Raw genomic sequence first — 144,179 nt, 5'->3', positions numbered from 1 at the left:
ATAGTTTCACCAATAGGAAGTTGTCTTGATTACCGGAGTGTTACTGTTAGAATTAATGTCAGGAATTTTAAGTTCTCCCACTATGTTCTTTGTTAAGGTAGTTTTGGCTCTTCTAGGTTCTTTACGTTACCATATAAATTTTAGATTCAGCTATGCATTTTTATAAAGAATGTCTCCTTAGATTATAATTATAATTGGATTGAGTCTAGAAATCATTTTGGGAGAGAATTGACATTTTTGACAACACTGAGTCTTTCAAATCATAAATACGGTATACCTTTCCATTTATGTAGCACTTGAAATTTTTTTTGAGTGTAGCTGACCTGTGTCACATTAGTTTCGGGTACAACATGGTGACTCCACAAGGTCAAACATTCTGCTGTACTCACCACGAGTGTGGCTGCCACCTGTCACTATACAACCTATTCCAATATAATTGACCATATTCCCCATGCTGTACCCTTCATCCCCCAGCCGTACGCATGGCGTCACTGGAAGCCTGTGCCTCCCACTGCCCTTCACCCACTTAGTCCATCCCCCACGCCTCCCCTCTGGCAACCATCAATTTGATCTCTGTGTTTGCAGGTCTGAGTCTGCTTTTTGTTTGTTTATTTATTCCTTTTTATTTTTTAGATTCCACATAGGGATGGAATCATATGGTATTTGTCTTTCTCAGACTGACTTATTTCACTTAGCGTCGTACCCTCCGGGTCCGTTTATGTTGACATGATCTCATCTTGCTTCAATGTCTGCATGATATTCCAGCGTGTATGTCTGGGGGGGGGGGTGTGTGTACATGTGTACACCACACTCGTCCGTATCCATTCATCTCAGGATGGACTCTTCGGTTGCTCCCATATTTAGCACTTTTAACCTGTAGCTGTCCTGTCAGCAATATTTCAGATTTTTACTGTAGAGTTTGTGTGAATCTTTCCTTAAATTTATTCCCATGTATTTAATGTTTTCGATACTTTTGTATACTTAATCGTTCTGTAAATTTATTTTCCAACTACCACATCTAGTATTTAGAAACAAAACTGGTTTCTGTGCATTCGTCCTGTATCCCACAATCTTCATAATCTCATGTTTTGGCTCTATCATGTGTTCATAGATTCCTTAGGCTTTTCTGTGCAAATAATCATGTTACCTGCAAATAATAATAATTTCCCTTCTTTTCCCCAGTTTTTGTACCTTTTCCTTCTCTCGCCTTGGATCACAGTGTATTTATACACCTGGCCCAATGAGCTGCAGATCTATGAGAGCTGAGTGGGTTCCTGTGTGTCTTCTTCTTTCGGGTCCTGTTGAAAGAGACACTGGGCGTAGACTGGAGATTTCGTGCTCTCCAGTTACCCTGTGTGGATCTCATCAGAGCCTGTGTCCGTGGCTGGAGCAACACGTGAGCCTAAGAGGATCGGAAAGGGCAGCACGGTGCACTCTGCTGCTGTTATAGACGCCCCAGATCTCAGCACCCCCAATGCTGAGGTTTATGTCTCATCTGCACCATAATTCAGTGCGGCTTGCCAAGGGGTGCTGGCCCTCCTGCAGCTGCCCGGGGACCCAGAGTCCTTCCTTATAGTACCTGTTATCCTCCAGAGCCTTGGGGTGCCCCACTTAAAATTTTATCTGTAGACAGGCAGGGACAGAGAGAGGGAGAGGAAATGAGAATGAGGCATCACCCAGGGTTTGAAGGGCCAGGTCTGGATTTATATGCATCACTGCTGCCCACACTGCATTGGCCAGGAATGAGTCACATGGTCATACCGAAGTGCAAGGGATGCTGGGAGATGTAGTTTAGTGGCATGCTCCTGATTCGGCCATGTCACTGCTAAACACACAAGTGTACACAGAAAGAATAGTGTTATTCTTCATCCGTGAGTTCTTTTTTTTTTTTTTAAGATTTTATTTATTTATTTGACAGAGACGGCCAGTGAGAGAGGGAACACAAGCAGGGGGAGTGGGATAGGAAGAAGCAGGCTCCCAGCGGAGAAGCCTGATGTGAGGCTCGATCCCAGAATGCCAGGATCATGCCCTGAGCCGAAGGCAGACGCTTAACGACTATGCCACCCCCAGGTGCCGCCACCCATGAGTTCTAAAAAATGGAGACAATTTAAGAGAACAAGTACAATTAAAGGGGTAACAAACACACATTCTTGGATGTCCTTGATGGGAATGTCAATCCATGCAGTATTTTCAGATGGTAATTTTGTAATGTGTGTAAGATTAATTGTGTATTGACCAATAATTCTGCTTCTTTACATGTAGCTTATAGATCTGTTTCTATACGTGGGCAAACATAAGCACGCCAGGATATCTACGGAAGCAGTGTTCGCACTAGCAAAACCTGGACAACTCCACAAATATCCATTAGTAAAGGACTTGGAAAATACATTAGGGCCCATTATGGGCCACTCCTTTTCCAGACTTTTCTGCTTCCCTTCACCATGTCCCTCTGACCACACATCCCTATATGGTCCATGATCAACTAGTCCAAAGTTAAAATGATTTCTTCTCAGAAAAACTTTGTCAGGGTCAGGGTCCAGGTATTAGGTGCCCCCCCCCCAAATCAACTAACATTTCATTGCAAAAAATACAGAAATAAGAGACAGAGTCCCTTCTCTGAATGAGGTCACAGTTTAGTGGTGCCAGGAGAAAGTAAATAAGGACTTATAATAAAGGTACTAAGAGCTTTATCAGTGTCAGGAGCGAAGCAGGAGTTAGACTTAAGGGAAAGAATTAACATTCACTGGCTGCCGTGTGTCCATGACTGTGCTGGATCTGTACATGTCTCTATTAATTTAATTTTTACATCATCTCTGAGACGTGTATGTGATCTTCATTAGACAGGTATCAGTAATAGCAATCAATAGCTACCACTCACGAGCTCCTAGTAGGTACTAGGCATCGTACTAGGTGCTTTACGAGCACTGATAAGCTTAATCTTCATGAGAACTCTTCCAGGGGACCATCATCGTCGCCGTTTTATAGATGGGGACATGGAGACTCAGGGAGGTCCAAGTCACACAGCCTTTGAATGATAGAGCAGGAATTCAAATTCAGATCCTCATGCTCCAGATTCCCAGGACATTTCTCCAAGTGGGGTTGGAGCCCAGGCGTTCAATCAAATTCCTGGATACCTGCTGGGGATCAAGCCGTGTTTATCTCGCACACTTCCCCCTCAGGAGGGAGGAACGGGTTCATTCCTGGTGTCTGGAAAGGAAACGTGGGTGAGAGCTTCTCTAAGGAGGTGAGCATGAGCTTGAGAGATGAGTGAGATTTCATTCGGAGGGGAAGGAAAAGGGCTGTCTGGACAGAAGGACCGACATGGGCACAGATGTGCAAAATGCATTGTGTTGTGTTTGTGTGTCTAGGATAAAGCTATGCAAGTACACGTACGATTGCGTTAAAGTATTTTAATCTTCGTTCCCTAAAAGAGGGGAGGAGCAGAGGACACACTGGAGAGAATGTGGGTCACACATTAGCTCAAAAATATTTTGTGTTGTTTATTCACTGCAGCATATTATAGACCAAGGTTTTACTGTTTCTGAAAGAATGCTATGTTGTAGTTATGGGCACATTACTTTTATTTTATTTTCTAATATTTTTTATTATATTATGTTAGTCACCATACAGTACATCCCTGGTTTTTGATGTAAAGTTCGATGATTCATTAGTTGCGTATAACACATTACTTTTAAATCTGTCTATGTCATTTGATCACACAAAAGGAGAACAGAAAAAGGAGAAAATGGAATTTGAGAGTTCTCCCTCCAAATTTGCATTGGGCATTCTGGGAATGGAGAGACCTATTTAGTGGGCAATCCGTAGCCTAGAGAGAAAAGTGTGTTTCGTGCATAGAATGCTTAATATTAAATGCCAACTCTGGCAGCTAAAATCTCCAGCAGTGAGGAAAGGGTATTTCAACTTTCTGTATGAGCTGTTAGAATGCTCTAGCTATCCGTTTTTTGTCTTGCTTCAGGCAGAGGTGATCTCCTAATACTTCTGAGACTGAGCTCCGACCTCCCCCCTGCTGTATCCCCAAACCTCCAGGTTCCCCGTCTCTGAACACCCTCAGGTTGCTCATCTCTCACTATCGTATGTGTAAATGTCTGCTCGGGGTCATTATCCCTCAGGCTCCTGGGAGCAACTCGAGAGCAGGAATTATGTCTCATTCAGCGTGGCAATGCCAGTGTCCCACACACATCCTCACATCTATTATGGGCTCTAAACTGTGGGAGAATGGACTTGGAAGCAACCTTGGCATCGAGCCACCTTCCCAAGCCCTGGTACAATTCATGAGAAGTTTTCACTTCCATCTTCCCTCTAAATCCACAGAGATTAGGACAGCCCCCTAAGGTCCATCTCTTGGATTTAAACTGGCCCTTCTGCTTGCGGCTGGCTGTAAGGACAGAGTTCTCTTGGCAGCTCAGAGAACACAGGGTGCCGAAATGGAGAGAGGCGGGTGAACCCACTGCTCAGGACAAAGACAGCTTCTTCCAAACCTCTCTGACGTCCTTGAATTGACTGGCCACCTCTTCAAGTCCCTGGCGTCTTCACTCATGACCAGGGGCAGAAGCTGACAAGTTTTGGTCCCCAGAGTCTCCTTTAGAAAAGAAAAGCAGGACCTGTGTCACGTTAGCCGAGAGGTAAGAAAACAAGTTCACTTGATTTGGGAAAGAAAAAAAGAGAAGACCAGAAAAGCTCTCCCTCCTGCAAGTCACCTGTGGGGTGCCAGCACTCCCGGGCCATGGAGACTACCTGAGATTTAATCCCCATGACAGCGTGACAGGGTCCCTGCTGCAGATGGAGACACGGGGGTCAGGAAGTCAGAGTCCTGGTCTAGGGCAGGGACGGAGCCCGGGCCGGAACCAGTCTCCGTCTGATCCCAAAGCCCTTCTCTTAACCTGAATGACAGTGTGTTTTAAACTGAGGCTCCTAAAGGAGATGTATCAGGTCAATACTAGCAGTAAAATCACGTGGCGTGGCCGGCCTGGCTGGCGGGTCAGTGGAGGGTACAACTCTTGGTTTCGGGTTTGTGGGTTCGAGCCCCGTGTTGGCTGCAGGGATTACTTAAAAAAAAAAATCTTAAAAAACAATCCCATGACACAGAACATTAGAGAAAGTATCAAAAGGAATCACATAGGATAAAGGTAAGTGTTCGTTGTTAGATTTCTGTTTTATTTGTGTATGTGCTGTGTGTGTGTGTGTGTGTGAGTGCGCGTGTGTCGTGTGCCATTGCGATGGGTAACAGCGTGCACCTGTTTCTTACTTGGGACAGTGGTCAAACCGCACGAGAGCAGCTGCTCTCTGTCTTCCCACATCTACATTGGTGCGCATAGAAATCAGGCCGTGAATGAAAACCATCTTTACACAGTATCTTCTTCATTCCTGATGGAAATGTTGTTACCATCTTAGTAATAGTTAACTCAGGTTTAGAGAGATTAAGTATCTAGCTCGTGGTTACACAGCGAGGAAGCCGCTGGTCATAAACTTTCTGGAGGGTCGAAAACCAAGTCAACCATAACTCAGGCCCTTGGTATTAGAGATCACAATTTATCAATTCTACTTTGGACACTTGGGATGTATGCAGTCTTTTTTTTCTTTTTTTGCTGGTAAAACGGTGCTGCTGTGAACAGTACTTACCCTGGATATATGCTTAGACATACAATTTCTGGAACACGCTCACACCTTAAAACTTACTGCATGATGCCAAATTGTTTTCTGAAAGTGAGCAAAGGATTCAGACTCCCAGCAACCGTGTATGAAAGTTCTCATTATTAAACTTAATATTTTCAGACATCTATATTTTGCCAATTCCATGGATGTGAAGTGTTATCTAATTTTGGTTTTAATTTCCATTTCCTTGGCTCCTAATGAGATTAGCATATTTCCATGTTTTGAGTGACGAAGTTCTTTGGGGAAGTATACTTGCAGTCCTTTTCCCCAATTTTCTTTCTTTTCTTTTTCTTTTTTCTTTTCTTTCTTTCTTTCTTTCTTTCTTTCTTTTTTTTTTTTTTTTGGAGAGAGCAGGAGTGGGTGGTGTGGAGTAGGGGCAGAGGGAGAGAGAGAATCTGAAGTCTCCCATGCTCCCAGGGAGATTGATGTGGGGCTCGAGCTCACGACCCTGAGATCATGACCTGAGCCAAAACCAAGAGTAGGACAGAGAAGAAAGGGAAGAAGGAAGGGGGGGTAAACAGAAAGGGGAATGAAGCATGAGAGACTATGGACTCTGGGAAACAAACTGAGGGCTTCAGAGGGGAGGAAGGTGGGGGATTGGGATAGGCTGGTGATGGGTAGTAAGGAGGGCACGAATTGCATGGTGCACTGGGTGTTACAGGCACACAATGAATCATGGAACTTTACATCAAAAACTAGGGATGTACTGTATGGTGACTAATATAACATAATAAAAAATTATTAAAAAAATAAATAAACACATGAGGACAAAAAAAGAGTGGGACGCCTAATGGACTGATCCACCCAGGTGCCCCTCCCTGCTTTTCTATGCAAGAGGCTATTTTGCATATTAATTGACCAATTTCTTTGTAGATCCTACATAGGGATCCCTTGTCACTCATCTGTATTGCAGCAATATTTTTCCAGTCTGTGACTTAAATTTTTTGTGGTAATCAGATTTTCTTTTGCTGATTAGATTTTTACATTTTAAAGCAGCCAAGTTTTGAATTCTTCTCCTGTACTCTTATAGTTTTCTACACCACCAAGGCCATGAAAATATACTTTTATTTTGTTTCCTGAAATTTCAGAGATTTGCTCTTGACCTTCATGTTTCTCGTTCATGGGCAATTGATTTACACCATGTGCTGTGATGTATGGCTTCAATTTCTTTTTATTTTTCTACACAAATAACTAATCACCCAAAAACTATTTGTTGGATGACTCGTCTTCTTCCTGCTAATCTTCAATACAAGTTATGTCATAAGCAAGTTTGTATACATGCGTGGGTGTGTTTCTGGGCTTTATCCCATCCTGTTACTCTGCGTCTGAGACTGAATTTTTTCACTGGGATGTTTCACTCAGACTAGAACACTGTGGACATTTAGAATACGGATGGAGCCCCAGGGAAGTGGATTTTGCTCAATGCTTGGTGGAAAGAAAATGAATTTCTTCCCCTCTCCCCTCTCCATTCTTCAGCCACACTGGCTCTTACTGTCCTTGAGGATGCTGAGCCCCTTCCTGACTTAAGGTTTCTACACTTGCTTTTCCCTGTTCTGCCCCAAATGCTTTTCCATCGGCTCAATATTCAGCTCAGTCCTCCACGCACTGCAAGGATCCTGTCTTGCTTTCTCCTTCGCATTTACCCATTAAGATTTATTTCCATATTCATCCTTTTGTTTGCTTCATCTATTCCTCAGTACCAAGAATATGAATTTTTAAAGTTCACAATCATTGGTTTTGTTCACTGTTTGATTTCAGGCACCTCGTGCGTAGTACATACTCAATAAATAGTTGCTATTTCATTTACATGATAAATGATAAGTCAGAAATAATTACAAATAGCATATTCTCTGCGTGCCAGTCACCTAAAAATCACCCCGAATGCCCAGAGTTAATGGCAGAGGCAAAGGACCCCTACTTCTATAACTCTGTCCTTTTGGACCAGTTACTCAGTACCTATGAGCCTCAGTACAGTTGTGTAGGAATGGGTAAAACCATGCTGTTTTTGTAGGGTCGTGAGCATTAATCATCTCCATGTGTTTAAAAAGTGCAGCACAATATAGGGGCATATAAGTGATGTTAACACATGTATTTTCTTTCCTTAAAAAAAGAACGTGCTCTTTCTGGAAGGGGTCATTTTTAGAACTACTCATGGAGTAAATTACTCATTGGTCTTTCTCAGAAAAACCATTATTGGTGGTACTTTTCTCTAATAAGCAAAGGCAAATTTCCTCCAGAAATTCCACGAGTTAAAAGAGATGTACATCTCAGAAGAAAGGACATGTGATTCTTCGTTTATTTAGAATAGTGCACACAACCATTTAGATCCTGGGAAACTTTTCAAGAAGGAAGGAAGGAAGGAACAGGAATGAAGGAAGAAGGGAAGAAAGAAGGAAGGGAAGAAAGGAGGGAAGGAGGGAAGGAAGAAATCCAACCTAGAGAAGACCACTTAAAGTCATCAAAAGAAAAGAAAGAACGATCATAGCTCTCACCTCCACTTTACAGACAAGAGAACTGAGGCTCATAAAGGTAGTCTTGCCGAAGATCACAGATTTGCCAAGTACAGGCGGAAGTTTTTCGATTCCAGTTTTGCGAGTTTCCAGCTCACCGGTCCCCCGCCAACAGTCAGCCTACAGCACGTCCAGCGGCTCTCGGGGCCCCTGATGCTCTTCCTCTTCTACCATTTCACTTCCGCCTGGATCATGGTCTCCACTAACCTATTTCTTTCTTCACTTAGATGGAGAGGTCTCTGGAGTCGGGCAACATGTCCAGAGTCCAGGAGTTTGTCTTGCTGGGCTTGTCCGCCAGGCTGGGCACGAGGGGCGTCCTGTTTGCCGTCTTCCTGACCCTCTACCTGCTGACGCTCCTGGAGAACACGCTCATCGTCTGTCTCATCTGCAGCCACAGCGAGCTCCGCAAGCCCATGTACTTCTTCCTGGGCAACCTGAGCTGCCTGGAGATGTGCTATGTGTCAGTGACCATGCCCAGCCTGCTCGTGGGGCTGAGGTCCAGCCCCTGCCATGTGTCTTTCACTGCCTGCATAATTCAGCTGTTTTTATTCATCGCTCTAATTAGTACCAAGTGCACCCTCCTGGCCTCCATGGCCTATGACCGCTACGTGGCCATCTGCCGCCCACTCCACTACCCACTGCTCATGAGGCCCAAGGTCTGCCTGGGCTTGGCCATGACTTCATGGCTTGGGGGGCTGCTGGTGTCGGTGGTCAAGACATCTTGCATCGCCAGCCTGTCCTACTGCGGCCCCAACGTCCTCAACCACTTCTTCTGTGATGTCTCCCCTCTGCTCAACCTGTCGTGCACTCACGTGGCCCTGACCGAGCTGGTGGACTTCATCTCCGCCGTCGTCATCTTCTGTGGGTCATTACTGGTTGCGCTGGCCTCCTACGTGGCCATTGGCAGGACTGTGCTCCGCATGCCATCAGCTGCCACCCGCCGCAAAGCCCTCTCCACCTGCGCCTCCCACCTGCTGGTGGTGGGCACCTTCTACGCGGTGGTCCTCTTCATGTACTCCCGCCCCAGCCGCATCAACTCCACGGACCTCAGCAAAGTGCTGTCAGTCGTCTACACGGTGGTCACGCCCATGTGCAGCCCTGTCATCTACTGCCTGCGGAACAGGGAGGTCCACACGGCGCTGCAAAAAACTCTCCACTCGCGCTGGGTCTCTGCAGTGACAACCGACCTTGCCCACTCCTGATTTTAAGAGAACAAATGATGGTCACAGAGGGGGGGGGGGCGGGTTAAGCAGGTGATGGGGAGGAAGGAGGGCACTTGTCGTGATGAGCACCCGGTGAGGCATGGAAGTGTTGAAACAGTCTATTGCACACCTGAAACTAATATTACACTGTATGTTAACTGTACCAGAATTTGAATAAATCTTAAAAAAATAAATTCTCACAGCCAAACACACACACACAAGCTCAAGGGCAAAGAGAAACCTGGAGGAAAATATTTGCAACATAATGTATAAAGATGTTCTTAAATGAGAAGAATAAGAATACTCCAAGAGAAAAACAAAAGAAAAATGGGCATGAACAGGAAAGTTATTGAAAGAAACAATGTGACTGATGGTCTACAAAAAAAAAAAGTGCAACCTTTCTAGCAACCCAAGATATGTAAGTTTAATGCGAAGATAGCAATTTACTCCATGCCTCCTGAAAAATATTATGAAAAATACTGTCATTCAAAACGTATGTACAAGAATATGTTTATTGCAAAATTGTGAGATTCGGAATAAACGTTATTTTACTGGAAATTATCGGAAATAATTCAAATGCCCACCAACGGGATGTTATTTAAGTATATTACGTTGTATCCCTACTATGAAATAACATGCATCCATTGAAGAGATTAAACTAGACCACTGATATCTACTAGATACTGTGGTGGGGAGGTGGTCTGTTGCTGAGTTCAAGATGAAAAAGTACTCAGCCATCAGAAAGAACGATTACCCAACATTTGCAGCAACATGGATGGAACTGGAGGGGATTATGCTAAGTGAAATAAGTCAAGCAGAGAAAGACTATTATCATATGGTTTCACTCATTTATGGAACATAAGGAATATCAGGGAGATCGGTAGGAGAAGGAAGGGAAGAATGAAGGGGGGGGTAAACAGAAGGGGGAATGAACCATGAGAGACTATGGACTCTGAGAAACAAACTGAGGGCTTCAGAGGGGAGGGGGGTGGGGGAATGGGATAGACCGGTGATGGGTAGTAAGGAGGGCACGTATTGCATGGTGCACTGGGTGTTATACGCAACTAATGAATCATCGAACTTTGCATCAGAAACCAGGGATGTGCTGTATGGTGACTAACATAACATAATAAAATTTTTTTAAAAAAAGAAAGAAAAAGCAGTATGTGAATATGTCAACATGTTGTGAAACAGTAATGATAAAGCCACTAATTGCAATAGTTATTCATGTTAGCACATACCTAGAAGGAATCCGAAAGGGTACATACCAAACAGTTTTTAGGCGTGTGACCCCAGGAAACCCATATTTTCCATTTTATATATTTGAATATTTAGCAATAACCTTTTATGGCCTTTATAATTGAATAAATAAACGTATTATAGGAGAAAATAGAAATTCAAAGAAGGACCTTCTATGGATGACTTACTCATCACACTGGTGCATCTTAAATTTATTTTAAATTTATTTTTACTTTTCCCCGCTTTATTGAGATCTAATTGGCATAGAGCATTGTGTAGATTTAAGGTGTACAATGTGTTGATTTTAACCATTTATATATCATGCATACTTTAAATTCTTAGTTTAAGTAATAAAAATTCATGTTGACAATATCTCAAGGGAAATGAGCATGTTCTGGTGTTCTTTGTGACCGTATAGACCTGGTGCGTTTAATTTTTTTTATTATTTTTTTCTTTTTAAAGATTTTATTTATTTATTTGACAGAGAGAGAGAGACAGCCAGCGAGAGAGGGAACATAAGCAGGGGGAGTGGGAGAGGAAGAAGCAGGCTCCCCCGCTGAGCAGGGAGCCCTATGTGGGGTTCGATCCCGGAACGCTGGGATCACGCCCCGAGCCAAAGGCAGATGCTTAACGACTGCACCACCAGGCGCCCCACACCCATTGCCATTTTATCTTTGTGCTGTAGCTACTGAGATAGTTGTTAATGTTCTTCGTCAGTGATTCCAGCCCTCTACCTGCGAGGGACATGTAGGATTGCACTTTCTGGGCTCTTGGTGGGTGGGTAGAGTCATGTGGGTGGGCAAAGTCATGTGAATGTTTCTGGCCACCAACCAGTTATGTCACTTTTAGGCCAAAGCACTGAATTCCTGGTGTGAGACCTCCCGATCTCTTTCTTCTGTCTTGCATGGTGACTGACAAGGTTCAAAAAGGGGGGTGCTTCTCCCACCTGAGTTCCTGACCATGGTTGGCGGAATCCTCCCCACCTGCCAACCTTCAGTGGACATGGAACAGGAGCAGTTCGTAAACATTTATTAAATTAAGTCACTAAGATTTCAGGGTTATTGTTGTCATAGAATTAACCAGTCTTTCCAGTAAAATACAAAACTATTCAGACATGTGGACAAAGGTAGCTAATTGATGTGTTTATTTTAACATTTCTTGCAATAACCATAAACTAAAAATTACCTATATTTATCCATAGGTAAATGGCTGAATCTGCTATGAGTACTATGCCTTCACAAACCTTTATTTCTTCTTCTTCTTTTTTAATAATAATTTTTATTATGTTAGTCACCATACAGTATATCCTTAGTTTTTGATGTAATGTTCCATGATTCATTGTTTGAATATAACACCCAGTGCACCATGCAATACGTGCCTTCCTTAATACCCATCACCAGCCTATCCCAATCCCCCACCTCGCTCCCCTCTGAAGCCCTCAGTTTGTTTCTCAGAGTCCACAGTGTCTCATGGTTCATTCCCCCTTCTGTTTACCCCCCTTCATTCTTCCCTTCCTTCTCCTACCGATCTTCCTGCTATTCCTTATGTTCCATAAATGAGCGAAACTGTATGATAATTGTCTTTCTCTGCTTGACTTATTTCACTTAGCATAATCTCCTCCAGTCCCGTCCATGTTGCTGCATATGTTGGGTAATCATTCTTTCTGATAGCTGAGTAATATTCTATGGTATATATGGACCACATCTTCTTAATCCAGTCATCTGTTGAAGGGCATCTTGGCTCCTTCCACGATTTAGCTATTGTGGATAATGCTGCTATGAACATTGGGGTGCATATGGCCCTTCTCCTCACTATGTCTGTATCTTTGGGGTAAATACCCAGTAGTGCAATTGCTGGGTCATAGGGTAGCTCTATTTTTAACTTTTTGAGGAACCTCCACACTGTTTTCCAAAGTGGCTTTACCAACTTGCATTCCCACTAACAGTGTAAGAGGGATCCTCTTTGTCCACATCCTCTCCAACATTTGTTGTTTCTTGCCTTGTCCATTTTTGCCATTCTAACTGGCGTAAGGTGGTATCTCAATGTGGTTTTGATTTGAATTTCCCTGATGGCTACTGATTTTGAACATTTTTTCATGTGTCTGTTAGCCATTCATATGGAAAAGTGTCTCTTCATATCTTCTGCTCACTTTTTGATCTGATTATTTGTTTCTCATGTGTTGATTTTGAGGAGTTCTTTGTAGATCTTGGATACCAGTCTTTTATCTGTAGTGTCATTTGCAAATATCTTCTCCCATTCCATGGGCTGCCTCTTAGTTTTTTTGACTGCTTGCTTGACTGTGCCAAAGCTTTTTATCTTGATGAATTCCCACAAGTTCATTTTTTCACCAGAAAAGGCCCCAAATCGCCAAGGAATTGTTGAAAAGGAAAAACAAAGCTGGGGGCATCACGTTGCCGGATTTCAAGCTATACTACAAAGCTGTGATCACCAAGACAGCATGGTACTGGCACAAAAACAGACACATAGACCAATGGAACAGAATAGAGAACCCAGAAATGGACCCTCGGCTCTTTGGGCAACTAATCTTTCACAAAGCAGGAAAAAACATCCAGTGGAAAAAAGACAGTCTTTCCTAATAAATGGTGCTGGGAAAATTGGACAGCTCCATGCAAAAGAATGAAACTTGACCACTCTCTCACACCATACACAAAGATAAACTCCAAATGGATGAAAGACCTCGATGTGAGACAGGAATCCATCAAAATCCTAGAGGAGAACATAGGCTGTAACCTCTTTGATATTGGCCACAGCAGCTTTTTTCATGACACATCTCCAAAGGCAAGAGAAACAAAAGAAAAAATGAACTTGTAGTTCATTTAAATTTCTTTATTTTTAAATAAATAAATAAATAAATAAATAAATAAATAAATATATGTATATATATAAATTTGTCGCATTTTCAGCCTTACAGCCACACTGTGAGGGAGATACGTGTGACAAAGAGTCTTATCATCTACCAACATCACTCCTTCTGCCTTTAGTAATAGATCTGCCAGTTTATTTTTTAAATTTCTTTATTATGTTCTGTCAGCCACTGTATAGTACATCATTAGTTTTTGATGTAGTGTTCAGTGATTCATCAGTTAAGTATAACACCCAGTGCTCATCACAGCACGTGCCCCCCTCAATACCCATCTCCCTGTTATGCTGTCCCCCCATCCCCCTAAAGCACTAACTGGGGGTGCCTGGGTGGCTCAGTTGGTTAAGCGGCTGACTCTTGGTTTTGGATCAGGTCACGATCTCAGGGTCCTGGGATCAAGCCCCATATGGGGCTCTGCACTCAGCGGGGGCTCTGCTTGTGGATTCTCTCTCTCCCTCTCCCTCTTCTCCTTCCCTGCTCATGCTCTCTCTCTAAAATAAATAAATCTTTAAAAAATATATTTAAAAAACAAGAAGCACTAACTGTTCCCGCTGCCTTCATGCTGTTTGGCTTGAGAAGAGCAAATCCTAGTTCTGGGTTAAGGAACAAGTGGAACAGACCTAAACCTGACCCGCAGCCTGAAGCAGAACACCGCCAGTAAACCAGAGATCCACAAACCAGGAAAAAATAATGTGTGCTATTGAAGTCACTGAAAAAAATATTTTTTTTTGTTTGCTTGTTACATAGCAGTATTGTAGCAGTAGCTGATTGATACAACATCATATTGGTTAGGTGATGGGTTCAGCCGAAAAATAGTTGCTTAAACAGGATAGAACTAATTTCTCATCAGTGTCACAGCATGGATTTGGGGGTGATAAGACAGTCCAAAATGTCAAAGAACCTGAGTCCCCCTATCTTGTTCCACCATTCTCAGCATGAAGTCAGGGTCCAGTTCCAGCCATCATGTCTGTATTCCAAGCAGAAGGGGAGAGAAAAGGAAGTACAGGAAAGTGTCTTTCCCCTAAAAAGCATAACCTAAAACTTTGTCCAGCACATATTCATATGACCGCACATAGGGACGAGAGAAGGGCTGGGAAACCTGGTTTTCTGGGTGGCTATGTTTCCAGCTGCGATCTGGCAGATCTATTACTAAAGGCAGAAGGAGTGATGTTGGTAGATGATAAGACTCTTTGTCACACGTATCTCCCTCACAGTGTGGCTGTAAGGCTGAAAATGCGACAAATTTATATATAGGGCTTTGCATAGGGTCAGGAATTCGGCAAATACCCTGTAGGCAGCAGGTATAATAAAAGTCATGAATCTTTGGAAGTATGGAGGTGGTGAAGACTTCACTTCTCTTCAGTGAATTGTTCACTTATTTATTCCACCAAATTCACTGAGCAGCTAGCATGTACCAGGCATTGTTCTGAACAACTGGCATCGCTGAACAGGAGTGATGGGGTCCATGCTTTTGCAGTGCTCCTGTTGTGGTCTGTGTATTCTCACTTGTGTGAAGTGAGAGCCACAGAAGAATGGAAAGAGGAGCGAGGCATTTGTGCCTCAGTATCAGGACGATTAGGGGACACTCCATAACAAAGGCGCCAGATGTGACAGACCTGAAATGTCTACGTGATTTTGAGTCTAGGGTGGCTGAAACCGGGACAGAATGGGACCTTGAAGTCCTAGTTAAGGAGGTTCAGCTCTGTCTTGTGGACACAAAAGACAGAGATTCAAGTGATTTTTTTAATTGAAAAATATGTTTTTATTACAAAAGCAATGCACGCTTGCCACAATAAAAAATTGACAAAGTACAACAAAATGAAAATGAAAGGAAAGCCCTCCCAAGATCTTCCACGTAACGGCAATCACCATAAACATTTTTATAGAATTGACTTTCAAAGTCTTTCCTATATCCATGTGTACACACACTGCATTGAAACATTAAACTGTAGTTATGTTGTGCATGTCATTTCGTAACCCGAGCTTCCCACATCACAGTGTATAACTGACATCTGTCATGGCAGTAAATGTACTTACAGGACTTGTTTTTCTTTTTCTTTTTCTTTTTTTTTTTTTTAAAGATTTTATTTATTTACTTGACAGAGATAGAGACAGCCAGCGAGAGAGGGAACACAAGCAGGGGGAGTGTGAGAGGAAGAAGCAGGCTCATAGCAGAGGAGCCTGACGTGGGGCTCGATCCCACAACGCCGGGATCACGCCCTGAGCCGAAGGCAGACGCTTAACCGCTGTGCCACCCAGGCGCCCCTTTTTTTTTTTTTTAAAGATTTTATTTATTTTGGGACTTGTTTTTCATGACACCTTAGGATCCCATTGTGTGGCCATGCTGCAAATTATTTTGACTACGCCTGCATTGCCAAATATAATTTCCTCCCAATAGTTATCAGTTAAAAGCACAAGGGGCACCTGGGTAGCTCAGTCAGTTGAACATCTGACTCTTGATTTCAGCTCAGGTCTTGAATTCAGGATTGTGAGTTCAAGCCCCGCATTGGGTGTAGACCGTACTTTAAAAAAAAAAAATATATATATATATATATATATACTTAAAAAATTTAAAGATTTACTTAAAACTTTACTCCAAAATTTTACCGTTTCATATATAAATATGTCAGCCCTCCATGTCAGTATAAAGAGAGAATTAATTCTTTTTTTAAAAAAATAGCTTCGTAAGATTTCACAATATGGAGTCACCATAACATTCAGCCGTTATCTTATTGATGAATATTCACATTCTTTCCAGTTTGGGTCACTTAAAACAAGGCTACAATAAACATCCTTATATACATATTTTTATAGACCTTTGATTTACCTATGAGGTATTCATAAAAGTGTAGATGTTGAGTCAAAGTGTAGGCACAATTAAAGTTTTAATTGATGATACCATGTTGTTCTTCAAGAAGGTTCTAACAATTTGTGTCACCAGCAGTAATATACGACAGAGGGTGCCCACTTCCCCAAGGAGCTCTAGGTGTGAACAATCATGTGAATTTTTCCTGATTGGATATAGTGATGGCATAGTTTATTGTATTAGCATTTTTGCTGAATACCAAGGATGTGTTTGGAGTCATTCATTTGCCTTACCTCATCTACAAATTGCCATTTACAACTGCCCTCCCTACCCTGACGGCCTTGTATTTTAAAAGTAAGGTATTGAATGCTTGGGAAAATAGCAGTGATGGTTCTTTTTTTAAAAAAATTTGTATAATAATTTTTTATTATGTTATGTTAGTCACCATACAGTACATCCCAAGTTTTTGATGTAAAGTTCCATGATTCATTAGTTGTGTATAACACCCAGTGCACCATGCAATACATGCCCTCCTTAATACCCAAGTGATGGTTCTTTAAAAAGTTAAACATAGAGTTACCATTTGACTCAGCAGATCCACTCCTAGGCATATAGCCAAGAAAAATAAAAACATATCCACACAAAAAGTTGTACACAAATGTTTACAGCAGCATTATTCTTAATAACCAAAAAGTGAAAACAACCTAGATATCCATCAATTGATGAATGGGTAAATAATAAATGGCGTATCCATACAATGGAATATTATTCGGCCATTAAAAGGAATGAAGTACCGATGTACCTACATCATGTATACGCCTCAAAAATATTACTCTAAGTGAAGAAAACCACACAAAAGGCCACATATTATATTGTTTCATTTATACAAAATGTCCCACACAGGCAAATCCATACAGAAAAAGATTTGCAGTTTCTTAAGGCTGGCGTGCTGGGTTTGGGGAGTGACTTCTAACGTGCATGGGGTTTTCTTGGTAGTGATGAAAACATTCTGGAATTAGATGGTGGTGATGGGTGCACAGCTTTGTGAATATACTAAAACCCACTGAATTGCACATTTTGAAGTGCGAAGTGTATGGCATGTGAAATATATGTCAATAAAAATGAAACGTATTGATAACCTGAGATCTCCCCATGCCCTGGTCAGCAGGTCAGCCTCGGGACCAGTATAGGGTTCTACGGAATGCTGCCTGGACCTCCCTGTTCCGCAGGCAGTAGATGACGGGGTTGCACATGGGTGTGACCACCGTGTAGATGACTGACAGCACCTTGTTGAGGTCCATGGCTTCTATGCGGCTGGGACGGGCATAGATGAAGAGAGTGGCCATGTAGAAGATGCCCACCACCACCAGGTGTGATGCACAGGTGGAAAAGGCCTTGTGACGGGCAGCGGCTGATGACATGCGGAACACAGCCCTCCCAATGGCCACATAGGAGGCTATGGCCACAAGGAGGGAACCCCAGAGGATGACAATGGCAGAGATGAAGTCCACCATCTCGGTCAGGGCCACGTGAGTGCAGGACAGGTTGAGCAGAGGGGAGACATCACAGAAGAAGTGGTTGAGGACGTTGGGGCCGCAGTAGGACAGGCTGGCGATGCAAGATGTCTTGACCACCGAGACCAGCAGCCCCCCAAGCCATGAAGTCATGGCCAAGCCCAGGCAGACCTGGGGCCTCATGAGCAGTGGGTAGTGGAGTGGGCAGCAGATGGCCACGTAGCGGTCATAGGCCATGGAGGCCAGGAGGGTGCACTCCGTGCAGATGAGGGAGATGAAGAAGAAGAGCTGGGTCATGCAGGCTGTGAAGGGCACGTGGAAGGGTCCAGTCCACAGCCCCACGAGCAGGCTGGGCATGGTCACTGACACGTAGCACATCTCCAGGCAGCTCAGGTTGCCCAGGAAGAAGTACATGGGCTTGCGGAGCTCGCTGTGGCTGCAGATGAGACAGACGATGAGCGTGTTCTCCAGGAGCGTCAGCAGGTAGAGGGTCAGGAAGACGGCAAACAGGACGCCCCTCGTGCCCAGCCTGGCGGACAAGCCCAGCAAGACAAACTCCTGGACTCTGGACATGTTGCCCGACTCCAGAGACCTCTCCATCTAAGTGAAGAAAGAAATAGGTTAGTGGAGACCATGATCCAGGCGGGAGTAAAATGGTAGAAGAGGAAGAGCATCAGGGGCCCCGAGAGCCGCTGGACGTGCTGTAGGCTGACTGTTGGCGGGGGACCGGTGAGCTGGAAACTCGCAAAACTGGAATCGAAAAACTTCCACCTGTACTTGGCAAATCTGTGATCTTCGGCAAGACTACCTTTATGAGCCTCAGTTCTCTTGTCTGTAAAATGGAGGTGAGAGCTATGATCGTTCTTTCTTTTCTTTTGATGACTTTAAATGGTCTTCTCTAGGTTGGATTTCTTTCTTTCAAACCCCACGTTGGGTATAGCGATCACTTTAATAAATAAATAAGCTTTAAAAATTTTTTTATATTTTATTACATTATGTTAGTCACCATACAGTACATCTCCAGTTTTTGATATAAAGTTCCATGATTCATTAGTTGCGTATAACACCCAGTGCACCATGCAATACGTGCCCTCCTTACTACCCATCACCAGCTTTAAAAAATTTTTAAAAATAAAATGTAAAAATCTAATCATCAAGAGAAAATCTGATCACCAGAAAAAAGTTAAAAGTCACAAACTGGAAAAATATTCCTGCAATACATATGAGTAACAAGGGATCCCTACATAGGATCTACAAAGAAATTGGTCAATTAATATGCAAAATAATTTTTTCCATAGAAAATTCGGGAAAAGGCCTGCAAGTGTACCTCCCCAAAGAGTTTCATCACTCAAAGCATGGAAATATGCTAATCTCATTAGGAGCCAAGGAAATGGAAATTAAAACCAAAATTAGATAACACTTCCCATCCATGGAATTGACACAAATATACATGTCTGAATATTAAGTTTAATAATGAGAACTTTCATACACGGCTGCTGGGAGTCCGAATCGTATGCTCATTTCAGAAAATAATTTGGCATCATGTAGTAAGTTTTAAGGTGTGAGCATGTCCCAGAAATTGTATGTCTAACATATATCCAGGGTAAGTACTGTTCACAGCAGCACTGTTTTACCAGCAAAAAAGATTAAAAAAAAAAAAACACCAAAACCCTGTAAACATCCCAAGAGCCCAGCAGCGTTGATAAATAAATAGTGATCTCATTATATAATGGAATACTATTCTGTAAATAAATGAATGAATCAGACCCACCTTTGATGCTATGAATAAATCAATCTCAGAAACGTTATATTGAACAAAAAAAAGTTACATAAGTGTGCAGATTTAATTCCATTTACATAAAGGTCGACTGTGCAAAAATTTTTAAGAAATAGATTGTTTGGGGATGCAAAGTCACATGGCCAAAGAAGATAAGAAAATAATGAGCCCCAAATTCAAGAAGGATACTTCTTACCAGTGAGGAGTGGTCTAGGAAGGGCACACAGGGGCTTCAAAGATAAACAGTCATGTTCTTAAAATAGCTAATGAGTACGAGGGAGTCATTGCATCTTTATTTTATTTTATTATTCTACCTTTTATGTAAATTCCGATATAGTCAATGTGCAGCATTATAGTAGCTTCAGGTGTACAATGTAGTGATTTATGGAAGCAGCCCAAGTGTCCATCGGCCGATGAATGGATAAGGAAGATGGGACCAAGAGTTGCCCCCTCCACTGACCGCGCCAGGCCGGCCACGCCACGTGATCTTACTGCTAGTACTGACCTGATGCATCTCCTTTAGGAGCCTCAGTTTAAAACACACTGTCATTCAGGTTAAGAGAAGGGCTTTGGGATCAGACGGAGACTGGTTCCGGCCCGGGCTCCGTCCCTGCCCTAGACCAGGACTCTGACTTCCTGACCCCCGTGTCTCCATCTGCAGCAGGGACCCTGTCACACTGTCATGGGGATTAAATCTCAGGTAGTCTCCATGGCCCGGGAGTGCTGGCACCCCACAGGTGACTTGCAGGAGGGGAGCTTTTCTGGTCTTCTCTTTTTTTCTTTCCCAAATCAAGTGAACTTGTTTTCTTACCTCTTGGCTAACGTGAACAGGTCCTGCTTTTCTTTTCTAAAGGAGACTCTGGGGGCCAAAACTTGTCCGCTTCCGCCCCTGGACATGAGTGAAGACGCCAGGAACTTGAAGAGGTGGCCAGTCAGTTCAAGGACGTCAGAGAGGTTTGGAAGAAGCTGTCTTTGTCCTGAGCAGTGGTTTCACCCGCCTCTCTCCATTTCTGCACCCTGTGTTCTCTGAGCTGCCAAGAGAACTCTGTCCTTACAGCCAGCCGCAAGCAGAAGGGCCAGTTTAAATCCAAGAGATGGACCTTAGGGGGCTGTCCTAATCTCTGTGGATTTAGAGGGAAGACGGAAGTGAAAACTTCTCATGAATTGTACTAGGGCTTGGGAAGGTGGCTCGATGCCAAGGTTGCTTCCAAGTCCATTCTCCCACAGTTTAGAGCCCATAATAGATGTGAGGATGTGTGTGGGACACTGGCATTGCCACGCTGAATGAGACATAATTCCTGCTCTCGAGTTGCTCCCAGGAGCCTGAGGGATAATGACCCTGAACAGACATTTACACATACGATAGTGAGAGATGAGCAAACTGAGGGTGTTCAGAGACAGGGAACCTGGAGGTTTGGGGATACACTGCAGGGGGGAGGTCGGAGCTCAGTCTCAGAAGTATTACGAGATCACCTCTGCCTGAAGCAAGACAAAAAACGGATAGCTAGAGCATTCTAACAGCTCATACAGAAAGTTGAAATACCCTTTCCTCACTGCTGGAGATTTTAGCTGCCAGAGTTGGCATTTAATATTAAGCATTCTATGCACGAAACACACTTTTCTCTCTAGGCTACGGATTGCCCACTAAATAGATCTCTCCATTCCCAGAACGCCCAATGCAAATCTGGAGGGAGAACTCTCAAATTCCATTTTCTCCTTTTTCTGTTCTTCTTTTGTGTGATCAAATGACATAAACAGATTTAAAAGTAATGTGTTATATGCAACTAATGAATCATCGAACTTTACATCAAAAACCAGGGATGTACTGTGTGGTGACTGACATAATATAATAAAAAATATTAAAAACTAAAATAAAATAAAAGTAATGTGCCCATAACTACAACATAGCATTCTTTCAGAAACAGTAAAACCTTGGTCTATAATATGCTGCAGTGAATAAACAACACAAAATATTTTTGAGCTAATGTGTGACCCACATTCTCTCCAGTGTGTCCTCTGCTCCATCCCTCTTTTAAGGGAACAAAGATTAAAATACTTTAACGCACTCGTACATGTACTTGCATAGCTTTATCCTAGACACACAAACACAACACAATGCGTTTTGCACATCTGTGCCCATGTCGGTCCTTCTGTCCAGACAGCCCTTTTCCTTCCCCTCCGAATGAAATCTCACTCATCTCTCAAGCTCATGCTCACCTCCTTAGAGAAGCTCTCACCCACGTTTCCTTTCCAGACACCAGGAATGAACCGTTTCCTCCCTCCTGAGGGGGAAGTGTGCGAGATAAACACGGCTTGATCCCCAGCAGGTATCCAGGAATTTGATTGAACGCCTGGGCTCCAACCCCACTTGGAGAAATGTCCTGGGAATCTGGAGCATGAGGATCTGAATTTGAATTCCTGCTCTATCATTCAAAGGCTGTGTGACTTGGACCTCCCTGAGTCTCCATGTCCCCATCTATAAAACGGTGACGATGATGGCCCCCTGGAAGAGTTCTCATGAAGATTAAGCTAATCAGTGCTCGTAAAGCACCTAGTATGATGCCTAGTACCTACTAGGAGCTCGTGAGTGGTAGCTATTGATTGCTATTACTGATACCTGTCTAATGAAGATCACATACACGTCTCAGAGATGATGTAAAAATTAAATTAATAGAGACATGTACAGATCCAGCACAGTCATGGACACACGGCAGCCAGTGAATGTTAATTCTTTCCCTTAAGTCTAACTCCTGCTTCGCTCCTGACACTAATAAAGCTCTTAGTACCTTTATTATAAGTCCTTATTTACTTTTTCCTGGCACCACTAAACTGTGACCTCATTCAGAGAAGGGACTCTGTCTCTTATTTCTGTATTCTTTGCAATGAAATGTTAGTTGATTTGCGGGGGGGGGGGGCTAATACCTGGACCCTGACCCTGACAACGTTTTTCTGAGAAGAAATCATTTTAACTTTGGAATAGTTGATCATGGACCATATAGGGATGTGTGGTCAGAGGGACATGGTGAAGGGAAGGAGAAAAGTCTGGAAAAGGAGTGGCCCATAATGGGCCCTGATGTATTTTCCAAGTCCTTTACTAATGGATATTTGTGGAGTTGTCCAGGTTTTGCTAGTGTGAACACTGCTTCCGTAGATATCCTGGCGTGCTTATGTTTGCCCACGTATAGAAATAGATCTATAAGCTACATGTAAAGAAGCAGAATTATTGGTCAATATACAATTAATCTTATACACATTACAAAATTACCATCTGAAAATACTGCATGGATTGACATTCCCATCAAGGACATCCACAAATATGTGTTTGTTACCCCTTTAATTGTACTTGTTCTCTTAAATTGTCTCCATTTTTTAGAACTCATGGGTGGGGGCACCTGGGGGTGGCGCAGTTGTTAAGCGTCTGCCTTCGGCTCAGGGCATGATCCTGGCGTTCTGGGATCGAGCCCCACATCAGGCTTCTCCACTGGGAGCCTGCTTCTTCCTATCCCATTCCCCCTGCTTGTGTTCCCTCTCTCGCTGGCTGTCTCTCTCTCTGTCAAATAAATAAATAAAATCTTAAAAAAAAAAAAGAACTCACGGATGAAGAATAACACTATTCTTTCTGTGTACATTTGTGTGTTTAGCAGTGACGTGGCCAAATCAGGAGCATGCCGCTAAACTACATCTCCCAGCATCCCTTGCACTTCGGTATGACCATGTGACTCATTCCTGGCCAATGCAGTGTGGGCAGCAGTGATGCATATAAATCCAGACCTGGCCCTTCAAACCCTGGGTGATGCCTCATTCTCATTTCCTCTCCCTCTCTCTGTCCCTGCCTGTCTACAGATAAAATTTTAAGTGGGGCACCCCAAGGCTCTGGAGGATAACAGGTACTATAAGGAAGGACTCTGGGTCCCCGGGCAGCTGCAGGAGGGCCAGCACCCCTTGGCAAGCCGCACTGAATTATGGTGCAGATGAGACATAAACCTCAGCATTGGGGGTGCTGAGATCTGGGGCGTCTATAACAGCAGCAGAGTGCACCGTGCTGCCCTTTCCGATCCTCTTAGGCTCACGTGTTGCTCCAGCCACAGACACAGGCTCTGATGAGCTCCACACAGGGTAACTGGAGAGCACGAAATCTCCAGTCTACGCCCAGTGTCTCTTTCAACAGGACCCGAAAGAAGAAGACCCACAGGAACACACTCAGCTCTCGTGGATCTGCAGCTCATAGGGCCAGGTGTATAAATACACGTGATCCAAGGCGAGAGAAGGAAAAGGTACAAAAACTGGGGAAAAGAAGGGAAATTATTATTATTTGCAGGTAACATGATTATTTGCACAGAAAAGCCTAAGGAATCTATGAACACATGATAGAGCCAAAACATGAGATTATGAAGATTGTGGGATACAGGACGAATGCACAGAAACCAGTTTTGTTTCTTTTTTTTTTTTTTTAAAGATTTATTTATTTATTTGACAGAGATAGAGACAGCCAGCGAGAGAGGGAACACAAGCAGGGGGAATGGGAGAGGAAGAAGCAGGCTCACAGCAGAGGAGCCTGATGTGGGGCTCGATCCCACAATGCCGGGATCACGCCCCGAGCCGAAGACAGACGTTCAACCGCTGTGCCACCCAGGCGCCCCACCAGTTTTGTTTCTAAATACTAGATGTGGTAGTTGGAAAATAAATTTACAGAACGATTAAGTATACAAAAGTATCGAAAACATTAAATACATGGGAATAAATTTAAGGAAAGATTCACACAAACTCTACAGTAAAAATCTGAAATATTGCTGACAGGACAGCTACAGGTTAAAAGTGCTAAATATGGGAGCAACCGAAGAGTCCATCCTGAGATGAATGGATACGGACGAGTGTGGTGTACACATGTACACACACACCCCCCCCCCAGACATACACGCTGGAATATCATGCAGACATTGAAGCAAGATGAGATCATGTCAACATAGGTGGACCCGGGGGGTGCGACGCTAAGTGAAATAAGTCAGTCTGAGAAAGACAAATACCATATGATTCCATCCCTGTGTGGAATCTAAAAAATAAAAAGGAATAAATAAACAAACAAAAAGCAGACTCAGACCTGCTAACACAGAGATCAAATTGATGGTTTCCAGAGGGGAGGCGTGGGGGATGGGCTAAATGGGTGAAGGGCAGTGGGAGGCACAGGCTTCCAGTGACTCCATGCGTACAGCTGGGGGATGAAGGGTACAGCACGGGGAATATGGTCAATGGTATTGGAATAGGTTGTATAGTGACAGGTGGCAGCCACACTCATGGTGAGCACAGCAGAATGTTTGACCTTGTGGAGTCACCATGTTGTACCTGAAACTAATGTGACACAGGTCAGCTACACTCAAAAAAATTTTTAAGTGCTACATAAATGGAAAGGTATACCGTATTTATGATTTGAAAGACTCAGTGTTGTCAAAAATGTCAATTCTCTCCCAAAATGATTTCTAGACTCAATCCAATTATAATTAAATCTAAGGAGACATTCTTTATAAAAATGCATAGCTGAATCTAAAATTTATATGGTAACGTAAAGAACCTAGAAGAGCCAAAACTACCTTAACAAAGAACATAGTGGGAGAACTTAAAATTCCTGACATTAATTCTTACAGTAACACTCCGGTAATCAAGACAACTTCCTATTGGTGAAACTATAAACAAATAGATTGATAGAGAATAAATAAGGAGCTTAGAGATAGAGCCACATTATCAGGAAAATATAAATCAAAACCACAGTGAGATACCACCTCACAGCAGTCAGAATGGCTCCAATTAACATGTCAGGAAATGACAGATGTTGGCGAGGATGTGGAGAAAGGGGAGCCCTCTTACACGGTTGGTGGGAATGCAAGCTGGTGCAGCCACTCTGGGAAACAGTATGGAGGTTCCTCAAAAAGTTGAAAATAGAGCTGCCCTACGACCCAGCAATTGCACTACTGGGTATTTACCCCAAAGATACTGATGTAGTGATCTGAAGGGGCACCTGCACCCCAATGTTCATAGCACCAATGTCCACAACAGCCAAACTGTGGAAATGCCCAGATGTCCATTGACAGATGAATGGATAAAGAAGATGTGGTGTCTATATACAATGGAATACTACTCAGCCATCAGAAAGAACGAAAGCTTGCCATTTGCAATGATGTGGATGGAACTAGAGGGTATAATGCTAAGCAAAATAAGTCAGGCAGACAAAGACAATTATCATATGAATTCACTCATATGTGGAATTTAAGAAGCAAAACAGATGAACATAGGAGAAGGGAAGGAAAATAAAATATGATCAAAATAGGGAGGCAAACCATAAGAGACTCTTAACTATACAGAACAAACTGAGGGTTGCTGGAGGGGAGGTGGGTGGGGGATGGCGTAAGTGGGGGATGGGCATTAAGGAGGGCAGGTGATGTAATAAGCACTGGGTGTTATAGGCAACTGATGAATCACTAAATTCGATTCCTGACACGAATACTGTATTACATGTTAACTAAATTGAATTTAAATAAAATATTTCAAAAAAAGAAAAAGAGCCACCTTTTTATGCTCCATCTGATTTTTAACAAAATTGCCAATGCAATTTAATGGGAGGGTCTTTCCAACAATCATTTTGGTAAAGCTGGATTATTATGGAAAAAATAAAGCTCAACTTCTACCACAGACAGACAGACAGACACACACACACACAGAGATGTTTTGAGTGGCATCATACACACCAATTAGAAAGCTAAAACTACGAACCTTCTAGGAGATGGTTTTATGTGATAGGGAAATGGCAAATTTTGTTAGAATGTAAAAAGTAATAACTGTAAATTTAAATATTGATAATCTAGACTTCACCAAAATTGAAAGCTTCTCTTTATTAAAACTATTTGGTCTCCTGGGTGTCTCAGTTGGTTTAGCATCTGCCTTCAACTCAGGTCGTGGTCCTGGGGTCCGGCATGGGGCTCAGTGTGGAGTCTGCTTCTCCCTCTCCCTCTGCCCCTCCCCACTGTTTGTGCTCTCTCTCTCTCTCAAATAAGTAAATGAAATCTTTTTTAAAAAGGCACTATTAAGAATGCATATAGGTTGGATGCCTGGGTGACTCAGTTGGGTAAGCATCCAACTCTTGACCGGCGCTTGAGTTATGGCCTCAGGTGGTGAGGTCGGGCTCCGCACTCAGCAGGGCGTCTGCTTGAGTCTCTGTCTCTCTCTCCCTCTGCCCCTCCCCCCGCTCACATGTGCATGCACTCTCTTGCAAATAAATAAATAAGTAAATAAATAACTAAATAGTAAAATCTTTTTAAAAGGAATACGGGTAGGTAGTAGCTAGTAGCAAAGGGATAGGGAAGGGATTGACGCGAAAGCCCTGTCTTAAATTTATTTAGCATATGTGTATCGGCCCTTATCACCATGTCAAAGATATAAATCTATTTCCTTTTATTTAGTAGCTCCAATGTTTATCTCAGAACAAATACAATTATTTAATCCATCCATTTTGGATGGGTATCAGGTTGTTTCTGATTTTTTTCATTACAAAGATGCTGTGAATATCTCTGTATCTTTTATCTATCTCTACTTGTGGGGACATACAGAAACACTTGGTAAGTGTTTGTCATTCTAGGAATCAAATGATGGGGTTGTTAAATTTGCATTTCTTGGTTTACTAATAAAGTGGACCATGCTGTCATGTGAGTTACCAGTCCCTTATCATTCATCTTTGATGACTTGCTTTCTCATAGACATTGGTCACTTTTCCCATGGGTAATTCAGATTTTGTTCTTGACTGAAACGAACTCATTGTTTATTAGATGGGAAACGTAGTCCTTCAGTTGTTCTTTTGCCTTTCGGTGTCATGGTTGGAATTTCGTAGCCATGGCAGATCTTCAATCAGGAGACAAGAGGTCCAATGATCCAAGACTGCAGTCAAGGCCAGTGGAGAGTTTTCCGAAGCGCCACATGGACCTCCCTGTTCCGCAGGCAGTAGATGACGGGGTTGCACATGGGTGTGACCACCGTGTAGACGACTGACAGCACCTTGTTGAGGTCCATGGATTTGATGCGGCTGGGACGGCAGTAGATGAAGAGGGCTGCTGAGTAGAAGATGCCCACCACAATCAGGTGGGAGGCGCAGGTGGAAAAGGCCTTGTGCCGGGCAGCGGCTGACGGCATGCGGAGCACGGCCACCCCGATGGCTGAGTAGGAGGCCAGCGCTACCAACAGTGTTCCACAGAAGATGACGATGGCAGAGATGAAGTCCACCAGCTCGGTCAGGGCCACATGGGTGCAGGACAGGTTGAGCAGAGGAGAGACATCACAGAAAAATTGGTTGAGGACGTTGGGGCCACAGTACGACAGGCTGGCGATGCAAGACGTCTTGACCACCGAGACCAGCAGTCCCCCAAGCCATGAGGACATGGCCAAGCCCAGGCAGACCTGGGGCCTCATGAGCAGTGGGTAGTGGAGTGGGCGGCAGATGGCCACGTAGCGGTCATAGGCCATGGAGGCCAGGAGGGTGCACTCCGTGCAGATGAGGGAGACGAAGAAGAAGAGCTGGGTCATGCAGGCTGTGAAGGGCACGTGGAAGGGTCCAGTCCACAGCCCCACGAGCAGGCTGGGCATGGTCACTGACACGTAGCACATCTCCAGGCAGCTCAGGTTGCCCAGGAAGAAGTACATGGGCTTGCGGAGCTCGCTGTGGCTGCAGATGAGACAGACGATGAGCGTGTTCTCCAGGAGCGTCAGCAGGTAGAGGGTCAGGAAGACGGCAAACAGGACACCCCTCATGCCCAGCCTGGCGGACAAGCCCAGCAAGACAAACTCCTGGACTCTGGTCATGTTGCCCGACTCCAGGGACCTCTCCATCTAAGAACAAATACATCTACAATATATTTTGCACACCCTTCTCTTTATATCTTGCCTTCCTGTAGATCCAGCCATTATATCACCTGAGTAAATGAAATAAACTCGTGTCTGCATTCTCTGCCTCCATTCTTGCTCCATTTCTGCACAGCTGCTGGTAGGGTCTTTCAAAATCATAGATCATATAAGGTTACTCCTCGGCTTAAAGCCCTTGACACATTCCCATTATCCTTAGAATAAACATCATGTGTCCTCTCATGGCTCTCAAGCCCGCAATTTTCTGATCCTTGCCAGTTACTTCAGCTTTAACTCATGTCATGGCTGCTTTTCTCACACCCACTGGGGCCCCATGGGGGCCCTTTTACCTCCTCAAATGCTCCGAGGTCCTTCCAGCCTTAAATAATCCCCATACAAAGTCCCTTCTTTCTGAAACAGCCTTCTCCCCATTCTTGCTTTTCCCATTTCTGGGAACCCTTGACATCCTTGGCAGGAGTTTCTTGTTGCCTTAGCCTTAGACAATCCCCGATCAAAATCCCCTATCCTGTGTCATTATTCTTAGCCCTGCAACCCATTCCTTCCTTCCACCGTGATTGTTACTCATTTTATTTATTTCAAACTACTTGCACAAACTGGTGGTTGTCAGAGGAGAGTGCGGGGTGGGGGGACGGGAGAAATAGGTGAAGGGAAGTAAGGAGAGCGCTTGTGGTGAGCACTGAGCAATGCATAGAAGTGTTGGACCAATTTATTGTATGCCTGACACAAATATAACCCTGGCTGTTAATACTACTGGGATTTGAATGAATGAATGAATGAATGAATGAATGAATGAATGAATGAATGAAATTACTTGCATGTTTGTTCAGTTATGCATTGTCTCTCCAACTGGATTGTGAGCCTCTTGAGAAAGAGACGGAGTCTGTCTCACTCAGAGCTCTCACCTCAGAACCTAGCAAAGGAGTGCACTGCCCAGTACACCACAGGTTCTCCACATGCTTATTCGAAGCACGGAGGACCAGACGTGGACTTTCAGGCATCACACTCCCCAGCAGGTGCTGAGAACCAGACGATGACCGGACCCCCAGCCCCAGGGACGATGAGTCCAGGGAGGCCTCGGAAGAAAACACTAGCCACAGGGGAATGGAACAGGCAGTGAGACCTTTTAAGTCCCCATCCTCAAATACACAAGAGGAAGTTAGCCATTTCTTTTTTCATCTTACTGCTTTTGCTTTTTGTATTGCTGTTGTCCACGTTACATATCACAACAAAGGGAAGGTTTTCCTTCTGGTTCAAAGCAGGAAATGGTCATTGTTCCCAAACAGTGGACTGTCACCATCTAGTCCAGAATGTGAATGAGCAGTGCCTTCTCTGAAGATCACTGAGGTTCTCAGAGGCTATGAGCACAAAGTGAGGACACTGGGATTTTTTTTTTTTTCCCAAACCAGTTCTGCCTGATTTTACCACCTACCAGTGCCCCGTATGAGGCTGCAGTGTTTGTGACACATGCCCTGGTCTGTTTGAGAGCTACCCGAGTCCATTCTGTCCCGGAACCTCCCCTGGCACGGCCGAGCAGCTATGCCTATCCCAACTATATGGCACAGATGACGTCTGCTTCAGTCCTACCCTGGCTTCTGCCTTTTACAGGGATCTCCTTCAGAATGAAACGACATACCTCTGAATCCTGGACATGCCCCTTCCTCCCTAAGAGGTCTCTGAGCTGGTCACTTACCTCTCTGAGCCCTAGTCAGCTCACAAATAAATCCTGGGGTTCTGACTGCAGGGAACACTGGCATTGATCAACATTTACCAAATGCCAAATGTTGTGTCAGGCGATCTTCGCTGTATTTTATCCCCCTCACGGCGCTGAGAAGGAATCATCAATGATCCCATCTTACAGATGTGAAAACTACGGATCCAAGAGTCCGTTTGTTTCCCCGAGGCCTCCCAGCAGTAAGTAGTAAAATACAGACTCAGCTTCGCAGGTCGGCTGACCCCATGACTCATGGCATTTGGGGTAATATTTTCATTTTACTTGTTTGGAAACACATTGGCAAAGAGAAAAAGAAAATTATCCTTCTACTCTAGGAAGGGAAAGTTAGGACTGGAAGGACCATTTGAAGGTACTAAGTTTGACAGCCTCGTTTTTTATGGGAAGGAACTGAACACCTAGACAGGTGAAGGGTTGTGGTTGATGTCATGATTTCCTAGTTAAAATGGATTTGAGGGGTGCCTGCATGGCTCCGTTGGTTAAGCATCTGCGTTTGGCTCAGGTCATGATCCCAGGGTCCTGGGATCGAGTCCCGCATCAGGCTCCCTACTCAGCGGGGAGTCTGCTTCTCTCTCTCCCTCTGCTGCTCCCCCCTCTCGCTCTCTCTCTGTCAAATAAGAAGATAAAAACCTTTTCAAAAATCGATTTGAGTTTCCCAAAATACCAGATGTCAAGTGGCTGCAGCTAGACCTGTCTTGGGATCCCGGACAAAGAGTCTGTAGGTAGGATCCAATTTCACCGTGCCATTCACCTGTGAAGAAAGCTGTTTCAGCCCCATTTTACTGATAAAGAATCAGAGGCGTAGAAAGTATGAGGCATTGCTCAACTGACGTCAGTTGGTGATGGAGGTGGTGCTCCCTGCAGTTTGACTCACAGATGACGGTCTGCACCTTGGAACCAGAGTTGCCTGGGTCCTTCACCACGTGGGGTCAAACTCCCCTGATGACACTTCTAACCTCAGAGAAGATCGAATGCAGCAACGAGGTGAATACACTCACTGCTCGGGTGAGGTTTGTTCGGTTCAGTCCGGTAGTGGTAGCAGCTGTGTCCAGTCCTGACACAGGCACCCCCCTTCTGCCCACGGCATCCCCGCACCCAGGAAGCTCGCTGTGGTCCTGGGTGGGACTCCAGTCAAGCCCATCCAGTGGAGGGGATGGTGGAGCTCCCACAGGTGCTGAACAAGAACTCCCCCACTGACCTCTCCTCCTCGTGTCCACCCCCGATAGATTCTTCTCTTCCCTGATCCACTTTCTCTGTGCTCCCGCTTCTGTTAATAATCCCTCTCTTTGTCCCTGTACCACACTTACCTGGGCTGTGAAGTATCCCAAGGGTCAGACGTCACAGCCAGGCACCTTAGATGCCAAGAGGTTTTGCTTTGTTTTGTTTTGTTTTTTTTTGCTTATCTTACATAAGAACCAATCAATTTAATTTCAAAGGTCACTTTGGAATTCTCCAGCCCGGAATCAGAGTGCACAGTGACTATTCAGTGTTTGTGTCTCATACCATAAGCATTTATCAAACACCAGCAATGTAGTGTGCACAGCGGGAATATGGAGGCAAACAAGATAAGACCCCCCCCGCCCCCGAGGAGTTTCCTACCCGATTCTTTTTGTTTTTAATGTTTTTTTATTCTATTATGTTAGTCACCATACAGTACATCCCTCGTTTCTGATGTAAAGTTCGATGATTCATTAGTTGCGTATAACACCCAGTGCACCATGCAATACGTGCCCTCCTTACTACCCATCACCAGCCTATCCCATTCCCCCACCCCCCTCCCCTCTGAAGCCCTCAGTTTGTTTCCCAGAGTCCATAGTCTCTCATGTTTCATTCCCCCTTCTGATTACCCCCCTTTCTTTATCCCTTTCTTCCCCTACCGATCTTCCTAGTTCTTATGTTCCATAGATGAGAGAAACCATATGATAATTGTCTTTCTCTGCTTGACTTATTTCACTTAGCATTATCTCCTCCAGTGCCTCCATGTTGCAGCAAATGTTGAGAAATCGTTCTTTCTGATGGCTGAGTAATATTCCATTGTATATATGGACCACAACTTCTTAATCCAATCATCTGTTGAAGGGCATCTCGGTTCCTTCCACGATTTAGCTATTGTGGACATTGCTGCTATGAACATTGGGGTGCATATGGTCCTTCTCTTTACTACGTCTGTATCTTTGGGGTAAATACCCAGTAGTGCAATGGCTGGATCATAGGGTAGCTCAATTTTTAACTTTTTAAGGGACCTCCACACTCTTCCAGAGTGGCTGCAGCAACCTGCATTCCCACCAACAATGTAGGAGGGATCCCCTTTCTCCACATCCTCTCCAGCAATTGCTGTTTCCTGCCTTGTTAATTTTTGCCATTCTAACTGGCGTAAGGTGGTATCTCAGTGTGGTTTTGATTTGAATTTCCCTGATGGCTAATGATTTTGAACATTTTTTCATGTGTCTGTTGGGCATTTGTATGTCCTCATTGGTAAAGTGTCTGTTCACATCTTCTGCCCATTTTATGATTTATTTGTTTCTCACATATTGAGTTTGAGAAGTTCTTTGTAGATCTTGGATACCAGTCTTTTATCTGTAGCATCATTTGCAAATATATTCTCTCATTCCGTGGGCTGCCTCTCCTTGGCTGTGCCAAAGCTTTTTATCTTGATGAAGTCCCACAAGTTCATTTTGTCTTTTGTTTCTCTTGCCTTTGGAGATGTGTCATGAAAAAGGCCGCTGTGGCCGATGTCGTAACGGTTGCTGCCTATGTTCTCCTCTAGGATTTTGATGGATTCCTGTCTCACATCGAGGTCTTTCATCCATTTGGAGTTTATCTTTGTTTTTTTTTTTTGTTTGTTTTTGTTTTTTTTTTTAAATGATTTTTTATTATATTATGTTAGTCACCATACAGTACATCCCCGGTTTCCGATGTAAGGCTCGATGATTCATTAGTTGTGTATAACACCCAGTGCACCATGCAATACGTGCCCTCCTTACTACCCATCACCGGTCTATCCCATTCCCCCACCCCCCTCCCCTCTGAAGCCCTCAGTTTGTTTCTCATAGTCCATAGTCTCTCATGTTTCATTCCCCCTTCTGATTACCCCCCCTTTCTTTATCCCTTTCTTCCCCTACCGATCATCCTAGTTCTTATGTTCCATAGATGAGAGAAATCATATGATAGTTGTCTTTCTCTGCTTGACTTATTTCACTTAGCATTATCTCCTCCAGTGCTGTCCATGTTGTAGCAAATGTTGAGAACTCGTTCTTTCTGATAGCTGAGTAATATTCCATTGTATATATGGACCACAACTTCTTAATCCAGTCATCTGTTGAAGGGCATCTCGGCTCCTTCCACGATTTAGCTATTGTGGACATTGCTGCTATGAACATTGGGGTGCATATGGCCCTTCTCTTCACTACGTCTGTATCTTTGGGGTAAATACCCAGTAGTGCAATGGCTGGATCATAGGGTAGCTCAATTTTTAACTTTTTAAGGGACCTCCACACTGTTTTCCAGAGTGGCTGTACCAACTTGCATTCCCACCAACAATGTAGGAGGGATCCCCTTTCTCCACATCCTCTCCAACAATTGTTGTTTCTTGCCTTGTCTATTTTTGCCATTCTAACTGGCGTAAGGTGGTATCTCAGTGTGGTTTTGATTTGAATTTCCTTGATGGCTAATGATTTTGAACATTTTTTCATGTGTCTGTTAGCCATTTGTATGTCTTCATTGGAAAAGTGTCTGTTCATATCTTCTGCCCATTTTTTGATTTGTTTATTTGTTTCTCGTGTATTGAGTTTGAGAAGTTCTTTGTAGATCTTGGATACCAGTCCTTTATCTGTAGTGTCATTTGCAAATATATTCTCCCATTCCGTGGGCTGCCTCTTAGTTTTTCTGACTGTTTCCTTGGATGTGCAGAAACTTTTAATCTTGATGAAGTCCCATAAATTCATTTTATCTTTTGTTTCTCTTGCCTTTGGGGATGTGTCATGAAAAAGGTTGCTTTGGCCGATGTCGTAGAGGTTGTTGCCTATGTTCTCCTCTAGAATTTTGATGGATTCCTGTCTCACATCGAGGTCTTTCATCCATTTGGAGTTTATTTTTGTGTATGGTGTGAGATACTGGTCAAGTTTCATTCTTTTGCATGTAGCTGTCCAATTTTCCCAGCACCATTTATTGAAGAGACTGTCTTTTTCCCACCGGATGTTTTTTCCTGCTTTATCAAATATTAGTTGCCCAAAGAGCCGAGGGTCCATTTCTGGGTTCTCTATTCTGTTCCATTGGTCTATGTGTCTGTTTTTGTGCCAGTACCATGCTGTCTTTGTGATCACAACTTTGTAGTACAGCTCGAAATCTGACAACGTGATGCCCTCAGCTTTGTTTTTCCTTTTCAACAATTCCTTGGTGATTTGGGGCCTTTTCTGGCTCCACACAAATTTAAGGGCTGTTTGTTCCAGCTCTTTGAAAATGTCCTCGGTATTTTGATCGGGATAGCATTGAAAGTGTAGATTGCTCTGGGTAGCATGGACATTTTAACTATGTGAATTCTTCCGATCCATGAGCATGGAATATTTTTCCATCTTTTTGTGTCTTCTTCAATGTCTTTCAAGAGTGATTTGTAGTTTCTAGAATATAGATCCTTTATGTCTCTGGTTAAGCCTAGGAGCACTGCAGTAAGTAACAGCATAAAGAAAATGTCTGCAAAAGATTAAGTTTATGGTCTTGACCAAGTCTGATATGAGGGAAATAATAATATCCCCATGTGTTATTGGTAATTTTGGAATAGCCTCTACAAGGACAACAGCAAATTTTTTTATTTTTGCTTTTATAGATAACTAGTAAATGCAAATTACTACGCCAATGAGACCATAGTCCATGTCACTGATACCAAAGAAAGCCAAATTAATATACCAACATGATACCATTATGAGAAATCTATTCAGGAAACATAAAAAATTGATAATCTGTATTTAGAATCCAGTGAACACAGGTGAAAGCAGACATTTGATGTCTCATACAAACTCAGTGCACCACAAAACTTACATGATCAAACCTGTATTAACAACCATTTCGGTGTGAGAAAATTATTACATTAAAACTACCATACCATTTAGAGAAATTCAGAAATATTGAAAAATGAAAAAACGTGATGTCCAATATTCGTTTCCAAATAGAGCTGGGGAGAAGCATGTGAGGTACAGAAAAACAAGTCCGCGAGTTTATAATTGTGAAGACTTGATGATGGATACATGGTACTCGTTATAGTGTTGCCTGATTTTCCATGTTTGAAGTTCTGTCATGTTTGCAATGATTTTTTTTTGATGCAAATATTTTTATTTCCCACAAGGGGGCCAACAAAACACTGCGAGGTTCACCTGATAATGTACAACAATCTACATTAATAATGATGAAACAAAACAAGCTGCCATTGATATTCAACCAGTATGAATCGCAGCATGTGAAAAGCACAACCAACAGACCGCCCCGATGATACATAGTAACTAATCGTCCTTCCAGAATATAGTGGGAGTGCCAGCCCGGAAGCAGCCATCCATGGGAGCTTTTTTTTTTTTTTTTTAAGATATTTGTTCATTTGATTTAAATCTCTTGCAAGATAGTCCATCATTAGGGAAATTTCCTAATGAAATAAACAAGTGGAAGAACTTGAGAAATATGGATTGCAACACAAGTGAATGTTGCATGTTGCTAGTGGAAATGTTAGCAATAGGGTAAATGTCTGTTAAGTCTTCTAGGGCCATTCAGTTCAGTGTTCAGAACAGCTCAAGTGTTAATAGTTTCATAAGATGTTACAAAACTGTGTTGCTGTATTTAAAATAACTGAAAGACACACAAATCCTGATCTTCCAGTCTGATCAAAACTGTGAGTAGAAAAGTAAAAAAAATGCCTAAAAACAGCGACAGTAGTGAACTTGGTAGTAACTTGGATTTCTTCAAATTCACACGATGGGAAAGGCAAGGCCTTCAGGGAACAGGCGGGTAAAATGAATGAGTGCGTGACAAACGTGAGCGAGAACTTGTCGCAGACCGGCTAGTGCGTGCCAACACCATAGCCTAGGGTCTGGCGAAGCTTTTCTGTATAAGACAGTAAATAGTTTAGGCTTTGTGGGCTGTGCAGTCTCGGTCTCTATAGTAACGGGTCAGCCCTGTTGTAGCGAGAATACAGTCTGATCTCCAGCACAGTCAACGCTGTTGTCGCGAGAAAACAGACCGTGTGTAAAGGAGCAGGTGTGGCTCTGTGTCTGTGAAACTGAGTGTCACGATTGGAATTTCATCTAACTTCCACGTGTCATGAAACATCATTCCTCTTTCGATTTTTTGTGACCACCTGAAAGCATAAACCACTCTCAGCTCCCAGCTGTAGAAACACAGGCACACAGCTGGGTTTGGTCCTCTGGCTGGGTTTTGCCAACCCTGCTCTAACGTGCCCTTCCCCACGTGTAACCGCAGACCCAGTGTGCTTCTTTCCAGCTTGAAGACAGAAGTAGAGGCTAGAAATCCAGATTAGAAATGTGAAAACTTTTGAATACTGGCAACAGAACTTAATAAAACTGTGGATACACAAATCATTATCTGTTTTCATGTTCATGTCGTCCCCGATTGGCCGGGGGAAGATCAGTACAGCTGCACGATTTCACAAGAGGCATCATTGCAGGCTCATCTCGTGCTGTTCCGGACGTAGCCCTGGTATCCACCACTGCACCAGAGAAATCCGATCCCTTCAGGGGAGGTCAGTTACTGGAAACCCAGACCTGCTTTCAGCTTCGTGCTTTGCTACCAGTGTGTCACTGCTTCTGGGACCGCTCAGCAAAAAGCTCAGACTGAGGGCTCATAGCTGTGCACGCACACGTGTGTGTCATGAACTCGGAGTTACTCACATCTGAGTTATTCACATCTGAATTCCTCCCATTCAGAACCAGCCCCAGGATTCATTCTAGCTTCTCTGTTCTCTGCTTATAAATTATTCCTCCAGCAGCAAGAAAGCTGTGTTACATTCTGTTTGCTGGACACTTCCATGCTCGGGGATCCCACGCTTAACCACACTGCTGGAGTCCTCCGCCTGCTTTCCCCCACCCCTCCCAACACCCCTGTGTGGCTACTACTGTTCCTTCCCACGGCTCCCCTACCTCCTCACACCTGCATCCCGGCACGTGTGGTGACGAAAACACACAACAATACAGCTGTTTTGCCACTTCTGCCCTCACTGCCCTGTGTTCTAGAGGGTTCTCTTGCCACCACCGGGGTGCCTCTGTAGTTCTGCCAGGTGCCCAGTGGCCTGAGGGGGGGGGGATGTGGCCAGAGAGGGAGGAACAGGGGAAAGAGAGAGAAGGAGAGAAGGAGGCGTCACCCTAATTTCTGAAGGTCTTTCGTTTGCCCAGGATCGCACAGCTGGAGTGGCAGGGCCAGCATCCGAAGACAGACGGGTCTGGTAGGAACCAGTAAACGTAGAAGGATTGATGGAATTAGAATATCATCGATTGGCAAACATCATAGAAAAAAATACTTGATAGTGTTTTTTAATGCTCGGACATTTTCATGCGGCCAGATCGAGGAGGACCCATTTTACTTCAGCCCCAAAGTTGTTTTTGGTGGGAGTTCACTTCAGTCCTCACATCTGGCCGCCCAGAGGCCGTGCTGCCCTGACTTCCCCCCGCTCCCGCGTCCCGCACTTTCCCATCCACAGAACGCGCGGCTTGGAACCACCCTCGGGCGGTCTTGGCTCGGCGTTTCCACGTGGCTGTGACGGGCAGGGTCTCTCTCGGTTCCACACACAGTTTTCCTGCAACCAGAGGCCTTCACTCCGGATCCTTCTAGTTTTGGCCCTTGAGAGAACCGACACGTTCAAATGCCCGTGAGCCCTCAGGGGACGTGGACACGGACGTCACCAAATCCGTGGCACAAGAAAATGACTTGGCTAATAAGCCTCCCCAGCCGACAGCAAACCCTGTCTCCACAAGTGATCAGCCCGTAGAAGGACAGTGCGACGAGCGCAGCTCTGTGGAAGCAGCGAAGGGAACCAAGGGAGATGGAGGGCCTGACCTCATCCGGCGCTACCACAGGCAAACCCTAAACCACTGCTGTCGCCCCGATAAGCACAGGCCCACGATTGTGAGGAAGTTGTTCTCGTGATGGTGACTGTAACAGATTACCCACTTTTCCTCCTTTCTATTAAAGCGAACAGATTTACCTCTGGGCTTTGAGAGCTGATGCTCCTCCCGGCAAAGCCCCCAGGCCGCTGGGTCATCAGCATCTTACGAACCAGAGCAGACGTCCAACCCCATCAACCACGGGGCCCTTTTAAACATTTCTGCTTCATCCGTGCTCTCCGACCATCATCTTCTTTGTGACGCCTGTAGTTAATGACGCTTAGTTTACCTGTGCGGTTGGAGCAGGTTTGGAGGGCCGACTGGGACGTCCCGAAAGGCAGCGTCGAAGTGGTGCTGGGACACTCCTGTCACGAGCTCCCCCGGCCGGCCGTTCCCCTTCGAACGCATGACCCGATGCAGGTTTCCAGCCCGTGGAGGCATCATCCTAGCTGCGGCTGCTACCAGGGCCGGCCAGCCGTTCCTGCCGGAGTCGGTAACGTTCTCCAGGGGAAGGAGGCGGGAGGGAGAGACACGTGCAGCTGGATCGGCTCAGTGTAAATGACGGTTTAAAGCAGACAAGGTGCTCCTGAGGGGGGCGTAGGGGGAGGTCGTGATACTATTGTCTGCAGTTTCGTGTGCTTGGAAACGGCCATTAGAATTGGTACTTTATCTTTTTAAGGTGTTTTAATTTTTAAGAAATATCTAAGTAATCTCTGCATGCAATGTTGGGCTCGAACTCACGACCCCAAGATCAAGAGTTGCACACTCTTCCGACTGAGCCAGCCAGGGGCCCCTAAAATTTATATTTTGTTTTATTTCATTTTTTAAAGATTTTATTTATTTATTTGAGAGAGAGAGAGCACAAGTGGGGTGGAGGCAGAGAGAGAGGGAGAAGCAGGCTCCCCGCTGAGCAGGGAGCCTGACGTGGGGCTGGATCCCAGGACCCTGAGATCATGACCTGAGCCAAAGGCAGATGTTTGACTGAGCCACCCAGGTGCCCCTAAAATTTGTATTTTAATGAGCAAATGTTAAACAGTGCTCTTTGAAATTATAATTGTTCAAACTGATACAAAATATTGTGGGTGAAATACAGCATTAAAGATGAAGCCCTGAAAGTAGAATAAGACATGAGGTCACACCCAATAGTAAATAAAAGACAGCAAAAAGAGCCATTTCTTGGTGCCGAGACTGTTGGAAACCCCTGGGGAGGGCGTGGTTGTCCCAGGGGTGGGGGCGCTGCGGGCTTTCAGACACCAGCGTGGGTGGCGGGCGCTGGAAGTCTGAGCTCCTTCGTTACCACGTTCTAGCTCCTCCGTGGCTTTGTCCTCAGCCCAACGTGCAGGCTCAGGAACGCGGCATCCCATGTGGACGACCCCGCATGAAGAGGGGAGTCCGGTGGCACAACGAGAGGCACAGGAGGCGGGCTGAATGCGGACGGGGAAGCGAAATTATCCTCTTGTTTGGAGTCATGTGGGGATTAGGGATACCTGTGTTTTGAGGGGGAAAGATGCTTTCAAAATGGGGTAATTTCCAGACTAAAATTTTCCTAGGGCCGTAGCAGCAAGAACCGTGGAATGTAAAGTCATGTTAAGACCAGAGTCCTGACCGGTGAGGGTGGTATTTTGGAAAGATGAAAAAGCACGGGGGACCACCCCGTTGGAAATACAGGGAAGGGAGCCGTCTAGGGAGCTTCGCTGGTGCACCTGGAAGCTGGCCCCACACACAGACGGCAGGAAGGGACCGAAGAGGGAGGCCGGCCACTCCAGGTTGGTAGGTGACAATTTTAATAGTGAAGGGAACTTACACAGCCCGGTCTTGGGCAGCACCAAGACACAGGGGTCCCTGATCCGCCCTCCAAACCTCCTGAGTTTATGAAGAGGTGCTTACGGGGCTCAGGCAGGTTTTTCCAGCATCGCCTCACTGCCTCAAGGCCGTGTCCTCGGAGCAGCCGCTGGGAGTGGGAAAGGCCCGCAAATCCACGTTCCAAGGTCAGGAGAAACGATGCAGAGCCTCTGAGCGCCCAGGTGCAGCTCAGGGGTAAGTCCGCGGTCACGGGTTGTTTTGTGTTTGAGAGCCGGAGAGCATGAGCGAGCGCAGGCGGGGAGGGGAAGAGGGAGAGGGAGGAGGGACTCTTAAACAGGCTCCCTGCTCAGCGCAAAGCCGACACAGGGGAGGGGGCTCCATCTCACGACTCTGAGATCAGGACCTGAGCCTAAACCCAGGCGCCCCGGCGGTCACATCTTTTTTATTTTATTTTGTTTTGTTTTATTTTATTTTATTTTTATTGTGAGAGAGAGAGAGAAAGCACAAGCAGGGGGAGGGGCAGAAGGAGCTGGAGAAGGAGGCTCCCGTCTGAGTAGGAAGCCTGGTGGGGGACTTGATCCCAGGACCCCAGAATCACAATCTGAGCCGAAGGCAGACGCTTAATCTACTGAGTCATCCAGGTGCGCCCTCCTCTCCTTTTAAAAACATTTTGTTTATTGATTTGAGAGACAGAGAGCAAGAGCTAGAGGGAGACCACGAGCAGGGGGAGTGGTCTCATCTTCTTGATCACGTTCCCCAACGAGTCCTTGATGTGCCTTTGGGTGTCCCTTTCACGCCGGATTACAGCTTGGATGCTGAACCGTGTTTTTTCCACAGGGAAGGTAGGAAACTTTTTTCTGCCAGCTGCTTGGCTACCCCCGATCTTCTTGTTAATTGCCAGCAATTGTCCTTAATCATCTAAAGAGAATGATGGTGATTTGCACGAGGGATGAAATTAGCTCCTCACGGGCAATGCCCAGGCTCTCCATGCAGGGGGTCACCAAGACTCCAGCGAACAGGGTAAGGGCACCTCTGTGGGGAGATTGAGTCCAGGAACCCCGTCCCCGTAACTATGGCTCGTCCCGACACTCCCCTGCACAGAGCTCTGGAGCAAAGACCGGCCAGGTGAGTGCTTCCTTCCGTTCGGGGCAAAGCCCAGGAGAGCGGGAACCTGGGGATGTGGCTGTCGCCAGCATGCATTGGCAGGACGCATGCCAGCCCTGCCTCACTCTGAGCATCGCCCCTGTGCCCCAGCTGGGTGGACGTGTGCGTGGGGAGCGCAGTGGGGTTTCCAGAGGGGTCACAGGAGCCCTTACCAGGCCCAAGATTCACGTCAGACCTTTTGCTGGTGAGGAAGGTTCTATGGGATTCGCTGGGGCTACAGTAAACCCAGCACCCTGGAGAGCGGGGGGGGGGGGGGGGGGAACTGCAGGTCATTATAATTCAAAGGAGAGACCAGCATAAACTTGCTGCATTTCCTGCTGCTGCTGTTGGAGGTGACGAGGGACAGCAGGACGTGCTGCTTCTCCCTGTGTCCAGGCACTAGGGCTCCAGTATCTCTCAGTGGATCAGGAGTCGACGCCTCACCCCGCTCAGTGTGGGGGGAAGGGCGAGGATACAGGAGTGAAGAAACAAACAGGGACATGCTGATGGAGAATGGCCATCAGGTGTCTGCGAGCAGGTGCCCTCGGGCGGGCTGGAGCCTGCGAAGGTGTGAGTCCTGGGAGGTGATGGGGGGAGGGGCTTCCAGGAGGAGGAGGAACGTGCATTGTGGGAAGTGAAAACAAGTGTCTGGTTCTTTCTAGGGAAGTGAATTCAGCTGACTGCAGGAAGGAAAGGGGCGAGGACGGGCGAGGAGTGGGAGACGCAGTTGGCTGCCTGAGCACGAAGGTTGTCCCCCCTCACGTTCCTGCCACTGGTGAGTAGCAAGACGAGAGTCTTTTCCAGAAGCCAGCTCTGGGTTGCAGCAACTGTTTCTATTGTTTTTCTGGTTTCTGTTTCATTATTTCTGCTCTGACATTTGTTATTTCCTTCCTTCTAAGTACTTTGGGCTGAGTTCTGTTTTTAGTTCCTTGAGGTACAAGCTGAGGTGGTTTATTGAGACCATTGTTTCTTCGTCTTCCTCTTCTCCCTCTCCTCCTTCTCCTCCTTTTTTTAATTATTATGTTAGTCACCATACAGTACCTCATTAGTTGTTGATGCAGTGTTCCATGATTCATTGTTTGCGTATAACACCCAGTGCTCCACGCAATACGTGCCCTCCTTACTACCCGTCACAGGACTAGCCTGTCCCCCCACCCCAACCCTCAGTTTCTTTCCTGGAGTCCATAGTCTGTCATGGTTCATCCCCCCCTCGGAGCCCCCCCTTCCTTTTTCTCTTCCTTCTAATGTCCTCCCTGCTACTCCTTATGTTCCTTTTTTTTTTTTTTTTAAAGATTTTAAGTAATCAATACACCCAACATGGGGCTTGAACTTACAACCCGGAGATCAAGCGTTATGCTCCACGGACTGAGCCAGCCAGGCGCCGAGATCTTTCTCTTTTCTTAAGGTAAGCGTTTATCGCCATCAACATTCCTCTTACTCTGGTTTTGCTGAATTCCGTACGTTTAGTGTGTTGTTTCCACTTATGCTTGTCTCGAAATATTTCTTGGTTTCCCTTTGATTTCTTCTTTGCCCCCACGGGTTGTGCAGGTGTGCGTTGTTGAATCCACGCATATTTGTGAATTTTCCTGTTTTCCTGCTATTACTGATTACCAGTTTCATGTCCTTGTGGTCAGAAAAGATACCTGATACGATGTCAGTCTTCGTAAATCTTCGTAAATCTGTTAAGACGTGTTTTGGGACCTAACGTATGATGTTTCCTGGTGCGTACTCTGTGGACGTGGGTCGACTCTGCCGCTGCTGGGTCGGGGGGGTCACGATGTCTGTAGGTCGAGGTGGTCTCCAGTGCGTTTGGGGGCAATGCTTCCTTACTGATGCTCTGTCTGATGCTCTGTCTTGTGTCGAAACTGGGGGTATTGCTCGTATTTTAAATAAGTAGAAAAGGGCCCCTCTATCTTTGTTTAACTTGATGCAGCAGGTGGAGAGAGAAAATTCTAGTAAGATGAACTCTGGTTCGCTTCCAAGTCCCACAAAACCGTGTGAGTGTTGGAACACAGCCAGTCTGCTGTTCCCGTTTTACGTGTCCTTGTTCTTCCCTTGAATCTCTGCAGCGGTAGGTGATCAAAACAAGGAAACAACACTTATCATAAAGATAATTCCTCCCACCGCTTCACGAGAGCTTTGCTCTAGCCATCGTGACCCATAACTGACGTGAAACCACCTGGCATATCCGCGTGAGGCTTCCGAGTGGAGTTCTGTGTTAACGCAAACTTGGCTTTTCATGAGGAAGCAGCTGCACAGAGAGGTGGCGCTCCCCAGGTGCGACTGCGCTCCTGAGTGGATGGTTGTGACACAGTCAGAGCTTTCAGGACGCAGAGGTTGGAATCTTCGTCCGCTCAAGGATTCAGCCTCTGACCCCAGGTTCCGCAGCCATTCCCACGTCACTGATGAGAGCACAGGTTCTCAGAGCTCGAGGGTCTGTCCTAAACCCCAGCACCACTAACTGTCATTGAGGAGAGGGGAAGAGGAGACCCGTACTGGGAGAGTCCAAAGCCGATGGTCACAAGCTACTCCCTATGCTGTTTCCTGTCTTGTCTACACAACAGTCCCCTAACATGGACCCAGTTTTCCCAAAGAGCAGGAAAGTTTAGTAACTCAGATGTTTTCCCTCAATATCATTTGTTTTCTGACAGTGGCGTCTGAATCCTACAGGAACGGTTAGGATCGTTGCCTTTGGAAGACTTCACACCTTTTACCGGAATGAGTCTGTCTTTCTCCTGTATGTCACAGAACCTTCTTTTTCACTCATACGGGCTCAGATGAGCCTCTATTTTAATGGGCCACCTGAATGCGCTATGGTTGCTTTCGAGCTCAGGCAACCACTTTAGTCGGTTCTGGATTTTATAAATGCGAATCAAGAGTCAGACAAGTGTGGGAACTCAAGAACTCAGATGTGAAGCCGTCGCATGGTTTAATGATAGAAGGGTTTTACTAGCTTTACTGAGGCGAATTGACTCATACAATTCTGTATAGTGAAGGTGTACAGCTTGATGATTTTTTAAAATTTTGGTTAACATACAGTGTGACACTGGTTTCGGGACTAGAATTCAGTGATCACTTACATTGAACACCCAGCGCTCCTCACAGGAAGTGCCCTCTTGATCGGCTGTTCTGAGTAGTGTTTACTTTTTCGTGTGGACTGAGGTGAGTGGGAGACCACTTTGAAAAGCTCTCCAGGAACTGACTTCTCAACCGGTTAGAATCGCTGGAAGTATTAACAACTAGAATTCTTCGGTCACTGGGGATATTTTCTATAATAAATAGAATATCTGAAGACATTTCAGGCACATGTTGTGTATTCAAATGACTACGGATTTTTTGAAAAGTATTTTGTGTACTGTCACTCTAATATATAATATCGAGTCCTCAGAAGCAGAGAGATTAGAGGCCAGGTAGTTAAGAGATATTGCAATAATCAAAGCAAATTGACTTAAAAATAGTAATCAAATAGAGATGTGAGAGATAATGGAAAAGGATGAGTCAAGGATAATTATCTGGCTTAAATGAGTAGATGGTGACACCATTTACAGGACAGATTGCAAATGGAGGATCGATTTGGGGACATAGTATAGGTCCAGTAGAAGGAAGATAAGTGAATTCAATTTAGGTATATCGAGTTTGAAACACCTGTGGGATGTAAGGAGGTAACGATGTATGCAGTTGAATATATAGGTCTAGAACTTAGAGCTATAGGTAGGTGTTTGGGAATGACCAGTCTTTGCTTGTGACATAACGACAGGATATCCACTTCCAGTGTATATGTGTGTGTGTGTGTGTGCGTGCTAAGAATAAATAGAAATGTTCATAATTCAAAAAAACAGGTGAATATTCTTTTTGAATTTTGCTTCTGAGTAGCTTTATTTATTTATAATTTTTTATTATGTTAGTCACCATACAGTACAGCCCTGGTTTTTGATGTAAAGTTCGATGACTCATTAGTTGCGTATAACACCCAGTGCACCATGCAATACGTGCCCTCCTTACTACCCATCACCAGCCTATCCCATTCCCCCACCCCCCTCCCCTCTAAAGCCCTTGGTTTGTTTCTCAGAGTCCATAGCCTCTCATGCTTCATTCCCCCTTCTGATTACCCCCCCTTTCTTTATCCCTTTCTTCTCCTACCGATCTTCCTAGTTCTTATGTTCCATAGATGAGTGAACCCATATGATAATTGTCTTTCTCTGCTTGACTTATTTTGCTTAGCATTATCTCCTCCAGTGCCGCCCATGTTGCAGCAAATGTTGAGAACTCGTTCTTTCTGATAGCTGAGTAATATTCCATTGTATATATGGACCTCAACTTCTTAATCCAGTCATCTGTTGAAGGGCATCTCGGCTCCTTCCATGATTTAGCTATTGTGGACAATGCTGCTATGAACATTGGGGTGCATATGGCCTTTCTCTTCACTACGTCTGTATCTTTGGGGTAAATACCCAGTAGTGCAATGGCTGGGTCATAGGGTAGCTCTATTCTTCACATCCTGAGGAACCGCCATACTGTTTTCCAGAGTGGCTGCACCAGCTTGCATTCCCACCAACCATGTAAGAGGGTTGCTCTTTCTCCACATCCTCGCCAATATTTATTTCCTGTTTTGTTAATTTTTGCCGTTCTAGCTGGTGTGAGGTAATATCTCAGTGTGGTTTTCATTTGTATTTCCCTGATGCTAGTGATGTGGAGCATTGTTTCATGTGCCTGTTAGCCATTCATACGTCTTCTTTGGAGAACTATCTGTTCATGTCGTCTGCCCCCTTTTTTGATTGAGTTATTTAGTTTTTGAGTGTTGAATTTGAGAAGTTCTTTATAGTTCTTGGATACTAGTCCTTTATCTGAAATGTCATTTGCACATGTCTTCTCCCATTCCGTGGGTTGCCACTAATTCGAGAAGATACGCGCAGCCCTATGTTTCCTGCAGCATTATTGACCATAGCCGAGCTATGGAAGTGAGGTCCACTGATGGACGAATAAAGGAGATGTTTTGTATGTACCCAGTGCACTATTCCTCAGCCATAAAAACAGAGTTTCTTGCCATTTGTGACAACAGGAATGGACCTGGGGGCATTGTGCTAAGGGAAAGAAATCAGATGGAGAAAGAGAAAGACCATATAATTTCACTTATATGGGAATCTAAAAAAGAAGAAAACAAAATGCGAACACACTTAAACAGAGAACGAACTGGTGTTTGCCCGAGGAAAGGGGGGTGGGGTGAGTGAAATAGGTGAAGGGGATTAAGGGTACAGTCATAAAAGAAATAAGTCCAATAACTAAAAATACAGCACCGGGAACGTAGCTAATACTGTAACAGCGCGTACGCTGCCCGATGGTGACCGCGCTTCCCGCGCTGAGTGCCGTGTGCTGCGTAGAGCTGAACTGTGGAATCCCGTGTCGTGCAGATGAAAGCGATACAATATTGTGTGTCAACTGGACGTCACCTAGGAAAAGGAAAAGACCTGAGGGAAACGTGCCAGACTGCAAATGGGGGAGATCTCCGCACGTTGGAAGTAAATGTACTTTTTACTTTCTGCTTTGTGCTTGTATATTTCTGGTTTTCTCCAAGAGGAATGTTTTTGTTTTCAGGAAGAAAAGTATTTTAGTTGGCTTACTTTAAAAAAAAGAAGCAACTTTCATACATTCAAAAAAGGAAATCGTGCGAAACTGAGAAAAAATATTTTTTCCCTCTTAATAATTGTGAATTGGCTTCTATCCATTTATTGAAAACGCTCTTCTTTCTTCACTTTTCCGCAGCGTCCTTTCCCCTGCAAGTTAAAGGTGTGTGCGTTGGTCAGTATCTCCGCTCCTTGCGAGTTCCTCGGGCAGATTTCCTCGGTGCTCATTTCCGTAGCTTTGAGATCAGCCTCACTTCCCGTTTGGATTGTTCCTTTATATTCCCACGTAAACTTCAGATTCGGTTCGTCCTGTTTCTCGCACGCGCATCGCACACGCACACTCACACTCGTGGGACGTAGACTGAGGCGGCACAAGATAGATGTGCGTTTCCAACTGAAACGGCTCGGCAGTCCAGCTACACGGTTGCCGTGTTGTATGTGTGGCGGGAGCGCCTGAAAGCTGTCTCTGCAGGTTTCCGGGATTCGATCCAGTGTTACTCAGTGTAGTCCGGCTGTTCAGTAGATCTCCAAACTTATTTACCCTGTAGGAGTGCAACCGTCTGACCGCCTCTCCCCATTGCCCACCCCTGCGGCCAGCGCTCTACTCTCTGCTTCTAAGTATTCCACTGTTTCACACCCACATGCAACTGAGATCGTGAAACCTTTTTTTTTTTTTTAAGATTATTTATGTATTTGTTAGAGAGAGTGTGCACAAGCAGGGGCAGCACCAGAGGGAGAGGGAGAAGCTGACTCCTGGCCAAGCAATGACCCGGATGCAGGACTCGATTCCAGGACCCTGGGATCATGACCTAAGCTGAAGGCAGACGCTTAACCAATGAGCCACCCAGGCGTCTGGAGATCATGCAATCTTTTTCAAGAAAGCTTTGCCTTTGTTTCTTTGGGGCCAACACACCCACCAAAAAACCCTGCTTTCTGTAGGAAGGGGTTTTGAACACCAGTTGACAGAGTCCAGTCCCCTCATTGTCTTTGGACAGACATAAGGCCAAAGGATAACAAGGTGCTTTCTCAAGTTCACATGTCTCAAGGTCACAAGCAGGCCTGAGCAGCCGCACTGACAGGCTTTTGGGACGCAGAGCTTCTGGTCCTAAAGCGGGACAACCTTGGGAGTGCTGGGATGGGCTGGACACCTTGCAGGTGGGAGAGGCCTTGGCTTTGGCCAATGCTCACTTTTGTCCGTGTCCCCGCACGATTACCGGCGGGTCCTGTTACTGCCTCACTGCTTGGCGGTCGCAGAACGGCCTTGTCTGAGGTACACAGGCTGTGAAATTGCAGGTGTCCCACAGGAGAGCACCCGGGTCCCGCTGCGGACGCCAAGCTGGTCCAGTCACTGGGGCTACTCCCTTCCCATCCGTGAGCCCTTTCTTGGGCCACGACAGCTGGGATTCCTCTCTCCACTTCACACCCGAGAAACGTGACTCTCAGGAAGGCCCCAGGCCAACCCGTGGTGTGGCTGAGACGGTCCCCACATACCCACACCCCGAGTCTCGGTCTGCAGTAAGCAGCTCAGTTTCTGGAGGGGGGAGCGATCCCCTCACACCAAACTTTTCCTCTGATGCCTCTGAGAGATCCGTGAAGGTTGTTTTCCCGCGTCCCAGGCCAACCTCTGCTAACAAGCATCCCCAGGTGGTGCCCAGGAGCCTCCAGAGACCGCGGGGGTGGTGTTGGGGGTAGAGCTGACGACTTAAGTCACTTACCTCTCTCTGCTCAGTTCTCCCCCTGCCTCGGCTCCACCCGTCCCCTCCGGGCTTCCCGGAAACTCTGTGGGAGACTCAAGAAAAAGATACAGACAGAGGGAGATGAGATGCTCTTATTCTCAGGGATGCTGCTTGGGAAGGTGCCGGGGACCAAGATGTTGCACACGGGCTCCTTGGAATGACCTTGTTCTCCCCAGAGTGTGAGAGCAGCCTGATTCCCGCTGGTGTGGCCTCTTCATGGAAGGAAGGGGTGAAGTTCCCCGGTTAGACTCCGCTGGAGCCAGGTGTGTGGCTGGTATGGGAGGAGCGTGGGAAGAGGATGCTTAACATGATACAGCTTCAGCGTGCATCCATCTTTCCATCTGTCCTTCCTTCCTTCTACCCTTCCGTCTACCCACCCACCTCCCCATCCATCCGTGTATCGTCCGTTGTCCGTCCGTCCATCCATCCGTCCATCCATGCATCCATCTGTCCTTCCTTCCATCCTTCCATCTACCCAACCGTCCATCCATCCATCCATCAGTCCATCCTTCTGTCCGTCCATGTCCGTCCATCTATCCAGCTTCCCAGCCATCCATCCCGTTCCTTCTGCCTGGCATGCTCTTCCCTCTACCTCCTCACCATGCTAATCAGGTCCCTTTTCCTTCCAATGCTCTCCCATCATTTCCTTAGGATTTTTTTAAAATTTTTATTATGTTAGTCACCATACAGTACATCTTTAGATTTTGATGTAGTGTTCCATGATTCATGTGTGCGTATAACACCCAGGGCTCCATGCAATACATGCCCCCTTTCATACCTGTCATCGGGCTACTCCTTCCCCCACCAACCTCCCCTCTGAAATCCTCAGTTTGTTTCCCAGAGTCCATTGTCTGTCGTGGTTCCTTCCCCCTTCTGTTTACCCCCCTTCATTCTTCCCTTCATTCTCCTACCTTAGGAAGCATTTTATCCCCTCATTAGGACAGGGTCCTTCCGCTCATGTCAGAAAGTCCTGCAGGTGCCAGGCGGGTACTATAGTGTTCCTAACCGTGCTCCTAACCGTGCTCCTTTGTCCTGGTTTCTGACACGTCCTCTCTCATCTTCAAATGACAGTTCACGTTGGGTGTCAGGTCAACAGAGGAGATAAAGGTATATAACGTATTTTCTTCTTCATTAAAAAAAAAGGTAGCTACCATTCTCTCTTTCGCTGACACATACCCGAGTGTTCCCGTGTAATTACTGCCTCCACCACACTCACTTCCACACTTCTAGTTGAGGAAATCTGTCTGTCTGTCTGTCTATCTATCAGTATATCAGTATACATCGTTTCCTTATTCTTCTCACTTCTGCACAGTGTTCTTGTCATGCATGGGCCACAATTGCTTTACCCTGTCCCATATTTCTCAATATTGAGATAGTTTCCATCTTCTGCAATACAACCTAGCATTTATGTTTTTAAACATGAATCTGAGGGGCGCCTGCCTGGCTCAGTTGGAAAAGCGTGAGACTCTTGATCTCGGGGTGGGTATAGAGATGACTTAAATAAATGAATGAATAAACTTTTTAAAAAATTTAAAAGTCTGTTTGAAACTAATCCTATGGACCTCAGTTTGCACATGTGATCTGTGGGCAGGATAAACTCCTAGAAGTGGCAGACCTTGGGAAAGGACACGTGCAGAAACAGTTTTTCAGGGAAGGGAGCACGGTGGGAACAGAGCAAAGTCTTAGCACTTACTACACTAGTGTGACTTTTCAAATTTGTCTTTAGTCTATCAAGTCCTTCAGCTCAGGCTTTTTTGTTGTTGTTGTTTTTTCGTTCCTCACTGTAATTTCATTGCCTGGGATCGAGTCTGGACGAGTTAGAAGCTGCTCAGAGGTGCTTGTTGGATGAATGAATAAATGCATTAAAGAAACAACAAGTGAATCCATCCATAAGTGGTTTCGTGGGTCAATGACTCGGTTATAAATGAATGAATGAATGAATGCACCCACTAACCAATATGTAATAGAATCAGTGAAGGAACGACCCAATCCCTTCCACGATCCACCAGTCCACAGATCAATGGCTATATCATTGGATGGGTCTGTGAGTGCCTGTGCCTGGTGGAATGTATTAAGCAGACATTCTTCAGCAGGGGCCAGAGCAATGCAGGGGTGAAGGGGTCACCGCAGTGCCCAGGAACACATGAATGGCTTGAAAGAGTCCAACCTTATTTATAGGAAGCCGCCAGGTTCCGAACCACCTCCCAAGATGATCCCCCATTTCCCACCAAGCCAGAGTTTTGGAAGGGGCGTGGACGGCCAGAACAGCACAGAGATCTTCTTCGTCCTGCTCGGGCTCTCCCAGTACCCACGGGCTCAGACCGCCTTCTTCTGTCTGCTCCTCCTGTCCTACACCATCACCCTTTTGGGGAACGGCCTCATCCTGCTCCTGATCTGCTACGATCGCCGGCTCCACACGCCCATGTACTTCTTCCTCAGCAACCTGTCCTTCCTGGACGTGTGCTACACCACAGCCAACGTGCCCCAGATGCTTGTCAACTGCTTGGTGAGCGTTCCTGTCATCTCGCTAGGACATTGCTTGGCCCAGATGGTCGTGGGACTCTATCTGGGTGTCGTGGAGTGTCTGCTGCTGGCCGCCATGGCCTACGATCGCTGTGTGGCCATCGTGGACCCCCTGCGCTACCCTGTGCACATGGGGCCCCAGCTGTGCAGCCTGCTGGCCGGGACCTCATGGACGGCACCATTCCTGCTGACCGTGGTCCCCCTGCTGACCATGCCCTTGGAGTTCTGCGGCCACCAGGTCATCAATCACTTCTCATGCGAGCTCCTGGCCCTGCTCAAGCTGGCCTGCTCTGACCTGCAGTTCTATGAGTCGCTCATGGTGTGCACCAGTGCCCTGACCCTGCTGGCTCCCTTTGCCTTCATCGTGGCCTCCTATGGAAGGATCCTGGTGGCCGTGCTGCGGATGCGGTCCACGGAGGGCCACGGCAAGGCCTTTTCCACGTGTGGGTCTCACCTCACGGTGGTGGTGCTGTTCTATGGCTCGGCCATCGCCATGTACATGATGCCTCAGGACAAGATCATCCGCGACCGAGACAAGATCATCTCCATATCGTACGGCGTCCTCACCCCCATGATGAACCCCCTCATCTACAGCCTGCGGAACAAGGACATGAAAGGCGCCCTCAGGAGGCTCCTGCGGAGAAAGGCTGACGTCTAAGGTGCGCGGCCGAGGAGGGAGGAAACAAGCTGATATTCTGGAGGGTGTGCTCTGGGCTGTAAACTGTGAGTTCTTTGCAACCATTCAACGGAGGATGTATTACACACATACGCACACACAGACACATGTACACACAGGCACACACACACACAGGAACTATTTTTTATAATACTTTTTTATTATGTTAGTCATCATACATTACTTCCCTGGTTTTTGATGTAAAGTTCCATGATTTATTAGTTGCGTATAACACCCAGTGCACCATGCAGTACGTGCCCTCTTTACTACCCATCACCAGCCTATCCCATTCCCCCACCCCCCCCCCTCTGACGCCCTCCATTTGTTTCTCAGAGTCCACAGTCTCTCATATGGTTTCTCTCATCTATGGAACTTGAGAAGTAGGAAGATCGGTGGGAGAAGAAGGAGAATGAAGCAAGAACTCCTATTTTAAAAAAGTATTTCCCCTGAGGAAGCTAAGCAAGAGCCAATTCTCAGTGCTTGTGTGTGAGCGTGAACGAGTGTCAGTGTGAATGAGTGTGTGAATGTGTTTGTGTTCATGTGAGTGTGAACGAGTGTGTGTGAGGGTGAACGAGTGTGTGTGTGAGATGTGGACACTAAGGATACTGTCCCAGATATTCTCGATGGCTGAAGGGGAGGAGGGACAGATGGACGTGGACGACCCTTGTCACTGGTTTGGGACGTGGTGGCAGCCCCCAGCCAGAGCTGTGTCTAGCGGCTTCCGCTGCCTCGGGAGCTCCTGCAGGAACCGCACCCCGTGGGCATGTCGCAGAGTCGCGGGGCTGCGCTCTCAGGGACCCCTAACCAGCTGGACATTCCCGCCTGGGCCGTGTCTTTCTGCCCAGCGCTGCGAAAGGTCTGGATCGTACCTACTTCGCACCTCGTGTATTGAATAGATGCTGAAGGAGACACGGGGCTTCTGGGTCAGGGACAGAGAACGTCAGCACTCTTGGCTAAAGTCGTAGGGCCGACGTTTCGTGTTTGCTTCTGCTCTGCACATGCTCCGAGTCCCGCAGGGACGAGTGGCGGGCAGCTGCCTGGACGCAGGCCGTGCTCAGGGACAGGGACGCTGGGTTTGGAGGGTGTGCTCTTGTTGCAAGGGTTCTCACAGAGGACACGGCCCGACAAGTGGCGGGTGACTGGAGTGGTGGGGTTGGTTCTCCTGGCGTGCCCAGTAGGGATCTGCGTGGACGCTTGAGACGCAGTGGTGACTGCTCCTTCCAGGGCCCCCTGCCCTCCCGTGCGCTCCAGTGTGGAACTGTGTCGCGAAAGGAGGACACGGAAGCACGGGCAGTGACAGTGACACGAGGCTGTACGGACTTGGGTAATTAACAGCTACTCCCGAGGCTCTGGCCTTCAGTCACGAGCCACAATAGAGCCCCGTTAAGACTGCAGATAAGGGGCACTGGGTGGCCCAGTCGTCCAAGTCTCTGACTGCTCAGCTCAGCTCAGATCTTGATCTCAGGCTCTTGAGTTCAAGCCCCGTATGGGGCTCCCCGCTGGGTGTGGCGCCTCCTTCAACAAACAAAAACCCAAAAAGCTCTCAGAAAAATAATCTTCCACATTCTCACCAGCCTTGCTTGGCGTTTTCAGTGGGAAGCCACCTCCTGTCCTTGCCCACGTTCATTTTCAGAAGCCGTGCTGACATTTAGCTTCTAGTACGGTGATGTGAAATACGGTATTTGTCTGAGAAAAGATCTCTCTTGAAGAGCTATTAGCTCTTACCAAACAGCCTTAATTTCACACACACACGCACAGGCAGAATACCTTTGGGGACACCATAGGGCGTCCTCCTGTGTTTCTCGTGCTCTCCTGCAATATCCATGGACTGACCTCGCTAACCGCCGCTGGTCCCAATAGCTGTGTTATATTCCTCTCTTCACTTCTTGCCTATTAAACTTCACAGAGATAGTCAGTGGTTCCCTATGAGGTATTACTTTCTTAGATTTTATTTATTTACTTGAGAGAGAGAGCACAAGCAGGGGGAGCAGCAGAGGGAGAAGGAAGCTCCCAGCCGAACATGGAGCCCAATCAGGGGTTTGATCCCGGGACCCTGGGATCATGACCCAAGCTGAAGGCAGATGGTTCACCGACTAAGCCACCCAGGTGCCCCTCCGTGAGATATTATTATTTTATTATTATTATTATTATTATTATTATTATTATTATTATTATTATGTGAGTCACCATACTGGACACACTTCGTTTTTGATGTAGTGTTCCATAATTCATTGTTTGCGTATAACAACCAGTGCTCCATCCAATACGTGCCCTCCTTAATACCCATCACCGGGCTATCCCAATCCTCCACCCCCTTCCCCTCTGAAGCCCTCTATTTGTTTCCCAGAGTCCACAGTCTCTCGTGGTTCATTCTCCTTCTGATTACCCCCCCTTCATTCTTCCCTTCCTTCTACTAATCATCTCCCTATTCCTTAATCCATAAATGAGTGAAACGACATGATAATTGTCTTTCTCTGCTTGACTTATTTCACTTAGCCTAATCTCCTCCAGTCCCATCCATGTTGCTGCAAATGTTGGGTAATCATTCCTTCTGATGGCTGAGGAATATCCACTGTATACACGGACCACATCTTTTTTATCCATTCATCTTTTGAAGGGCATCTGGGCTCCTTCCACACTTTGGCTATTGTGGACAATGCTGCTGTGAACACTGGGGTGCATATGGCCCTTCTCTTCACTACATCTGTATCTAGGGGTAAATACCCAGTAGTGCAATTGCTAGATCATAGGGTAGCTCTATTTTTAACTTTTTGAGGGACCTCCACACTGTTTTCCAAAGTGGCTGTACCAACTTGCATTCCCACCAGCCGTGTTAGAGGGACCGCTTTCTCCACATCTTCTCCAACATTTCTTGTTTCCTGCCTTGTCAATTTTTGCCATTCTTTTTCTTTTAATTTTTTTAAAGATTTTATTTATTTATTTATTTATTTATTTATTTATTTATTTATTTGACACAGAGAGACAGCCAGCGAGAGAGGGAACACAAGCTGGGGGAGTGGGAGAGGAAGAAGCAGGCTCCCAGCGGGGGAGCCTGATGTGGGGCTCGATCCCAGAATGTCGGGATCACGCCCTGAGCCGAAGGCAGACGCTTAACGACTGCGCTACCCAGGCGCCCCGCCATTCTAACTGGTGTAAGGTGGTATCTCAATGTGGTTTTGATTTGAATTTCCCTGATGGCTAATGGTTTTGAACATTTTTTCATGGGTCTGTTAGCCATTTGTATGTCTTCATTGGAAAAGTGTCTGTTCATATCTTCTGCTCACTTTTTGATCTGATTATTTGTTCCTCGTGTATTGAGTTTGAGGAGTTCTTTTTAGATCTTGGATACCAGTCTTTTATCTGTACTGTCATTTGCAAATATCTTCTCCCATTCCGTGGGCTGCCCCTTAGTTTTTTTGACTGTTTCCTTGGCTGTGCAGAAGCTTTTTATCTTGATGAAGCCCCACAAGCTCATTTTTTCTTTTCTTTCTCTTGCCGTTGGAGATGTGTCATGAAAGAAGCTGCTGTGGCCGATATCAAAGAGGTTACAGCCTATGTTCTCTAGGATTTTGATGGATTCCTGTCTCACATCGAGGTCTTTCATCCATTTGAAGTTTATCTTTGTGTATGGTGTGAGAGAGTGGTCAAGTTTCATTCTTTTGCGTGTAGCTGTCCAATTTTCCCAGCACCATTTATTGAAGAGGCTGTCTCTTTTCCACTGGATGTTTTTTCCTGCTTTGTCAACGATTAGTTGCCCATAGAGCCAAGGGTCTCTTTCGGGGTCTCTATTCTGTTCCATTGATCTGTGTGTCTGTTTTTGTGCCAGTACCATGCTGTTTTGGTGATCACAGCTTTGTAGTGTAGCTTGAGATCGGACAACGTGATGTCCCGAGCTTTGTTTTTCCTTTTCAACATTTCCTTGATGATTCGGGGCCTTTTCTGGTTCCACACAAATTTAAGGGCTGTTTTTGCAGCTCTTTGAAAAATGTCATTGGTATTTTGATCGGGATGGCACTGAAAGTGTAGATTGCTCTGGGTAGTCTACACTCCCCATTTTAACTGTTAGTTCTTCCGATGCATGAGCATGGAATGTTTTTCCATCTTTTTGTGTTGTCTTCAATGTCTTTCAAGGGTGATCTGTAGTTTCTAAAATATAGATCCTTAACGTCTTTGGTTAATTCCGAGATAATGTATGATTTTTGGTGCTATTGTAAATAAAATGGATTCCCTAATTGCTCTTCCTTCGGTCTCATTGTTCGTGTATAGAAATGCAACTGATTTCTGAGCATTGATTTTGTATCCCGCCATATTACTGAATTGCTCTATAAGTTCTAGTAGTTTGGGGGTGGATTCCTTTGGGTTTTCCATATAGAGTATCACGTCGTCTACGAAGAGAGTTTGCTTCTTTGCTGATTTGGATACCTTTTATCCCTTTTTGTTGTCTGATTGATGTTGCAAGGACTTCTAGTACTATGTTGAATAGTAATGGCGAGAGTGGGCATCCTTGTCGTGTTCCTGATCTTAAGGGAAAGGCTTTCAGCTTTTTCCCCATTGAGAATGATATTCACTGTAGGCTTTTCATAGATGGTTTTTATGAAATTGAGGAATGTACCCTCTATCCCTACACTCTGAAGGATTTTAATCAGGAAAGAATGCTGTATTTTGTCATATGCTTTTTCTGCATCAGTTGAGAGGATCATATGGTTCTTGACTCTTTTTTGTTGATACGATCTATCACTGATCGATTTGCGATGTTGAACCACACTTGCATCCCAGGGATGAAACTTGCTTGGTCATAATGGATAATCCTTTTAATGTACCATTGGATCCTATTAGCTAGGATCTTGTTGAGAATCTGGCGTCCATATTCATCAGGAATATCGGTCTGTGATTCTCCTTTTGATGGGGTCTTTGCCTGGTTTGGGGATCAAGGTAATACTGGCCTCATAGAATGAGTTTGGTAGTTTTCCTTCTGTTTCTATTTTTTGAAACAGCTTCAAGAGAATAGGTGTTATTTCTTCTTTGAATGTTTGGTAGAATTTCCTGGGGAATCCGCCAGGCCATGGACTTTTGTTTTTGGGGAGGTTTTATATCACTGCTTCAGTCTCTTCATAATTAATTGGTCTACTTAAATAATCAATTTCTTCCTGTTTCAATCTTGGTAGTTTATAGGTTTCCAGGAAGGCATCCATTTCTTCCAGGTTGTTTAATTTATTGGCATATAGTTTTTGATAATAGTTTCTAATGATCTTTCCTATTTCTTTGGTGTTGGTCATGATCTTGCCCTATTCATTCATAGTTTTATTAATTTGGGTCCTCTATTCTTTTGAATAAGTCTGCCCATTGCCTTATCGATATTATTTATTCTGTCAAAGAACCACCTTCTAGTGCTGTTGATCTGCTCTACTGTGCTCCTGGTTTCTAATTCATTGATCTCTGCTGTAATCTTGATCAACTGCTTTCTGATGCATGGGTTAGGCCTGTTCTTCTGTTTCAGCTCCAGCTTCCTGAGAATATAAAAATGCATTTTAGATTTTTCTATTCTTTTGAGTGAGGCTTGGATGGCTATGTATTTTCCACTTAGGACGGAACTTTGCAGTGTCCCATTGGTGTTGGACAGATGTGTTTCATTTTCTTTGGTCTCCAAAAATTGCATAGTCTCCTTTTATTTCCCAAGTTTATCCAATCATTCTTTTTTTTAATAATATTTTTTTATTATATTATGTTTGTCAACATACAGTACAACCTTAGTTTTTGATGTAAAGTTCCACGATTCATTAGTTGCGTATAACACCCAGTGCACCAGGCAATACATGCCCTCCTTAATACCCATCACTAGCGTATCCCATTCCCCCTCCCGAAGCCCTCAGTTTGTTTCCCAGAGTCCATAGTCTCTCGTGGTTCATTGCCTGTTCTGTGGTTCATTACTCCCCCTTCATTCTTCCCTTTCTTCTCCTACTGATCTTCCTACTTCTTATGTTCCATAAATGAGTGCAACCATATCATAATTGTCTTTCTTTGCTTGATTTATTTCACTTAGCGTTATCTCCTGCAGTGCCATCCATATTGCAGCAAATGTTGAGAAAACGTTCTTTTTGATGGCTAAGTAATATTCCATTGTATATATGGACCACATCATCTTTTTTTTTATAATAATATTTTTTATATTAGTCACCATACAGTACATCCCTGGTTTTTGATGTAAAGTTCCATGATTCATTAGTTGCGTATAACACCCAGTGCACCATGCTATACGTGCCCTCCTTACTACCCATCACCAGCCTATCGCATGCCCCAACCCCCTCCCCTCTGAAGCCCTCAGTTTGTTTCTCACAGTCCATAGTCTCTCATGCTTCATTCCCCCTTCTGATTACTCCCCCTTTCTTTATCCCATTCTTCTCCTACCGATCTTCCTACTTCTTATGTTCCGTTGATGAGAGAAAACATATAATTGTCTTTCTCTGCTTATTTCACTTAGCATTATCTCCTCCAGTGCCATCCATGTTGCAGAAAATGTTGAGAAATCGTTCTTTTTGATAGCTGAGTAATATTCCATTGTATATATGGAGTACATCTTCTTAATCCAGTCATCTGTTGAAGGGCATCTCATCTCCTTCCACAATTTAGCTATTGTGGACAATGCTGCTATGAACATTGGGGTGCATATGGCCCTTCTCTTCACTACGCCTGTATCTTTGGGGTAAGTACCCAGGAGTGCAATTGCTGGATCATAGGGTAGCTCAATTTTTAACATTTTAAGGGAACTCCACATTGTCTTCCAGAATGGCTGTACCAACTTGCATTCCCACCAACAATGTACGAAGGATCCCCTTTCTCCACATCCTCTCCAACATTTGTTGTTTCCTGCCTTGTCAATTTTTGCCATTCTAACTGGCGTAAGGTGGTATCTCAGTGTGGTTTTGATTTGAATTTCCCTGATGGCTAATGATTTTGAACATTTTTTTATGTGTCTGTTAGCCACTTGTATGTCTTCATTGGAAAAGAGTCTCTTCATATCTTCTGCCCATTTTGTGATTTATTTGTTTCTCGCGTATTGAGTTTCAGAAGTTCTTTGTAGATCTTGGATACCAGTCTTTTATCTGTAGCATCATTTGCAAATATATTCTCCCATTCCGTGGTCTTCCTCTTCGTTTTTTTGACTGTTTCCTTGGCTGTGCCAAAGCTTTTTATCTTGATGAAGTCCCACAAGTTCATTTTTTCTTTTGTTTCTCTTGACTTTGGAGATGTGGCATGAAAAAGGTTGCTGTAGCCGATGTCCTAGAGGTTGCTGCCTATGTTCTCCTCTAGGATTTTGTTGGATTCCTGTCTCACATTGAGGTCTTTCATCCATTTGTAGTTTATCTTTGTCTATGGTGTGAGAGAGTGGTCAAAATTCATTCTTTTGCGTGCAGCTGTCCAATTTTCCAAGCACCATTTATTGAAGAGACTGTCTTTTTTCCACTGGATGTTTTTTCCTGCTTTGTCAAAGATTAGTTGCCCAAAGATCCGAGGGTCCATTTCTGGGTTCTCTATTCTGTTCCATTGGTCTATGTGTCTGTTTTTGTGCCAGTACCATGCTGTTTGGGTGATCACAGCTTTGTAGTACAGCTTGAAATCCAGCAATGTGATGCCCCCAGGTTTGTTTTTCCTTTTCAACAATTCCTTGGTGATATGGGGCCTTTTCTGGTTCCACACAAATTAAAGGGCTGTTTCTTCCAGCTCTTTGAAAAATGTCATTGGTATTTTGATCGGGATGGCATTGAAGGTGTAGATTGCTCTGGGTAGCATAGACATTTTAACTATGTGAATTCTTCCGATCCATGAGCATGGAATATTTTTCCATCTTTTTGTGTCTTCTTCAATGTCTTTCAAGAGTGATTTGTAGTTTCTAGAATATAGATCTTTTACATCACTGGTTAAGATAATTCTGAGATAATGTATGATTTTTGGTGCTATTGTAAATGGAACGGATTCCCTAATTGCTCTTCTTCAGTCTCATTGTTCGTGTATAGAAATGCAACTGATTTCTGAGCATTGATTTTGTATCCCGCCACGTTACTGAATTGCTCTATAACTTCTAGTAGTTTAGGGGTGGATTCCTTTGGGTTTTTCCATATACAGTATCATGTCATCTGTGAAGAGAGACATTTTGACTTCTTCTTTGCCAATTTGGATACCTTTGATCCCTTTTTGTTGCCTGATTGCTGTTGCAAGGACTTCCAGTACTAAGTTGAATAATAATGGCGAGAGTGGGCATCCTTGTCGTGTTCCTGATCTTAACGGAAAGCCTTCCAGCTTTTCCCCATTGAGAATGATATTTGCTGTGGGCTTTTCATAGATGGTTTTTATGAAATTGAGGAATGTACCCTCTATTCGTACACTCTGAAGGGTTTTAATCAGGAAACGATGCTGTATTTTGTCAAATGCTTTTTCTGCATCTATTGAGAGGATCGTATGGTTCTTGACTCTTTTCTTGTTGATGTGATCTATCTCACTGATCGATTTGCGAATGTTGAACCACCCTTGCATCCCAGGGATGAATCCCACTTGGTCATGATGGATAATCCTTCTAATGTACTGTTGGATCCTATTAGCTAGGATCTTGTTGAGAATTTTGGCGTCCATATTCATCAGGGATATCGGTCTGTAATTCTCCTTTTTGATGAGGTCTTTGCCTGGTTTGGGGATCAAGGTAATACTGGCCTCATAGAATGAGTTTGGTAGTTTTCCTTCTGTTTCTATTTTTTGAAACAGCTTCAGGAGAATAGGTGTTATTTCTTCTTTGAATGTTTGGTAGAATTCCCCGGGGAATCCATCAGGCCCGGGAGTCTTGTTTTTCGTAAGGTTTTTAATCACTGCTTCAATCTCTTCATAATTAATCAGTCTGTTTAAAAAATCAATTTCTTCCTCTTTCAGTCTTGGTAGTTTATAGGTTTCCAGGAAGGCATCCATTACTTCCAGGTTGTTTAATTTATTGGCATAAAGGTGTTTATAAAAGTGTCTAATGATCCTTCCTATTTCATTGGTGTTGGTTGTGACCGCTCCCTTTTCATTCATAATTTTATTAATCTGGGTCCTTTCTCTATTCTTTTGGATAAGTCTTGCCAGTGGTTTGTCTATTATTTATTCTGTCAAAGAACCAGCCTCTAGTGCTGTTGATCTGCTCTACTGTGCTCCTGGTTTCTAATTCATTGATCTCTGCTCTAATCTTGATCAACTGCTTTCTCGTGCGTGGATTAGGCCTGTTCTTCTGTTGCTGTTCCAGCTTCTTGAGGTGAGAATATAAAAACTGTGTTTTCATTTTTCTGTACTTTTGAGTGAGGCTTGGATGGCTATGTATTTTCCCCTTAGGACTGCCTTTGCAGTGTCCCATAGGTTTTGGACCATTGTGTTTTCATTCTCGTTGGTCTCCATAAATTGTTTAAATTGATTTTCGATTTCCTGGTTTATCCAATCATTCTTGAGCAGGATAGTTCTTAGTTTCCAAGTGTTTGAGTTTCTTCCAAATTTTTCCTTGTGATTGAGTTCCAGTTTTAAAGCATTGTGGTCTGAGAATATGCAGTGCATAATTTCAGTCTTTTGGTATCGGTTGAGACCTGCTTTGTGACCCAGCACATGATCTATTCTGGAAAACATTCCATGTGCATTTGGAAAAAATGAGTATTCTGTTGTACTATGTAGTGTTCTATATATATCTATGAGGTCCACCTGTTCTAGTATGGCATTCAAAGCTCTTGTTTCTTTGTTGATTTTCTGCTTAGATGATCTGTCTATTGCTGATAGTGGAGTGTTGAGGTCCCCTACTATTAACGTATTTTTATCTATATGTCTCTTTATTGTGCTTAAGAGTTTGCTTGTGTATCTTGCTGCTCCCCTGTTGGGGGTGTAGATATTTATAATTGTCATATCCACTTGTTGGATACATCCTTTAAGAATATTATAGTGCCCTTCTGTATCTCTAATTACAGTCTTTAGTTTAAAATCCAATCTGTTTATGAGAATTGCTACCTCAGCTTTCTTTTGAGATCCATTGGCATGAAAAATGGTTTTCCATCCCTTCCCTTTCAGTCTGGATGTATCTTTAGGTTCAAAATGAGTCTCTTGTAGACAGCAAATGGATGGGTCATGTCTTTTTATCCAATCTGCAACCCTGTGGCGTTTTATGGGAGCATTTAGGCCATTCACATTGAGAGTGATTATTAAGAGATATGATTTTAATGATGTCATGTTTCCTGTGAAGTCTTTGTTTCTATAGATTGTAACTTTCTGTTCTGCATCACTCTTGGGGCCTTTGTACTTTTATAGAACCCTCCTTAATATCTCCTATAGGGCTGGTTTTTTGGTTATGAAATTGGTCAGTGTCTGGCGACTTTGGAAGGCCCTTATCTCTCCGTCAATTCTGAATGACAGTCTTGCTGCATAAGGATCATTGGCTGCATGTTTTTCTCTGAAAGAGCTTTAAAAATGCCTCCCCCCACCCTTTCTCTCATTCCAGGTCTGTGTAGACAGGTCTGACATAATCCTAATATTTTTGCCTTTGTATGTGAGAAATTTCTTTGCCCTGGCCGCTTTCAATACTGTATCCTTGGATCTAATATTTGCAAAATGCACTATGATATGACATGGCGTAGGTCTGTCGTGGTTGAATTTGGAAGGGGTCCTCTCTGCCTTTTGGACATGAATGCTTGTTTCCTTTGCTAGATTAGGGAAGTTTTCAGCTACAGTTTGTTCAAATATCTCTTCTAGACCTCTCTTTTTCTTCACCCTATCGGGGATGCCGATGATTCTGACATTGGAACGTTTCATTGAGCCAGTAATCTCCCATAACCTATGTTCTTCAGATTTGATTTTTTGAGCCATATTTCTGTTTTAGCTTTCTCTTCTACCATCCCATCCTCCAGTTCTTTGCCTCATTCACCCTGGCCGTCAGAGCACGTAGTTTTGACTGCATTTGATTCACAGCATTTTTAATTTCTGCCAGATTTGCTCTCATTTCCACCCTTAGAGATTCTATATTCTCATTAATATTTTCGTTAATTTTTTTTCAAGTCTACACATCATGTTGACCATTGTTACTCTGAATTCCATTTGTGATCATTTGGTTATATCCGTATCCATCAGTTCTGTGGCAGAGACCACAGACTCATTGTCTTTTCTTTGCTGGGGGGGGGATTTATCCTTCTCGTCATTCTGATGCGGAGAGGTTGCGGGGTTGCCCAGAGCCCAAATTATTGACCGGGACCCAGGCCGTGCACCCTTGTTTTATAGGGATCTTAGGGATGTGGGCTTCTTGATTTTTCAGCCTGCCTTCCGGGGGAGGGGCCTGCTGCACCGATACTGATACTCAGGCATCCCTGTTTGGGTAGAGTCTCCGTGTCCCCGGGGAGGGGGATGGGTACACTGTGAGCTGTACTTCCGGGCTTTTGTTCTCTGGCGGCTTTCCCTGGCGGTTTTCTGTGGCTCCTCTGAGTTCAGAGCAGCAGTGGCCAAATCCCAGCCTCTATCTCAGAACAGAGGGATTGCAGTCCGCTCTCCACTGAGCTCTCCTGGCCTCTTTAACTCTGTTTCTGTTGGTAAAATCCCTGCAGCGTCCCGGGATGTGCCTCACTTCCAGGGCTGGCACGTCTCTGTCCTTTGTGTTTCTAACACCGCCAGCCGCCCCTGCGCGCTCCTGAGCTCCCTGTTTCACTGTGGTTCGCGCGCACTCTGGAGCACTCATTGTCAGTCTGGTCGTGCACGCGCTCCCAAGCTCCCAGTATCCGTCCAGTTCCAGTGAGTGCTCCGGAGCTCCGGTTTTCTTTTTTTTTTTTCTTTTTTTCTTTTTTTAAAGATTTTATTTATTTATTCGACAGAGATAGAGATAGCCAGTGAGAGAGGGAACACAAGCAGGGGGAGTGGGAGAGAAAGAAGCAGGCTCATAGCAGAAGAGCCTGATGTGGGGCTCGATCCCATAACGCTGGGATCACGCCCTGAGCCGAAGGCAGACGCTTAACCGCTGTGCCACCCAGGTGCCCCCAGAGCTCCGGTTCTCAGGACGCGTGTGCGTTCCCCAGCTCACGGTCTCAGTCTGCTCTCCCGTGGGTACCCGTCTGCAAGTCCACCCGCTCCCCCGTGCAGGTGGCTACCGCTTCCCGGCGCCCGAACACGGCGGCTCCCTCCCCCTCCATTTATCCTCCGATATCTGTGCATGATTCACGGCTCCCCGCTTCGTACCTCAATACTCAGTGCTGGAGATGTTCATTTGTAGAGATCCAGATGTATCTTCCTATGTCTCAGGCTGATTCTGTGGGTGTTCAGGACGGTCTGGTAGATATCCAGCTTGACTCGGGACCGGCTGAAAAAGGGGACCCCTACTCCTCCGCCATCTTAACTCTACCCAATCATTCTTGAGCAGGATAGTTTTTAGTTCCCAAGTTTTGAGTTTCTTCCAAATTTTTCTTTGTGATTGAGTTCCGTTTTCAAAGCATGTCGTCTGAGAATATGCAGGGAATAATCTCAGTCTTTTGGTATCAGTTGAAACCTGTTTTGTGACCCAGTATATGGTCTATTCTGGAGAAAGTTCCATGTGCATTTGAGAAGAGGTCCATCTGGTCCAGTGTGTCATTCAAAGCTCTTGGTTCTTTGGTTGATTTTCTGCTTAGGTGATCTGTCTATTGATGAGAGTGGAGTGTTGAGGTCCCCTACTATTAACATATTATTTATATGTCTCTTTATTCTGGGTAAGAGTTGGCTTATGTATCTAGCTGCTCCCCTGTTGGGGGCATAGATATTTATAATTGTCATATCCACCCGTTGGATACATCCTTTAATAATAATATAGTGACCTTCTGTATCTCTAACTACTGTCTTAGTTTATTTTTTCTGTATATTATGTTTGTCACCATAGAGTACATCCCTAGGTTTTGATGCTAAGTTCCATGATTCATTAGTTGCGTATAACACCCAGTGCACCATGCGATATGTGCCCTCCTTACTACCCATCACCAGCCTATCCCATTGCCCGACCCTCCTCCCCTCTGAAGACCTCAGTTTGTTTCTCAGAGTCCATAGTGTGTCATGCCTCATTCCCCCTTCTGATTACCCCCCTTTCTTTATCCCTTTCTTCTTCTACCGATCTTCCTAGTTCTTATGTTCCATAGATGAGAGAAACCATATAATTGTCTTTCTCTGCTTGACTTATTTCACTTAATATTATCTCCTCCAGTGCCATCCATGTTGCAGCAAATGTTGAGAAACCGTTCTTTTTGATAGCTGAGTAATATTCCATTGTATACAGGGACCACATCTTCTTAATCCAGTCATCTGTTGAAGGGCATCTCGGCTCCTTCCACGATTTAGCTATTGTGGACAATGCCGCTATGAACATTGGGGTGCATATGACCCTTCTCTTCACTACGTCTGTATCTTTGGGGTAAATACCCAGTAGTGCAATGGCTGGATCATAGGGTAGCTCAATTTTTAACTTTTTAAGGGACCTCCCCACTGTTTTCCAGAGTGGCTGTACCAACTTGCATTCCCACCAACAATGTAGGAGGGATCCCCTTTCTCCACATCCTCTCCAACAATTGTTGTTTCTTGCCTTGTCAATTTTTGCCATTCTTTTTTTTTTGGGGGGGGGCTCAGTTGGTTGGGCATGCAACTCTTTTTTTTTTTTTAATGTTTTTTTATTAGATTATGCTAGTCACCATACAGTACATCCCTGGTTTCCGATGTAAAGCTCGATGCTTCATTAGTTGTGTATAACACCCAGTGCACCATGCAACACGTGCCCTCCTCACTACCCATCACCGGTCTATCCCATTCCCCCACCCCCCTCCCCTCTGAAGCCCTCAGTTTGTTTCTCAGAGTCCATAGTCTCTCATGCTTCATTCCCCCTTCTGATTACCCCTCTTTCTTTATCCCTTTCTTCCCCTACTGATCTTCCTAGTTCTTATGTTCCATAGATGAGAGAAATCATATGATAGTTGTCTTTCTCTGCTTGACTTATTTCACTTAGCATTATCTCCTCCAGTGCCATCCATGTTGCAGCAAATGTTGAGAACTCGTTCTTTCTGATAGCTGAGTAATATTCCATTGTATATGTGGACCACAACTTCTTAATTTTTGCCATTCTAACTGGCGTAAGGTGCTATCTCAGTGTGGTTTTGATTTGAATTTCCCTGATGGCTAATGATTTTGAACACTTTTTCATGTGTCTGTTAGCCATTTATATGTCTTCATTGGGAAAGTGTCTGCTCATATCTTCTGCCCATTTTATGATTTGTTTTTTGTTTCTCATGTATTGAGTTTGAGAAGTTCATTGTAGATCTTGGATACCAGTCTTTTATCTGTAGTGTCATTTGCAAATATATTCTCCCATTCCATGGGCTGCCTCTCAGTTTTTTTTTGAGTGTTTGCTTGACTGTGCCAAAGCTTTTTATCTTGATGAAGTCCCACAAGTTCATTTTATCTTTTGTTTCTCTTGTCTTTGGAGATGTGTCATGAAAAAGGTTGCTGTGGCCAATGTTGTAACGGTTGCTGCCCATGCTCTCCTCTAGGATTTTGATGGATTCCTGTCTCACATCGAGGTCTTTCATTTATTTGGAGTTTATCTTTGTGTATGGTGTGAGAGAGTGGTTAAGTTTCATTCTTTTGCATGGAGCTGTTCAATTTTCCCAGCGCCGTTTATTGAAGAGACTGTCTTTTTTCCACTGGATTTTTTTTCCTGCTTTATCAAAGATTAGTTGCCCAAAGAGCCAAGGGTCCACTTCTGGGTTCTCTATTCTGTTCCACTGGTCTATGTGTCTGTTTTTGTGCCAGTACCATGCTGTCTTTGTGATCACGGCTTTGTAGCATAGCTTGAAATCCAGCAATGTGATGCCCCCAGCTTTGTTTTTCCTTTTCAACACTTCCTTGGCGATTTGTGGCCTTTTCTGATTCCACACAAATTAAAGGGCTGTTCCAGTTCTTTAAAAAATGTCATTGGTATTTTGATCGGGATAGCATTGAAAGTGTAGATTGCTCTGGGTAGCATGGATATTTTAATTATGTTAATTCTTCCAATCCATGAGCATAGCATTTTTAATTTCCGCCAGTTTCGTTCTCATTTCAGCCCTTAGAGATTCTATATTTTCGTTAATATTTTTCTCAAGCCTATACATCATCTTGATAATTGTACTCTGAAATCCATTTCTGACATCTTGGTTATATCCATATCCATTAGTTCTGTGGCAGAGGCCACAGTCTCTGTTTCTTTCATTTGTCGGCGGTTCCTCCTCCTTGTCATTCTGATGAGGTGTGGTTGCGGGGATGTACAGAGTCCAATTATTGACCAGGACCCAAGCAAGATGCACCTGTTTTATAGGGACCTTAGGGATGTCGGCTTCTTGTTCTTCCAGCGTGCCTTCTGGGGCAGGGCTTGCTGTACTGATACTCAGGCAACCGAGTTGTCCTGCCCGCTTTGGGGAGGGGGTTTCGCTCAGTGAGAACTTTTTTTGGGGGGGGGGCGGCTTTCCCTGTCGGCTTTCTTTGTCTCTTCTGAGAGTCAGAACAGCAATGACCATATCCAAACCTCTATCTCAGAACAGAGATCACAGTCTGCTCTTCACTGAACTCTCCAGGCCACATTGACTCCGTTTCTGTTGGTGCTGCTAAAAACCCGGTAGCATCCTGGGTTGTGCACCCCACAGCCTCTCTCCCAGCCCTCGCACCCAGGGCAGGCACTTCTCTGCCCTTTGTGCTTCTTACGCCGCCAGCCACTCCCCCATCCCCGTTCACTTTTGCCCCCGAGCTCCAGTTTTCAGTCTGGGGGGCGGAGTCCTAATGACCTGTCCCTGCCCCGGTCTGTGAGTCCGCCTGCTCCCCAGCACGGGAGGCTTCACCTTGCCGGCACAAGTTCAGGAGGCTCCCTCCCCCGTCCATTTCTCTTCCAATATCTGCCCACAGAATCTCGGCTCCCCAGTGCCTACCTCAGACCCAGCGCCGGAGATGTCCTGTTTGTAGAGATCTAGACGTATCTTCTTACATCTCGGGCTGATTCCGTGGGTGGTCTGGTAGGTATCAGGGGACTGGCTGAAATAGGGTCCCCTACTCCTCTGCCACCTTTCCCCCAACCTCTGGATCTTACCTTTAAAAATCCATTCAGCCACTCTGTCCTTTGGGGAGTATAATCTATTTATGTTTAAAGTAATTATTGATAGGCAAGGATTCGTACTGTCACTGTGTTTTCTGTTTGTCCTGTGGTGCATTTGTGTCCTTTCCTCTCTTCCTGTCTTTCTTTGTGATTTTTTGATTACGGTAGTGATATGCTTTGATTCCCTCCACTTTTTCTTTTGTGTCTCTTCCACAGGTATTTTCTTCCTGGTTACCCTCAGGCTTACATACAACGTCCATAGTTACAGTAGTCTGTATTCCACTGATAAGGCTGACTGCGTACAGCACTCTGTCCTCTTACTTCCCTCGCACACTCCGCGATACTGATGTGACTGATTGTGTATCCATTAACAAAAGTTGGTAATTAGTTATTGTTAATACTTTGTTTTAGCTTTTACACTAAAACTACAAGTGATTACACAACGCCACAGTGGCTAAGTATTCTCTCTCTGTATATACCTTTGCCAGTGAGTTTTGCATTGTTTGATGTTGCTGTTTGGTGTCTTTTTGTTTCAACTTAAGGAACTCTCTTTTGCATTCTTTTTTTTACTATTATGTTCAGTCAGCCACTGTATAGTATATCATTAGTTTTCAATGATACATTAGTTCCATATAACCCCCAGTGCTCATCACAACACGTGCCCTCCTTACTACCCATCACCCGGCTACCCCATCCCCCAACACCCACCCTCTCTGAAACCCTCAGGTTGTTTCCTGGAGTCTATAGTCTCTCCTGGTTCCTCTCCCTCGCTGATTTCAACCCCCTTAAATTTTCCCTCCCTTCCCCTGTGGTCCTCCCTGCTATTGCTTATGTTCCACATACGAGTGAAACCATATGATAATTGTCTTTCTCTGCTTGACTTATTTCACTTAGCATAATCCCCTCCAGTTCCATCCATGTCGATGCAAATGTTGGGTATTCATCCCTTCTGATGGCTGAGTGATATTCCATTGTTTATATGAACCACATCTTCTTTATTTCTCTGTCGATGGACATCTGGGCTCTTCCCACAGTTTGGCTATTGTGGACATTGCTGCTATGAACATGGGGGTGCAGGTGCCCCTTCTTTTCACTACGTCTGTATCTTTGGGGTAAATACCCAGTAGTGCAATTACTAGGTCACAGGGTAGCTCTATTTTTAACATCTCGAGGAACCTCCATGCTGTTTTCCAGAGAGGCTGCACCAGCTTGCATTCCCACCAACGGTGCTCGTTTGCCTTCTTGTAAAGCAGGTCAAGTTGTGATAAATTCCCTCAACTTTCTTGGTTCAAGAAAGTTTTTTCACTCCTTCATATCTGAAGGACAGTTTGTCGGACAGTTTTGGGACAACTCTGGAAATCTCTCTCTCTCTCTAGCTATACATGTGATAGTCTGATTTATCTGATACACCAACCTTATAGCCAAACTACTCTGTCAGCTCTGTTTCTCACACTCCTGCAAAGATGTTGTTCGTCAGAACACCTGCTGATAAACTCCCTGCATGCAAATCTCTCTGTTTGGTTTTCCAAGCAACATAACCCAAGTCACCTATTTCAGAAGAAAGCATCAGAAAGTCTGAATAAAAAATGTATGCTTGTCATAAACATTATACTTCACAATCAACAACTTCATCCTCTGCCTATTTTTGAGATCTGAGTCAGGAAAAGATAGTTATGGGGCAGAAAACAAGTTTGAAGCTGAGAGAGCTATTAGAACCTTCATACGGCCATCTTTTAAGTGCCTACTCTTGCAAATCTTACCAACCACAGGACAATTCCAGTAAATCAATCCAAGCAACAGAGATCTTTCTCAACTATCTTTGAGGTTCTTTTTTTTTTTTTTTTAAGTTTTTATTTATTTGACAGAGACAGCCAGCAAAAGAAGGAACACCCTGGTGGTGGGAGAGGAAGAAGCAGGCTTCCCAGTGGAGCAGGGAGCCCAATGCGGGGCTGGAACCCAGGACCCCGGGCAGAAGGCAGATGCTTAACGACCGAGCCACCCAGGTGCCCCTTAAGACTTTAAGTAATCAACACACCCAACGTGGGGCTTGAACTCAGAACCCCTAGGTCAAGAATCACATGCTCTGCCAACTCCGTTAGCCAGGTGCCGCTTAAGTTCTTTTTTAATTGAAGTATGATTAAGATACAATGTTATATTAGTTTCCAGTGTACAATACTGACTTGATAGTTCTCTACATGACTCAGTGCTACCACCTTACGTGTAGTCCCCATCTGTCACCAGACAGCATTATTACAGAATTGTCTATATTTCCTAAGTGTGTTTTCTTTTTTATAATTTTTGTTAGTCACCATACAGTACATCCCTGGTTTTTGATGTAGAGTTAGATGATTCATTAGTTGCGTATAACACCCAGTGCTCCATGCAATATGTGCCCTCCTTACTACCCATCACCAGCCTATCCCATTCCCCCACCCCCCTCCCCTCTGAAGCCCTCAGTTTGTTTCCCAGGGTCCACAGCCTCTCATGGTTCATTCCCCCTTCTGTTTACCCCCCCTTCATTCTTCCCTTCCTTCTTCTACTGATCTTCCTATTTCTTATGTTCCATGAATGAGTGAAACCATATGATAATTGTCTTTCTCTGCTTGACTTATTTCACTTAGCGTAATCTCCTCCAGTGCCGTCCATGTTGCTGCAAATGTTGGGTAATTGTTCTTTCTGATGGCTGAGGAATATTCCATTGTATGTATGGACCACATCTTCTTAATCCAGTCATCTGTTGAAGGGCATCTCGGCTCCTTCCATGATTTAGCTATTGTGGACAATGCTGCTATGAACATTGGGGTGCATATGGCCCTTCTCTTCACTACGTCTGTATCTTTGGGGTAAATACCCAGTAGTGCGACCCTAAGCGTATTTTCATCACCATAATTTTTCCTGGAAGTTTGTACTTCTCAATGCCCTTTATTTTGCCCATCCCCCCTCTGATAGCCACCAGTTTACTCTCTGTATTAATGGGTCTGCTTTTTTTTTATTTGTTCATGTGGTGTGTTCTTAGATTCCACACATAAGTAAAAATCATATGGTATTTGTCTTTTTCATCCTGACTTATTTCACTAAGTGTGATACCTTCTAGGTCCATCCCTGTTGTTGTAAATGGCAAACCTCGTCCGTTGTCACGGCTAACATTCCATTGTATATATTACACCACATCTTCCATATCCATTTATGTCTCGGGGGCACTTGGGGTGCTTCCGTATCTGGGCTATTGTAAATAATGCTACAAGCACAGGGCTGCGTATATCTTTTCAAATTAGTATTTTCAGCTTCTTTATTCAGTAATGGAATTACTGGATCATATGATACTTTTAATTTTTTGAGGAACATCTGTACTGTCTTCCACGGTGGCTTCACGAGCTTATATTTCCAACAACAGTGTGTGAGGGTTCCTTTTTCTCCACATCCTCACCCCACACTTGCTATTTCTTGTCTTTTAGATTCTAGCCATTCCGACAGGTGCGAGGTAGTACCTCGTTGTGGTTTTTGCTTTGCATTTGCCTGACGATTGTTGATGTTGAGCTGCTTTTCCGCGGTCTGTTGGCGATCTGTATGTCTTCTTTGGAGAAATGTCTGTTCTGCCTATTCTTTTAATTGGATAGTTTGTGTTGTTGAGTTATTTAATGTTACATATATTTTGGACATTACTCTCTTGTGTTTGCAAATATCTGCTATTCAGTAGCTTGCCTTTTTGTTTTGTTGACGGTTTCCTTGCTGCGCAAAAGCTTTTTATTTTCATGTCGTCCCAATAGTTTATTTTTGCTTTTGTTTCCCTTGCCCGAGGAGACGTAGCCGTAACTATGTTGCTAAGGGTGATATTCAAGAGATGACCACCTGTGCTCTCTGCTAGTTTTATGGTTTCAGGTCTCACATTTAGGTCTTTCATCCACTTTATTTTTGTGTATAGTGTAAAAAAAAAAAGTTCGATTTCAATCCTTTGCATGTAGCTATCCAGTTTTTCCAGCACCATTTATTGAAGAGACAGTCTTTTCCTCCATTATATATTCTTCTTATGTAACTGACCATGCAGGGTGGGCTTATTTCTGGGCTCTCTGTTCTGTTGATCTATGTGTCTGTCTTTGTGCCAGTCCCATGTGGTTCGGTGACTACAGCTTTGTAGTGTATCTTAAGACCTGGGATTGTGATACCTGCATCTTTGTTGTTCTTTCTCAAGATTGCTTTGGCTATTTGACGTGTTTTGTGGTTCCATATGAACTTCAGTATTGCTTGTCCTAGTTTTGTGAAAATGCTGTTGGTGTTTTGATAGGGACTGCTTTGAATCTGTAGGTTGTTTTCAGTAATATGGACATTTTAATAGTAAGTTTTTGAAGCCATGAGCATGGCATATCTTTCCCTTTGTGGCATCTTCAACTTCTTTCATCAGCGTTTCATAGTCTGCAGAGTACAAGTCTTTCACCTCTTCAGTTTATTCCTAGGTGTTGTGTTCTTTTTGAGGCCATTGTAAATGGAGTGATTTTCTTAATTTGACTTTATGCTACTTTGTTATTAGTGTGTAGAAATGCTACTGATTTCTGGGTATTCACTTTGTATCCTGAAGTTTACCTAATTCATTTATTGCTTTTAGCCACTTATTAGGGGAGGAGTCTTTAGGATTTTCTATGTATAGTGTCCTGTCACCTGCAAATAGTGACAGTTTAACTTCTTTACCAATAAGGGTGCCTCTTCTTATTTTTTTCTGAGTGCTGTGTCGAGGACTTCAAGTACCATGTTAAATAAAAGTTAACCTGCTGATTTTTTAAAGCTCCCAGGCTTAAGCCCTGCTGAGTTTCAAAGTCAAACGTTATGGGAACTTATCTTCTCAGCGTGGGTCCCCAGTGCCTGGGGTGGGGTCTGATCCACTGCCCGTGCTTGTGAGGCCTCCTGCTTGTGGCTAGTTGTGTAGGGTTTTGGTTCCCACGGCATCTCCACCCCTCCCCCCTTTCAGCATGGTCTGTCCGTGAGGAGCTGTGGGACACCTGTCCTGCAGGCTCCAGGCCATCTTCACAGTTAGTTGCACACACAGTTATCTCGGTGTGTCCGTGGGACGGGGTGAGCACAGGATCCTCTCCCTCCACTATCTCCCCCAAAATCTCCGCAGATTTGACAATGTATCACGTAGTGCGTTAGCTGTAGGCACAATGCTGAACAGATCTCTACAACTGAACTGTCTTCTGGAACTAAAATCTTCCACCTGTTAAGCAGTAACTCCCAGTTGGCCTATCCCCACGGTCCCTGGTCAACTGCCAGTCTCTGTTCTGTTTTTCCAAGTGTGACTCTTCTATTTATTTCTGTTACGTTCAGTTAGCGACTGTATAGTACGGCATTAGTTACTGACGGAGCGGTCAGTGATTCGTTAGTTGCGTATAACACCCAGTGCTCCTCACAACACTTCCCCTCCTCAATACCCATCACCTGGCTACCCCGTCCCCCCACCCCCTCCCCTCGGAAACCCTCAGTTTGCTTCCTGGAGTCCAGAGTCTCCCATGGTTTGTCTCCGTCTCTGATTTCTCCCCCTTAAGTTTTCCCTCCCTTCCCCTACGGTCCTCCCTGCTATTCCTTATGTCCCACATATGAGTGAAACCATATGATAACTGTCTTTCTCTGCTTGACTTTCTTCACTTAGCATAACCCCCTCCACTTCCATCCATGTCGATGCAAATGGTGGGTAATTGTTCTTTGTGATAGCTGAGGAATATTCCATTGTATATATGGACCACATCTTCTTTATCCAGTCATCTGTTGAAGGGCATCTCAGCTCCTTCCACAGTTTGGACATTGTGGACATTGCTGCTATTAATATTGGGGTGCAGATGCCCCTTCTCTTTACTATGTCTGTATCTTTGGGGTAAATACCTGGTAGTGCAATTGCTGAGTCACAGGGTAGCTCTATTTTTAACGTCTTGAGGAACCTCCACACTGTTTTCCAGAGCGGCTGTACCAGCTTGCATTCCTACCAACAGTGTAAGAGGGATCCCCTTCTCCACATCCTCTCCAACATTTGTTGTTTCCTGTTTTGTTAATTTTTGCCATTCTAACTGGTGTAAGGTGGTATCTCAGTGTGGTTTTGATTTGAATTTCCCTGATGGCTAATGATGTTGAACATTTTTTCATGTGTCTGTCAGCCATTTCTATGTCTTCATTGGAAAAGTGTCTGTTTATATCTTCTGCCCATTTTTTATGTTAGTCCCCATACAGTACATCCCTAGTTTTGATGTAAAGTTCCATGATTCATTACTTGCTTATAACACCCAGTGCTCCTTCAATGTCTTTCAAGAGTGATCTGTAGTTTCTAGAAAATAGATTCTTTACCTCTCTGGTTAATTCCAAAATATCGTATGATTTTTGGTGCTATTGTAAATGGAATTGATTCCCTAATTTCTCTTTCTTCAGTCTCATTGTTCGTGTATAGAAATGCAACTGTTTCTCTTGCCTTTGGAGATGTGTCATGAAAGAAGTTGCTGTGGCCGATGTTGAAGAGGTTACAGCCTATATTCTCGTCTGTGATTTTGATGGATTCCTGTCTCACATCAAGGTCTTTCATCCATTATGAGTTTATCTTTGTGTATGGTGTAAGGGAATGGTCCAGTTTCATTCTACTGTATGTAGCTGTCCAATTTTCCCAACACCACTTATTGAAGAGACTTTTTTCCCACTGGATATTTTTTTTTCTGATTTGTGAAAAATTAGTTGACCATAGAGTTGAGGGTCCATTTCTGGAGTGTCTATTCTGTTTCATTGGTCTGTGTGTCTGTTTTTGTGCCAATACCATGCTGTTTGGTGATCACAGTTCTGTAATATAGCTTGCGATCAGGCAACGTGATGCCCCCAGTTTGTTTTTCTTTTCCAATATTTCCTTGGAGATTTGGGGTATTTTCTGGTTCCATACAAATTTCAGGATTGTTTATTCCAGCTCCTTGAAAAATGCCAATGGCACGTTTGACTTTTAGATACCTCATAAAGTGGAATTTACAGTATTTGTCTTCCTCTAACTGGCTTATTTCACCTAGCATAATGTCCTTCAGATTCGTCTACTTTGTCCTATATCCAGAATTTCCTTCCTTTTTAAGTATGTACCACTTTTTCTTTATCCATTCATCTGTCGAAAGATATTTAGGTTGTTTCCGTATCTTGGTTACTGTGACTATTACTGCAATGAACATGGGAACGCAGATACCATTTTGAGAACCTGATTTAATTATTTTGGATATAAACCCACAATTGGGATTGCTGGATCATACAGAATTTTTTTTTTAATTCAATTAGCTAACATTTAGTACATCATTAGTTTCAGATGTAATGGTCAATAATTTATAAGTTACATATAACACCCAGTGCTCATCACTTCACTTGCCCTCCTTAATGCCTGTCACCCAATTACCTCACCCCTCACCCACCTCCCCTAGCAGCCCTCAGTTTGTTTCCTGTAGTTAAGAGTTTCTCATGGTTTTTCTCCCTCTCTGATGACTTCCCAGTTTTCCCTCCTTTTCCCTATGATCCTCTGCGCTGTTTGCTATATTCCACATACAAGTGAAACCATCTGATTGTGTTTCTCTGATTGACTTGTTTCACTCAGCAATACTATCCAGTTCCCTCCATGTTGATGCAAATGTTAAGTATTCATCCTTTTTGATGAATTACCATTGATGGCTGAGTAATATTCCATTGTATATATGGACCACACCTTCTTGATTCATCCACCCATCAGTAGACATCTCAGCTCTTTCCCCAGTGTGGCTATTGTGCATATTGCTGCTATGAACATAGGGGTACAGGTGCCCCTTCTTTTCACTATATCTATCTTTGGGGTAAATACCCAATAGTGCAATTGCTGGGTCATAGGGTAGCTCTATTTTTAACATCTTGAGGAACCTCCATACTGTTTCCCAGAGTGGCTGCACCAGCTTGCATTTGCACCAACAGTGTAAAAGGGTTCCCCTTTCTCCACATCCTCACCAACATCTGTCGTTTCCTGACTTGTTAATTTTTGCCATTCTGACTGGTGTGAGGTGGTAACATTGCAGTTTTGATTTGTATTTCCCTGATACCAAGTAACGTTGAACATTTTTTCATGTGTCTGTTAGCCATTTGTATGTCTTCTTCAGAGAAGTGTCTGTTCATGTCTTCTGCCCATTTCTTGACTGGATTCTTTGTAGATCTTGGATACCAGCCCTTTATCTGAAATGTTATTTGCAAATATCTTCTCCCAGTCTGTGGATTGCCTTTTAGTTTTGTTGACTGTTTCCTCTGCTGTGCAGAAGCTTTTTATCTTGAGGTCCCAAAAGTTCATTTTTGCTTTTGTTTCCCTTGCCTTTGGAGACGTGTCTAGCCAGAAGTTGCTGTGGCCAAGGTGGAAGAGGTTGCTGCCTGTGTTCTCCTCTAGGATTTTGATGGATTTCTGTCTCACATTGAGGTCTTTCACCCATTTTGAGTTTATCTTTGTGTATGGTGTAAGAAAATGGTCCAGTTTCATTCATGTGGCTGTCCAATTTTCCCAACACCATTGTTGAAGAGAGTGTCTTTTCCCCATTGTATATTCTTGCCACCATTTTCTGCGGCCTCATACAAGGTCACAGAGACTTAAAGGCAGTGGCAAGGTGAGAACACAGCCTCATAGTTCCATACCCATTGGCCTTAAATACCTTAACTATTACTCTGTATGGTTTCTCAATAATGTAGGGGTTGGTGTAGAAAGCTTTCCAAAGGATAGCATCCTTAAGACACTGCCCCAGTGGATACTATCTGCAATATCCTGGACAAATCATTTCTGCTCTAAAACCTCCTTTGTGGTGGAGTTGACCATCAATAAAGGCAAGAGGCTATTCCAAAATTGGACAGGTTTTGTTAGAAAAACTTGCACCTGTGGGCATTATCTCTGTGCACATTCACTTCATAGTCTTCACTGTCTATCCAAGCACCTGTTTAGAATCTGCTACAGGTGTCCTTTCTTGAGTCAAAATAATACACCACCACTCACATTCTTTGGAGTTAATTTCCACTATTCCACAAGGTTTTCTTTTAATGAAATATAGTTGACACGCAATGTTACACTAGTGTCAGGTGTACAGAGTAGTGATTTGACAACTCTGTACATCATGCTGTGCTCACCACGACTGTAGCTGCCTTCTGTCACCACAAGTGCTCTCACTCCATGGACTCAAGTCCCGAGGCTGTAACTGTTATCCCTGTGACTTATTCCATAACTGGGAATCCACTCCCCTTCACCCATTTGGCCCATCTTCCATCCCTCTCTTCTAGCAACCACAGTTCTCTGGATTCATGCGTCTGTTTCTGCAGTTGTTTTTTAGAGTCAACATATAAGGAAAATCGTATGGTATTTGTCTTTGACTTATTTCACTTACCATTGCATAAGGTCATTTGAAAATACCCTGCATAATACCATTACAGGTCCATCCATGTCGCTGCAAATGGCAAGATCTCATTGTTGCTGAACAATATTCCACTGGGTGTGCACACACACCCACCCACAATCAATGGACACTTGGGTTACTTGCGTATCTTGGCTGCTGTAAATAATACTGTAATAAATATAGGGGTGCGTATATTTTTTTCAAAATAGTTTTCTCTTTGGGTAAATACCCAGTGGTGGAATTACTGCATCATATATTTACTATTTTGAGGAACCTCCATGCCGTTTTCCACAGTGACCACACTAATTTACATTCCCTCGAACCATATGTGAGGGTTTACTCTTATTCACATCCTTGCCAACACTTATTTTTAAGATGCCAGCTGTTTTGACAGGTGTGAGAGCTCCTCGTGGTTTGACTGGCATGTTGCTGGTGTGGCGAGTGATGCTGCGCTTCTTTTCACGGCTGTTGGCATCTGTAGGTCTTCCTTGCAAAAATGTCGATTCAGGTCCTCTGCCCTTTTTAAATCAGAGTGTTCGTTTTTTGGTATTGAATTGTACAAGTTATACATTTTAGATATTAACCCCTTACCAGATGTATTATTTCCAAGTATCTTCTCCCATGCAGTAGCTCACCTTTTTGTTTTGTTTCCTTTTCTGTGTGAAAGCTGTTCATTTTGGGGTCGCCCCAGTAGTTTATTTTTGCTTTTTTTTCCCTTGTCTGAGGAGCCACATCCGTTACTATTTTCCTCTAGGTCTTTAATCCGTGTTGAGTCTGTGTGTGGTGTAATATAATGGTCCGTTTCCCAGCACCATTTATTGAAGGCAGTCTTTTCCCCATTGGATATTTTTGCCTACTTTGTCACAGATTAATTGGCCTATAGGGTGAATTTGTCTCTTATGTTCAATGAGCCAACATACCGTGCTGCTCTAGCGTCTGAGGTAGTGTTCCGTGATTCGTCAGTTGTGTGTAACACCCAGTGCTCATCACAACACCTGCCCTCCTCAACACCCACCCCCACCCTTCTGTAACCCTCTGGGAAACAGAGTACGGAGTCTCTCATGGTTCGTCTCCCCCTCTGCTTTCTCCCCCTTCGTTTTCCCCTTTCTTCTCCTACCGATCTCCCTGATATTCCTTATGTTCCACAAATGAGTGAAATCATATGATAATTGTCTTTCTCTGCTTGACTTACTTCACTTAGCATAATCTCCTCCAGTTCCATCCATGTCAATGCAAATATTGGGTAATTGTTCTGATGGCTGAGTAGTATTCCATTGTAAATATGGACCACATCTTCTTTATCTGTTCGTCTGTTGAAGGGCATCTCAGCTCCTTCCACAGTTTGGCTATTGTGGACACGGCTGCTATGAACATTGGGGTGCATATGGTCCTTCTTTTCACTACATCTGTATCTTTGGGGTAAATACCAGTAGTGCAATTGCTGGGTCATGGGGTAGCTCAATTTTTAACTTTCTGAGGAACCTCCACACTGTTTTCCAATGGTTGTACCAGCTTGCATTCCCATAAACATTGTAAGAGGGATCCCCTTTCTCCACATCCTCTCCAACATTTGTTATTTCCTGCCTTGTCAATTTTTTGCCATTCTAACTGGTGTAAGGTGGTATCTCCATGTGGGTTTGATTTGAATTTCCCTGATGCCAAGTGATGTTGAACATTTTTTCATGTGTCAGCTCATTGGAACTGTGTCTGTTCATGTCTTCTGCCCATTACTTGATTGTTTTGGGGTGTTGAAGTTCTTTGTAGATCTTGGATACCAGTCCTTTATCTGTAGTGTCGTTTGCAAATATCTTCTCCCATTCCATGGGCTGCCTTTTAGTTTTGTTGACTGTTTCCTTGGCTGTGCAGAAGCTTTTTATCTTGATGAAGTCCCAAAAGTTCATTTTAGCTTTTGTTTCCCTTGCCTTTGGAGACGTGTCATGAAAGAAGTTGCTGTGGCCGATGTCGGTTACTGCCTGTTTTCCTCTAGGATTTTGATGGATTCCTGTCTCACATCGAGGTCTTCCATCCATTTAGAGTTTATCTTTGTGTGTGGTGGGAGAGAGTGGTCAAGTTTCATTCTTCTGTATATAACGGTCCAATTTTCTCAGCACTATTTATTGAAGAGACTATCTTTTTTCCATTGGATATTCTTTTCTGCTTTGTTGAAGATAGTTGACCATAGAGCCGAGGGTCCATTTCTGGAGTCTCTGTTCTGTTCTATTGGTCTGTGTGTCTGTTTTGTGCCAATACCATGCTTTCTTGGTGATCACAGCTTTGTAGTACAGCTTGAAGTCAAGCAATGTGATACCCCCAACACTGTTTTTCTTTTTCAACATTTTCTTGGCAATTCAGGGTCTTTTCTGGTTCCATACAAATTTCAGGATTGTTTGTTTCAGCACTTTGAAAAATGGCATTGGTATTTTGATCGGGATGACTTTGAAAGTACAGATTGCTCTGGGTAGCATAGACATTTTAACTATGTTTATTCTGCCAAACTGTGAGCATGGGATGTTTTTCCATTTCTTTCATAAGTGTTCTGGAGTTTCTGGAGTATAGATCCTTTACCTCTTTGGTTAGATTAATTCCAAGATATCTTACGGTTTTTGGTGCTATTGTAAATGGAATCGATTCCCTAATTTCTCTTTCTTCAGTGTCATTGTTCGTATATAGAAATGCAACTGATTTCTGTGCATTGATTTTGTATCCTGCAACATTACTGAATTGCTGTTTGAGTTCTAGTAATTTGGGGGTGGAGTGTTTTGGGTTTTTCACATACTGTATCATGTCATCTGTGAAGAGAGACAGTTTGACTTCTTTTTTGCCAATTTGGATGCCTTTTATTTCTTTTTGTTGTCTGATTGCTGTTGCAAGGACTTCTAGTACTATGTTGAATAATAGCGGCATCCTCGTCCTGTTCCTGATCTTAAGGGAAAGGCTTCCAGCTTTTCCCCATTGAGAATATTGGCTGTGGGCTTTTCATATGTTTTTTATGAAATTGAGGAATGTACGCTGTATTTTGTCAAATGCTTTTTCTGCATCAATTGAGAGGACCATCTGATTCTTGTGTCTTGTGTTCTGTCACATTGATTTGCGAATGTTGAACCACCCTTGCATCCCAGGGATGAATCCCACCTGGTCGTGATGGATAATCCTTTTAATGTACTGTTGGATGCTATTAGCTAGGATCTTGTTGAGAATTTTGGCACCCATATTCATCAGGGATATCGGTCTGTAATTCTCCTTTTTGATGGGGTCTTTGCGTGGTTTGGGGATCAAGGTAATGTTGGCCTCGTAGAATGAGTTTGGAAGTTTCAAAAAATTGAAAAAGAGGGGTGCCTGGGTGGCTCAGTCATTAAGCATCTGCCTTCGGCTCAGGGCATGATCCCAGCATTCTGGGATCGAGCCTCACATCAGGCTCCTCCGCTGGGAGCCTGCTTCTTCCTCTCCCACTCCCCCTGCTTGTGTTCCCTCTCTCGCTGGCTGTCAAATAAATTTGAAAAAGAAGGAAAACTTTTTGAGGAACTTCCATACTGTCTCCAGAGTGGCAGTAACAGCCTGCATTCCCACCAGTGTGTAAGAGGGCACCCCTCTCTCCACATCCTCGCCAACATTTGTTGTTCCTCATCTTGTTAATTTTAGCCATTGTAACTGGTTGAAACCCTATGGGATACTGCAAAGGTGGTGCTTAGAGGGAAGTACATAGCCATCCAAGCCTCTGTCAAAAAATTTAGAAAAACCCCAAATGCACAATCTCACAACCAGGTGAGATTTATTCCTGGGATGCAAGGGTGGTTCAACATTCGCAAATCAGCATGAAAGATCACATCAACAAGAACCATATGATCCTCTCAAATAGATGCGGAAAAAGCATTTGACAAAACACAGCATCATTTCCTGATGAAAACTCTTCAGAGTGTAGGGATAGAGGGTACATTCCTCAATTCCATAAAAACCATCTACGAAAAACCCACAGCACATATCATTCTCAATGGGGAGCTTTTCCCTTCAGGTCAGGAACGTGAGGAGCCCCACTCTCACCACTACTGTTCCGCATAGTACTAGAACTCCTAGCCTCAGCAATCAGAAAAGGCATTCAAATTGGCAAAGAATTCAAACTCTCTTCGCAGGTGACATGATACTTTATGTGGAAAATCTGGAAGATTCCACCCCAAAATCGCTAGAACTCATACAGCATCACGGCAGGATACAGTATCAGTGCACAGAAATCAGTTCCCTTTCTATATACTAACAATGTGATGGAAGAAAGAGAAATTAGGGAATCGATTCCATTTACAAGAGCACCAAAAACCATAAGATATCTTGGAATTAATCTAGCCAAAGAGGATCTAGACTCTAGAAATGGAAAAACATCCCGTGCTCATGGATTGGAAGAAAAAACACTGCTCACCTTCCATGCGATCCCTACCAAACTACCAGGGACATGTTTCACGGAGCTGCAACAGACACTCCTAAAATTTGTATGCAACCAGAAAGGGCCCCGAATAGCCAGGGGAATGTTGAAAAACAAAACCAAAGCTGCGGGCACCACAATGCCTGATTTGAAGCTATTATCACAAAGCTGTGATCACCAAGACAGCAGGATACTGGCACAAAAACAGACACATAGATCAATGGAACAGAATAGAAACTCCAGAAATGGCCCCTCAACTCTATGGTCAACTAATCTTCTACAAAGCAGGAAAGAACATCCAGTGGAAAAAAGGCAGTCTCTTCAATTAACGGTGCTGGGAAATTGGACACCTCTACCCAGAAGAATGAAACTGGACCCTTTCCTTACCCCATACACAAAAATAGACGCAAAATGGATGCAATACCTCGACGTGAGACAGGAATCCATCAAAATCCTAGAGGAGAACACAGGCAGTATCTTCTTCAACCTTGGATAAAGCAACTTTTTGCAAGACAGGTCTCTAACGGCAAGGGAAACAGAAGCGAAAATGAACTTTTGGGCGTTCATCAAGATAAAAACTTCCGCACAGCACAGGAAACAGTCAAGAAAACTAAAAGGCAACCCACAGAATGGGAGAAGATATTTGCAAATGACATTTCAGATAAAGGGCTGGAATCCAAGATCTATAAGGAATGGGCAGAAGACAGACAAATGGCTAACAGACACATGAAAAAATATTCAACATCACTAGCCCTCAGGGAAATTCAGATCAAAACCAGAATGAGATACCACCTTACACCAGTTAGAATGGCAAAAATTAACAAGGCAGGAAACAACAAATGTTGGAAAGGATGTGGAGAAAGGGGATCCCTCTTACACTGTTGGTGGGAATGCAAGTTGGTACAGCCACTCCGGACAACAGTATGGAGGTTCCTCAAGATGTTAAAAATAGAGCTACCCTGTGACCCAGCAATTGCACTATTGGGTATTTACCACAAAGATACAGATGTAGTGAAAAGAAGGGGCACCTGCACCCCAATGTTCATAGCAGCATTATCCACTGTGGAAGGAGCCAAGATGCCCTTCAACAGATGGATAAAGAAGATGTGGTCCATATATACAATGGAATATTAGCCCTCAGAAAGAACGATTACCCACCATTTGCATCAACATGGATGGAACTGGAGGGTCTGATGCGAAGTGAAATAAGCAGAGAAAGACAATTATATGGTTTCACTCATATGTGGAGTATAAGAGATAGTGCCCAGGACAATAGGAGAAGGGAGGGAAAACCAAATGGGAAGAAATCAGGGAGACAAACCATATGAGATTCTTGACTCCAGGAAACAAACTGAGGGTCGCAGGAAGGGAGGTGGGTGGGGGAATGGGATAACTGGGTGATGGGCATATGATTTGATGAGCACTGGGTGTTACAATGTTCAACGATTCACCAGTTCAGTGTATCAAAAACCAGTGATGGTTTGGCTAATTGAATTTAAATAAATTTTTAAGAAGCTCTGTAAATGGTAGGGAGTAGCTTGCATCATTTTTCAGTCTCCAGGTGTCTTCTCACTCTGGACGACATTGTACCGTCCCCCCTCCACCTCTCAAGGATACCGTTATTGACCGATCAGATTGACAGAAAACGAACAAGTAAAACCCCACATTCGGGTAGCAAGACAGATGGGGACATGAGCCCCTCACACATCGCTGGTGAGGAGGCCAAATGTGAGACAGCGTTACAGACGAACTTAATACTGATCAATAGGAAATAAAGTAAATTTAGTAAGAATAATGGATATAGAACCAACCACTAAGGACACATCATAGTCGTAACTGTTTCCGACAAGAAACTTCAACAGGTTCTAACAGTGACAATCGCTAACTCTCCATGAGACACATTGATATTAAAATAGAAAATCTTCATAGTGGAGAAACAGCACAGGTAACACCTTAGCCAAACGAACAGTTCACTTCACTTGTAAAGAGTAAAATAGAGATTATGTGACTCCTGATGAGACGAAGCACACACATCTTGCCAAAAGGGTGGATCTTGAATTTCAGTGAGGAACGATCAGAGACCCCAGACTGAGGGACATTCTACACCATAACTAGACGGTACCCTTTCAAAGCGTCAAGATGCTAGAAACAAGCCCTGTTTCAGCCTAAAGAATTCTAAAGAGACAGAATGGCTACATGCGAGGTGGGATGTGGGGCTGGACCCAGGAACAGCAGAAACAGAACATCAGTGTCAACTGGTGAAATGTGAGGCGTCTTCCGGTGATTGATAGCAGGGAATCCGTATTTAAATGTTGATTTTCTATGATCATAATATAATTCTTATGAAATAGGTTAATATTTGCTCTATCTGGGTATTCAGTTACAAATCTGTGTCTGAAAATATTCCAAAAATGTAAAAAAATAAAAAGAAACCTCAGCAAATTACCTTATTGAGGGTGAAATACACACCCTGAAAAACGAAGCCGTAAGACCTTGCTGGCAATAGACGCAACGTGACTGACGGCGGGTAGAGGCCTCGTTCTACGTTGATTCCAAGAAATACAGGAGTCCTAGCTGAGCGAAGAAACGCACGGGTCAGTCCTATTTGCAGGAAGCACTCCGTACGTGGGGTAGGTGTCAAAGAGAAGAGTCCGCTTGGATTCCGAACTACCCATTAAAGAAATCGGTTGTGGAAAAAGGCCAACAACTCTCACAGAAATCCCTGAGTCATAAGAACACAGCTTCCAGGCCCTTTCGAAAACCTTCTCATAGATCTAGATGAGAAAAAGCCTCTTTCCGTCCCAAATGGTCAAAAAGAGAGCAGCCCTGGAACGACACAGTTATCCAAAATCAAACCAGAGAGCTACAGGATAATAAACGGCCTCTGACAACTTCTCCACAGAAAAATGCCAAGGAGAAGGGCACAATTTAATAAGTCCTGAATAAAAACTTTTATAAAGCAACGACCTCTATCAATAAAGAATTCAAGTCGGGCATGTAAACAGAAGGGGGAATGAACCACGAGAGACTGTGGACTCTGGGAAACAGAGGGTTTCAGAGGGGAGGGGGTGGGGGATGGGATAGGCTGGTGATGGGTAGTAAGGAGGGCACGTATTGCATGGAGCACCGGGTGTTATATGCAATTAATGAGTCATGGAACTTGACATCAAAAACCAGGGATGTACTGTATGGTGACTAACATAATAAAAAAATATTATAAAAAAAAGTTCAGGGAAAAGATGAGGCCACAGAAAGAATTGAAAAGTACAGAAGTAAAGAATGTATGTTCAGTCATTTAAAATAAGTCCTTCACAGATGGAAAGATTCTTCGAATAAAAATCGAGAAGGACATGAGCTTTGCCTTCCCACTAAGGACATTAAGCAAACGTTAAACAATCACGGATCATAGATTCACTGTTTTTAAAAAAATGCAGACATGAGTTGAATTTCTGACACAGAGCAATTGTTATCATTCCACATTTAAAAATAAAAGGTCTCGACTCCTCTCACCATCACCTTGGGCAAAGCAGTTCGAGTGTTCACACAAAGTCCTCTGGGCGGGTAATCCTTGCAACAAGCGGTAAGAAGATGTCGTGACCTCTTGGATTCCTGAGGCTATAAATGACCTGAAACAACAAGGATTTTACCAACATGCAGCCTAGACGTTTGTCTCTGTCTCTCTCCTCGGGCTGCGCATTTCCTCCTTTCCCAGACTCGGACTGCGCCTCTGTTCAGAGCAGCTGGGGGTAGAGAACCTGAATCTTGCCCGTCGTCCGTCTGCTCTTCCAGCTCTCCTCCCCCGACAGCACTTCTTTACTTCTAAGGACGGTAGAAGGAGCCTAACCTCAGGCGAGTGTGACTGACTGGTAACGGCCGCCACGCGTCCCCGCATTGAGCGAACATTCTGAGCTGCACTCTGGGTTCCCAAGACAGTGTCCTCATCGGTCAGTTACGGCGGCGGATGGAGGGGCAGACACGCTGTGCATGTGGGGTGCTTGGTCGACTCATCATCCTATCAAATGACAGAACTTCCTCAGCGTCCTTCGAGGGGCCGAGCACCGACTCACCTTGGAGGTGGACCCGGACGTGGGGCAGATGTCTGCAGTCAGAAGACACGGTCCGTCCTGGTCTCTGAGGACTTCCGGCCAAGAGGTAGACTCGATCCAGGGGGACCTGGCGGAGTTGGGGACAGTACGGCCCCAGTTACGCTCCCCCAGCAGCCCAGCTCAGTCACTCCGTGCGCTCCTGGGTGTGAGACAACGGGGACAGTCATTGTGTGTGTGTTACGTTAACATTGTGAGAGGTTCCCCGAGTGCCCCGAGCCCGTCAGTCTGAGATGGGCCACCATCATCTTGACTATGTAATATCTGCTCTCGGTCCTCCTCTCCCGCACACTCCACCTCCAGGCGGACAGAGCTTTTATCTGAAAGAGCCCGGAAAGCTGAAGAATCCAAAATCCTACCTTCACGCCAGGTGCTCCCTGCGCTTTGGTTTTCTCAGTTCAAATTTAGAGCCCTAGAAACAAAAGGAAAAATGAACCATTGGGACCATGTCAAGATAAAAGGCTTCTTTTCACTACATCTGTATCTTTGGGGTAAATCCCTAGTAGTGCAATTGCTGGGTCGTAGGGCAGCTCTGTTCGTCACGTCCTGAGGAAGCTCCGTACTGTTTTCCAGTTCACAGCAGCGATGTCCACAGTAACCAAACTGTGGAAGGGGCCGACATGCCTTCAACAGGGGAATGGATGAAGATGTGCTCCATATATGCAGTGGAGTATTACTCAGCCATCGGAAAGGATGACTACTTACCATTTACATCGACGTGGATGGAACTGGAGGGGATTATGCTAAGGGAAGTAAGTCAAGCAGAGAAGGACAATTATATGCTTTCACTCATGTGGAATTTAAGAAACGAGGGAGAGGATCATAGGGGAAGAAATCAGAGTGGGAGACGAACCATGAGAGACTCTTGACTCTGGGAAACAAACTGAGGGCTGCGGAAAGGGAGGTGAGTGGGGGATGGGGTAGCGGGGATGTGATGAGCACTGGGTGTTATACACAACCGATGAATCCTTGAACCCTACATCTGAAAGTAATGATGTACTCTGTTGGCTAATGGATATTAAATTTAGACCCTTAGAATGAATGTCTTTATAAGTGAGTCCCACTTCACTGTGGGAAACCAGTATCCCTTTGCTCTGTCCTGCTCCTTTTCAAATCTCCGTCTAAGTAGACACAGTATCAGATTAATGCTCTGTCTTCACCTCCTCGTAGCCCTCCCCCGCCCCCCCAGCCAACTGCTCTCCAAGCCCACAAGTCCTATACATCTCTCAGACTGGTCCCCTTCTCCTGTTTAATCCACCCCTTTATTTACGAGCTAAATAGAGAAAATTAATACGACCCAGGCCCTGTCTTTAATGGTGTGGTTCTCAGGACAGTTCTTCTTTCCATAGGAGTTCCACGTGTGACCACACTTACCTTTATTAACATAAGCAGCACCTGTACTCCAGACACTGAGGTGCCTTCTCAGTCTTCAGCATCAGACACTTCGGCAATCGTGTCCTGAAAGACGAATCAGAAATTAATGTGAGGGGCGCCTGGTGGCTCAGTCAGTTAAGCATCTGCCTTCTGCTCGGGTCATGATCCCGGGGTCCTGGGATCGAGTCCTGCGTCCAGGTCCCCGCTCAGTGGAGAGTCTGCTTCTCCCTCTGCCCCCTCTAAAAATAAAATCTTTTTAAAAAGTGTGACAATACTGCAGTGTTTTATTTTTGATTGATCTGATTAATATCCAGCAATTGCCATGATGTAAATTCAGGAAGGTCATTCTGTCATTTGAAAACAACTGGAGTTTTAAACTTACGTTCTTGAGGAAACTTTTACAAATTAAAGTTATTACTTTTTATTATGTTAGCATAATCATAGAAAATCCCTATTTTTCATCATTTGGTAAAATATTAACCTTCTTAGTGATTTCATCCATTTCCTGCGAGGACTGAACTCCATGAAGCATATAAAGCCCTCAAAACAGTTCTTTATACATTTCAAGTTCTAGGCAGGTGTCACCTGTTATTTATTACCAGACAATATCATGATCACTATTATCTCCCGGCTGCTGCAGAAACGTATTTCCTCATGAAATGCGCACGGGCCGCCGAAGAGCAGCCTCCCCTCAAGCACACAGACCAGCCCACGCCTGCGCGAACCCCGAACCCCCGCGCGCGCACGCTCCTCCTACCTGCGCGAACCCCGAACCCCCGCGCGCGCACGCTCCTCCTACCTGCGCGAACCCCGAACCCCCGCGCGCGCACGCTCCTCCTACCTGCGCGAACCCCGAACCCCCGCGCGCGCACGCTCCTCCTACCTGGTCCGAGCCGCTCGGGGTGACGGCGTCGTCGTGTCTCACCAAGCCCTCGCCCCGGGCAGAGCAGCAGGGCTCCGCACTGGGGTAACGGGAGCGTGCTGGGATCCGCTCCAACGAGGGTGGACCAGACATCTCAACGCAGCCCTGGGTTTCAGTGAAGCTCCCGGACTGCTGGCTTCACGTCTTGAATTTGGGTGGAATGATCCCTTTAAATTGGCCGCAGAAGCTGCCAGAACGGCTGAGCTCAGCAGCTGACACAGGTAAAGCGCCGTGTTTGGCGCGCAGAGCCGGTCGTCCCTCCGGAGTGGGAGCTGAGGAGGAGGAATCTGGCAGCCGGCCGAGCGCGCAGACCCGGACGAGCTTGGAACCTGGGCGGAGAGACCCCGGAGGAGTAAACAGCGGGCGGCACCGGACTAAGGGCAGCGGACAGCACCTGACGGAGGAGACCGAGGGTCTTCCGGCAGAGGACACACTGGTCGCTGCAAGCCAGACCCCCTGGCACGTCTCTGCAGCCTGGGAGCACCGGCAGAGTCCCTCTGACGCCCCCGCTGCCCTGTCTCCTCCCGGCCCCCTCGCAGGACAGCTCGGGGGAGTAAGAGCAGCCCCGGTCCGAACGGCCCACCGCTGCCCCCTGGAAAAAGGGGTTCTGGGACATCTGGCTTCAGCCCTGCGCCGCCGAGAGGGAGAGAGAACGTTGCTCCCGCCCCGGCTTGTGACGAGAAAGAGCTGTACAAACCTCCGACTGCAGAGAGCTGGGGCTGCACTCTAGACAGCTAGCCCCAAACCGAAGGGGGCTCGCGGAGGGGAAGAGGGGGGTCCGCAGGCACTCACTGGGGCGCACCCCGGGGCGCCTGCTGCAGGAGCTCGGCTAGAGCAGCGCAGAGCCTGTGACGGCAGAGCGCACAGACGGGCGGGGTGGTGGGAAAACCCTGGGGTGGGGGGGAGTGGAAAAATGACGTCTACACCGCCTTCAGGCTGCTTCTCCACGAAACGCACCAGACGCCCATCGCTCTCACGGAGGGAGCCCCAAGAACTGTCCTTCGTGGGACACCCTGGGGACGGACACAGCAGGCCTGCGGGAGGCGCGCCCGGTCGGAGAGGGAGTCTCGGAGACCCCAGTGTAGACGCGGTTGGGGCTCCCAGCTGCCTCTCACTGAGCGCCCCTCAGCAGCCCCTCCCCCTCCAGATGGCCCGGAGCCGGGTTAGCAGGGCCGACGGGGACATGCGCTGCGGGAAGCCTCTCGCGCCAGGTTTCCAGGGGCGCCGCCTGTGTTCGGTGGACAGGCAGCCGCAGCGGCACCTGTGTTCGGCGAGAACAGGGACTGGGCTCCTGCGATGTTCGCTTCCTTTCGCTTTCCTTTGAACCGTAATGCTCCATCACAAGAAAAATCATCCCCTCCTTTCCTAGCTCAACTGAGGAAAAAGAAAACCCTTTAATCTTGGGGAAAGGGGCACCGCTACTGACCGGGGGCGTCGGTGCCCATCCCCCGCTCCACAAACACCGCCGGAATTCACCGCCAGCAGGTCTGTTAGAGAAAAACACGTTTCATGACCTGTGTTCAAGATGGTAAAGCAGGATTTCATCAGGAGCATCGGGGGGGGGGGGGTCCACTGGATGGGAGTTCACAGTGGGGGGAGAGAGCGATCTGAACCCTGCTTCAACACGAGCAAGTGGGTATTTGCAGCGGGGGACGGGGGGCAGTAGGTAGAAATTACTGAGGGGAGAGACCTGCGGTAAGAGGGGGTCTGGCTACACCTACCAGATCAGATCCTTGTGGAAGGCAGGAAGGTCAATCAGACGTCACCTGGAAGATGGGGGGTAAGTACCCCATCAGGTATGGAGGTGAGCAGATATCCAGCATGCGGGTTCTTGCTGAATCTAGGTTTTACAAGGACGTGCACAGAAGGGTACAGGAGAAGGTTCAGGAACCTGAAAAGGTCAAGCAGAGAATCTTTGTCAGCCCCCCTCTTGTTCAAGGAAAAAAGATTCTTTCCTTTGAAAAATACAGCCCAGTTTCTCATTCGGTTGTCTTCTTAAGGACCAGCTGAACTTGGACTTGGTAGAGACGATATTTGCGGGATGATACTAACAGGCGTTGTTAAAGAGGGGAGTTTTTAGGACCATAAAAGATGAACAGAAACCGAGTTTCTGAGTCCACAGGGCAGCCAGTGAGATTTGTAAACAAGCGTGACACATCTTCAAATGTGCAGCGGGGAGGGCAGTGGCCATCTGAAGAATGTTCCTGGTTTGCACTTAGAGTGTCTCTTGATGGCGTCAGGCAGCAGATGAACTTTCTGAGCGGCTCATACAGTGAGCAGCAGGAAGCCTGCCAGGTGTCACTGTGGTCCTAAGTTTCCTTTTACGTTTATATTAAGTTGTTTACCTTCAGCTTCAGGAAAAGAACAGCTTTTGTTCTCATGATTGTAAGACAAAAAGGAAAAAGAGACCTTAAAAAGTCAGACCTGAAAAACAGGGTCTCAGCTCTGGTTTGGCCTGAAAAGTGCATTAGTTCTCAGGATAGACTTGCAGCTGGATATTGGGGAAAACTCGAATTCGAGATTCCGTAAGGACTGGCAGAATGCTCCAGACAGAACCCACAGGCAGGCATTACTGCTTTCCATTAAAACAAAAAACAAAAAACGACAAAGCAAAAAAACCCAAACCAAACCACAACAAAACCTCTCTACGAATACTCATTTCCATCAAAGATAATCAATGTTCGTCTACTTTGTTTGCAAAATCAGCCCGATTTCAGAAAACTGATTATTTACATAAGTGCAGCAAGAAGAGTGATCAGATAGGGCTTTTTTTTTTTTTTTTTGGAGTTTGCTCTGCTGCAAGTTTTCATAGCAATCTCAGATTGGATATTTGTTTTTTTAAGATTTTATTCATCTGAGAGAGAGAGAAAGAGAGAGAGAAAGCAGAGTAGGGGGAGGGGCAGAGGGAGAAGCTTGCTCCCCGCTGAGCGGGGATCCTGACCCAATCCCAGGACCCTGGGATCATGACTGAGCAAAGGCAGACGCCTAATCGACTGAGCCACCCAGGCGCCCCCCTCAGATTGGATTTTTTTTTTTTTTAAGATTTTATTTATTTATTCGACAGAGATAGAGACAGCCAGCGAGAGAGGGAACACAAGCAGGGGGAGTGGGAGAGGAAGAAGCAGGCTCATAGCAGAGGAGCCTGATGCGGGGCTTGATCCCATAACGCCGGGATCACGCCCTGAGCCGAAGGCAGACGCTTAACCGCTGTGCCACCCAGGCGCCCCTCAGATTGGATTTTTAAAAGCCTCTCGAGGCCGGGAAGCCAAGCCGAGAATCTGCCATGGGGCCTTACCTGCAACACCTATAGATTGGGGTGAATTCCTCTCTTCTCAAGGTCTCCAGATATCCCGAGGTTCCTTACTGACCCGTAAGGTGGGGAGCCCCATACACCGGGCAGAGGCTGGTTTCTCCAAGCAGGACTTTGATCCTTAAAGTCCGCTTTGGTTCCTTCTAGTTGTCTGGCCGTATCTGGCTCAATGCACGTCATCCTCAAACATGAAACTCCAGTCACGGCCTCGGTACTTTAACCAACTGGTTTCCAACTGTGTCCGGTTCCAAGAAGAGAAGAGATTTTTATTGAACTTACGCAAATAACTATGTTGCCATGAAAATTAGAACACGCACTCACAGTTTCCAAATTCTGGGGGGATCAGGTAGGGAGAAAAGATAAATTACTCAGTGTAAACAGATGTGAAGCATTTATCAAACTGCTCTAAGTTATAGATAGCTTAAAAGAGAAGTTTTTATTTTTAAGTCTGGAAATCAAAACAGGAAATAGCCAGCAGTGTTTCAAACAGAAAGTCATAAAAGTCATAATCATCCTCATCCGTCCCATGGAACGAAATCCTACCTGCTCGATCTGGGGTTAGCAGTTATTTTGAATCCGTTGGCTTCTTCGTTAGTTCTGCGAGTTCTCAGTCCCCTGGCTGGGTCTCGAAGTTGTTCAAGCGATGCCATCACGGAGCCTACTTTCCTGGAACCAGCTGGAACCATGCTTTCGGAAAAGAATCCGAGTAAAACAATCTGTGGAAGACAGAAGATGCAAAATGGCCAAGATGGAAGATCCAAAGAGAGTTCGTCTGACGAGGAAACTTAGCTGTTTCTGTGACGTACAGCAGTTTAACGTCGTGCCCCCCAAGCCTCATCAGCTGAACACATCTCTTTGACGGGGCGAGGGACACAAATCCTTCGAGCCTTGGTGCGAGTTTTCCACTCGCTTATCCAACTCACACTTGCCTGGAGTCAGCCCCCATGCGAGTCCTTTCCAAATCACCCCACAGCACACACCCGCTCCTGGTGGTCGAGCCTCCGCTCCCACTGACACTCGGTGCCAGCGGCTGACTGCAGGCCCAGGGGACAGTTGGCCCTGTCTGAGGACACTTTCAGCTGTCACAACCGGAGGAAGGGTTGCCGCTACTGGCATCTGGCGGGTAAGAGGCAGGGGTGCTGCTCAACGCCCCACAAGGCACGTCCTCCCACAACAAAGAAAGATCTTGTCACGAGGGTCAATCTACTGACGCTGAGAACCTTGATCTAGATCCCAGGTGAAAGCCGAGAGCCTCTTCATAACGAACCCCCAAATTCGCGGACCTATTCCCCAAGCCCGGATCTAGCTCAGAAAACTACAGTCCAGTGGTTTCTTTTTGCCTTTGCGGTGCCAAGCCCCGAAACCAGAACGTTCAGAAGTGCAGGAATGGGCTTTGCAGAGAGACCGACCACAGTGCCTGACACGGACACTTGTCCACAGGGTCAAGCCTGGATTCCTCCGTACGGAGGAGACAGATCTCTCCAGGCATCCGCAGCTTGCAGACAATCAATTCACCTTCTGGTCTTAGGGGCCCTGACAACGCATAGAGACCTTGTCCCCCATCCTAGAGACCCTTGTCTCGACCACTTCCAGGACGACCCGGCACTAGACGAGCACACGCTGTTTTCTACTGAGCACCGTGGGCTCCCGGATTTCCTCTGCTGTGACCTCCCGTCTGCAGCCCCAGTGATGGTGGAGGAGGCTTCTCCCAAACCGTATCAGCTGTAAATGTAGGTAGCGGTTAAGAGCAGATACGACTTTGAATCTGCTTCTCTCCCTACCCTGGCGAGCGAGACAGCTGACAGACGAGGTCAGTTCTGGTTTTGCCTGAAAAGTACGTTGAAGTTCTCAGGACAGGACTGGAATTTTCCCAATGCATCACTCCATAACGACAGGCCTTGGACACGTGACCTACTCTCTGTGCTTCAATTTTGTCAGTCTTAACATGGGAACACATCACGTACCTCATTCATCGGTGAGTTTCCATACATAGTAGGTCCATAAAAACATCCTGTGCCCCCCCCACCAGCTGGTTTTACTGAAAGCACCACGGTGGGGGGAAGCTTTGAACCCACACAGGGGAGCCTGACTTCCTGTCCCTTGAACGTGCTGCACAATCTTGGACGGGATATTTAACTCGGCTTAGCCTCAACCTCATTGTCAATGAGCTGCTCGTAATATTTCTTCCTTGAAATGCTGTAATATACCTTTGATTCCATTATGTGATATGTGCACACAGCTTTAAAATAATCTCACATTTTAAAAATCAGTAATGAAGGGAGGGAAAACTGGGAAGAAATCAGAGAGGGAGACAAACCATGAGAGACTCCGGACTCCGGGAAACAAACGGAGGTTACAGAAGGGAGGGGGTGGGGGTGGGGTAGCCGGGCGGTGGGTAGTAAGGAGGGCACGTGTTGTGGGGAGCACTGGGTGTCATTTGTAACCAATGGATCACTGAACACTACCTCACAAACCAATGATGTATTATATGGTGCCAACTGAGCACAGTAAAAAAATCAGTAATGAAACAGCAGACTTGAACACTACAGACCGAACGGACCTAACAAATCTAGAGCTTTTTTAAAACTTTAAATTAGCCAACATATAGCACGTTAGTTTCAGATGTAAAGCTCGATAATTCCTTAGTTGTAACACTCAGCGCTCATCACATCACGTGCCCTCCTTAAAGCCCATCACCCAGTCACCCCATCCTCCCACCCACCTCCCCCCAGCAACCCTCAGTTTGTTCCCCATAGTTAAGAGTTTCTCATTCGTCTCCTTCTCTGATGACTTCCCATTCGGTTTTCCCTCCCTTCCCCCATGGTCCTCTGTGCTGTTTCTTATATTCCACATATGACTGAAACCATGACAATTGTTTTTTCTGCTCGATTTATTTTGCTCAGGATGCCCTCCAGTTCCATCCACACTGATGTAAATGATAAGTATACATCCTTTCTGACGGCTGAGTAATATTCCATTGTCTATATGTACCACACCTTTTCTATCCGTTCATCTGTCGGCGGACATCTCAGTTCTTTCCACAGCAATGTCGCAAGATATAAAATCGATGCACAGAGATCATGTGCATTTCTATACAACAAGGAGACAGAAGAAAGAGAAATTAAGGAGTCTATCTCACTTACAATAACTGCACCAAAAACCTTTAGATACCTAGGTATAGACCTAACCCAAGAGGTAAAGGATCTGTATTCTAGAAACTACAGAACATTTATGAAAGAAATTGAGGAAGATACAAAGAAATGGAAAAACATCCCATGGTCGCGGATTGGAATAAACACCGTTAAAATGTCTATGCTGCCCAGAGCAATCTACACATTCAATGCGATCCCTCTCAAAATACCATCAACGTTCTTCACAGAGCTGGAACAAATAATCCTAAAGTTTGTATGGAACCAGAGAAGACCCTGAATAGCCAGAAGAACGTTGAAAAAGAAAACCAAAGTTGGTGGCATCACAATGCTGGACTTCAAGCTACGTTACAAAGCTGTCAGCATGAAGACACAGACACACAGATCAACGGAACAGAACAGGGTGAAGAGCTTTCTACCCAAGAGCAACAGAGTACATATTCTTTCCAAGTGCACATGCAACAGTCTCCAGGATAGAGCACATCTTAGGTCAGAAAGCAGGTCTTACATTTAAGATCAAACTCAGGGTGCCTGGGTGGCTCAGGTCATGATATTGTGGGTCATGGGACTGAGCCCCACATCAGGTTCCACATGCAGTGGGGAGTCTGCTTCACATTCTCCCTCTCCCTTTCCCTCTGCCCCACTTGTGTGTCCTCTCTGTCTCTCAAATAAATAAATCTTTAAAGCAGCTGTAAGATCAAGACCACCTGATGGGGCGCCTGGGTGGTACAGCGGTTAAGCGTCTGCCTTCGGCTCAGGACGTGATCCCGGCGTTATGGGATCGAGCCCCACATCAGGCTCCTCCGCTATGAGCCTGTTTCTTCCTCTCCCACTGCCCCTGCTTGTGTTCCCTCTCTCGCTGGCTGTCTCTATCTCTGTTGAATAAATAAATAAAATCTTTAAAAAAAAAAAAAAAAAAAAGACCACCTGAGTACTTTCTCACGCACGACAGTGTGGAAGTGCTGAATCACTGTATTGTGCACCTGAAGCTAACATGACACTACAGGCTAACTAACTGGATCTTAATAAAAACTCTAAAACAAACTAACCAGCAGTCAATAACAGGAGAAACACTGGGAAATTCACAAACGAATGGAAACTAAACAACAGCCTCTTGAACAATCATTGAACCAAAGAGGAAATCAAAAGGGAATTAAAAAATATCTTTGGACAAATAAAAATTTATGAATGCAGCAAAACTAGCACTAAGAAGGGTGCCTGGCTGTCTCAGTCAGTGGAGTGTACAACCCGTGATCTCAGGGTCGTGAGTTTGAGCTCCACGCTGGGTATAGAGGTTACTTAAAAATAAAATCTTTAAGAAAGTAGCACTAAGAAGTTTATAGTGATAAACGCCTACATTAAAAGAGAAGAAAATTATAAAATAAACTAACTTTACACTTCAAGAAACTAGAAAGAGTAGAACTAAGCTCAAAGTTAACAGGAGGGAAATTAAAATCAGACCAGAAATAAAATAGAGAACAGGAAAACAATAGAAAAAAAAAAACGCACAAAACTGAGAACTGTGTTTTTTTTTTTAATGATAAACCCTTCAACTAAGAAAATGAGAGAAGACTCAAAGTCAGAAATGAAAAAGGAGAGGGGCGCCTGGGTGGCTCGGTTGGTTATGTGTCAGCCTTCAGCTCAGGTCGTGATCCCAGAGTCCAGTGATCAAGCCCCATGTCGGGCTCCCTGCTCAGTGAGGAGCCTGCTTCTCCCTCTCCCTCTGCATCTCCCCCTGCTTGTGCTCTAATAAATAAATATTTTTTTAAAAAAAAGAAATGAACAAGGAAGGAGACATTGCAACAGATGCTTCAGATATAAAAAGGATCCTAAGAGACTATTGTGAGGAATTATTTACCAACTAAGTGGATAACGTAGAAGAAATGGATAAATTCCTAAAAACATAACCTACCAAGACTGACTCAAGAAAGAAACAGAATGTCTCAAGAGTCCAACAACCAATAAAGAGATTGAATCAGTAATTGAAACTTCCCAACAAAGAGAATCCCAGGGCCAAATGGCTTCATGGGTGAATTCTACCAAAGCTTCACAGAATCAATACCAGTCTTTCTTACCCACATCCAAAACACAGAAGAGGAAATACTCTGATACTCATTTCATGATGCCAGCATCACCCTGGTACCAAAGCCAATAGAGACGCTGCAAGCAAAAAAGCTTGAAGCCGGTATCTCTAATGGCTACAAATGCAAGAATCCTCAATACTGAAAACCTAAATCTAATAGCATATTGAAAGGATTACACGCCATAACCAAGTGGGACTGAACCCTGGGATGCAAGGATGGTTCAACAGGAACCAATCACCGTGATGAACCACGTTAACAAAATTAAAGATTCAAACAGCATATGATCATCTCAATAGATGCAGAAAAAGCACTTCATGAATATTGGACATCCGTTAATGATAAAAATACTCAAAAATTCAATCAAAGACATATATTAAAAGCCCACAGCTAACATCATAACCAGCGGTTACCAAAATATTTAACACTAGTTCTGGTACAGGCAAAAATGCACACCCTCACCACTTCTATTCGACACAGTCCTGGAAGTCCTAGACAGAGCAATTGGACAAGAAAAAGAAAAGGCATCCGTTTTGGAAAACAAGAAGTAAAATTATGTTTGCAGATGATAAGATCATACATATGGGAAACTCTAAAGACTCAAAACCTGTTAAAACTAATAAGCGAATTCAATACAATTGCATGATACAAAACCAACATACAAAAATCAGTTTCAGTTCTATATACAATGAACTCTCCCAAAGGAAATTAACACAACAACCCCATTCACCCTAGTGAGAAAAAAAAAATACTTAGGAATAAAATTAATCAGGAAGTGAATGATTTATAACACTGAAAATTATAAAAAACTTAAGAAGGTAAATGGAAAGACAATTCTATGTTCATTTTTTGGAAGAATATTGTTAATTTCCATACTACCCAATGTGATCGAAGATCTTAAACGGTAAAACAAACAACACAAATCACTCAATGGCATTCTTTACAGAAATAGAAAAAAGAATCCTAAAATTTGTGTGGAACTACAAAAGACCCTGAATAACCCAAGCTATCAATAAAAAATAAAGCTGGAGGCATCACAATGCATTTCAAAACATATTACAAAGCTACAATTAAAACAGTATGGTACAGACATTAAAACAGACCTATGAGACCAATGGAACAGAATAGAGAGCCCAGAAAATAAAGCCACACATTTACAGTCAACTGATTTTCCACAAGAGTGGCAGGAACACACAATAGAGAAAGGGTTGTCTCCTCAATAAATGGTGATGGAAAAATGGAAAAATGAAATTGGGAGAAGGAAGGGAAGAATGAAGGGGGCATAAACAGAAGGGGGAATGAACCATGAGAGACTATGGACTCTGGGAAACAAACTGAGAGCTTCAGAGGGGAGGGGGGGGAATGGGATAGACCGGTGATGAGTAGTAAGGAAGGCATGTATTGAATGGTGCACTGGGTGTTATACCAAGTGATGAATCATGGAATTTTATATCAAAAACTAAGGATATACAGTATGGTGACTAACATAATAAAAATTATTATACCCAGAGCAATCTACACTTTCAATGCTATCCTGATCAAAATACCAATGACATTTTTCAAAGAACTGGAACAAATAGTCCTTAAATTTGTGTGGAACCAGAAAAGGCCCTGAATCGCCACGGGATTGTTGAAAAGGAAAAACAAAGCTGGGGGCATCACAATGCCGGATTTCGAGCTGTACTACAAAGCTGTGATCACAAAGACAGCATGGTACTGGCACAAAAACAGACACATAGACCAATGGAACAGAATAGAGAACCCAGAAATGGACCCTCAGCTCTTTGGGCAACTAATCTCTGACAAAGCAGGAAAAAACATCCAGTGGAAAAAAGACAGTCTCTTCAATAAATGGTGCTGGGAAAATTGGACAGCTACATGCAAAAGAATGAAACTTGACCACTCTCTCACACCATACACAAAGATAAACTCCAAATAAATGAAAGACCTCAATGTGACACAGGAATCCATCAAAATCCTAGAGGAGAACATAGGCAGCAACCTCTACGACATCGGCCACAGCGGCCTTTTTCATGACACATCTCCAAAGGCAAGAGAAACAAAAGAAAAAATGAACTTGTGGGACTTCATCAAGATAAAAAGCTTCTGCACAGCCAAGGAAACAGTCAAAAAAACTAAGAGGCAGCCCACCGAATGGGAGAATATATTTGCAAATGACACTACAGATAAAAATCTGGTATCCAAGATCTACAAAGAACTTCTCAAACTCCATACACAAGAAACAAATAAACAAATCATAAAATGGGCAGAAGATATGAACAGACACTTTTCCAATGATGACATACGAATGCCCAACAGACACATGAAAAAATGTTCAAAATCATTAGCCATCAGGGAAATTCAATTCAAAACCACACTGAGATACCACCTTACGCCAGTTAGAATGGCAAAAATGGACAAGGCAGGAAACAACAATTGCTGGAGAGGATGTGGAGAAAGGGGATCCCTCCTACATTGTTGGTGGGAATGCAAGTTGGTACAGCCACTCTGGAAAACAGTGTGGAGGTCCCTTAAAGAGTTAAAAATTGAGCTACCCTATGATCCAGCCATTGCACTACTGGGTATTTACCCCAAAGATACAGACGTAGTGAAGAGGAGGGCCATATGCACCCCAGTGTTCATAGCAGCATAGTCCACAATAGCTAAATCGTGGAAGGAGCCGAGATGCCCTTCAACAGATGACTGGATTAAGAAGTTGTGGTCCATATATACAATGGAATATTACTCAGCTATCAAAAAGAACAATTTCTCAACATTTGCTGCAACATGGACGGCACTTGGGGAGATAATACTAAGTGAAATAAGTAAAGACAATTATCATATGGTTTCTCTCATCTATGGAACATAAGAACTAGGAAGATCGGTAGGAGAAGAAAGGGATAAAGAAAGGGGGGGTAATCAGAAGGGGGAATGAAGCATGAGAGACTATGAACTCTGAGAAACAAACTGAGGGCTTCAGAGGGGAGGGGGTGGGGGAATGGGATAGACCGGTGATGGGTAGTAAGGAGGGCACGTACTGCATGGTGCACTGGGTGTTATACGCAGTTAGTATGTTAGTATGGTGACTAACATAATCTAATAAAAAAAATATTAAAAATCTGCATAAAAAAGAAAATTAAAAAACTATTATAAAAAATTAAAAAATAAATTGGACTCTTATCTCAAACCACATACAAAAATCAACTCAAAATGGTTTAAAGATTTAAATTTATGACCTGAAACTGTAGAATTACTAGAAAAGAACGTAGGGGATAAAACCTCCCTGACACTGGTCTTGGCAATGATTTTTTGGTTATGACACCAAAAGCACAGGCAACGAAAGGAAAACTAGACAATCGGAGAGCACCAAACTCAACAAGCTTTTGCACAGCTGAGGAAACAATCAATAGAGTGAAAAGGCAAACTGCAGAATGGAAGAAAATATTTCCAGACCATGTATTTGATAAAGGGTTAATATCCAAAATAGATATGAGGAACTCCACAACTCAGTAGCAAAAAAACAACCCAAATAAACCAATTTAAAAATGGGCAAAGGACCCGAATAGACATTTCTCAAAAAATGACACACAAATGCCCAGCAGGCACATGAAGACGTGCCGACATCACTAATCCCCAGGGAAATGCGAACGGAAACTATAACGCGCTATCACCGCGCACCTGTCTGAATGACTAGAATCAGAAGGACAACAGGCATTGGCAAGGATTTTATGGATGTAAGTCTAAAAGCACAAGCAACGAGAGCAAAACAAGTGAGAATTCATCAAACTAAAAAGTTTCTGCGAGCAAAAGAAACCGTTAACAAAATGAAAAGGCAACATTCAGAATGGGAAAGAATACTTGGAAAGGGGTTAAAATCCAAAATATATAACGTTCTCATACAATTTAGTAGGAAGATAGAGAATCCAGTTTAAAAATGAGCAAAGGACCTGAATGGTCATTTTTCCAAAGAAGATATTCAAATGTCCAACAAGTACGCGGAAAGGTGCTCGACATCACATCATCGGGGAAACGCAAATCAAAACCACACCTTTAGAACGGCTATCATCAAAAAGACAAAATAACAAGTGCTGGAGAGGATGTGGAGAAAAAGAAACGTTGTACACCGTTGGTGGAAATGTGATATGGTACAGCCGTATGGAAAACAGCATGGAGGTGCCTCTAAAAATTGAAAATACAACTACCATATGCTCCAGCAACTCTACTTCTGGGAATATACCCAAAGGAAATGAAATTAGCATCTCAGATATCCGCATCTCGTGCTCACCGCGGCATTATTTACAGTAGCCAAGACATGGAAACCACCCAGGTGTCCGTCAGTGGATGAATGGATTAAGAGGATGTGGTAGATCTCTCTCTCTCTCTCTCTCATATCGAACTATTCTTCAGCCATAAAAAAAGAAGAGAATCCTGCCAGTTGTGACAACACAGACCTTGAGCTCATTAAGCGAAGTGAGATAAATCCGACAGAGGAGGGCAAATACAGCATCATCTCACTCACGTGAAATCTAGGAAACCTGAGCTCACGGCAAGAGAGTAGCTCGGTGGTGGCCGGGATGGTGGGTGGAGACAGGGGTGAAGGTGGTCAAGGAGCAGCGACTTCCAGTCATAGGATAAGTTCTGGGGGATGTGACACCACATAGGACTACAGTTGGCAATACTGTATTGTGTACTTGAAATTTAAAGGTTCTCACCACATCTACACACAAACTGTAACTGTGATGATGGATGTGTTAACTGATGGTGGTAATGATTTCACCATCTATGCACACAGGAAGTCATTACATCATAGACCTTAAACTTATATAATGTGATATGTAAATTATATCTCAATCTGGGAAAAATAATCTTGAGCCAATGAAAGCAAAAAGAAAACAAGGCAGGTAGAAATGGAAAGACTGGTGATGGGTAGTAAGGAGGGCACATATTGCATGGTGCACTGGGTGTTATACGCAACTAATGAACCATCGAACTTTACGTCAGAAACCAGGGATGTACTGTATGGTGACTAACATAATAAAAAAACATTAAAAAAAAAGAAATGGAACGCTAACATTGTTACAAGTTTCTAGATATTGGACAAAATGTGAATGGAAATTACGATCGGCAGCCCCTAAGATGGCTTTCCATGATCTCTACCTGTGACAGTCACACCCTTGAGTGTACGTGGCACCTGTGATTTGCTCTGAGGCAAAACGATGAGATGCTACTTTCTTGAGGAGTTTACATAAGGGAGGAGTTTACTTCTGCCTTGCTGACAAATTCTAGTGCCTTGCAGAATTTGATGAAGGAAGCTGCCATCTTTGAGAGACCCACATGGCAAGGAATTAGGGCCACTTCCTGCCAAGAGCCCAGCCCACTAGCTTCTAAAATCCTCAGCCCAACAGAACCCAACAGGACTGAGCTTTGCCAACAACCACGTAAGCTTCAAAGCAGATTCTTCCCAGCTGAGCCTTCAGATAGGACCCCAAACCGTGGATGGCATGTTGACTGCAGCCTTGCGAGAGACCCTGAAAATGACCAGATAATTTGTGGCTCATCTCTTCACCCACATAAACTGAGCTAACAAATGTGTGCTGTTGGAACCCTACGTTTGTGGTACTTGGTCATGGAGCAGTAGTTACCTGATACAGAAGGGAAGAGAATCTTTGCTTTGTAAGAATAAATGGAATGACCCAGGATTTGGAGTTACACAAGGACAGGCTGTGAATTGACCTTTGTTCCTTTGCTACTAATGAAAGACGTGTCCAAATAGGAGAAGGTAGGAGGAAAGAAAATACTTACACACTAGATAATTTTTATCCCTTCTTCTGTGTCAGGCATGACACAGGTATACCAGTTGTCAGTTTTTACTTAGCACTGACGAGGTCCTCTGCTGGGAAGAATCACTGTGTTGACTCGTACTTATTAGATATTTAAAGCTAGAAAGGATTTATCATCATTTCATTTGTCTAGACCATCTTAACGTGAAATTGTCGTCACCACCAAGAAAAACGGCATCCAGCTTACCCAACTGCCTGAAGTCTACAATCTGGGGTCCCAGGCTCTCAGGAAGCTGCACAGTTCCTTCACCACCCAGCTGATTTCCAAGCAGATGGAGATTTTTCAATGTTTTTCTGCTGACAAGAACCAAGGCAAGAAACTCACAGCAGACGCTGGTAAACAGACGCTCTCCGAGCCTGTAACAGAGAGACGCGCAGGGAGGTCGGACCTAATCCTTGGGGAGGTGCGGCAGACAGAGTATTTGGGTGCTTACCAAACAGCTCCCTCACAGGTTCTCCACAAATGAATTTACCAACCAACAGAGCAGCATGTCGAATACCAGCCCGTTATGTCGGGGTTTTCATCCTCCAGCCCACTTTCTCGTATGCTGCTCCCTTCTTCAGCTTTCCTGAACTCCCCCCGGGGAGCTTTCCCACCGGGTACCTGCCCACGCTCTCTGGCTTGCAGCTGGGGTGCTTCAAAGCATCAGCCGCAGCTCCCTTCCCACATGCCCTGCATCACTGCTCGCAGCCGCAGGCCCTCAGGTTTGGATGACCAGTCACAGCTGATGCGGTATCTCGAGACATCGCTGGCAAAACTACCAGACAGCCTGAGAGAAAACATGAGCTACAATCACGATCACCTGACTCAAAGGTTTTATACCGTGAAGTGTGTTTCTGGACCTGTCTCATGGTGTCCATGAAGAAGGGACTCCTTCTGGGAACGATAATGTTGGTATTTATAAATACCAGACACGATTCAGAGCCCTGAGTGCATATAAACCCACACAGTGGTCACAGTGCTCTTATCGTCCTGGTTTTACAAACAGGGAACCCGAGGCAAGAATATTTACAAGCATTTTTGTCCAAAGACACATAACTGGATGCAGATTTCTTTCTTTTCTTTTTTTTTTTAAGATTTTATTTATTTATTTGACAGAGAGACAGCCAGCGAGAGAGGGAACACAAGCAGGGGGAGTGGGAGAGGAAGAAGCAGGCTCCCAGCGGAGCAGGGAGCCCAATGCGGGGCTCGATCCCAGGACTCTGGGATCACGCCCTGAGCCGAAGGCAGGCGCTTAACGACTGAGCCACCCAGGAGCCCCTGGGTGCAGATTTCTTTTTTTTTTTTTAAGATTTTATTTATTTATTTAACAGAGATAGAGACAGCCAGCGAGAGAGGGAACACAGCAGGGGGAGTGGGAGAGGAAGAAGCAGGCTCATAGTGGAGGAGCCTGATGTGGGGCTCGATCCCGCAACGCCGGGATCACGCCCTGAGCTGAAGGCAGACGCTCAACCGCTGTGCCACCCAGGCGCCCCTGGGTGCAGATTTCTAATCCATGTTTTTGTGATACTGAACTTGGCTATGAAGTTATTTTAGGCAAACTTCTGGTTCATTTTTCTACCTTCCAGCACTCAAGTCCCAACATTACTGAGAAGAACCAAGTGTACTGTTTTCATAAAAAGAATTATACCATACGGTTCCTCCTCTCACGCAAAATAAAATCCTTACCAATTGCCCAGACGCGCTCATGTGATCCGCCATCTTGTTTCACCTCTCCCCCATCATCTGCAACTACAACTCTACTGACGGCCTCACCGCACTGGCCTTCTTACTGTACCTTGAGCAAAACAGGTTATTCGCATGTTACCACCCGTTCATTCTGCTTGAAAGCACCCTGTATTAACCTGTCTGACTCAGTCTCTTACCTCCTCCAAGTCTTTCCAAAAATTTTCCCTCATCAACGAGGGTTACATTGACTGATTTTGCCTAAGATGGCCACACCCAACCATCAGCACTGCTGACCACATATCCCAATCTACTTTAAAGACAGAAAAAGATTCCATAGCAAATTTCACTGATTAAAGAGACAACAATTTTTCCTGTAAAGGGCCAGATAATAAATATTTTAGGCTTTATGGGCCTCACAGCCACTGCCACAACAACTCAAATTTGCCACGGTAACATAAAAGCAGTCATAGACAACATGTAGATAAGTGGTTGTGTACCAATAAAACTTTATCTACAAAAACAGGCAGAGGGCCAGATAGTTTGCTAGCCCCTGGTCTAACACAATCTGTAGTTGACTTATGTTCTTGCTTTTTTTCCCTCATATTTTCCCCAAAGCCAATGCAAAATCCATTAGGACATAGATATTTGTTTTAGTCACTGACATATCCTGACCACCTAGCAGAGTCCCTGACGGCACACATTCAGGAATAATTTGTTGAATACTTAGATACTGAAGCCGATACTGGAAAATCTCAAGCTTATTCATTCAATAGCTGTGGAGCATTAACCACGTGGCAGTGACTGCGATAGTCTTAGAATGATCATCTCCATCTGTGCTTTCCAAGCTGGACTAAAAGTGTGATGAACGATGCAGCAACTTCTATGCCCGACAAGAGCTCAGAGACGAGGCCTCAACACTGGTTGGGGTAGCAACACAAGACGTGGAAATTTAAACTCGAAGTGATTTTTGAAGGATGACAGCAGAGCGTGTGGAATCGACAGCAGAGGCAGCCGCCTTCCTTCTCTTGTAAATAAAGTTTTATTGGAACAGAGTCACACACATTCATGTATGTACCGTCCACGGCTGCCCTTGAAATGCAACAACCGGGGTGAGGAGTGACAACAGAGACCAAGCAGCCCGCAAAGTCCCAAATATTTACTCTCTAACCCGTTACAGAGTAAGTTTGCTGGACCCGGGTCTACAGCATTGAGTTCATGTATCTCAACCCACAGAGGACTAAAGAAGGGTCAAGGAAGAAATGTTATGTTCCCAAGGGCAGTTTCTTATTTCTAGGAAACAAGATTCTAGAAGGAAAGGTTCTTCCCAGAATCTTGTTTTCCTTGACATCTATCCCCACAAAAGTAAAGTCAATAGACCCATGGCCGTAAATCATAACTGCAAGGTGGGACGAAGTTTGAGATAAACAGTCATACACCATAATGTTGGTTATTTTTTGATACAAGTCGACTAAGCGTTTCAATCCAGGAGCTCGCAGGCTAGAGAGTTGTTATTTTATGAACAGGAGACATTCCAGTTCTAGATTTATCTTATTTATGAGCCCCCCAAAAACAGACATTTGAGGAGGAACACTTTCAAAGAATAAAAAAGTCAATTTTTTTCAGACCAGGGACAGCTCAGCATCCCTGAAGAATCTGAAAAAGTGGGTTACTTAGCATCATTGAGGAGAGCCACTCAAAGCTCTAGAAGGTTATTACCTATTACCTGTGTCATTACCTAAGTTTTGGTCAGAGGCCACGCCCCTACAGCTGAGTTAGCTCAACGGAGAAGCATAGTATCTTTGGCCCATACCAGTGGCTCAGACATGGCCACTTCCCCAGCTCTGCTCCCAACACACGCCTTTTCCAGTAAGACTATTTCTCAACACAGACGCCCCCACCATGGCCTACCCCAAAAGATTTTCCCTTCCTCACAAGCACGTGCGCCAGGTCAGGGCAGAATCTCTGGGTCCCTTCCGCTGGAGGATTTCCCAGGTGTCCCAGCTGGGCCCGGCCCAGGCACGCCTCCCTGCGACACCAAAGATGAGGGATTTTGTAAACTCTGCTTCTTCTCAGCTAAAAGGTTTTGCCAAGAAAGCGTACCCTGATTGCGTGCTGCCTATTGTTGAGAGCACGTGTTCTCATGCCCCTTGGACACTGCTGCCACCACTGACGTCATTGTTAAAGTCCTTATTTCTGTCTCAACCCCACCGCCCACACCCTTACCCTACAGGGACACGATCAGCCAAGAAAGCCTTGGCAAGACTTACACTAGTTCCTGTAATTTACAGGTTGGAAACATCAAGGGCAGAGTTAAAACCAATGATCCATGATTTTGTAGGTAATTTACATTCAGGTCCACATGTTTTAGGGTTTGGCTGAGCATAAGGGCTCCCCCAGCGGAGCTCCAACAAGTTTTCGTGAGACGACAGAAGACTAATCTGCACGGAATCACACAGAAAAAAGCAGAGTCAACACCATCGTTTAACCGCCTGAAAGAGGATCGTACGTGACCGCCATCCAAACTCTGCACATGTCTAGGCTGCCTGCCGCAGTGCCGAGTCTCCGACCACGACTTCCTTACGGAAGAGGAAATACACGGTACCTGAAATAGTGCAGGGATGGGATACGGACTAGAGCACATGGAACAGAGCGTGAGAAAAACCAAGCTTCCATCTCCACTCACTGGATCCTGACAGCAAGGATGGTTCAACGTACGCAAATCAACCAACAGGCCACATCCCATCAATAGAGAAGAGATCACTTCCACAACCTGGTTTCCTCGTTGTCTGGCTAAATTTAATCCTAACACTTTCAGTGTTAAAATTCTGTCACTCTAAAGGAGCTGCTTTGCTGATTACAGTGAGGAACTGTTGAAAAATTTTAAACCGGAAGTAATGACACGTTCTGATGCCCTTCGGTTCTGGATTTGTAGACCCATTTTGTGTATCCACAGTTTCACTAAGTTCTGTTGCCAGCATTCAAAAGCTTGTACATTTCTAATCTGGATTTCTAGCCTCTACTTCTGTCTTCAAGCTGGAAAGCAGCACACTGGGTCTGCGGTTACACGTGGGGAAGGGCACGTTAGAGCAGGGTTGGCAAAACCCAGCCAGAGGACCAAACCCAGCTGTGTGCCTGTGTTTCTACAGCTGGGAGCTGAGAGTGGTTTATGCTTTCAGATGGTCACAAAAAATCGAAAGAGAAATAATGTTTCATGACACGTGAAGTTAGATGAAATTCAAATCGTGACACTCAGTTTCACAGACACAGAGCCACACCTGCTCATTTACACACGGTCTATGTCTGTTTTCTCACGACAACAGCGTTGACTGTGCTAGAGACCAGACTGTATTCTCGCTACAGCAGGGCTGACCCGTTGCTACAGAGACCGAGACTGCACAGCCCACAAAGCCTAAACTATTTACTGTCTTATACAGAAAAGCTTCGCCAGACCCTAGGCTATGGTGTTGGCACGCACTAGCCGGTCTGCGACAAGTTCTCGCTCACGTTTGTCACGCACTCATTCATTTTACCCGCCTGTTCCCTGAAGGCCTTGCCTTTCCCATCGTGTGAATTTGAAGAAATCCATGTTACTACCAAGTTCACTACTGTTGCTGTTTTTAGGCATTTTTTTTTTACTTTTCTACTCACAGTTTTGATCAGACTGGAAGATCAGGGTTTGTGTGTCTTTCAGTTATTTTAAATACAGCAACACAGTTTTGTAACATCTTATGAACCTATTAACACTTGAGCTGTTCTGAACACTGAACTGAATGGCCCTAGAAGACTTAATAGGCATTTGCCCCATTGCTAACATTTCCACTAGCAACATGTAATATTCACTTGTGTTGCAATCCGTATTTCTCAAGTTCTTCCACTTGTTTATTTCATTAGGAAATTTCCCTAATGACGGACTATCTGGCAAGGTTTAAATCATTGTGAACACGACAGAATACTTCAAACATGTAAAATCAGGCAACACTATAACGAGTACCATGTATCCATCATCAAGTCTTCACAATTATAAACTCGCGGACTTGTTTTTCTGTACCTCACATGCTTCTCCCCAGCTCTATTTGGAAACGAATATTGGACATCACGTTTTTTCATTTTTCAATATTTCTGAATTTCTCTAAATGGTATGGTAGTTTTAATGTAATAATTTTCTCACACCGAAATGGTTGTTAATACAGGTTTGATCATGTAACTTTTGTGGTGCACTGAGTTTGTATAAGACATTAAATGTCTGCTTTCACCTGTGTTCACTGGGTTCTACATACAGATTAACCAGTGATGGCTATTAAGGAGGGCACATACTGCATGGTGCACTGGGTGTTATATGCAAGTAATGAATCATGGAACTTTACATCAAAAACTAGGGATGTACTGTATGGTGACTAACATAATAAAAAATTATTATAAAAAATAAATAATAGAATATGTGTTGTAAGATATTATTAAAAGCTGTTAAGTTTAAAAAATAAATTAAATACAGATTATCAATTATTTTATGTTTCCTGATTTGTTTTCTCAAAATGGTATCATGTTGGTCTATTAATTGGGCTTTCTTTGATATCAGTGAAATGGACTATGTTCTCATTGGCATAGTAATTTGCATTTGCTAATTACCTGTAAAAGCAAAACAAAGAAATTTGCTGTTGTCTTTGTAAAGGTTGTTCCGAAAATACCACCAATAACCCCCCCATTGGAATATTATTTCCCAGATATCAGATTTGGTCAAGACCATAAACTTGATCTTTTGCAGACATTTTCTTTATGCTAATGTTACTTACTGCAGTGCTCCCAGGCTTAAGAATTCCTTTTTCACATTAAAAAAAACTACAAAAATAGAAAGAAAACCCTGGACTATTAAATACACATGTGAACTATGAACAGCATGCCAGCAACCTTCTAGGGTGATGAAAACTTTCTCAAATTAGATTGTGGTGATTCCTGTGCAACTCTGAGTATGCTAAAAACCACTGAATGCACACTTTGGATGAATTTTATGATATATTATTTCTCAAATCTATCCAAAAAATCCAATAGGAAACAAATAAAAAAGATGTAGATATGAGATCAAATTTTACCTACTTGTCATAAAAACCATCTATGAAAAGCCCACAGCCAATATCATTCTCAATGGGGAAAAGCTAAGAGCCTTTCCCTTAAGATCAGGAACATGACAAGGATGCCCACTCTCGCCACTATTGTTCAACATAGTACGAGAAGTCCTTGCAACAGCAATCAGACAACAACAACAAAAAAATAAAATGTATTCAAATTGGCAAAGAAGAACTCAAACTCTCTCTTCACAGATGACACGATACGTTATGTGGAAAACCCAAAAGACTCCACCCCCAAATTATTAGAACTCATACAGCAATTCAGTAATGTGGCAGGATTCAAAAATCAACGTACAGAAATCAGTTGCATTTCTATACACAAACAAGGAGACTGAAGAAAGAGAAATCAGGGAATCCATTCCATTTACAATAGCACCAAAAATCATATGATATCTCGGAATTAACTTAACCAGAGGGGTAAAGGATCTATATTCTAGAAACTACAGATCGCTCCTGAAAGACATTGAAGAAGATACAAAAAGATGGAAAAACATTCCATGCTCATGGATCAGAAGAATAAGCATAGTTAAGATGTCTATGCTACCCAGAGTAATTTGTACTTTCAGCACCATTCCGATTAAAATACCAATGCCATTTTTCAAAGTGCTGGAACAAGCAATCCTAAAATTCATGTGGAACCAGAAAAGACCCTGAATCGCCAAGGAAATGTTGAAAAAGAAAAACAAAGCTGGGAGCATCACGTTGCCGGATTTCAAGCTGTACTACAGAGCTGCGATCGCCCAGACAGCACGGTACTGGCACAAAAACAGACACATAGACCAATGGAACAGAATAGAGACTCCAGAAATGGACCCTCAACTTTATGGTCAACTAATTTTTTAAAAATTTTTTATTCTGTCAGTTACTATACAGTACATCATTAGTTTCTGATGTAGTGTTCCATGACTCATTGTTTGCGTATGACACCCAGTGCTCCATGCAATACGTGCCCTCCTTAATATCCATGTCCTGAATATGGCTAGCCCATCCCCCACCCCCATCCGCTCTGAAACCCTCAGTTTGTTTCCCAGAGTCCATAGTCTCTTGTGGTTCATTCCCCCTTCTATCAACCAATCTTTGAAAAGCAGAAAAAACATCTAATAGAAAAAAGACAGTCTCTTCAATAAATGGTGCTGGGAAAATCAGACAGCTATATACAGAAGAATGAAACTTGACCACTCTCTCACACCATACACAAAGATAAACTCTAAATGGATGAAAGACCTCGATGTGAGACAGGAATCCATCAAAATCCTAGAGGAGAACATAGGCAGCAACCTCTACGACATCGGCCACAGCAACCTTTTTCATGACACATCTCCAAAGGCAAGAGAAACAAAAGCAAAAGTAAGCTTTTGGGACTTCATCAAGATAAAAGGCTTCTGCACAGCCAAGGAAACAGTCAACAAAACAAAGAGGCAGCCCACGGAATGGGAGAATATACTTGCAAATGACACTACAGATAAAGGGCTGGTATCCAAGATCTATAAAGAACTTCTCAAACTCAATATATGAGAAACAAATAATCAAATAAAAAAATGGGGCAGAAGATATGAACAGTTTTCCAATGAAGACATACAAATGGCTAACAGACACATGAAAAAATGTTCGACATCTTTAGCCATCAGAAAAATTCAAATCAAAACCGCACTGAGGGGCGCCTGGGTGGCGCAGTCATTAAGCGTCTGCCTTCGGCTCAGGGCGTGATCCCAGCGTTCTGGGATCGAGCCCCACATCAGGCTCCTCCGCTGGAAGCCTGCTTCTTCCTCTCCCACTCCCCCTGCTTGTGTTCCCTCTCTCGCTGGCCGTCTGTATCTCTGTCGAATAAATAAATAAAATCTTTAAAAAAACACACATTGAAGGAGATAATGCTAAGTGAAATAAGTCAAGCAGAGATAGACAAATATCATATGATATCTCTCATCTATGGAACATAAGAACTAGGAAGATCGGTAGGAGAAGAAAGGGATAAAGAAAGGGGGGTAATCAGAAGGGGGAATGAAGCATGAGAGACTATGAACTCTGAGAAACAAACTGAGGGCTTCAGAGGGGAGGAGGGTGGGGGAATGGGATAGGCTGGTGATGGGTAGTAAGGAGGGCACGTATTGCATGGAGCCCTGGGTGTTATACGCAAACATGAATCGTGGAACTTTACATCAAAAACTAGGGACGTACTGTGCGGTGACTGACATAACATAATAAAAAAATTATACCTACTTGGAGCATGATTATTTCTAAGATTTCATTTATTTACTTGACACACAAAGAGAGAGAGACAGAGAGAGAGCACAAGCAGAGGGAGAGAAGCAGGGTCCCCGCTGAGCAGGGAGCCCGACGCGGGACTCAATCCCACGACTCTGGGATCATGACCTGAGCCGAAGGCAGACGCTTCACCGACTGAGCCACCCAGGTGCCCCTCTCCTTCTTTCCTTCCCCACCCACCCCCAAGATTTTCAATTTTTTTTTCTTTCTCCAAACTTTTATTTAAATTCCAGGTAGCTAAGATACAATTAATTTTAGGAGCAGAACTTAGATGATGTACTGTATGGTGACTAACATAACAATAAAAAATATTAAAATTAATTTTTTAAAAATGAGTAGAACTTAGTGATTCATCACTTAACATACAACACCCAGGGTTCATCACAAGTGCCCTCCTTCATCCCCAGCACCTGTTAACCCATCCCCCCATCGACCTCCCCTCCGGTAACCCTCAGTTTGCTCTCTATAGTTAAGAGTCTGTTTCTTGGTTTGTCTCTCCCCCCCCCCCTTGTTCATTTGTTTGTTTCTTAAATTCCACATATGAGTGAAATCATATGGTATTTGTCTTTCTCTGACTTATCTCACTTAGCATAATACTTTCTAGCTCTATCCATGTCATTGCAAATGGCAAGAGTTCATTCCTTTTGCGGCTAAATAATATTCCATCATATATGTGTAAGTTAAAAGCTTCTGCACAGTGAAGGAAACAACCAACAAAACTAAGGCAACCTACAGAATGGGAGAAGATATTTCCAAATGACCTGTCTGGTAAAGGGTCAATATCCAAAGTATATAAAGAACTTACAAAACTTAACACCCAAAAACAAATAATCCAGTTAACAAATGGGCAGAAGACATGAGTAGAGATTTTCCAAAGAAGACATACAGATGGTTACAGACATGAGACAAGATGCTCGACATCACTGATTATCAGGGAAAAAACAGAAATCAAAACTACAATGAGATGTCACCCCCCACCACCTCCCAACACAGGAAACAACAGGTGTTGGTGAGGATGTGGAGAAAGGGGAACCCTCTTACACTAGTGGTGGGCATGCAAAGTGGGATAGCCACTCTGGAAAACAATACAGAGGTTCCTCCCTACCCCTTTTTTCATGACACCTTCCTCTGGAATATAAACTGAGTTCATGCTGGCAATCGCTTACAGGATTCCTCTGTGGCCACATATAGCCCAGAACAACCTGAGATTTTAAAGACAATTCTATAAGAGACTTGTATGTAATGCTAACAGGGATTAGTATTAAAATGAGTATTTCTACAGAAAAATATATGAATAAAGACTATAAAGAGTTTAGTTCTAGTTGTCATGTGTTGAAATCTAGTGAGTTCTAAAAAAATAAAAGCTAGTCTTCAATCATATATTGAGCTACTCATGCTGTTTTGTTTTCTGACTATTCCTGCCAATCTCCACCTTTTTGTAGTTTTATCCCTTACGCTTGCTATGTATCTCCATCTTTTGCCATAGCTCAACCATCTGAAATATTCTGTTTTTCTAGCAACTGCTCCAGAATGGAGAAAAAGATCTGATATAATTAGAACAAATGAGAAAAACACAAGACAAAGTCACTGTCTGCCATCTTGAAAGACTGGAAAACATAGGTAACAAACCTCCTTTTCTGGGCTTTCTTCCTTGTGTTCTCAGTAACATCACATCTGACATGACACCTGGCACAGTCGCTTACTGTTAAAGTAATTAGAAGTTCCTTGCTCTTATCGAGTCAGTTGCTATGGCCCAGGTGAGTCTGGAACTTCCATACTTAACTGAAAACCGTAAGGTTCAGAATGCTGTGACCTCATTCCCCCGACCGTGAAGTGCAAGTTGAAAAGCTCTACAGAGAATTGGGCCAACGCTGCGGTGCAACAGTTGTCCACCCAGAATCACACCCAACTGTGTCTGGCTCCAAATACACGCCGTCAGCTACTAGGCTGTGCTGTGCTTTCCCTTCAGGTGTGTTTTGACCACGTACTCAAGTCAGAACTTGTACGTGATAGGCTTGTCTAAACTGACTTGCACCCGTGACTCAAGAGAACAATCTGGATGAGCAAAGCATCACACGGTATTTGCATCCCACCAGTATTCAGCAGGTTCTTAAATAAGGTCACTTTTTCAGTTTCTTGCTGCTAAGGAGGAGGGAGGCGATTTCCTCACGTGCACCAGCTTGCAGCTTCCATCTCATCAGACTGAAAGAGGAATTCATGCAAAGTGAGGGTGCCCGGGTTTTCAAGCCCCCCTCCTTTGGGTAAAACTAGCCCCAACCAAGTCAGAACAACTACTTAAAACAGGCAATAAATGGATCCCCTGCTTCTACTCTTGCCCTCCACCCGTTCTCAAAGTTCACATTTGGGTACATTTGAAGATTCGAGAAGGTTGTGAGTGGATCCACCCTCCACAGCACCCAGTACTGTGAGTCAGAGATCTGAGTCAGGCCTCAAGCAACCCCCCTGATCAAGACCACTGAGCTTGCCATCGCCTTTACAATGACTTCCGATTCCCCCTACAGCCTATGGTGTCCTCCATGATCTGGCTCTTGACCACCAACTTTGTCTAACTCCCCACTCATGGCTCCCTCTACGCCACCCTCCCTGCTCTCCTCATTCTTCCTCAACTCCTCCAAGCACATTCCTGCTGTAGCACCTCTGCTCTTGCCCCCATCTCTGCTTAACGTGTTTTTCCAGATATCCGCATGGTTATCTACCTCACTTCATTCAGCCTGGCTCTTACAGGGCACTTCTCCAACGAGGACTCCGCTGACCGTTGTACATTCAACCAACAACTATTGTCTACTGTACGCCAGGCGCTGTGCTAGGTTCCTAGGATACAGAAAAACCCAGAAGAGGGGCGCCTGAGTGGCACAGCGGTTAAGCATCTGCCTTCGGCTCAGGGCGTGATCCTAGTGTTATGGGATCGAGCCCCACATCAGGCTCTTCCGCTATGAGCCTGCTTCTTCCTCTCCCACTTCCCCTGCTTGTGTTCCCTCTCTCGCTGGCTGTCTCTATCTCTGTCAAATAAATAAATAAAATCTTAAAAAAAAAAAAAAAAAGTAAAAGAAAAACCCAGAAGAAACAGGATGGATTCCAGTGGGTAGAAATAAATGGCCAAGGAACACGGCAGGGATGTCCACTCCCACCACTGTTGTTCAACATCGTATTAGAAGTCCTAGCTTCTGCAATCAGACAACAAACATAAATAAAAGATGTGCGAATCAACAAACAAGTCAAACTCTCACTCTTTGCAGATGACATGATACTTTATGGGGAAGACCCTAAAGACTCACCCCAAAACTGCTGGAACTCATACAGCAATTCAGCAACGTGGCAGGATATGAAATCAATGCACAGAAATCAGTTGCATTTCTATACACCAACAATGAGATGGAAGAAAGAGAAATTAAGGAGTCGATCTCATTTACAATTGCATCCAAACCATAAGATACCTAGGAATAGACCTAAACAAAGAGGTAAAGGATCTGTACTCTAAAAACTACAGAACACTTATGAAAGAAATGGAGGGAGATACAAAAAAATGGAAAAACATCCCATGCTCAGGGGTTGGAAGAATAAATATTGTTAAAATGTCTGTGCTGCCCAGAGCAATCAACACATTCAATGAAATCCCTATCAAAATACCATCGACATTTTTCACAGAGTTGGAACAAACAATCCTAAAATTTGTATGGAACCAGAAAAGACCCCGAATAGCCAGAGGAATATTGAAAAAGAAAACCAAAGCTGGTGGCATCACAATTCCGGACTTCAAGCTCTATTACAAAGCTGTCATCATCAAGACACCATGGTAGTGGCCCAAAGACAGACACATAGATCAATGGAACAGAATAGACAAGTCAGAAATGGACCTTCAACTCTATAGTCAACTAATTTTCGACAAGGCAGGAAAATCCAATGGAAAAAGGACAGTCTCGTCAACAAATGGTGTTGGGAAAATTGAACAGCCACATTTAGAAGAATGGAACTGGACCATTTTCTCACACCATACACAAAGATAAACTCAAAATGGATGAAAGACCTAAATGTGAGATGGGAATCCATCAAAATCCTAGAGGAGAACGCAGGCAGCAACCTCTGTGACCTTGGCCACAGCAACTTCCTGCTAGACACATCTCCAAAGGCAAGGGAAACAGGCAAAAATGTACTACTGGGATTTCATCAAGATAAGAACTTCTGCACAGCAAGGGAAACAGTCAACAAAACTAAAAGGCAACCTATGGAATGGGAGAGGATCTTTACAAATGACATTACAGATAAAGGGCTGGTATCCAAGATCTATAAAGAATTTCTCAGACTCAACACCCTCAAAAAATAATCCAGTCAAGAAACAGGCAGAAGACATGAACCGACATTTCTCCAAAGACAACCTAACAAATGGCCAAAAGACACATGAAAAAATGCTCCACATCACTTGGCGTCAGGGAAATACAAATCGAAATCACAATGAGATACCACCTCACAGCAGTCAGAATGGCTAATTAACAAGTCAGGAAACAACAGATGTTGGCGAGGATGTGGAGAAAGGGGATCCCTCTTACATTGTTGGTGGGAGTGCAAGCTGGTACAGCCACTCTGGAAAACAGTGTGGAGATTCCTTAAGAAGCTAAAAATAGGGCTATTCTATGAGCCAGCAATTACACTATTAGGTATTTACCCCAAAGATTCAGATGTAGTGAAGGGGCACCTGCACCCCAATGTTTATAGCAGCAATGTCCACAGTAGCCCAACTGTGGGGAGAGTGGAGATGTCCCTCGATGGGTGAATGGATAAAGATGTGGTTTACGTATACAGTAGAGTATTACTCCACCATCGGAAAGGATGAATACATACCATCTGCATCCACATGGATGGAAATGGAGGGTATTATGCAGAGCCAAATAAATCAATCAGAGAAAGACAATTATGTGGTTTCACTCACATGTGGAATGTAAGAAACACTGCAGAGGATGATAGGGAAAGGGAGGGAGAATTGAATGGGAAAAAAATCAGAGAGGGAGACAAACCATGAGAGACTCTGGGAACCCAACAGGGTGCTGGAGGGGCCGTGGGTGGGGAGCTGGGATAACTGCGTGATGGGCATTGGGGAGGGCACATGACGTGATGAGCACTGGGTGTTACATGCAGCTGATGATTACTGAGCTCTACATCTGAAACTAATCATGTTCTAGGTGCTGGCTAATTTAAATTAAAAAAACAATGACCAAACGTGTAACGTTTCTAGTAGATGGTCAGTCCTACACAAACACTAAAAAAAAAAAAAAAAAAAAATCAATTGACCATAAGAACAAACAAATATGTAAATATTGAAATTTTTTTAAAAAGCCAATCGGGGTGAACTAGAGAGAAAGGGGAGGAGACATTCTAGCTCTCCATGGAGTGGTCGGGGGAGAAGTACCAATAAGGTGGCGTTCAGCAGCCGTTTGAGCGATGGCGCACTCAACCTCCAGGGGAAGAGAAGTTGTGGTACCGGAATTAACTGAAAGGCTCTGAGGCAGGAGTAGGCCTGGTGGTTCGAAGTCCCGCAACAAGTGCAGTAGGTAAACAGGAGAGGAGTGGAAGACAGGGGACAGGGTTAACCAGGGCCACCCATGGTGAAAAGACGCATTTTGTTTTGAATGAGACTGGACGCCATTGAAGGTTGGGGGTCAGATGGCAGAAGAGTGGCACGATGGGACTTCTTTTTTTTAATAATAATTTTTATTATGTTGTTAGTCACCATACAGTACATCCTGTATTTCATGTAGTGTTCCAGGATTCATTGTTTGCGTATAAAACCCAGTGCACCATGCAACACGTGCCCTCCTTACTACCCATCACCAGCCTATCCCATTCCCCCACCCCCCTCCCCTCTGAGGCCTCAGTTTGATTCCCAGAGTCCATAGTCTCTCGTGGTTCATCAAAAACTAAGGATATACTGTAGGGTGACTAACATAATAAAAAAATATTACAAAAAAAATTTTGTTTTTCAAATAAAATGACAAGTTGTTTGGTCTTAATAGCAGCTCACGGATTGCATGGAGCACTGGGGGTTACACGCACACAGTGAATCATGGAACAACACATAAAAAACGAATGATCTCCTGTATGGTGACTCATATAACATAATAAAAATAAAAATAAATAATACCTCACGGAGGGGCACCTGGGTGGCTTAGTCAGTGAAGCATCTGCCTTCAGCTCGGGTCATGACCCCAGGGTCCCGGGATTGAAACCCTCATCGGGCTCCCTGCTCGGCTGGGAGCTTCCTTCTCCCTCTGCTGCTCCCCCTGCCTGTGCTCGCTCGCTAAGTAAATAAATAAAATCTAAAAAAAAATACCTCACAGGGAACCACTGACAATCTCTCTCAAGTTTAATAAGCAAGAACTGAGAGATGAATATAACACAGCTATTTGGACCAGCGGCAGTTAGCGAGGTCAGTCCATGGATATTGCAGGAGAGCACGAGAAACACAGGAGGACGCCCTATGGTGTCCACAAAGCTATTCTGCGTGTGTGTCCGGGTGTGGGTGTGTGTGTAATACACCCTCCGCTGAACGGCTGCTAAGAAGTAGCAGTTTACACCCCAGAGCACACCCTCCAGAATATCAGCTTATTTCCTCCCTCCTCGGCCGCGCACCTTAGACGTCAGCCTTTCTCCGCAGGAGCCTCCTGAGGGCGCCTTTCATGTCCTTGTTCCGCAGGCTGTAGATGAGGGGGTTCATCATGGGGGTGAGGACGCCGTACGATATGGAGATGATCTTGTCTCGGTCGCGGATGATCTTGTCCTGAGGCATCACGTACATGGCGATGGCCGAGCCATAGAACAGCACCACCACCGTGAGGTGAGACCCACATGTGGAAAAGGCCTTGCCGTGGCCCTCCGTGGACCGCATCCGCAGCACGGCCACCAGGATCCTTCCATAGGAGGCCACGATGAAGGCAAAGGGAGCCAGCAGGGTCAGGGCACTGGTGCCCACCATGAGCGACTCATAGAACTGCAGGTCAGAGCAGGCCAGCTTGAGCAGGGCCAGGAGCTCACACGAGAAGTGATTGATGACCTGGCGGCCGCAGAACTCCAAGGGCATAGTCAGCACGGGGACCACGGTCAACAGGAACGCCGCCGTCCACGAGGTCCCGGCCAGCAGGCTGCACAGCCGGGGCCCCATGCGCACAGGGTAGCGCAGGGGGTCCACGATGGCCACACAGCGATCGTAGGCCATGGCGGCCAGCAGCAGACACTCCACGACACCCAGATAGAGTCCCACGACCATCTGGGCCAAGCACTGTCCTAGCGAGACGACAGGAACGCTCACCAAGCAGTTGACGAGCATCTGGGGCACGCTGGCTGTAGTGTAGCACACGTCCAGGAAGGACAGGTTGCTGAGGAAGAAGTACATGGGCGTGTGGAGCCGGCGATCGTAGCAGATCAGGAGCAGGATGAGGCCGTTCCCCAAAAGGGTGATGGTGTAGGACAGGAGGAGCAGGCAGAAGAAGGCGGTCTGAGCCCGTGGGTACTGGGAGAGCCCGAGCAGGACGAAGAAGATCTCTGTGCTGTTCTGGCTGTCCACGCCCCTTCCAAAACTCCCGCTGGGTGGGAAATGGGGGATCATCTTGGGAGGTGGTTCGGAACCTGGCGGCTTCCTATAAATAAGGTTGGGCTCTTTCAAGCCATTCATGTGTTCCTGGGCACTGCGGTGACCCCTTCACCCCTGCATTGCTCTGGCCCCTGCTGAAGAATGTCTGCTTAATACATTCCACCAGGCACAGGCACTCACAGACCCATCCAATGATATAGCCATTGATCTGTGGACTGGTGGATCGTGGAAGGGATTGGGTCGTTCCTTCACTGATTCTATTACATATTGGTTAGTGGGTGCATTCATTCATTCATTTATAACCGAGTCATTGACTCATGAAACCACTGATGGATGGATTCACTTGTTGTTTCTTTAATGCATTTATTCATTCATCCAACAAGCACCTCTGAGCAGCTTCTAACTCGTCCAGACTCGATCCCAGGCAATGAAATTACAGTGGGGAATGAAAACAACACAAAAAACAAAGCCCGAGCTCAAGGACTTAATAGACTGAAGACAAATTTGAAAAGTCACACTAGTGTGGTAAGTGCTAAGACCTTGCTCTGTTCCCACCGTGCTCCCTTCCCTGAAAACCTGTATCTGCACGTGTCCTTTCCCAAGGTCTGCCACTTCTAGGAGTTTATCCTGCCCACAGATCACATCTGCAAACTGAGATCCATAGGATTAGTTTCAAAGAGATTTTTTACATTTTTTAAAAATTTATTTATTCATTTATTTACTTAACTCATCTACACACCCACCCGAGATCAAGAGTCTCATGCTTTTCCAACTGAGCCAGGCAGGCGCCCCTCAGATTCATGTTTAAAAACATAAATGCTAGGCTGCATTGCAGAAGTTGGAAACTATCTCAATATTGAGAAATATGGGACAGGGTAAAGCAATTGTGGCCCATGCATGACAAGAACACTGTGCAGAAGTGAGAAGAATAAGGAAACGATGTATACTGATAGATGATTGATAGATAGATAGATAGATAGATAGATAGATAGATAGATAGATAGATTTCTAATTATTTCCTCAACTAGAAGTGTTGAAGCGAGTGTGGTGGAGGCAGTAATTACATGGGAACACTCGGGTATGCGTCAGGGAAGGAGAGAACAGTAGCTACCCTTTTATTTTTTAACGGAGAAGAAAATACGTTGTATACCTTTATCTCCTCCGTCGACCTGACACCCAAGGTGAACTGTCATTTGAAGATGAGAGAGGACGTGTCGGAAACCAGGACGAAGGAGCACGGTTAGGAGCACGGTTAGGAGCACGGTTAGGAGCACGGTTAGGAACAGTATAGTACCCGTCTGGCACCTGCAGGACTTTCTGACATGAGCGGAAGGGCCCTGTCCTAATGAGGCGATAAAAATGCTTCCTAAGGAAATGATGGGAGGGTGTTGCGAGGAAAAGGGACCTGATTAGCATGGCCAAGAGGGAGAGGGAAGAGCTTGTCAGGCAGAGGGAACAGGACGGATGGGAAGATGGATGGATGGATGGATGGATGATGGATGGACGGATAGTCGGATGTACGAGTAGGTGGAAGGGTGGAAGGAAGGAAGGACAGATGGATGCATGGATGGACGGATGGATGGACGGACGGACAACGGACGATAGACGGATGGATGGGGAGGTGGGTGGGTAGACGGAAGGGTAGAAGGAAGGAAGGACAGATGGAAAGATGGATGCACGCTGAGGCTGTATCAAGTTAAGCATCCTCTTCCCACGCTCCTCCCATACCAGCCACACACCTGGCTCCAGCGGAGTCTAACCCGGGAACTTCACCCCTTCCTTCCATGAAGAGACCACACCAGCGGGAATCAGGCTGCTCTCACACTCTGGGGAGAGCAAGGTCATTCCAAGGAGCCCGTGTGCAACATCTTGGTCCCCGGCACCTTCCCAAGCAGCATCCCTGAGAATAAGAACATCTCATCTCCCTCTGTCTGTATCTTTTTCTTGAGTCTCCCACAGAGTTTCCGGGAAGCCCGGAGGGGACGGGTGGAGCCGAGGCAGGGGGAGAACTGAGCAGAGAGAGGTAAGTGACTTAAGTCGTCAGCTCTACCCCCAACACCACCCCCGCGGTCTCTGGAGGCTCCTGGGCACCACCTGGGGATGCTTGTTAGCAGAGGTTGGCCTGGGACGCGGGAAAACAACCTTCACGGATCTCTCAGAGGCATCAGAGGAAAAGTTTGGTGTGAGGGGATCGCTCCCCCCTCCAGAAACTGGGCTGCTTACTGCAGACCGAGACTCGGGGTGTGGGTATGTGGGGACCGTCTCAGCCACACCACGGGTTGGCCTGGGGCCTTCCTGAGAGTCACGTTTCTCGGGTGTGAAGTGGAGAGAGGAATCCCAGCTGTCGTGGCCCAAGAAAGGGCTCACGGATGGGAAGGGAGTAGCCCCAGTGACTGGACCGGCTTGGTGCCTACAGCGGGACCCGGGTGCTCTCCTGTGGGACACCTGCAATTTCACGGCCTGTGCACCTCAGACAAGGCCGTTCTGCGACCGCCAAGCAGTGAGGCAGTAACAGGACCCGCCGGTAATCGTGCGGGGACACGGACAAAAGTGAGCATTGGCCAAAGCCAAGGCCTCTCCCACCTGCAAGGTGTCCAGCCCATCCCAGCTCTCCCAAGGCTGTCCCGCTTTAGGACCAGAAGCTCTGCATCCCAAAAGCCTGTCAGTGCGGCTGCTCAGGCCTGCTTGTGACCTGGAGACATGTGACCTTGAGACAGCACCTTGTTATCCTTTGGCCTTCAGTCTGTCCAAAGACAATGAGGGGACTGGAGTCTGTCACTGATTTTCAAGACCCCTTCCTACAGAAAGTAGGGTTTTTTGGTGGGTGTGTTGGCCCCAAAGAAACAGGCAAAGCTTTCTTGAAAAAGATTGCATGATCTCCAGACGCCTGGGTGGCTCATTGGTTAAGCCTCTGCCTTTGGCTCAGGTCATGATCCCAGGGTCCTGGAATCGAGTCCTGCATCCGGGTCCTTGCTCGGCCGGGAGTCAGCTTCTCCCTCTCCCTCTGCTGCTACCCCTGCTTGTGCGCACACTCTCTCTCTCTCTAACGAATAAATTAAAAAAAAAAAAAAAAGGTTTCACGATCTCAGTTGCATGTGGGTGTGAAACAGTGGAATACTTTGAAGCAGAGAGTAGAGCGCTGGCCGCAGGGGTGGGCAATGGGGAGAGGCGGTCAGACGGTTGCACTCCTACAGGGTAAAGAAGTCTGGAGATCTACTGAACAGCCGGACTACACTGAATAACACTGGATCGAATCCCGGAAACCTGCAGAGACAGCTTTCAGACGCTCCCGCCACACACACAACACGGCAACCGTGTAGCTGGACTGTCCGAGCCGTTTCAGTCCGGAAACGCACATCTATCTTGTGCCGCCTCAGTCTACGTCCCACAAGTGTGAGTGTGCGTGTGCGATGCGCGTGCAAGAAACGGGACAAACCGAATCTGAAGTTTACGTGGGAATATAAAGGAACAATCCAAATGGAAAGCAAAGCTAATCTCAAAGCTACGGAAATGAGCAACGAGGAAATCTGCCCGAGGAACTCGCAAGGAGTGAAGATACTGACCAACGCACACACCTTTAACTTGCAGGGGAAAGGACACTGCGGAAAAGTGAAGAAAGAAGAGTGTTTTCAATAAATGGATAGAAGCCAATTCACAATTATTAAGAGGGAAAAAATATTTTTTCTCAGTTTCGCACGATTTCCTTTTTTGAATGTGTGAAAGTTGCTTCTTTTTTTTTTTTAAAGTAAGCCAACTAAAATACTTTTCTTCCTGAAAACAAAAACATTCCTCTTGGAGAAAACCAGAAATATACAAGCACAAAGCAGAAAGTAAAAAATACATTTACTTCCAACGTACGGAGATCTCCCCCATTTGCAGTCTGGCACGTTTCCCTCAGGTCTTTTCCTTTTTCTAGGTGACGTATAGTTGACACACAATATTGTATCGCTTTCATCTGCACGACACGGGATTCCACAGTTCAGCTCTACGCAGCACACGGCACTCAGCGCGGGAAGCGCGGTCACCATCGGGCAGCGTACGCGCTGTTACAGTATTAGCTACGTTCCCGGTGCTGTATTTTTAGTTATTGGATTTATTTCTTTTATGACTGTACCCTTAATCCCCTTCACCTATTTCACTCACCCCACCCCCCTTTCCTCGGGCAAACACCAGTTCGTTCTCTGTTTAAGTGTGTTCGCATTTTGTTTTCTTCTTTTTTAGATTCCCATATAAGTGAAATTATATGGTCTTTCTCTTTCTCCATCTGACTTCTTTCCCTTAGCACAATGCCCCCAGGTCCATTCCTGTTGTCACAAATGGCAAGAAACTCTGTTTTTATGGCTGAGGAATAGTGCACTGGGTACATACAAAACATCTCCTTTATTCGTCCATCAGTGGACCTCACTTCCATAGCTCGGCGACGGTCAATAATGCTGCAGGAAACATAGGGCTGCGCGTATCTTCTCGAATTAGTGGCAACCCATGGAATGGGAGAAGACATGTGCAAATGACATTTCAGATAAAGAGCTAGTATCCAAGAACTATAAAGAACTTCTCACATTCAACACTCAAAAACCAAATAACTCAATCAAAAAAAAGGGGCAGAAGACATGAACAGGTAGTTCTCCAAAGAAGACGTATGAATGGCTAACAGGCGCATGAAACAATGCTCCACATCACTAGCATCAGGGAAATACAAATGAAAACCACACTGAGATATCACCTCACACCAGCTAGAACGGCAAAAATTAACAAAATAGGAAACAACAAATGTTGGCGAGGATGTGGAAAAAGGGGATCCGTCTTACGCGGTTGGTGGGAATGCAAGCTGGTGCAGCCACTCTGGAAAACAGTGTGGAGGTTCCTCAGGATGTGAAGAATAGAGCTACCCTATGACCCAGCCATTGCACTACTGGGTATTTACCCCAAACAAAGAGATGTAGTGAAGAGAAGGGTCACATGCACCCCAATGTTCACAGCAGCAATGGCCACAATAATCAAACTGTGGAAGGAGCCGAGATGCCCTTCGACAGATGACTGGATTAAGAAGATGTGGTCCAGGGGCGCCTGGGTGGCACAGCGGTTAAGCGTCTGCCTTCGGCTCAGGGCATGATCCCGGCGTTCTGGGATCGAGCCCCACATCAGGCTCCTCCGCTATGAGCCTGCTTCTTCCTCTCGCACTCCCCCTGCTTGTGTTCCCTCTCTCGCTGGCTGTCTCCATCTCCGTCAAATAAATAAATAAAATCTTTAAAAAAAAAAAAAGAAGAAGAAGATGTGGTCCATTAATACAATGGAATATTCCTCAGCCATGAGAAAGGATGAATACCCAACATCTGCATCAGCATGGACGGGACTGGAGGGGGTTATGCTAAGTCAAGTAATTCAAGCAGAGAAAGACAATTATCATATGTTTTTACTCATAGGTGGGACATAAGGAATAGCACGGAGGACCATAGGGGAAGGGAGAGAAATCTGAAGGGGGAGAAATCAGAGAGGGAGATGAACCACGAGAGACTATGGACCCCGGGAAACAAACTGAAGGTTTCAGAGGGGAAGGGGGTGGGAGGAGGGGTAACAGGGTGATGGGTAGTAAGGAGGGCACGTACTGCACGGAGCACTGGGTGTTATACGCGACTAACGCATCACTGAACACTGCATCAAATACTAATGAGGTTCTATATGCTGGCTAACTAAACAAATAAAACATAATTATTAGAGAACCATCAGATAAAGTAGTTAGTGCTACACCTTACGAGCCCTGAAGACAGGATACGGTGTCATTCTCTGTTCATCCTTAACACACAGCACTGGGACTACCACACAGACACTTGCAGAAAGGAAAGAAGGAAGGAGGAAGTCACTCTAGAGAAGTGTGGGGTGAGCAGGGCTTTCAGTAGCAGGAAACGGATTTGCAGAATCAACACCACCTCCAAACTGAGAAAGAGGCAGGACTTGGGGCTATTGCAAGAGACAGAGAGGAGGATGAGTCAGGCATAGGCTGAATTCAGGACCCGGATAGCTTCTCTGAGGTCTTGGAAGGCCTCTTTCCATTGTGAGAAAAAAGAAATCAGATTCAAAATTGATTAAGAGAAAAAATTAGAATATATTGACTCGTGAGCTGAACACGCGGGGCAACATGGCACAGAGAAATCCAGATACCGTCACAGTGACATCGGATTCAGCTTCTTCCTCACATGAATCTTCCTGCTTCTCTACGGGTTTTACTCCAATATGCTCCGTCCACGTCTCTCCTGGCAGGTCCAGATCTACGTCCCACCAGTCTCAAGTACAGCGGAAAGAGAGCCGGTCTTGCCCCCATGGGACGAGCACAGACGACACTTATTCTGAGCGAACGGATACAAGTCTTATGCTGATCTGAGACATAACAGTCGCTCTCAGAGATAAAATACACAGTGACGGCTCCAGGGGGAGATCAATGCCAACGGAAACATTCCAGAGCTGAAGTGTTGGCTCCCCCCAAACTGGAGGGGCTATTGGCCGGGAGGAGGGGAAGTGGGTTTACATCACTACAGATGCCTTTGACCCCAGCCATCTCTGGAAGGAGACCCCAGGCCTCTCGAGGACGGAATGTCCTGAGAAGCACATCTGGATATTCACTCATTCTTTAGACAAACACGCACTGAGTGACTGCTGTGTACCACACAGCGCCAGGTGTGGAGCTTAAAATAACGAGGACAACCAGACGGGGCCAACTTACAGTTTCATCAGGAATTACAGACATTAATCATGTCATCACACACATAAAATTAAAAATTGTAACTGAACAGACATTTTTCTAAAGACGACCAATATGGCCAACAGGTACACGGGAAGTTCTTGACGTCACCAATCATGCAAATAAAAACCACAATAAGTGCACGGAAGTGTTGACTCACCCTATTGGACATTTGAAACTGACAGAACACTGGACGTTCACGAACCGGAATTCAAATAAAAACTTTAAAAAACACAGTAAGACTTCGCCCCACACCTGTTATGGCTATCGTCAAACGGACAGAGGTAAGTGTCGGCGAGGACGTGAGGAAACGGAGCCCTCGTGCGCTGTCTGTGGGGATGCGAGTTGCCACAGCCACTGTGGAAAACAGTGTGGACCTTCTGCAAGCAGTTAAAAGTTGAGCTACCGTATGATCCAGTAATCTCACTTCTTGGTATATCCCTGAGGGAAATGAAAAACGATATCCAAGAGACGTACGCACTCCATGTTTATTGAAGCACTACTCACGATTGCCAAAATACGGCAACAACCCAAGTGCCCATCCACAGCTGAATGGATAAAGTACATGTGATTTACATCGTGAAATATTATTCAGTCATGAAGAAGAAAAAAACATACTCGTGCTAAAAAAAATTGCAAAAACGTATTTCATGGGATATACTTTTACTCAAAATTGTTTGGTGTTTCTTTGAAATTCAAAAAACGGGATCATAGAAGGAGAACAGCAAGAATTCCGTTTGGGGCACATTGAAGTGCCTCCTTACTGCTCTGGGATGGCTGTCCACCCAACGGTGCAATGAAGGGGCTGGACTCACAGAGGTCATGGAAGATGGGTTCCTCTTCTCTGAACACACACACGCCCCAGGGCAGCCTTCACCTCCTTGTTCCGGAGGCTGTAGATGAGGGGGTTGAGCATGGGGGTCACCAGGGTGTAGGACAGGGACACCACCTGCTTGCTCTCTGGGGAGTAGCTGGCCTTGGGTCGCAAGTGGATGACCCCCGTGGTGCCGTAAAACAGAACCACCACGATGAGGTGCGAGGCGCATGTGGACAGGGCCTTGTGGCGCCCCGCGGCCGACGGCATCCGAAGCACGGTGGCCAGAATCTTGCTGTAGGACGTGGCTATCAGACAGAAGGGAACAATCATGATCAGCACCGTGGCCGCCAGCACATTGGCCTCGAAGAGTCTGGTGTCCGCACACACCAGGCTCAGCAGAGGGGCGATGTCACAGAAGAAGTGGCGGATGCCACGTGGCCCACAGAACGGGAAGCTGAACAGCCAGACGGTGAAGACCAGCGACACGGGGACTCCGGCCAGCCAGCACGTGGCGGCCAGCAGGTGGCAAAGCCGGGGGGTCATGATGGCCCCATAGCGCAGGGGCCTGCAGATGGCCACGTACCGGTCCCAGGCCATGGCGGTCAGGAGAAAGCACTCGGACGTGACGCACGACAGCACGAAGAGCAGCTGCAGGGCGCAGCCCGCGGGGGACACGCCCCGCCCGGGCCGCAGCAGGGTCACCAGCAGCCGGGGCGCGATGTTCAGCGAGAAGGAGATCTCCAGCAGGGCCAAGTGGCGCAGGAAGAAGTACATGGGCGCGCGCAGCGCCGGGTCCAGGGCAGTCAGCAGCACGATGAGCGCGTTGCCCAGCAGCGTGAGCAGGAACGTGGCCAGGAAGAGCGCGGCGAGCAGCGGCCGCAGCGTGGGCACATGCGCGAAGCCCAGCAGGACCAGGTCGCGCGGGGCGCAGCTCTGGTTGGCGCACGGTGGGGCGTCGGGGGCGCCTGGGGGAGCCCAGGCCGCCGGCATGGACCCGGGTGGGCGAAGGAGCCTCTGGGAGGGGAAGAGGTAAGGAGAGGCGTGAAGAGCAGAGCTGTGCCTGCCCGGGCTCTGTCTCCCCAACGTGCACTGAGCAGAGTAGGGCAGGCGTCTTATCAAAAGGCAAATCAGCTCATGCAGGGTCCTCCTTGAATGCCCCCCATGAGCATGGAAAGAGATCCCGGGGCCGAACGAGGCCCACGAGGTCCTGACTGGCCTGCCCCATCCACCTTCTGACCTCTTCTCCACCGAGCTGCGTCCACAATGCCTGGTCCTGCCTCAGGGCCTTTGCACTTGCCATCCCCGCCCCTTGAGATGCTGTTCCCTGGGATGTTTGTGCAACTGTTTCCTTCTCTTCTTAAAAATACGAACGAAGATGCCTCTCCTCACCAGACAGCCCTTCCTCGATGACCTGGTTTCCAGCGTCTTGTCCACAACAGGCACACACACTAGCCACTCTCTGTTGCATCGTCTCGTTCCTACGGCACATGTGAAGGGGCTGGTTTATTTGCTCACTTGTGTATTATCTATCTGCCCCACCCACAAGCACTTTTCTGCCTGCTCTGGAGCGGTGTCTGGGGCACATGCAAGAGCGGCTAGCGCATAGTACGTGCTCTAGAAAGTGCAGTCCGTTACATGGTCGAGTCTCCTTTCTGTAGGCAACAGACAAAAGTATGGACTTTCTCCCCGCAACATAATTTCTGTCCTGTTTGGCTCGAGTCTATCTTATCTCATTTTTTTAAAGGTTGGTTTTGACCATGTAAATCAGTGGTTCTCAACTGGGGATGATTTGGTCCCCCCTCCCCCACCGGGGGACTGTGTGTGGTGACGTTTTGAGCTGTTATAGTTGAGGTGCTCCTGCCGTCTAGTTGGTAGAAGGTAAGGATGCTGTGAAACACTCTACAACACCCAGAACAGCACCCCCCCATGCACTGTCAAAACAGAATTCCATCGCAATGTCAGCAGGACCGAGGCTGAGAAACCCTGACATAAATGGATTTCAGGGTCCACTAACCGGTCATGATCTGCCGTTCGACAAGAAAACACCAGGCTTGCAGGAGCAGGGGGACCAGTCCATGAGAAATGAGGACACAGTAACGTTGGGAGGCAGGAGAGCATGTCGACTAAGAGACTGGTCTTCGGGGATAGAAAACTCGGGTTATTCCCTGCACGCTTCCCTGGCTTGAAGCCTGTTTTCTTCTCTGTGGTGTGGGACGAGCAGGATTTCCCTCATGTGCAAGAGCTCCTGAAATAACCCTACTAAAGCCCACAGCACTTCATCCAAAACACTAAGTCAGCCCCACTGATCTTTTTTTTTTTTTAGCAAAATAAATCTAACATGTCATGTTCCTCTTCAGAATGAGGGTCCTGCAGCTCCATGCAAAAGAATGAAACTTGACCACTCTCTCACACCATACACAGAGATAAACTCCAAATGGATGAAAGACCTCGATGTGAGACAGGAATCCATCAAAATCCTAGAGGAGAACATAGGCAGCAACCTCTACGACATCAGCCACAGCAACCTTTTTCATGACACATCTCCAAAGGCAAGAGAAGCAAAAGATAAAATGAACTTGTGGGACTTCATCAAGATAAAAAGCTTCTGCACAGCCAAGGAAACAGTCAAAACAACTAAGAGGCAGCCCACGGAATGGGAGAAGATATTTGCAAATGACACTACAGATAAAAGACTGGTATCCAAGATCTACAAAGAACTTCTCAAACTCAATACGCGAGAAACAAATAAATCATAAAATGGGCAGAAGATATGAACAGACACTTTTCCAATGAAGACATACAAATGGCCAACAGACACATGAAAAAAATGTTCAAAATCATTAGCCATCAAGGAAATTCAAATCAAAACCACACTGAGATACCACCTTACGCCAGTTAGAATGGCAAAAATGGACAAGGCAGGAAACAACAATTGTTGGCGAGGATGTGGAGAAAGGGGATCCCTCCTACATTGTTGGTGGGAATGCAAGTTGGTACCGCCACTCTGGAAAACCGTGTGGAGGTCCCTTAAAAAGTTAAAAACTGAGCTACCCTATGATCCAGCCATTGCACTACTGGGTGTTTACCCCAAAGATACAGACGTAGTGAAGAGAAGGACCATATGCACCCCAGTGTTCATAGCAGCATAGTCCACAATAGCTAAATTGTGGAAGAAGCCGAGATGTCCTTCAACAGATGACCGGATTAAGAAGTTGTGGTCCGGGGGCGCCTGGGTGGCACAGCGGTTAAGCGTCTGCCTTCAGCTCAGGGCGTGATCCTGGCGTTATGGGATCGAGCCCCATATCAGGCTCTTCCGCTATGAGCCTGCTTCTTCCTCTCCCACTCCCCCTGCTTGTGTTCCCTCTCTCGCTGGCTGTCTCTATCTCTGTCGAATAAATAAATAAAATCTAAAAAAAAAAAAAAGAAGTTGTGGTCCATATATACAATGGAATATTACTCAGCTATCAGAAAGAACGAATTCTCAACATTTGCTGCAACATGGACGGCACTGGAGGAGATAATGCTAAGTGAAATAAGTCATGCAGAGAAAGACAATTATCATATGATTTCTCTCATCTGTGGAACATAAGAACTAGGAAGATCAGTAGGAGAAGAAAGGGATAAAGAAAGGGGGGGTAATCAGAAGGGGGAATGAAGCATGAGAGACTATGGACTCTGAGAAACCTACTGAGGGCTTCAGAGGGGAGCGGGGTGGGGGAATGGGATAGACCGGTGATGGGTAGTAAGGAGGGCACGTATTGCATGGTGCACTGGGTGTTATACGCAACTAATGAATCATCGAACTTTACATCAGAAACCAGGGATGTACTGTATGGTGACTAACATAATGTAATAAAAAAAAATTTAAAAAAAAAAAGAATGAGGGTCCTGGGAGGGTTTGAGATCTGACTTGTTTTATCCTAAGTGCCACCGCAGAATTGTGGCAGATCGACAAGGAACATTATGTATCCCTTAGAGGGGAACGGGGTCCGGGTAAGCGGGAGGCATTGTGCAAAAAGTAGCAGGTGGAGGAGTGGGGAGGATGGAGCGATTTACTTCAGGCGAACACATGGCTATAAATGCACAGAAAATTAGGGAAGCACACTCGCCTACATGCAGGTTACCTCAACACTGAGCAGCGTAACTGGAGGCAAAAGGCAAAGGGAACCTCGGACACGTCCCTTCGATGTTTTATTACAAGAACGTCGCCACCAGTTACTGCAGAATGACACACTGTGAAGTCTGATGTCATCGACCCTGCATGAAATTGACCTGCGGGCTGGGCGCAGAGCCATGGGCAGCAAAGCCTCCACGTTCTGGGACCCGCATGCACCGCTCTGCCTCCGCGGGGTCTGCACGGCGCGAGTTTTCGCCACTGTTGGCCTTGCCAGCTGTGATCACTACACCGGGAACCTGCTGCCCTCGGGGCACATCGCTGCTTCGCGCTCCTTGTATTTCCAGAAACTCAAAGACAGTGCAGATTCTTGGCCACAGCGTGTTCCGAGATGAGGACTGTGACCCACTCGGGGATCGTAAGTTTGGTAGGACGTGACCAGCATTCCTTTAAGGAAGTACAGATTTCTTTAAATGAGGGTAAGAGTGAGGATTGTTTCATGACACTATAGCCTCTGGTGTGTGTCTGTGTGTGTGTGTGCACGCAAACTGTATTTCTTCCTAGATCTTGTCGTCAAAAGAAATTTGAGAAACAGCACTTATTTAAGAAGAAACTCATACTAGGACCTCCTTTTGTTTGAGCCAAACTTAAAGCTTTAGAACACTGCAAGGGGGCACCTGGGTAGCGCAGTCGTTAAAGCGTCTGCCTTCGGCTCAGGGCGTGATCCTGGCGATCCGGGATCGAGTCCCACATCAGGCTCTTCCGCTATGAGCCTGCTTCTTCCTCTCCCACTCCCCCTGCTGTGTTCCCTCTCTCGCTGGCTGTCTCTCTGTCACATAAATAAATAAAATCTTTAAAAAAAAAAAAAAAAAGAACACTGCAAGAACGAACAAAACTCAGGCAGGTGCCCAACATCCCTGGCAGCTCATAATTGTATCGGTTCGTAGAAAGGGCTGGGCAGTCTACCAGATGCCTGTCTGGGGAGTCCCTTGTCTGGACCGTGGAAGCGCCTGCAGGGAGAAGGGCGATGCCGTGGGTTCCTCATCCTGCACCAGGACTTCTGATGTTCTTTTTAACGCAATCACGTCTGACTGTTTGGCTCTCATTTTCACACGGTTTTGGGGAAACTCTCTTCCTCGTGCAATCTTTACCTGCTGGACCATGGCTACAGCCTCCCCATCAGCCTTCCCGCCTCCCCTCTCTGCTCAACATCCACGGTATCCCCGCTCAGCAAAATCCACTTCCCCTCCCATGAAATGCCTGTCATTTTCTTTGCCCTCCCAGGAAGGACACAGATAAATCCTCAGGTCAGCAGTGATGCCCAGGGAGGGAAAGAGAGGGAGTGATCTTTGCACCCCAAGCACGTACACGGGACTTTGTACCAGGCAGAGTTTCAAGCACAGCACTACTGCACTGACCCCACACAACAGTCTTGTCAACTAGGTACTGTTGTCCCCATGCAACCGTGTCACGACAGCTCATGTCCCCACAACGATTAGGGGGAACATGCCAGCCAGTGTCTGAACCTTGGCCAGAATGATTCACCCTGGCTACCCAGGACTGTGTCCACACTCTGTCATGGGAGGGGGCCTCAGACACAGTGGCTACTAGTCATAGCATATTAAACAGACAGACACAGACACAGAGAGAGACACACAGAGAAATCATTAAAATCCTGGTGAATGTTTGGGGGGATGGATAGGACGAATTTAACTACTGCTCTCTTGCAACAGTAGGAATGTTTTTAATCTGGTAAAGGGCTCTCAAATTCTTCAGCGAGACCCACAAAATAGGCCAAGTGCACCCAAAACCTCTTGATGACCCTCTCGGAGAGCAGGGTCCCTTTTGAACCCCCAGTGCCTGACCCAGGTCCTGGCACACGGAGGTGAGTTCTCTGTGTGAGGACACCCTCTCTGGATTATTCCTCCTGTAATACGATTCCCGGACCATGGCTGTTAACGTCCCTCAGAAGCCCTCCCACCCCCACCCCCACCCGGACCATGCCACGATCCCAGCAGAGGGCGCAGAATGACACCTGCCTCTGCTAAGGACCCAGCGCCTCCTTCCACGCAGCCCCAGATCACCTAGGATGCTCACCCCTGGACAGGAAGGGTCCTTCTGCCTTGAAGACACTCCCCTAGCTGAGAGGTGTCACGCAACCAGCAGTCACGGTGGAATGCCTGCTGTAGGACAATGAGGTTAGAGCTGAACCACCCCACCAAATATGGGGGTGACAGCGGCCCCGAGCGAGAGCTCAGGGAATTTGTGCAAGCTTGGCTGAGTGGCCTAGCTGGGATGAGGTCTCCACTCCCTCATCGACAAAGGGAGATGATGAAACCTATGGCTCAGGGCTGCTGGGAGGAGAAAGGCCTGGTAAAGAGTAGACACCCCCACATGTTTCAGGGAGCTGACTTTAAAGCCAGCCAACCAGAGACTTAAACCTGAGCTCTGCCATTTACTAGCTGTGTGTGTTCCAAAACCTCTCTGAGCCTCTGCTTCCTTGCCTGCAAACTGATGGCGTCTACCCCGTAAGACTGCTGTGAGAGTTCACTGAGGTCATACACGAGGGTCGGGACACAGTGAGCATTCACTAACTGACAGCAGCGATCACTTCCTCATCACCACCATTATTATCGCCATCCTCTTCATCACCAACTGCCATCGCCGTCATCAACATGGCCACCATCGCCACCACCACCATCACCACCACCATTACCATCGCCATCATCACATCAAAGAATGATGGTCACGGGGAGCCCCAGCCCCCTCTTCCCCTTGCAGCCTGGAGCCCTTCCCTTCACAGAGGACCCACATACCTCCTGCTTCTTGGTCTGCCTGGAACTGAGGACAAAGCTCTGCCTATCCACCTTGATCCAGGGCTGACTGGGATTGCAGGAACCAGAGATTTCAATCGTTGGCTCTGGCCACACGATGAGAGCCCTGAGGACGTAGCCCACAGAGAATCCCGCTCATTACCAAATTGGCCCCTGTGTGCTCCAGGCCAGGTGAAAGCAGAGGGAGCTAGGGAGCGAGGAGGCTCTGCTTCTCTGAAGGCTGTAGTCCCCATAACACTCCCCCTTCCTGGGCTTCCTCATCCCGTGTTCCTTCTGACCTCCTGCTTCCAGAATGTTCCAGAAGGGCTGGATGCTGTCTGCTCCTACCACCCACATATGCTCTTCATCTTGGCATTCAACGCCCCCTGAAATCCGCCCCGCCCACCTCCCCATCTTCACGTCTTACCATGTCCTTGCCACATGTGCCCCACAGCCCCGTAACTCTTGGTTATGTCAGGGGAGCCGAGATAAGCTCTGTGCTTCTGATTAGTGCTTTTTCCCGTATGGCTGCCATGCTTCGATCGCAGAAGTCAAAACAGCCATTTGAAAGGACTTATTTTAGGACGTGGAAATAGTAGCTATTGAGGGGTTGGGCGTGTGGGATCTGCAATCAGAATTTCACCCTTGTGTGCTTGGGTGAAGGGTTTGAGCCCTGTGACTCGGTTTCCCCTTCTGGAAACAGGGTATAAAAATAGCACCTGCCTCCCGATGTTGCAGGCACGTGAGAGGAACAAGGATCAACACAAATCCTGCTTCCACGGGACTAGCACCGCGCCTGGTTCTTCCCATCCTAGCGACAGACTTTCCCTGGTCCTGGTACGACTGCACGTCTAACCACATCGCTGCACCTGCAGGGCCTGCACTAGTCCACATCGTCCTGTGTGCACTGGCACGTGTTTGCAGAGCGAGTGAGTGAGCACACACGCACGTCTACCAGCTGTGAGTCAGCTCAGTCAGCCACAGACAGCGTGAAACATGGGACGGAGCAGAGAACGTCGGCATCTCGGGACGTAAGGATGAGCGACGCTTCAGATATATCTGCGTCTGTGTCCCTTTCTACTTCCACCTCCGTCCATTTCTACAGACACATCCATGTCACGTCCGCGTTGGAATCAGTGTTGCTGTACCCGCGTCTCTCTCTCCGTCTCCGTGTATTAATTTTAGATCCCACAGATAAGTGAGATCCTACAGCGCGTGTCTTCGTTTGGCTTCTCTGATTTATCACGGAGCGCTCTGGGTCCACCCATGTTGTCGCAACATGTTGACCGTCACGCATCTCTCACTGGTAACTGTATGTTACCTGACTCACTGGTGCCCCCACTTACTCTTGGTCAAGTGTGTAAAGTCAGGATCACAGTACCATCGACCCGATAAGCACGTTCCGCTGCTTGAGTCAACAACCTGCAACGTCCTTACACAAACGCTCGGCACGTAACAAACGATATAATAAAGTGTTAGCTATTGCATCTGGGTGACGATGAACGTCTTACACTTTATTGGAATCCAACAACAAACAAACAAAAAACACAACAGGAAAGCCCACGCCTGACACACCTCATCTACTCCATCTTGACGACGACTGTATTGGGTCAGACGTTGGCCCTGTGTCGGAGGTTGGCAAGCTACGGCTCTTTGCCCATTGTCCACAGCCCTCAAGCAAATGAGAAAGGGAGAGAGAGAGGAAGGGAGGAAGGTTTTTACATTATTAAATAAAGGGTCAGAAACAAAATCAAAAGAATCATCTTTGTGACACGTGAGCATTAGACACGATTCAAATCTCAGTCAAAGGTTTTGGGGACAAGGCCTGTCCCTCGTTCATTCATTGTCTACGGCCACCTTCGGGCTGCGATGGCAGAGCTGAGCAGTTACGAGACGGCACGGGCTGGCAAAGCTGAACGTATTTCCTCTGCGGCCCCTGAGAGAACAGGTGGGAGGACCCCTGACCTGTGCGCAGAAACTGGCAGAGACAGAAGGCACCAAAAGGTGCACGGAAGGTCCGAGAGAGGGAGTGCGTGTGCGAGACCACAGAGCTAAGCGCCCAGCGGTGTTTCCAGCCCCTCCAGGTCTGCCGAGCGCGGTGCACGCCCCCCAGGGCCCGGCGAGGGCACAGGGGGCAGCGGTGTGGACCTCGTGGTTGGAAGGCTGTGGATGAGTGGGTTCAGGACCGAAGTGAGGATGACGTAGCTTGTGGTGCTTGGCAGGGAGGCGCTGGAGCCCGGGGGCGCAGGGACAGGGCGGTCACCGCGCCCTATGCAAGGGCCGCCATGGCCAGGTGGGAGCTGCAGGGGGCAGTCCCGCGACGCGGCTGTCAGCAGACGGCACTGGCCCACAGCCACCAGAATGAAGGCATCGGATGAAGGACGAGGGCCGAAGGCACTGAGAGACTGGGTGCGCCCATGGTGAAGACCGAGACTGGCTGCAGTGTTCTCATGCCCCCGATTTTCTCTCTTCTCCTCGTCTTTCCAAACTCTGTCCCTACCGCTCCTGGCTCCCCACAGTTCTCCTCGCCTCTCCCCTCTCCCTGGGGACGTCTCTGCCTCCAGCAGTCCCTCTCCACCTCCCCTCTGCTGGATTCTTGCCCTCACCGACCTGCTCTTCTCTCCCCTTCTCCTTCATCAACCTTCCCCCTCTTCTCCCTCCTCAGTTCCAGCGCTGGTGGCCGGGGCACTGGGGCAGCGGAGGCAGCCCTCTGGCCTCCGTCCTGGAATGGGCAAGCACGGGGCGGGCCCAGAAATGACGAGAAGTCTGACCTGTTCCTCCACAGGGGAAGACCACTCCCAGGAAGTCTTTGCACAGCACCCAGCCCCCGACAGTCCCAGGTGTCTTGCTGGCCCTGCTCCCAGCTGACCGCATCCCCAGGGCTGACCCCAGAGCCCGGCGCTGAAGAAGTGTCCATATGTATTTCTGGAAGGAGGGGGGATGGTGGCCGAGGGTGCAGGTCTCTGCAGTGGATTGCCCCTAGCACAGAGTAAGGATGGGGAGTCTGTGCCTCAGTTTCCTCTTGTACGATGCAGACAATGACTACACGTAGCCCACAAACCGTCTGAAGACTACATGAGTTACGTAGACAGTGTCATAACAGCTGTACCCCCAGCCCTGGTTATTGTTTCGACGGAGAATGGGTTCCCGTCCCTACCGGGGACAGGTCTGTTGGGCTGCGTCTAGCGTGGAAGTTGAAAGTGCCGAGTGACGACCAACGGGACGTTTAGAGTCTGTACGGAAGCATGGCCAGACCTGCTGACCATGACGCACCGGCCAGCTGCAGGAGCTTGCTACCGCTTTGCAGAGACGGAAGAACCATGGGGCGTCTGGCTGGCTCCGTCGGTGGAACACGGGGCTCGTGATCTCAGGGTCGTGCACTCAAGCCCACGCGGGGCATAGAGACTACTGAAAAATAAAACCGTTAAAAAAGAAAGAAAGAGAAGAATATATAAAGTTGATGTGCGTGTCTGTACTCGTGTGCTTTTCTCTTTAGTCAACAAATATGTTTTGTGTGCACTTCAAGGGCTGGATTTGGTGTCAGGTGCTGGAGATACAAAGATGAGCCCAATTCCCACACTCCCTTTCATTGAGACTGACGTCCTCTACCTTCAACACGGCCGAGACGGAGGGCCAGATCTGCTTATGTCAAAATTCCTGATACGCTGTTTCTTCAAAATGCTGAAATACCAGCTTTATTTTCGTTTTAAACTAACACTGGAATATACGTTCTCAAAGTAACATAAGACAGTTTTCAACCTGTGAAGGCCGGATCTCTAATCGAAAAGTGCCTGACAGGCATTTGGTTTCTCACTCAATTGTAACGTCTATGACACAACATCCGTATCATGAAAAATAATAAGGCTTAATGATCAGGTCAATTCATTTACTTGAAGGAAGGATGCGGATCAGAATCAATCTGATGTAAATGACCAGAGAGTCACCGTCCCCTCGTCCTGACTGCCAGGAAGAAGGAATTAAATGTTCAAAGATACCAGGTACTGCCTACGTCAGAGAAATCTTTACTAGCACCCTAAGACCATACTCACTGCGCCTACTGGCAATGGGAGAGGTAGCAGCATGTTTTGAAAAGCAATCTCTTTAAAACTCGTACTTCCAGTATAATTCACACAGTGTTATATTAGCTTCAGGTGTGCAATACAGTGATTAAAAAGCAAATTTGTTTAAAATTAATTATTGTAACAGAAGGAAAACTACCAAACTCATTCTATGAGGCCAATACTACCTTGATCCCCAAACCAGGCAAAGACCCATTCAAAAAGGAGAATTACAGACCGATTTCCGTGATGAATATGGACGCCAAAACCCTCAACAAGATCCTGGCTAATAGAATCCAACTGTACATTAAAAGGATTATCCATCATGACCAAGTGGGATTCATCCCTGGGATGCAAGGGTGGTTCAACATTCGCAAATTTATCAGTGTCATAGATTTTATCCAGAAGGAAAAAGCCAAAAATCATATGATTCTCTCAATTGATGCAGAAAAAGCATTTGACAAAATACAGCATCCTTTCCTGATTAAAACCCTTCAGAGTATAGGGATAGAGGGTACATTCCTCAATCTCATAAAAACCATCTATGAAAAGACTACAGCAAATATCATTCTCAATGGGGAAAAGCTGGAAGCTTTTCCCTTAAGATCAGGAACACGACAAGGATGCCCACTCTTGCCACTATTATTCAACATAGTACTAGAAGTCCTTGCAACAGCAATCAGACAAAAAAAAAGGGATAAAAGGTATCCAAATCAGCAAAGAAGAAGTCGAACTGTCTCTCTTCGCAGATGACATGATACTCTATATGGAAAACCCAAAAGAATCCACCCCAAACTACTAGAATTTATAGAGCAATTCAGTAATGTGGCAGGATACAAAATCAATGCTCAGAAATCAGTTGCATTTCTATACACAAACAATGAGACCAAAGAAAGAGAAATTAGGGAATCCATGCCGTTTACAATAGCACCAAAAACCATACGTTACCTTGGAATTAACTTAACCAGAGACGTAAAGGATCTATATTCTAGAAACTACAAATCACTCTTGAAAGACATTGAAGAAGACACAAAAAGATGGAAAAATATTTCATGCTCATGGATCGGAAGAACTAACATAGTTAAAATGTCCATGCTACCCAGAGCAATCTACACTTTCAATGCTATCCCGATCAAAATACCAATGACATCTTTCAAAGACCTGGAACAAACAGCCCTTAAATTTGTATGGAACCAGAAAAGGTCCCGAATCGCCAAGGAACTGTTGAAAAGGAAAAACAAAGCTGGGGGCATCACAATGCCGGATTTCGAGCTGTACTACAAAGCTGTGATCACAAAGACAGCATGGTACTGGCACAAAAACAGACACATAGACCAATGGAACAGAATAGAGAACCCAGAAATGGACCCTCGGCTCTTTGGGCAACTAATCTTTGACAAAGCAGGAAAAAACACTCAAGGGAAAAAAGACAGTCTCTTCAATAAATGGTGCTGGGAAAACTGGACAGCTCCATGCAAAAGAATGAAACTTGACCACTCTCTCACACCATACACAAAGATAAACTCCAAATGGATGAAAGACCTCGATGTGAGACAAGAATCCATCAAAATCCTAGAGGAGAGCATAGGCAGCAACCTCTACGACATCGGCCACAACAAATTTTTTCATGACACATCTCCAAAGGCAAGAGAAACAAAAGAACAAATGAACTTGTGGGACTTCATCAAGATAAAAAGCTTCTGCACAGCAAAGGAAATGGTCAAAACAACTAAGAGGCAGCCCACGGAATGAGAGAATATATTTGCAAATGACACTACAGATAAAAGACTGGTATCCAAGGTCTACAAAGAACTTCTCAAACTGAATACACAGGAAACAAATAATCAAATCAAAAAATGGACAGAAGATACAAACTGACACTTTTCCAATGAAGACATACAAATGGCTGACAGACACATGAAAAAAATGTTCAAAATCATTAGCCATCAGGGAAATTCAAATAAAACCACAATGAGATACCACCTAACACCAGTCAGAATGGCAAAAATTGACAAGGCAGGAAACAACAAATGTTGGAGAGGATGTGGAGAACGGGGATCCCTCTTACACTGTTGGTGGGAATGCAAGTTGGTACAGCCACTCTGGAAAACAGTGTGGAGGTCCTTCAAAAAGTTATAAATTGAGCTACCCTATGACATAGCAATTGCACTACTGGGTATTTGCCCCAAAGATACAGACGTAGTGAAGAGAAGGGCCATATGCACCCCAATGTTCATAGCAGCATTGTCCACAATAGCTAAATTGTGGAAGGAACCAAGATGCCCTTCAACAGATGACTGGATTAAGAAGATGTGGTCCATATATACGATGGAATATTACTCCGCTATCAGAAAGAACGATTACCCAACATTTGTAGCAACATGGCCAGGACTGGAGGAGATTATGCTAAATGAGATAAGTCAAGCAGAGAAAGACAATTATCATACGGTTTCACTCATTCGTGGAACATAAGAAATAGGAAGATCAGTAGGAGAAGGAAGGGAAGAAGACAGGGGAGGTAATCAGAAGGGGGAATGAAGCATGAGAGACTATGGACTCAGAAATAAACTGAGGGCTTCAGAGGGGAGGGGGGTGGGGGAATGGGATAGACCGGTGATGGGTAGTAAGGAGGGCACGTATTGCATGGTGCACTGGGTGTTATACGCTAGTAATGAATCATGGAACTTTACATCGAAAACCAGGATGTACTGTATGGTGACTAACATAATATAATAAAAAAAACATTTAAAAAATGCACATAAATAAAAGCACACCTTGAAAATGGAGAAATAAAGAAAAAGATTTTATTTTTTTATAATAATTTTTTATTATGTTATGTCACCATACAGTACATCCCTAGTTTTTGATGTAATGTGAAAAGGAGATTTTAAAGATCCTCAAATGATTGTGGTGAATGCATACAGAGGTTTTGAAGTTAGAAATTTGTTTTCGTTTTTTTCTTTTTCTTTTTATTTTTTGATGTAAAGTTCGATGATTCATTAGTTGCGTATAACAGCCAGTGCACCATGTGTTTTTCAAATAAAATGACAAGTTAATTGTTTGGTCTTAATAACACCTCACGGATTGCATGGAGCACTGGGTGTTACAGGCACACAATGAATCATGGAACACTACATCAAAAATGAATGATGTCCTGTACAGTGACTCACACAACATAATAAAAATAATAATAATTAAATAATACCAGGGGCACCTGGATGGCTTATTCAGTGAAGCGTCTGCCTTCAGCTTGGGTCATGATCCCAGGGTCCCGGGATCAAACCCCTGATTGGGCTCCATGTTCGGCTGGGAGCTTCCTTCTCCCTCTGCTGCTCCCCCTGCTTGTGCTCTCTCTCTCAAGTAAATAAATAAAATCTAAAAAAATAATACCTCACAGGGAACCACTGACTATCTCTGTGAAGTTTAATAGGCAAGAAGTGAAGAGAGGAATATAACACAGCTATTGGGACCAGCGGCGGTTAGCGAGGTCAGTCCATGGATATTGCAGGAGAGCACGAGAAACACAGGAGGACGCCCTATGGTGTCCCCAAAGGTATTCTGCCTGTGCGTGTGTGTGTGAAATTAAGGCTGTTTGGTAAGAGCTAATAGCTCTTCAAGAGAGATCTTTTCTCAGACAAATACCGTATTTCACATCACCGTACTAGAAGCTAAATGTCAGCACGGCTTCTGAAAATGAACGTGGGCAAGGACAGGAGGTGGCTTCCCACTGAAAACGCCAAGCAAGGCTGGTGAGAACGTGGAAGATTATTTTTCTGAGAGCTTTTTGGGTTTTTGTTTGTTGAAGGAGGCGCCACACCCAGCGGGGAGCCCCACACGGGGCTTGAACTCACGAGCCTGAGATCAAGATCTGAGCTGAGCTGAGCAGTCAGAGACTCGGACGACTGGGCCACCCAGCGCCCCTTATCTGCAGTCTTAACGGGGCTCTATTGTGGCTCGTGACTGAAGGCCAGAGCCTCGGGAGTAGCTGTTAATTACCCAAGTCCGTACAGCCTCATGTCACTGTCACTGCCCGTGCTTCCGTGTCTCCCTTTCACAACACAGGGCCACACTGGAGCGCACGGGAGGGCAGGGGGCCCTGGAAGGAGCAGTCACCACTGCGTCTCAAGCGTCCACGCAGATCCCTACTGGGCACGCCAGGAGAACCAACCCCACCACTCCAGTCACCCGCCACTTGTCGGGCCGTGTCCGCTGTGAGAACCCTTGCAACAAGAGCACAACCTCCAAACCCAGCGTCCCTGTCCCTGAGCACGGCCTGCGTCCAGGCAGCTGCCCGCCACTCATCCCTGCGGGACTCGGAGCATGTGCAGAGCAGAAGCAAACACGAAACGTCGGCCCTACGACTTTAGCCAAGAGTCCTGATGTTCTCTGTCCCTGACCCAGAAGCCCCGTGTCTCCTTCAGCATCTATTCAATACACGAGGTGCGAAGTAGGTACGATCCAGACCTTTCGCAGCGCTGGGCAGAAAGACACGGCCCAGGCGGGAATGTCCAGCTGGTTAGGGGTCCCTGAGAGCGCAGCCCCGCGACTCTGCGACATGCCCACGGGGTACGGTTCCTGCAGGAGCTCCCGAGGCAGCGGAAGCCGCTAGACACAGCTCTGGCTGGGGGCTGCCACCACGTCCCAAACCAGTGACAAGGGTCGTCCACGTCCATCTGTCCCTCCTCCCCTTCAGCCATCGAGAACTTCTGGGACGGTGTCCTTCGTGCCCACATCTCACACTCACACACACTCGTTCACCGTCACACACTCGTTCACACTCACTCACACACTCATTCACATTCACTCACACGCTCCTTCACACTCATACACACACATTCACCTCACACACATTTGTTCACACTCACACACATTTGTTCACACTCACACACATTCACACACACACTCACTGAGAATAGGCTCTCGCTCACTTCCTCAGAGAAATACTTTTTTAAGATATGAGTTGTGTGTGTGTGCATGTGTGTGTGTGTGTCTGTGTAAGTCCGTGTGTGTCTGTGTCCGTGTGTGTGTGCGTCTTGTGTAAGTCCGTGTCTGTCTGTGTGTGCATGTGTGCATGTCTGTGTGTGCGTGTGTGTGTAATACACCCTCCGCTGAACGGCTGCTAAGAAGTAACTCACAGTTTACAGCCCAGAGCACACCCTCCAGAATATCAGCTTATTTCCTCCCTCCTCGGCCGCGCACCTTAGACGTCAGCCTTTCTCCGCAGGAGCCTCCTGAGGGCGCCTTTCATGTCCTTGTTCCGCAGGCTGTAGATGAGGGGGTTCATCATGGGGGTGAGGACGCCGTACGATATGGAGATGATCTTGTCTCGGTCGCGGATGATCTTATCCTGAGGCATCACGTACATGGCGATGGCCGAGCCATAGAACAGCACCACCACCGTGAGGTGAGACCCACATGTGGAAAAGGCCTTGCCGTGGCCCTCCGTGGACCGCATCCGCAGCACGGCCACCAGGATCCTTCCATAGGAGGCCACGATGAAGGCAAAGGGAGCCAGCAGGGTCAGGACACTGGTGCCCACCATGAGCGACTCATAGAACTGCAGGTCAGAGCAGGCCAGCTTGAGCAGGGCCAGGAGCTCGCACGAGAAGTGATTGATGACCTGGCGGCCGCAGAACTCCAAGGGCATGGTCAGCAGGGGGACCACGGTCAGCAGGAACGCCACCGTCCACGAGGTCCCGGCCAGCAGGCTGCACAGCCGGGGCCCCATGCGCACAGGGTAGCGCAGGGGGTCCACGATGGCCACACAGCGATCGTAGGCCATGGCGGCCAGCAGCAGACACTCCACGACACCCAGATAGAGTCCCACGACCATCTGGGCCAAGCACTGTCCTAGCGAGACGACAGGAACGCTCACCAAGCAGTTGACGAGCACCTGGGGCACGCTGGCTGTGGTGTAGCACACGTCCAGGAAGGACAGGTTGCTGAGGAAGAAGTACATGGGCGTGTGGAGCCGGCGATCGTAGCAGATCAGGAGCAGGATGAGGCCGTTCCCCAAAAGGGTGATGGTGTAGGACAGGAGGAGCAGGCAGAAGAAGGCGGTCTGAGCCCGTGGGTACTGGGAGAGCCCGAGCAGGACGAAGAAGATCTCTGTGCTGTTCTGGCCGTCCACGCCCCTTCCAAAACTCCGGCTGGGTGGGAAATGGGGGATCATCTTGGGAGGTGGTTTGGAACCCGGCGGCTTCCTATAAATAAGGTTGGACTCTTTCAAGCCATTCATGTGTTCCTGGGCACTGCGGTGACCCCTTCACCCCTGCATTGCTCTGGCCCCTGCTGAAGAATGTCTGCTTAATACATTCCACCATGCACAGGCACTCACAGACCCATCCAATGATATAGCCATTGATCTGTGGACTGGTGGATCGTGGAAGGGATTGGGTCGTTCCTTCACTGATTCTATTACATATTGGTTAGTGGCTGCATTCATTCATTCATTTATAACCGAGTCACTGACCCAC

General features: G+C 45.5%; 6 protein-coding genes and 2 long non-coding RNA genes across 12 annotated transcripts; 2 read left to right on the top strand and 6 right to left on the bottom strand.

Moving 5' to 3' along the window:
- Positions 1 to 8,410: 8,410 nt before the first annotated feature.
- On the top strand, positions 8,411 to 9,385 carry LOC123777392 (olfactory receptor 6Z7-like). Its single transcript, XM_045774050.2, has one exon. The coding sequence runs from the start codon at positions 8,411 to 8,413 to the stop codon at positions 9,383 to 9,385; it is 975 nt and encodes a 324-aa protein (XP_045630006.2).
- An 8,095-nt stretch (positions 9,386 to 17,480) lies between these two features.
- Positions 17,481 to 18,425, bottom strand: LOC123777415 (olfactory receptor 6Z7-like). The gene has a single exon (XM_045774080.2). The coding sequence runs from the start codon at positions 18,423 to 18,425 to the stop codon at positions 17,481 to 17,483; it is 945 nt and encodes a 314-aa protein (XP_045630036.2).
- Positions 18,426 to 27,528: 9,103 nt separating this feature from the next.
- Positions 27,529 to 28,467, bottom strand: LOC123777425 (olfactory receptor 6Z7-like). Its single transcript, XM_045774087.2, has one exon. It carries the CDS (start codon positions 28,465 to 28,467, stop codon positions 27,529 to 27,531), a length of 939 nt encoding a protein of 312 aa, XP_045630043.2.
- Positions 28,468 to 36,819: 8,352 nt separating this feature from the next.
- Positions 36,820 to 87,272, top strand: LOC123777430 (uncharacterized). Of its 5 annotated transcripts, XR_015720829.1 has the most exons (6): positions 36,820 to 36,968; positions 37,618 to 41,253; positions 41,934 to 42,046; positions 42,564 to 42,676; positions 86,409 to 86,739; positions 87,185 to 87,272. It is a non-coding gene; the product is annotated as an uncharacterized LOC123777430 (long non-coding RNA). The 5 variants fall into 5 exon arrangements; XR_015720827.1 differs by lacking the exon at positions 86,409 to 86,739 and having other exon boundaries at positions 37,618 to 40,970; positions 87,185 to 87,271; XR_015720826.1 differs by lacking the exon at positions 86,409 to 86,739 and having other exon boundaries at positions 87,185 to 87,271.
- Positions 87,165 to 92,416, bottom strand: LOC148108341 (uncharacterized). Its single transcript, XR_015720836.1, has 5 exons — positions 91,985 to 92,416; positions 91,427 to 91,676; positions 89,853 to 90,022; positions 88,093 to 88,460; positions 87,165 to 87,293 (listed from the first exon to the last, which is right to left on the bottom strand). It is a non-coding gene; the product is annotated as an uncharacterized LOC148108341 (long non-coding RNA).
- Positions 92,417 to 118,208: 25,792 nt separating this feature from the next.
- Positions 118,209 to 119,246, bottom strand: LOC123777525 (olfactory receptor 13H1-like). Its single transcript, XM_045774245.2, has one exon. The coding sequence runs from the start codon at positions 119,244 to 119,246 to the stop codon at positions 118,209 to 118,211; it is 1,038 nt and encodes a 345-aa protein (XP_045630201.2).
- Positions 119,247 to 126,721: 7,475 nt separating this feature from the next.
- On the bottom strand, positions 126,722 to 127,708 carry LOC123777526 (olfactory receptor 10A7-like). Its single transcript, XM_045774246.2, has one exon. The coding sequence runs from the start codon at positions 127,706 to 127,708 to the stop codon at positions 126,722 to 126,724; it is 987 nt and encodes a 328-aa protein (XP_045630202.2).
- A 15,195-nt stretch (positions 127,709 to 142,903) lies between these two features.
- Positions 142,904 to 143,941, bottom strand: LOC123777527 (olfactory receptor 13H1-like). The gene has a single exon (XM_045774248.2). It carries the CDS (start codon positions 143,939 to 143,941, stop codon positions 142,904 to 142,906), a length of 1,038 nt encoding a protein of 345 aa, XP_045630204.2.
- Positions 143,942 to 144,179: the final 238 nt, after the last annotated feature.

This window comes from Ursus americanus, chromosome 21, assembly GCF_024610735.1.
Source record: "Ursus americanus isolate L20-20 chromosome 21, mUrsAme1.1.p, whole genome shotgun sequence".
Classification (NCBI taxonomy): domain Eukaryota; kingdom Metazoa; phylum Chordata; class Mammalia; order Carnivora; family Ursidae; genus Ursus; species Ursus americanus.
Note: the sequence above shows the minus strand (reverse complement) of the source record. Positions and strands in the feature narration are given on the sequence as shown.

Coding starts and splice junctions, on each gene's coding strand:
- LOC123777526 (XM_045774246.2), bottom strand. CDS start 127,708: ATGCCGGCGGCCTGGGCTCCCCCAGGCGCCCCCGACGCCCCACCGTGC.
- LOC123777425 (XM_045774087.2), bottom strand. CDS start 28,467: ATGGAGAGGTCCCTGGAGTCGGGCAACATGACCAGAGTCCAGGAGTTT.
- LOC123777527 (XM_045774248.2), bottom strand. CDS start 143,941: ATGAATGGCTTGAAAGAGTCCAACCTTATTTATAGGAAGCCGCCGGGT.
- LOC123777415 (XM_045774080.2), bottom strand. CDS start 18,425: ATGGAGAGGTCTCTGGAGTCGGGCAACATGTCCAGAGTCCAGGAGTTT.
- LOC123777525 (XM_045774245.2), bottom strand. CDS start 119,246: ATGAATGGCTTGAAAGAGCCCAACCTTATTTATAGGAAGCCGCCAGGT.
- LOC123777392 (XM_045774050.2), top strand. CDS start 8,411: ATGGAGAGGTCTCTGGAGTCGGGCAACATGTCCAGAGTCCAGGAGTTT.